The sequence below is a fragment of the Brachionichthys hirsutus genome, chromosome 15, assembly GCF_040956055.1.
Source record: "Brachionichthys hirsutus isolate HB-005 chromosome 15, CSIRO-AGI_Bhir_v1, whole genome shotgun sequence".
Lineage (NCBI taxonomy): Eukaryota > Metazoa > Chordata > Actinopteri > Lophiiformes > Brachionichthyidae > Brachionichthys > Brachionichthys hirsutus.
In genome coordinates this window covers 771,545-915,400 of record NC_090911.1, presented here as the reverse complement: position 1 = coordinate 915,400, position 143,856 = coordinate 771,545, and the positions used below count along the sequence as shown (strand labels likewise).

The 143,856-nt window shown below is 46.5% G+C and overlaps 4 protein-coding genes across 4 annotated transcripts in view; all 4 read left to right on the top strand.

Moving 5' to 3' along the window:
• The window catches only part of LOC137904532 (microtubule cross-linking factor 1), a 38,341-nt gene extending 11,527 nt beyond the window's left edge, over window positions 1-26,814 (top strand). Inside the window, exons 4-15 of the mRNA XM_068748726.1 lie at window positions 6,891-6,950; window positions 7,137-8,417; window positions 11,692-11,838; window positions 13,975-14,076; window positions 14,514-14,726; window positions 15,841-16,023; window positions 16,554-16,721; window positions 18,308-18,580; window positions 20,283-20,588; window positions 22,288-22,364; window positions 22,673-24,182; window positions 26,692-26,814. Of these exons, the coding sequence (XP_068604827.1) occupies window positions 6,891-6,950; window positions 7,137-8,417; window positions 11,692-11,838; window positions 13,975-14,076; window positions 14,514-14,726; window positions 15,841-16,023; window positions 16,554-16,721; window positions 18,308-18,580; window positions 20,283-20,588; window positions 22,288-22,364; window positions 22,673-24,182; window positions 26,692-26,814 (4,443 nt within the window). The remainder of the gene's footprint in view (window positions 1-6,890; window positions 6,951-7,136; window positions 8,418-11,691; window positions 11,839-13,974; window positions 14,077-14,513; window positions 14,727-15,840; window positions 16,024-16,553; window positions 16,722-18,307; window positions 18,581-20,282; window positions 20,589-22,287; window positions 22,365-22,672; window positions 24,183-26,691) is intronic.
• Window positions 26,815-38,925: 12,111 nt separating this feature from the next.
• Window positions 38,926-40,910, top strand: abhd8a (abhydrolase domain containing 8a). Its single transcript, XM_068748791.1, has 4 exons — window positions 38,926-39,722; window positions 39,807-39,977; window positions 40,394-40,610; window positions 40,698-40,910. Exons 1-4 carry the CDS (start codon window positions 38,926-38,928, stop codon window positions 40,908-40,910), a joined length of 1,398 nt encoding a protein of 465 aa, XP_068604892.1.
• Window positions 40,911-43,931: 3,021 nt separating this feature from the next.
• Window positions 43,932-60,209, top strand: LOC137904288 (lysine-specific demethylase 4A-like). The gene is made up of 24 exons (XM_068748449.1): window positions 43,932-44,049; window positions 44,979-45,147; window positions 45,446-45,621; window positions 45,743-45,857; window positions 45,936-46,129; window positions 46,387-46,436; window positions 46,527-46,630; window positions 46,723-46,860; window positions 47,005-47,188; window positions 47,631-47,664; window positions 47,834-48,012; window positions 48,149-48,741; window positions 49,997-50,086; window positions 50,224-50,341; window positions 50,431-50,606; window positions 50,829-51,042; window positions 53,796-53,875; window positions 55,077-55,132; window positions 55,588-55,696; window positions 56,291-56,482; window positions 57,601-57,771; window positions 57,894-58,013; window positions 58,959-59,051; window positions 59,152-60,209. The coding sequence occupies exons 2-24, from the start codon at window positions 45,007-45,009 to the stop codon at window positions 59,287-59,289; spliced, it is 3,465 nt and encodes a 1,154-aa protein (XP_068604550.1). The 5' UTR covers window positions 43,932-44,049; window positions 44,979-45,006; the 3' UTR covers window positions 59,290-60,209.
• A 16,668-nt stretch (window positions 60,210-76,877) lies between these two features.
• On the top strand, window positions 76,878-136,563 carry st3gal3b (ST3 beta-galactoside alpha-2,3-sialyltransferase 3b). Its single transcript, XM_068748452.1, has 13 exons — window positions 76,878-77,164; window positions 86,452-86,598; window positions 93,164-93,226; window positions 93,686-93,727; window positions 95,022-95,064; window positions 95,922-96,014; window positions 104,545-104,639; window positions 114,772-114,835; window positions 114,926-115,021; window positions 115,186-115,372; window positions 127,199-127,345; window positions 129,195-129,341; window positions 136,020-136,563. Exons 2-13 carry the CDS (start codon window positions 86,490-86,492, stop codon window positions 136,107-136,109), a joined length of 1,176 nt encoding a protein of 391 aa, XP_068604553.1. The 5' UTR covers window positions 76,878-77,164; window positions 86,452-86,489; the 3' UTR covers window positions 136,110-136,563.
• The last annotated feature ends 7,293 nt before the right edge of the window (window positions 136,564-143,856 follow it).

Genomic DNA, 143,856 nt, shown 5'->3' with positions numbered 1-143,856 from the left:
GGCTGGGAATACGTATGTACATGGAGGGGTTGTTTTCAGTTGTAATAAGTTTGCAAATATAAAAAAAACGTTTCACTTTATTATGTTCAGTGTCGAATCTTGAGGAAAAAATAAATGTATTCAATTTTGGAATAAGGCTGTAAAATTTACATCGTAAAAGTGAAGCGATTAAAGGTATTAAAGATATAATTAGGGAACACAGGACGACACATAGAACAGGAGAGCCTGAAAATACTGAGGAAACAGAACAGAGCAGAGCATTCTGGCAGAACTGTCCAGAGAGTCGGGTCCAAGGAGGCAGCAGCCGATCAGGTGAGATGTGGAACAGGTGCGTCTCGTTCAGTTCAACGATGCCTGCAGCTGTGCAGGGCAGAAACCAACCAGCAGCAACAGTCACCATAGCAACCCTCACTAATGGGATTTTAATGATAATATGTCATCATTCTTCCTGGCCTCATTCTGGATCAGATCCAGAAGACTTTTGCATGATAGTGCACATCGGACCCCTTTAGGACTCTGATTTTTGGTGAGTGAATTTTACAAGATACGATTTTCTTAAAAAGCCTCTATTATAAACTAGAGAGACAATCAGAGATTGCAGACCCCGCCTCCAAAAGACTATTGGATCTTGTGAGACAGTAAACAGGGCTTCCGGATCAGAGGGGCCAAACCTGCTCTAGCTTGCTGCTCCGGAACGTACTACAAGACTCCTTCTGGACTCTTTTTCCCATCATGCCATTCGTGTCCCTCCCTCTTAAAGTGGCAGTTTACAGCACAGGCACAATTCCAGATGTAAAAATAATTCCAGAATCTGGATCCAGATCCGGATCAACGCCATTCTCGGCGAGGACTGAGCCACGGACGCCATTCTCGGCGAGGACTGAGTCAAGTCGATTGGGTTACTAGTTTTTGAGTTATGCGCTCAGACAGACAAACAAACAAACAGACAAACGGACAAACAGTTAGACCCATCTTCAGATTGTTTTTTCCATCAAGACTCATCCAACAGTTTCTCCGTAATCCTGCTAACATAACCTCCTTGGAGGAGCTAATAATGATGGCACACACAATGATGTGCAAAAACGTGCCCCCCCCCCCCACCGTGGGGGGGGGGGGGGGGGGGGGGGGGGGGTGATGGCTGCAGGTGCACGGGCACACGCAGACACACGTGAGCAGTGAATCCTGATGGTGTGCTTTAATTCAGTTGTATACGATTGATGTCTCTGTGTGTGTGTGTGTGGGGGGGGTCTCCTGCAGGTGCTGCAAGCCATCGTTTGATCATCAAACTAGCATAGCATTGTAAATCATCTGTTTAGAATAGAATAGAAAGCCTTTATTGTCCTTGCATAGGAGCTACACAATGAGATTAGGAGATTAAAATGCAAGTAATATGAAGATGGAGTACGACACACACCATGATGCAGTACTACACCGTGATGCAGTACCACACTGTGATGCAGTACTACACCGTGATGCAGTACCACACCGTGATGCAGTACCACACCGTGATGCAGTACCACACCGTGATGCAGTACCACACCGTGATGCAGTACCACACTGTGATGCAGTACCACACCGTGATGCAGTACCACACCGTGATGCAGTACCACACCGTGATGCAGTACCACACTGTGATGCAGTACCTCACCATGATGCAGTACTACACCGTGATGCAGTACCTCACCATGATGCAGTACTACACCGTGATGCAGTACCATACCGTGATGCAGTACCACACTGTGATGCAGTACCACACCGTGATGCAGTACCACACCGTGATGCAGTACTACACCGTGATTCAGTACCACACCGTGATGCAGTACCACACCGTGATGCAGTACTACACTGTGATGCAGTACCACACCGTGATGCAGTACCACACTGATTTAGTACCACGCCGTGATGCAGTACCACACTGTGATGCAGTACCACACTGATGCAGTACCACAATCTGATGCAGTACCACACTGATTCAGTACCACACTGATGCAGTACCACAATCTGATGCAGTACCACACCGTGATGCAGTACCACACCGTGATGCAGTACTACACTGTGATGCAGTACCACACTGTGATGCAGTACCACAATCTGATGCAGTACCACACTGATTCAGTACCACACCGTGATGCAGTACCACACCGTGATGCAGTACTACACTGTGATGCAGTACCACACCGTGATGCAGTACTACACTGTGATGCAGTACCACACCGTGATGCAGTACCACACCGTGATGCAGTACCACACCGTGATGGAGTACCACACCGTGATGCAGTACCACACCCTGATGCAGTACTACACTGTGATGCAGTACCACACTGTGATGCAGTACCACACTGATGCAGTAGCACACCGTGATGCAGTACCACACTGATGCAGTACCACACCGTGATGCAGTACCACACACCCCGTGATGCAGTACCACACCGTGATGCAGTACTACACTGTGATGCAGTACCACCCTGATGCAGTACCACACCGTGATGCAGTACCACACTGATGCAGTACCACACCGTGATGCAGTACCACACCATGATGCAGTACTACACCGTGATGCAGTACCACATTGATGCAGTACCACACCGTGATGCAGTACTACACCATGATGCAGTACTACACCATGATGCAGTACCACACCGTAATGCAGTACCACACCATGATGCAGTCCACCGTGATGCAGTACCACACCGTGATGCAGTACCACACCATGATGCAGTACCACAACGTGATGCAGTACTACACCGTGATGCAGTACCACACTGATGCAGTACCACACCGTGATGCAGTACCACACACCCCGTGATGCAGTACCACACCGTGATGCAGTACCACACTGATGCAGTACCACACCGTGATGCAGTACCACACCGTGATGCAGTACTACATTGTGATGCAGTACCACACTGATGCAGTACCACACCGTGATGCAGTACCACACCGTGATGCAGTACTACACTGTGATGCAGTACCACACTGTGATGCAGTACCACAATCTGATGCAGTACCACACTGATTCAGTACCACACCGTGATGCAGTACCACACCGTGATGCAGTACTACACTGTGATGCAGTACCACACCGTGATGCAGTACTACACTGTGATGCAGTACCACACCGTGATGCAGTACCACACCGTGATGCAGTACCACACCGTGATGGAGTACCACACCGTGATGCAGTACCACACCGTGATGCAGTACCACACTGATGCAGTAGCACACCGTGATGCAGTACCACAATCTGATGCAGTACCACCCTGATGCAGTACCACACCGTGATGCAGTACCACACTGATGCAGTACCACACCGTGATGCAGTACCACACCATGATGCAGTACTACACCGTGATGCAGTACCACATTGATCCAGTACCACACCGTGATGCAGTACTACACCATGATGCAGTACTACACCATGATGCAGTACCACACCGTAATGCAGTACCACACCATGATGCAGTCCACCGTGATGCAGTACCACACTGATGCAGTACCACACCGTGATGGAGTACCACACCGTGATGCAGTACCACACCATGATGCAGTACCACAACGTGATGCAGTACTACACCGTGATGCAGTACCACACTGATGCAGTACCACACCGTGATGCAGTACCACACCGTGATGCAGTACCACACTGTGATACAGTACCACACCGTGATGCAGTACCACACTGATGCAGTACCACACTGTGATCTCCGTGTCTGCGTGGGTTCTCTCCGGGTTCTCCCCGTGTCTGCGTGGGTTCTCTCTGGGTTCTCCCCGTGTCTGCGTGGGTTCTCTCTGGGTTCTCCCCGTGTCTGCGTGGGTTCTTTCCGGGTTCTCCCCGTGTCTGCGTGGGTTCTCTCTGGGTTCTCCCCGTGTCTGCGTGGGTTTTCTCCGGGTTCTCCCCGTGTCTGCGTGGGTTCTCTCTGGGTTCTCCCCGTGTCTGCGTGGGTTCTTTCCGGGTTCTCCCCGTGTCTGCGTGGGTTCTCTCCGGGTTCTCCCCGTGTCTGCGTGGGTTCTCTCCGGGTTCTCCCCGTGTCTGCGTGGGTTCTCTCCGGGTTCTCCCCGTGACTGCGTGGGTTCTCTCTGGGTTCTCCCCGTGTCTGCGTGGGTCCTCTCCGGGTTCTCCCCGTGTCTGCGTGGGTTCTCTCTGGGTTCTCCCCGTGTCTGCGTGGGTTCTTTCCGGGTTCTCCCCGTGTCTGCGTGGGTTCTCTCTGGGTTCTCCCCGTGTCTGCGTGGGTTTTCTCCGGGTTCTCCCCGTGTCTGCGTGGGTTCTCTCTGGGTTCTCCCCGTGTCTGCGTGGGTTCTTTCCGGGTTCTCCCCGTGTCTGCGTGGGTTCTCTCCGGGTTCTCCGGCTTCCTCCCACTAGGCTGATTGGTGACGCTGAATCGTCCGTAGGTGTGAGTGTGTGTGTGGCTGATTGTCTGTCTCTGTGTTGCCCTGCGATGGACTGGCGGCTTGTCCAGGGTGTAGCCCCGCCTCTCGCCCGTTGACTGCTGGGATTGGCTCCAGCTTGGCCCGCGACCCGAATGAATGAATGAATGATAAATCATAGAAAATAGTATTACAAAGTCCCAGTGCCAAAACCTGCAGACAATAGTTTGTAAATTTGACGAGATAATAAATAAATCTGTAAATGAACTACATGCTTAATTTAATGCGCTCTAGAATGAACCAATTATAATCCATGCATTATGATAATGTTGCATTGTAAGCATGAATTATCTGAAACAACATCAAATCAAATATTAATCTAAAAATTAATATAATTACTAATTCTGTTTAGTTTATTTCTTAGACGCATAAAGCATCTGTCTGTTGCAGGGAGCTCACTGAAAGCCAATTAGGTCATTTTGTGTTTTAATAAATCATCTTGTTGGCAGTTTATTTCTCTAATAACTGATATTACTCAGCAGTGGGTTTACAGATGAAAGAAAGCCATAAAACCTTTTGTGGGTCCATCTGAAGAAGGAGTTTGATTACTTCAAAGGCTTCCTGGGGCTGAAGTCTGAAGCTAACCGCTGGAGGCGACACAAACTAACCCCTAACAACATATAAAGCCTTACCTTTGGGGTTTGGGTAAAATCGTGGATGAGATGGGCTCGATGGCTCTGTGGGAATAACAAATAAAATAAAACATTTAATACCCGCAGTTCTACTGCAGTAATTTCAAAGTCCAACGTGAGTGTGATAATATTGTGAAAATGTCATCTTCAATGTTTAATAATTCATAGTAACCTATATTTAAAAGTCAGACCGTCTCTCGGCTCAGACAGAATTATTGGGTCAGAGTTTTGTCACGCTGCAGTTTCTCTGATGGATCCCCGGATCCGAGGATCTGCCGTCTAATCCTCCGCCTCCCTGGAGGGATCAGCTCTGGGAATGAAGACGCAACCGGAGTCAGAGATTTAGAGATGCTGACAGGGAGCGGGGAGGGCATTGAGCTCGGGCGGGCGTGGATCCACGTGTCTGATAAACTGTGAATTACACCGCTGGCATCTTCAAATAAAAAGAGGTAAGAGTGTTGAAAGCGTGCCGAGGGAATCACTCTGAGTCTGTCATTGTGACAAATGAATACCAAAACAAGTCATGAATGTGGCAAGTCTCTTCCTTTGAAGGGAACTTTCAGACATGTCAGCCCAGAGGTGGAGTTTGGATCCGGCTCCTCGTTGAAGACGTAATTCAGTGTCTCTCGCCTGGGTACGGTGTTCTGACCACAAAACACCAACGTCTCCTTCTGTAACGATAAGAGGGAGCCCCCCTTCCTGCCCCGGGTAAAACAGCCTCACCCTCCACTCTCCATCCATCAACGATGAGTGATTCACACGGACCGACTGGTCCGTCTTGGCTGGCGTCAGTATTGATCAACGGAGGAATGCTTCAAAGGAAGACCTTGGCGTTTGCCAGCAGCAGCTGAAACTCAGATGAGTGATGTATGACTCAATGAATAACTGGCTAAAGTCAAAGTCATGAATTTAACACAAAGCACAGGCCAAACCAAATCTAAGAATATGAGATGTGTGAGAGAAAACCCGCGAATCAAGGATCTCTCTGATTGATCTTGTAGTATCTCAGATAAAGATGAATGAATTATAGGTTGTAAGACTGAGCTGGTGTGCTGAATTATTTTATCTGGGATCTGCTTAGACCCCCCCCTCGACATGTGGGTGCAGAAATCGACGAGGTCCTCCTGGTAACAGCCACAACAAGAGGAAGTCGCCACACGACTCTCACGCAGTAACTATGGCTACAATCTCGAGGGCTCTCTGCTCGTTATGGGATGTTGCTGATAGTGTGTGAAGGACGTCTATTGGCGGGGCTCTCCATGCAAGCCGTGGAGACTTCCTTGTTGTTGTTGATCAACCAAGAGGCGAACAGTTCAACCCAAGACACACTGAAGACCGCCCCCTCATTTGAATAAGATCTTTTGCTGCATGAAAAAAATTAATATAAGCGCAGAGAGCTTTTATTTATTGATTGATATTTAATTATATCTATTTTTGTTTTTATTTCCGCATATATTAAAAAATTATTAATCTTTATATTTGTGTATTTATATTAACTGTTTTTTATTTATGTATATATTTTTAATTGTGGTAGTTTTGGTCCTCCTTCCTTTGGCAACGTCATCTGCATTGATGTCATGAAGCAACTTTATTACATGCTTGAACATGTCAACACTTACATACAAGAGATTATGGAAATATATAGAAGGCGCTCTGCCTCTTTTTTTTATCAGTATATGCTCTGTGTATTTTCCTGTAATTTTTCATATTTCCCTAATTCAGTGATCCTAAATGATGGAATAATATTTTGATATTGCTGTAATAAGTGTATAGGAATAATAGGGATTTGCATAATTGCATCTGATTGCATCCTTTGTCTTTGTTCTTTTGCAGACTGCACTGAGGAAACGAGGGAGCCGGGAAATATTCAAGGATAAAAAATCAACAAGTCAGGTAATTTAAAAAGTCCAACCCCTGACTTGTTATATTCCTTTTCTGTGCCATCGGGTTCCATATTTCATAGATTTGTGCATTAAATTTAAATTACTTTAGTCCAGAAAATGAATCCCAAAACTATGTCGGAAATTATTTAGCCTTATTCAAATTGAAACTATAAACTGAGTTGTGGCCCCCTGCTAGGAGGACAGTGCAGACCTCCGGTGCCAGCTCCAGTTCGCCAAGGAGGAGTCGAGCCTGATGAGAAAAAAGATGGCAAAACTCGGCCGGGAGAAAGATGAGCTGGAGCAGGAGCTGCAGAAGTACAAGTCTGTTTACGGTGATGTGGACAGCCCCCTCGCCTTGCCAGAGTGCCCTGGTGGTGGGCCTCACACCACCCGAGAGGCGGAGCTGCGATTACGGCTCAAGCTGGTGGAGGAGGAGGCCAACATCCTGGGCAGAAAGATCGTGGAACTGGAGGTGGAGAACCGCAGCCTGCGGGCCGAAAACGACGACCTCCGCTGTCAGTATGAGAGAGATTGCTTTGGGCGGGAGCCCTTCTCCAGCCTGCCCTCATCGCCGTACGGCGGCGATGCGCTGGAGTCGGCGACTGAGCTACGTCGACATTTGCAATTTGTGGAGGAGGAGGCGGAGCTGCTGCGCCGCTCCATCTCAGAGATCGAGGACCACAACAGGCAGCTGACGTCAGAACTCAATCGTTTCAAGTTTGGGCCCAGCAGCAGACTCACCGGGGAGGAGGGTCATGAGGGAGGGTCGATCAAACCTGGCAACGGGGGGGACGGAAAGATCACGGAAGAGCTTCAGTCGGCTCGGATGCAGATTAATGAGCTGAGTGGGAAGGTGATGCAGCTGCAGTACGAAAACCGAGTCCTGATGTCCAACGTGCAACGCTGTGACCTGGCTGCACATCTGGGCCCGCGGACAGGTAGCCCCCGGCACAGCGACGCAGAGACTGAGAGCGACGCAGGGCGGCGAGAAGCTGCTGAGGAAGAAGAGGCAGGGCGACTTCTTCTTCTTCACCCCAAGAGGGAGGGCCCTATCGGGGGTGAGAGTGACTCTGAAGATCTGTTTGAGAAAACGGCAACCACCTCAGGGCTCGGAAGCAGCAAACCCCCCGACGGCGGCGAGCTGGCCCATCGCAGACGGGAGGAGCGGGACTCGTTCAACAATGTGAAGCGCGAGGCCGAGCGGCTCGGGAAGGCGGTGGACCGTCTGATTACCGACACCGACAGCCTGGGGGGGGTGGTGTCGGGACACAAAGCCAACGCCCACGCCTTGGACACCATCAACACTCGCATGAAAGCGTTCCACACAGAGCTCCACATCTTCATGGAGGCGCTGAGAGATGATCTGTCCCCCATGCCCACCCTCACAGAGTCGAGCAGCTTCCTGTCCTCGGCCCCCTCCATGTCCCGGGACTCACCCGTTGCCACCTTTGGAAGAGACCTCGTGTCTGACTTCCAGGTAAGTCTGATGATAGGATGACCGCTCTCTGTACCTTTAGGTGTTTCCTTTCTGTGGCCCCCGCTTTCCTTTTTGATTCAGTAGTGAAGCCATGTTAGCCGTGATGGGGGCAGTTCAGCCTTTTGATTTTCTGAAGACAAAAGCTTGCGTTTGGCCGTTGTTAGGCTTTTAGTCACAAAACAAGCCAACCTGGCGCTCCGACGATGACGTTAAACGAAGGAGGAAAGAAAGGACAGATGGCTTCGTCCTCATGAGACAAAGACATGAGTCCTCATGAGTCCTCATGAGACAAAGACAAATCTTTTTCAGAATCATTAAAGCAACAGATTTCTAGAAATGTAAATGTGACAATCCTTTAAAATGTCTTACGGTTGCAGACTTTAGTGGACAATTTACAGCCACAAGCTACTAAATGAGAGCAAAACAGAAGACGTCCTGTCCACAGCCTCGTCTCTATAGCTTAATACAGAAGCATGCTGAGTTATTGGTCACCATAATTATGAGTCACTTTGAGAAAGACCTGAGAGGGTTGGAAAGAAATGACCTCTGTCATGCCGACCTTGTCTCTGCCGAATCTGAGAGCTGAATCTCTCTGGTCCAGCGATGAAAGCAGCAGATTCTGGCTGGAAGTGAAACGCTAATCTGGTTCTGCTGCTTTGATGTGGATGTATTTATTTGGCAACTTTTAATCTGAGGTTGAGCGATGGTGGTGAAGGGATGAGTATTATCAGGACGAAAAGACTCATTTGATTGGGCCTTCTTTGCATATAGTTGGGTTTCCTATAATGAATAGGAGTTGATCAATTTCACTCCGGACTGTCAAGCTGAGGGTTCCTGATTCTTCTGACTGGCTGTATTTGAAGCCGGAGGTGTCAGAAGAGTTCCCACAGGGGGGCAGAGGCTCTTTATTCTTTTCCGAGACGCTCATCATTAAGTGACTTGAAGGGCACGAGAAACGTAATCCAAGCCGATCGATTCAGAAGATGTGATGTAGCAGGGCCCCCACTCCACCCAGCTCTCCCCTGATCCGCCCCCACCGCATCCCATCCGCATCTCCATGCCCATCCTCATGGCCAGAAGCCCCCGCCTGACCCTTCCTCCCTACACTCAGCTGCTGCTGCCAGGCCGAGGGAGGGGGGGCTTTTCCTGACGGTGGAATTGTTGCATGATGACATGTGGTAAATTCTGTATATTCCTTCACAGATTTTGCTACACCGTGTTAGCATTTTGACTACCATTACAGCGGAATGGGTGTGGCTTAAATGCATCACACACAGAGACACTGCGTGGCGTTGCCGGGGGGACGGCTCCCTGTTCAGTCAGGGACCGTCGAGCTGCAGGCTACTCTGTGTTCTTGTTTTGTTGCAGCTCAGCCAACATTCTGTGACTAAAGAGCGGCGCTGCTTGTTTCTGCTTTGCTTCTCTGCCTGGAGGACTCAACTGGTTAGACTGGGAGAAGCTGGGTAGATTAATCAGAGTTAGCCACGCCCCCAACAACTTCCACCTGTTCAAAGCAATCACTTCTTTGTCCGTTCAGAGCAGTTGAAAATGATTACGTTAAAGAATGGCGGACTTTCACATGTAATAATCCACACGCCTCATTTGTGAGTTCAGCATCAGCGAGCCGGATAAACGGTGGAGCGAAAAGATTGTTATTTATTATCATATTATTACGGAGTCCCAGAATTAAGCCGTAGTTCTGAAATGCAGATTTCATCATTGTGAAAAGCGTAACTCGAGCCTTGTGATATCCGACACAGTGACGATCTCTTTGTCACCTTCATGGTGTTTCAGTACTGACGAGCAAAATGCAGATCGAATTAGCGTTTTTAGCAAGGCAATGTTGAAATGGAATAACTACAATATCAGAATGTGTATGCAAAATGAATTTATTTTATAATACCAACATCAATATTGTAATTTCAAGATATACTTAGTATTAAAAGTGTTAAGCATTCATTGTTTGATAGGTTTATGATGGAAAAACGACTATTTATCAGTTGTTTGCAAGAAACAAGTCACACAAGAAAAGTTTAAAAAGTCATTTCAACAGATCACAAATGTCTTTTTCCCACATAAAAATAAAAGAAAGCTACTTTCAATGACTGCTGAAAAAAAAAATGTAAATACTGCCCCGACCTTCATGGATTTATTTTAACAATGGACTTCAAAGGCCTAAATTTACATCATGGCTTAAAATCTTCAAAGCCACATGCTGTTGGGGCTGCTGTTCTGTGAAGAGATTAGACGTCGGCCTACGGATCAGCGTTGAGTCTGGAGGAGAGTGAATGAAGCTGATGCTGAGAAGAACGCGCAGCCTGGAGGGGGGGGGGGGGGGGGGGGGCACGGGGACGATGCCCTTTGGCCTCCAGGAAGCTGCAGCGCGGAGAAGACAATGTGGATTCCATCCAGTATCAGGACGTCCGAGACCAAAACATCTCATCATCTATGAAGAAGATGCAGCTCGGATGTGACGATGGTGTTTGGAGCATATGAGGCTCGTTTAGTTGATTTTATAGTAGCCAGTAGATTCTAAGTCGGTACCATATACTTCCTGTTTTGTTTTCTTTTCATTTGGTGAATGTCGATATCTATTTGGCAGGTTAGCTTTAAGGAGCTAGCATGGCGCCGCCTGCACGCTCATCCAAAGGCTCGAATCCCTCCAATGTGTGATTTTAAATGGCGTAATAGCTGAAAGCGATGCGCATCACTGACTGCTTGCTGGACGCCGTTAGCGCGCTAGCTGTCACTCTGCAGCCGTTTCTGCCAGCTGTTGGTTGACACGCACGTGTCCCTCATTGCATGCGCTTCATAATGAGTGTTTTGCATTCTTTCCCCCCCCCCCCCCCCGATTCCCTCTCTCTGTTCCTCTTGGTGTTTCAGCCCGTCGTTTTGTTTATCCTCATTCTTGTTCTCTTCTCATCTCTCTCATATGCAGTCATCTTTAAGTTGGTCTTCCTCTTTGCTCTTTTCCTCATCCTCTAGTTTGACCATGTCGTCTGTTGGATTGTTTCCCCTCTCTGCTTATATTCTTTACCTATTTTTGATCTTTTTTGTTTTTTCTCGACCTGATTTCTTTCCTCGTCTCCTCGCCCGTTTGCTTTCTACCCGTTTTGTCCCCGACACGCCTCACACCTTTACCCCAATCCCAATGCCGCCAATACCTGCGCCCCTGTGTCCTGCGCATTACACATTCAACCAACCTGTTCCACCCTCACCGTCCTCACCCCCCTCCCCCCCTCCCCTGCCCTCCCCCACTCCACTTCACTCACAGTCCGGTCAGAGGGATGAGCTGGAATGGCGCCTAGGACAGGAGCAAGGCGTGGAGCCCCAGAGCCAGCGCCAGAGTCGGGGCCACACCCAGTGCAGGGAAGCCTCGGGACTCACTAGGTACCACAGGCCCCTGGCTTTAAGAGCAGAGGTCAGTGCCTCCTCCCTCCTCCCACCTATGGGGCTGAGTCGACACTCACTCCATCACGAGCCTCGTTGTTGGGCCTTCCGTCGAGCTGGATTCTGTTTTCTAACCCTTTGGATTGACTCAAAGACAAATCTGGTTCCGCCTCCTTGCTGTAGACACTCCAACACACATACTTCATGTTCATTTAGAATTTTCCATACTTCAGCACAGAAATGATGGATCTCTTGCTGATTGGGTACGGGTTAGGGTTCACACCATGGCCAGACCTAAATTGGGCTCAGTTTATGTAATTGTGGCTTGTGAATCGCTGCGCCATGACAAGAAAGCCTTCAAATGCCCCGCATGACGCCGCTGAGGACATTCACAGATGTGGGTCAGATCTGAGGAGTTAATAGACGAAAAGGACATTGAATTATTTCCATCGTTTTGTCTGTCGTAATGTCATCGATTTGCATTAAACCGTAAGTAAATCTTGGAAACCGCAGCCTTTGTCATCCCAAACATTTTCCGTGCTCCTGGGCAGGCTGCACTATAAACTGGGATTATGTAGAATTACTTGAGATTGCATTTTTGCAAAACTCCAGTCAAGCATAGAACAATTTCACTCTATTTTCACCTTAAATATTCCGCTATAGAAGCTGTATTGATTGATTTGCCCTTTTTAGACGCCTTAGCATGAGCTGTTGCACATTTTGTCATGTGACGAAGCAGAAAGGAGCTCTGAGATGATCCTAATGAGTGTCAGATTGCAGGCCTCTGGATTAGAACTGACTCTCAGCCTTTTGTTGTTTGCATCTGACATTGGACTGGAAGGGAGGTCATCAGGGTCAGTGCCCGTCGTAGAGCTCAGGTTTCAGTGCAGCATAGAAGAAAACATCATTCACATCGACACGTTGCCGGCACGCTCTGTTTTGTTCTCCGCAGAACAAAGGCAGGTGTCTTGAGTTGAAGAAGAACCATCCCACGAAAGCCATAAACATGCTCATCATATCCCGATTCAGTTCATACTGGGATTATTGCAGGCCACACGTAACATTTCATGCTTTGCATTTGAAGGTGCATTCTTGGAATCCGTAGGGTATAAAGCGTGCGGCTATTACTTATATGAAGCTATTATTCTATTTTGGTGAGGTTTAGACATGATCTAGTTCTGTAACTCAAAAACTGATCGTCAATAGTTCAACATTCAGGAAAATAGACCTTTTTCTTGTTTTGTTTTTTCTTTCCCTGGTGCAGGACGATTAGTTTGAAGCCGCCCTTTATGTGTTCTGCTTTAAATGAGGCTCATGGCCGGTTAAACCAGCTGCTTAGATAGTAAATAGTAATATTTCCCAGAATATCTATTACATTATTTCAAGATTGACGTGCCTTTGATAGATAGATAGATAGAAGAGAAGGTGACGATGGATGGATGGATAGATGGATAGATAGATAGATAGATAGATAGAAGAGAAGTTGACAATGGATGGATAGATAGATTGATAGATAGATAGTTGTAACAATAATTTATTGTTATTTTGCATCAATTGAGTAATTTATTTTTATTTTTATTTGTATTGTTAAATGTCGATGATTTAAAGACTTTCAACGGAAACAAGACCGCAAGGGCTTTTTAGAAATGCTCCTCTTAGACAGGATGTTTGACTGTATTTGTACTGTAATACATGCTACTGTGTGACTGTACTTGTACTGAATACATTCCATTGTTTGACTGTACTTGTACTGTAATACATGCTACTGTTTGACTGTACTTGTACTCTAACATTCTATCTAATAAGTATATTCATCATCATCATAGATAGATAGATAGATGAGAAGGTGACAATAGATAGATAGATAGATATAATAGAAGAGAAGGCTACAATGGATAGATAGATAGATAGATAGATAGATAGATAGATAGATAGATAGATAGATAGTAGAGAATGCTACATTGGCCACGTTTGTGGTTTTTCAGCCCTGATTTATTCTTTTTGTGGTGGAAACTGGAAATTGAAGAGCATAACTCTTCTCAAGCGCATGAAAATACTTGCTGTTTTGTCAAAAAATAGCTTCATAGAGAGAATGGAAAGCATCAGGATGTGCTGCGATGACGAAATTGTTGTAAAGTAACTGTGTACTCTGCTGTTGTGGGCTCAGCTCCGGGACGCGCACGCCTCTGATGCCCAGTTCCGTGTGGATCTGGAAAGAAAGCTGAGAGCGGCCACGGAGGAACGGGAGGACGTCTTTCCTCCACCTGAGGTGAAACTATTCAGTCAATCACGCCATTATTGGATATGAACATAAACATGAACATTATTTGCTCTGAGATATTACACAACATGATTGGATTGAAATATTACCAGTGGAAAGCAAAGGAAGTTAGACAAATGACATATTCAACATGAGTTCATGTATATTTAATATTTTATTGTCAGCTTAAAACCAAAGTCAAGCAAGAATGTGCACGTCCAGGAATCAATCAATGACAAGTCTCGATCGCACCTTATCTTATTGACCACTAGATGTCCTGCTCGAGCTGCCCTTGAGCAAGGCACCATCCCCGCCAACTGCTCCAGCTGCACCGATGACATTTGCGCGTCATCCAAATGTGTATGAACAATTTGAACCAGACTTTTATTGACTAAATACATTGGGAATCCCCCCCCCCCCCCCCCAATTCCCTGCAGGAAGATGAGCCTCTGTGTCCGGAGGCCCAGCGTGGCGGTCTGGAGCTGCGGGGACTTCAGACGCACGAGGTTCCCTGGACTCAGGAGCAAGCCATGCTACAACAGGAGGTCCGACTGTTCAGACGCAGCGCCATCATCTCCTACATGAAGCTCAGGGGGATCCTCACGCACTGGCGGCTCAGCCACAGAGACGGCTCCAGAGAGGGCGGAGTGCCTCCAGAGGTGAGTCTGGGAAGTAGCATGGCACAAACCAACAACGAAAGAACACCGAGTTTGAGCCAATCAGTCGTCCTGCAACACGTTGAGGTGCGGGACGTGTGCGGGACGTGTGCGGGACGTGTGCGGGACGTGTGCGGGACGTGTGCGGGACGTGTGCGGGACGTGTGCGGGACGTGTGCAGGACATGAACAGGTTCAGTGTGTTGATTCAGCGGGTGCTGCTCCACGGTGTCTTGTTACCTTCTCAGGGGCTTCGCTTAAACCTATTTAAGACATTATATCCTCCTGAGACCCAAAGCGTTAGCATGTCCTCTGTAGTGGACGCATGTCAACGGGCTGGGTCTCAGGAGGACATTGCTGGTGTTGTTTTTTAGGCAACTCGTTTGCATCTAAACATCTAAACCTGCTCACTATTTATTCCTTTGCATACCATATACCATCTATATACCATGTTTATGGTTGTTATACTCATGAGACACACCCATAAAAATTGTTTGGTGAGTAAATAAAATATTTTAATCCTGAGATAAATATCAGCTGAAGAATTCAAGCAAATAAACATGTTTTTTTGTGCTTCCGTTTCTTCTCTTTCAGGTCTGTTTGTGAACCAGGATGAAGTCAATACATTCTCAATAAAATAGGCTCTTTTAATTTAATTTAATTATTATTTTATCTAACTTTTCGAAGTCACACACGCCACAGTGGGTTGTGAAGCCAATGCCAAATGTGCATCTCATTTCTTTTACCTGCATGTATTATAAACTAGAGAATGATTTCATTCTGCCGCTCCTAAAACCTCTAATAACGCCATACTTAGCAGACATTTATTCATGGATTAACAATTTAACTATTTCTTTATTTATTTTAAAACAATTATATACAATCCAATACAAATATACAAATAATAATTAATACAAGTAATTTTATGATGAAACAAAAAAATAAAAAATCATAGTTAAATGAATGTGACTGTCTGTGCTACTGGGCGAATGTTTGTGTGTAGAAGTCATGTGACTGCCCATTGCATGCTGGGAAAGGATCATCAGAATGTGTGGGAACAGCGACATGATACATGAAAGGAGAACGCAGGCGTTTCATGGCTGCTTCGTCTCTCCCAGTTTGGCCCAGTGGAGCCCATTCCAGAGTTGGGTGTGACCGTGGAGCAGCTGGAAGGGGAGCCAGCCCAAGATGACGGATTGCGTTTTCCACCAGCCGCGGGGAACCTTCCAGACCCCCCACCCGTCATGCCTCTGCCGTCACCCGACAGCCACCTGCAGCACCAGCACCAGCGGCAGGTGCGTGTTCAGACTTTAAAATGAGGTTATCGTTAAGTCAAATGAACATCTATCGCCTCTGCCAAGGAGCTTCTGATTGGCTGGTGTCTCTCCGTTGGTTTGTCTGTGTGTCTGTCAGCAAGATGACTCAACGTTACGGATGGGTCGTGATCGTTGGGAGTGTTACCGGGATCAGATGATTGATTACATTTTGGTGGTGATCCAGAAGAGATGCTGGATTTTGGAATACATACTTTAACATTTTTGGTAACATTGCCGTCAATGGAGTTTCAAAATGTGTTCCTCAATATCTCCATCGATTATTCACTGATGTTTATGGAATGTGACACAATCATGAAGGGTGGGGGCATCAATCTTACCACCAAAATTGCTCTGGCCAATAGGTCACTCCTTCCTTGACGTGCACACTTGTTGCACCGTGCACCTGCAGTCATCGCCCCCCTAAACAGGAAGACATCAGGACAGTGAAAGAACTTGCTGAACTTAAATATTGGATTAGCGTTTCATCGGGTTTCATTTGGATTCCCTCTGTGCAGTTCGGGGAGAACCGGCATCTGCTGCAGGCCTTGAGAACCCTGCTGGAAGAGTTTCGGGACGAGCTGCTGGAGGAGACGACGCAGCGATGCCAACTACAGCAGTCCTACGCCAATGACAAAGCCGCCTGGGAGGTGAAGTGGGCGGAGATGAAGTGCCATGTCGCGCAGGTACAGGTGGCATCTCAGCACCTGCCTTAAAAGAACACGACACAGTATGGCGCAGGAAACTCGTGGCCTGTTCAGCAGTGTGGCATAAGCATGCTGCCTTCTCCACGCGTGAGATCCCAGTCAGGGTTTACTGGTGACCAGTAGAAAACAGCAACTGTTTTCGTTATCCTCTCCTGCCATTGCAGCCACTCCATTTTGAACGGGCAGCAAAGAAGGGAACGAGAGGCCGAGGTTCTGAGAAATGGTCACAAGTAACAAACAAGTAGAATCTACAATTCAACCGCCAAATTTGATCAGGCACTTGCTTGGCAGCGAGTAATTCTGTCGGTGTGAATTAATTTGTTCAGAGCTTCCGTGTTTGATGTGCCTCTGAAGTATTTCTTCTGAACTGGGCAGCTGTTCAAATCCAGGGTTCTTGTCTTGTAATCCAGGGTTCTTGTCTTTTAATCCAGGGTTCTTGTCTTTTAATCCCGGGTTCTTGTTTTTTAATCCCGGGTTCTTGTATTTTAATCCAGGGTTCTTGCTTTTTAATCCAGGGTTCTTGTTTTTTAATCCAGGGTTCTTGTCTTTTAATCCAGGGTTCTTGTCTTTTAATCCAGGTTTCTTGTCTTTTAATCCAGGGTTCTTGTCTTTTAATCCCGGGTTCTTGTTTTTTAATCCCGGGTTCTTGTATTTTAATCCAGGGTTCTTGCTTTTTAATCCAGGGTTCTTGTTTTTTAATCCAGGGTTCTTGTCTTTTAATCCAGGGTTCTTGTCTTTTAATCCAGGGTTCTTGTCTTTTAATCCCGGGTTCTTGTTTTTTAATCCAGGTTTCTTGTCTTTTAATCCCGGGTTCTTGTTTTATAATCCCGGGTTCTTGTCTTTTAATCCTGGGTTCTTGTTTTTTATTCCAGGGTTCTTGTCTTTTAATCCCGGGTTCTTGTCTTTTAATCCAGGGTTCTTGTTTTAATCCAGGGTTCTTATCTTTTATTCCAGGGTTCTTGCTTTTTAATCCAGGGTTCTTGTCTTTTAATCCAGGGTTCTTGTGTTTTAATCCAGGGTTCTTGTCTTTTAATCCAGGGTTCTTGTGTTTTAATCCAGGGTTCTTATCTTTTATTCCAGGGTTCTTGCTTTTTAATCCAGGGTTCTTGTCTTTTATTCCAGGGTTCTTGTCTTTTAATCCAGGGTTCTTGTGTTTTAATCCAGGGTTCTTGTGTTTTAATCCAGGGTTCTCTCTATATGTGCCGAAGCCGTTTTGAAGGCTTCGTTGGCTCGTTAACGCAGCCAGTCACCTGAGTTTTAAGTCTGACTCCTGGTTTGTCTGTTAAAATAAGTTTCCTTTTCTTGGAGGTCGTCGGCTCCTCTTCTTCCTCCTCAGTTGTCTTTTTCCCATTTACAAGCGCTAAACTCTAAAAGACAGTTGTTTTTTAATAATTGTCTCTAGTTTAGGGCTGTTATTTTCACCAACGTCTCATGTGAACAAGAACATTCACAGGCGAATGTTACGTTGGAGAAAATCGGGTTATTTTTCAAAATCTACTGTAGATTAGATTATTTAGATTGTGATAAATCAAGCCAACATCATTGTGTCTTTGTTCCTTGGTCAGTTGGAGGAGGAGGCTCAAGGAAAGTTGCGAGGTGAAGCACAGGGAGGTGAAGGAGGACCAGCCAGAGACCCTGAGTGGACGTTGAACCCCGATCGCGAGGAGCACCAGCGTCTGCTAGCTGAGAGCCACAGCGCCTCCTTGGACCTGCGATGGAAGCTGCAGCACGCAGAGAAGCAGTGGGGCCTCGAGAAAGCCGACCTGCTGGAGCGCTTCAACACAGAGCGGCAAGAGTGGGATGGCGGCATGAGGGAGCTCCGCCACGAGATGGAGCGGGTGAGAAAGAGGAAGGGCTGAGAGTGAGTGAAGTCGTCATAGGACACACTGGTCTAATGTGTCTCACCACAGGCTCCGTTTAGTATCACACTAGGAGGCCGTTTTTGTGGGACGATGTACCTGTAAATGTATTTTTTTCTTCTTTTTGGAGGAATTTTTAGGAATTTTTGTCATTTCTTAAAAGTCAAGGTTTAATGTTCATTCTTGGAAACATCATTTCTCATCCATTCACATTTATCAACTGGAAAGTCAAACAATCGGTTTCCAAAATATTAATTTATGGTCAAATAATGCCATATTATTGGTCATTTTAATACCAATAATCAATTGATAAATTAACATTTGAGAATGTTAAAGTTCTATAGACAATGGCCTTCATGGTTTCTGAGCTGTCAAGCTCTGTGGGCTAGCGAATAAGACACGTGTAGCTTTCTAAACGTTTTACGATCACACATGACAGAAAAAAAGCAGTAAAAACATCAGGATCAAACGTAACTTTCTTTCTCATGAAGAAATTATTACCTGAATTAATATATTTATTAGATAGAATGTTAGGGTACACGTACAGTCAAACAGTAGCATGTATTACAGTACACGTACAGTCAAACAGTAGCATGTATTACAGTACACGTACAGTCACACAGTAGCATGTATTACAGTACAAGTACAGTCAAACAGTAGCATGTATTACAGTACAAGTACAGTCACACAGTGGTATGTATTACAGTACAAGTACAGTCACACAGTAGCATGTATTACAGTACAAGTACAGTCACACAGTAGCATGTATTACAGTACACGTACAGTCAAACATCCTGTCTAAGAGGAGCATTTCTAAAAAGCTCTTGCGGTCTTGTTTCCATTGAAAGTCCTTCGTACATAAATCATCGACATGTAACAATACCAATAAAATAAAAATAAATTACTCCACAGATGCAAAATAACAATAAATTAAAAAGACACATAATATGTACAACGTAGGTGGACAAATAAAAAGGGAGGGGGGGGGGGGGGGGGGGGGGGTTGATCCGGAGAGAGTCGTGATGACTATCTCCGTTTCTGTCCCCCTGAAAGGTGTATTTTTAGGGCCGTTTTGAAGGAGGCCAAAGAGGTGCATGTTTTGAGGGCAGGAGTCAAACAGTTCCACCCTTGGGGGGCAGTATTGTAAAAAGATGATTTACCCATGTTAGTCCTATAGGAGGGGGTAATCAGGTTGTTGTTTGAGCTCCCTCTAGTGTTGTGGCTGTGGGTGTCACTAAATCTTTGAAGGTGTTTGGTTTGAATTCAAGACGGCGCGGGTTATCCCTCTATATAAAAAAGAAACAAATTAGAACCTGGCAACTACCGCCCTGTTTCCAGCCTTTGCTCCATCTCAAAGGTTATGGAGAGAATGATCCAGAAGCAAATCAACCGCTACCTCATAGAGCAACATTCTAGCTAATAAATCTATTCTTCTCTCTTCTTCTTCAGAGGAAAAATCAAAGTGTCGACAGCAGTGGTTAAAAATCCAAGTAACATATCTTTATGCAATTAGAACTCTATTTGTAGTCATTAAATGGTTAGACCCCCTAATTCCAATGTGATAATCTGCTTTCATTTAAAGTCATTAAAGTTGGATTGTGAAACGCTTTACTCATTATTACGCACGTGCACGCTGACCTGTCAGAGCCACCACCTCATACTTGTGTCTTTATTTGTGCAGATGCAACGAGAACTGAACGCCCGCCAAGGAGAAACCAAAGATGTCGAAGATGGCGCAGGTGTGTTTTCTCCTCAGGAAAGTCCCTGCAATGCACCCCAGTCCCCGCTCTCCTTGTGCGCCCCCTGCACCATGCGCTCCCACTCTGACTCCGAGGCCATTCTGGAGGAGCAGGGGCCTGCAATGAGGCTGAAAGGCCCGATTGAGAACCTGTTCCTGGACGCTCTCTTTCTGGATCCCCTGAGTGGCCCAGAGGTCCCGCCACCCTCCAGACTGGAAACTGAGAAGAGGTTCCCCTGCATGGAAGAGGTATCCATAACCAGTCAAATCAGGAATTTAGTCATGTAGGGCTCGAACGAGTAAAACTCGATTGCACAAATGTATTTACATTTTTGGTTTCTATCTAGCACCATCATTAGGTCAAACATTTCATGGTTTCTGGATGAATACCAGCAAAACCGATGACATCGCATCGCCCCATGTTTTACATTAATACTGGGGCTCAGTTGGTAGAGCGGGTCGGCCAGTGGTCAGAAAGTCAGTGGTTCGAATCCCAGCTCTGACTGTCCGCATGTCAAAGTGTCCTTGGGCAAGAACCTGAACCCCAAATGTCTCCCAGTGGGGCTGGCAGCACCTTGCATGGCAGCGGTCGCCCACTGGGGTGTGAATATGTGTGTGAATAGGTGAATGTGAGGCCTCGTGTAAGACTTTGAGCACCGCAACGGTGGAAAAAGCGCTTCATAAGTGCAGAACATTTAGTGTTAGCCGGTAAAACCAGTATTTCATATGGAAGTTAGTTTCGCAAATGTTTCGTCGTCATGGCTTTATTTTATTGTATCTGGTGTTTATTCACTGTTTCCCTGCTCTTCCACTGAACTGAGGGTGCAGTTCATTGACTCCAGTTCAGCATTCAAAACCACCAAGCTCAGAGACAGTGGGCACAGGACTGCCCTGTTTGATTGGATCCTGAACGTCCTGGTGGGGGGGGTGAAATGCTAAATGCACTGGATTTATATAGCACTTTCTACGCCTCACATTTATCCATTCACGCACACCAGTGGGCAGATGCTGCCATGCAAGGCACTACCAGGCCCCCTCGTGGGCAATTTGTGGTTCAGTGTCTTGCCCAAAGGACACAGGCATGTGTCCACGTCAGACAAAGGGCCTGACACGCACAAATAATTCTGTGGTTGCACGCAGCTATTGTTGCTAAAGTAGCTTGCGAGACCGACGGTGACGAGGCTGCCGACGGAGAGGAGGTCAGAGCCCAGTTATCTGGATTCCAGGACGGTATCCTCAGTTTGAATGCCACCAAACCAGGGAGCTGATTGTGGATTACAGGAAAAGACCAGGGGAAAAACACCCGCTCGCTCCATCAATGAGATTATGATGAGTCAGCAGCTCCATGCTCCTTGAGGTGGACATCAAAAAGGACCAGACTTGGCCCGAGTCACTGCACAGACTCCATGGCAAACTCAGCCAGACAACGGTCTTCTTCCTCCAGGATGCGCTTCAGCTTCTACAGGTGCACCTTAGAGAGTATCCTGACTAGCACCCTCAACCTCAAGGATCCTTCAGGGTGAAGAGGTGGTGAAGTCTGCTCACGGTGCTGCCCTCCATGGAAGACCTCTGCATGAAGTCCATCCCCCCCCCCCCCCCCCAGCCATAGACCGACACAGCACATTGTGGAATGATATGCACCCACAATGTTGCTAAATTGAACATCCTTTCATTTTTGTGTGTGTGTGTGTTTTAGTTTTATTCTACATTTGTGATTTGCAACCAAAAATAATGATGTTGATAGATAATAATGGTCTTGTCTGAAAAACAACAACTTTTTTTATTGCAAATCCATTTTTGGTTTGATTGCATAAAAAGAAACAAATTTCTCTCCATATGCCAGCGACTGTTTTTTCAGGTGATTGTTTTGCACAGGTTAATGAAGCTTTGAAGAATCTTGAAGCGACTCATTTACCTCTTGGTTTCTGTCACTTCTATGGTGTTTCAGGCTCTGAATGAGATTTCAGAAAGAGAAGGTGATCTTGAGTGCAGAGAAGAGGAGATGAGTGGTGGAAGTCTGCTCAGGTAACCTCATCATCACCGTTTCAATGCCTTTTCATTGGCAGCAGTGAGGAAGTGATGTGAATGTGATTCTATTGCCTTCCTTGTTACTGTTTAAGCTTCCTTCTCAAAGAGAAGATGGCTTGTTAAAACCTCCTTAGATAGTTTCACTACACTGAAATGCATTCATTTAGAATACGCTGAAAAGACATTTCCTCCATGGGGAAATAGAGGCGATGAGATCTAGACTTGGTTGTGACGTTTACTGTTGTGGTGTTTATTTTCAGGGCCCCGACTGAAGCTATTAATTCAGTATTTTGTGTCCCGTCCAGAGCCAAGTCGGTGTGTTCCATGAGTGACTTCCAGCGCCTAATGGACAGCTCACCGTTCCTCCCAGTCAAGACTCGCCACAGCGATCAAGGCCAAGAGGACATCACCCCGCCTCTGTCTCCAGATGACCTCAAGTACATCGAAGAGTTCAACAACGAGGGCTGGGACTTCCCATCAGCCACCTCTGGCCCAGGTCTCAGACAGGAAGTGTGGATTGACAAAAAGCTTGAGGCCCGGGGAGGGGAGCCGGTTGTTGGTCCATTCCAGCAGTCCTCCTGGTTCCTCACCACCAGCGCCACCCTGACCACCAGCACCCTGAGCAGCCCTGAGCACTGCCACAAGTCCCCACTGAGGGGCGACGGTGCAGGCTCCACAGAGGTGGGAGTGGATCACCGTGGTATTCACGTCCTCCGTAGCCCTTCGAGACCTGGGGCAACGGAGCGTCCTACTGTCCAAGACTCTGACTTCCTGTATGCGAAAGGAAGGGGTGTGGGCGATGCTATAGTGGGAGCCAGTGGGCCAGATGAGGTATTCAGCAGTGGGCGGTGGCCATGTGGGCTTTTGGAGGGTGGTGGATTGAGGACTTCTCCTAACCAACCCCCCACAGTGGGCTACACCTCCTCTCTGGGTCTTCAGCTTTCCAGAAATATGAGTGATGATATGAAGGAGGTGGCCATCTCTGTGAGGAACGCCATTCGCTCTCCAGCAGGCCCCTTCACGCGGGACACTGCCTGCCAGACAAACGGCTTCACCACTCGAGGCACTCAGACCACCCAAACCATCAGTGTGGGGCTGCAAACAGACCTGCTGAGGAACCTGACCAACAGCCCCCACCGCTGTCTCACGCCAAAAGGTGGCGCCACTCCCGTTTCTTCCCCGTCACGCAGCACGAGGAAGGTGCAGTACTCCCCTGTCATCCAAAGCAAGTTTGAGCGACCATGCTGCTCGCCAAAATACGGCTCACCCAAGCTTCAGCGCAAATTGTCCACTTCCAACAAGGCCGATCTACCCAACGCCAGCCGTGCTCCCACCCCCACGACCCCGCAGAAGGGCAACAATGAGTCGGCGTGGGCGCGCTCCACAACCACGCGTGACAGCCCCGTCCATACGACCATTAACGACGGCCTCTCCAGCCTTTTCAACATCATTGATCACACCCCATTGGCCTACGACGCCATGCAGAAGTTCAACAAGTCTCCAAGTCGCTCTCGTGGTACCCCTCCCTCCTCCACGGAACCCAGCCCCACGCAAGGGACTCACACATCCGACCCAAGGACTGCACAAGAGAGCTTGCGGATTGCCCGGGGGCGCTCGCCCAGCCCTGTGCAGCTGATCGTGGAGACCCAGGGGGACAAACACTCGGAGGTGGGGAGCATTCGGCAGGACTTGGCCGCGCCACCAGGCTACACACTGGCTGAAAATACAGCCCGCATCCTCAATAAGAAGCTGCAGGAGCAGAGCGTCAGCAGGCAGGTGGACTCAGAGGGCAGAGGACAGGCTGGATGCATGGAGGTAAACACACACATGCAATGACGTCTGATCTGACGCTGTATTAGAGACTTTACCTTGGACTTTTCCTGTAATCAATAAAGAGAATGGTGAATGAGAGAAAAGTCATCATCAACTATATATGTTAATGCTTTCCTCTCAGATCAGCAGCACTGAGACAATGGTTCTGTCAAAAGTACTTATCCCTCTTCACTAATCGCCCGTCTCCTTTAGCCGCTGTGTTGAGACACATCTTTTCTCTAATGTTGTGACCTTTTTGGTGCGTGGCTTTTATTTCTTTGCTTTCACAGAGTTCCAGCTGAGACCTGCTTCGTGTGTCAGACATGAGTGTAATGATCTCACAGTATTGATCTCTCAGTGATTTCAATTGCAGTTGCAAAGTGGCAGAAACACTTCTGCGCACGTGTTGCCGAACACGACGGAGGTGTAAAGTGAGAAGTCCGTCTGCTAACTGCGAATAGGTTCGATTGCTTTTCCTTCCGCAGCTTTGTTGATCATTTTGGCTCGGTATTTTCAGAATCGCTGCTTTATTTTAAATTTTCACGTATTTACAGATTTCCCCGTACAGAAATACGGGGAAACCGTATTGGTTGACGGGCATGCAAGGTGTTCATTATGGACAAACTATGATTAGCAAAGAAGTGCAACAACAGAACCCCGAGGGCTCTGCTCGATGTCACCTCGCCTGCGTTACCAGGCTGGGGAGGGAAGCCCCCACCGTCACCGCGACGTATCTGCGCCGGAGGAATTCCGTGACACGTCGTCGCACATCGGCTGCTTTCCTCGTAGCGATATGCCGGAAGTGAAAACAGGGAGCACGCCTGCGCTGCTCGTTCTCCAGCTTGCTGCTGGGGGGGTACGGCATAGTCCTCGACCCGTCACCCAGGACCAGTTCGCCATGGGAGGCCCTGCAAGGAGCATGAAGTTCCCGACAGAGTTCCTGGAAATGGCGACAATGTGGCAGTTCAAGGCCGAGACGAGCATTCATGCTGAAGGAAATTAATTTCACATATAAAATAATCACATATAAACTTCCCTTTTAAGATAATAAAATGACTTGGGGCAGCAACAATTGTCTTATGTTAAGTTAAATCTGCAAAACAATTCTTTAAAAATGGGGCCAATAAAATGATTGATTTATTAGATTTAAAACGATTTATACGTCTTGTTTCCTAAATGATGAATACTATCACAACTTTGATGACCTCTTTTCTTCTGCTGATTGATAAACTGACAATATGTCAAAGGCTGAAAATAGGCTGAAGTACCTGCAGTATAAGAAGAAGGTACTTGTACGTGGTACTGGTCGCATTAAGGGGGGAAACGATCCTTAAATCCATCAGATCAAACTGTATCTGTTGTGCCCAAACTGGGAGGGTGGATGCACGTTTACTTCCTGTTTACTTCCTGTTTACTTCCTGTTTACTTCCTGTTTACTTCCTGTTTACTGCATGTTTATTGAGTGGTACCATTTAAACCCCTTTCCCTCTGATATTCCAGATGATTTTCCTTTTTGACGGATTGAAGTGATTAACATTTCCCGCTCTATCCCCCCCCCCCCCCCCCCCCCCCCCTCTCCTACCTGTTCGCGGTGCTCTGATCCAGAACCACAATGTCACACTAACATCTCCTTGGGGACTCTAACTCTGCTTGTCTCCACGATGTAAGTTCCTCTCCTCCTCCTTATCCTCTTTGACCTCACTAGCCAGACGGACTTCACGCCTCATGCCCCCCCCCCCCCCCCCCATTCATGCATGCTTCACAGGCCAGCCGTGAGACAGTGTGTGTGATGCCATCCGAGTCGGCCATTCGTCTGTTTCTTCGTGTTAATGCGAGCATGCCTGTCCCTCTGTTGTTTTTTAAAGGATCTTTTGGTGTTTTTTGCACGTCATAGTCCATTTACCATCTACTATGCTCCACTATCATACATTTATAGGTTAATTAGATGCAAGCCTTCAACCAGAGGTGTGAGGAAGTCGCGTTCTGCAGCTAGTATGAGATCATGAGTTCATTAAGATGTGAAGTCCACATCCCGGCGACATCGAGAGCTGGTCGCCACTAAGGAGCCGTCGCCTCGCTCATTCAGCTCACAACATGAAAAGCACGAGAGGTTTGGTGGAGTTGTGCGTTTTTTGAGCTACAAATTTGTTGCTGATCAAATGAAACTTTACTGACTGACAGAAGACGCATCTTCTGTGTTCCTCTGCACGGGTTGGACTTAGGTTCTAACGTTGTGTTTCTACCAGGCCCTCCTCCTTTGTGAGCGCCTGGACAGACTGATGCGTCCTGGTCTTCTCTTTCCTCTCACCTCTCACAGTTTCTCTCATTTCCTCCACTAACAAAGACTGGAGAAGACTGACGCTTGTTTTAACCCACCTATCAGTATTATATTACCTTGTTACTCTGCCCGCTCCTGCATGCTCTGCGGCGTGATCCACCATCAGAACACTGTAGGTGGTGTACCCCCCCCTTGCTCTGACTCTTTTTTTGTTTTGTTTCTTCTATTGCTCAGAACCTTCCTCGCTCACCGGTGGCTCCCCCCCTGGACTCCTGCTTCCTAAGACCCGCGCGTCCGGCCAATCGCCGACCCCCCTCGCGTTGGGCTGCCCACTCCCTCCTCTCGCAAAAGGAGTGAGGCATCAAAGAGGAGCGTCACCTTCCCATCACCAGGACAGAGGAAAATCATCGTGGAGGGTGAGGAACCAGCGTGAGGCCTTCCTCTACCTCGTCTCACCTTCATCCACTTCAGCCTAAAAGACTCAGAACCTCAGGAAGTCCTTCTCCCCTAAATCTAGAGACTCTAAGAGACGGAGCCTGAGGGTAATGTCGTGGTTTAAACCCTCTCAGTAACACCAGCCGACGATCAAGGAACCAGAACTAGTCTTTAGCAGAACCTGGAATGTACTGCATTTCCACCAGAGGCACTTACTCGTCATCCCGTGTGTGAATATGTATTTAAAAAGTATAATTCAGTCACAAATCTGAACCTTTCTCGGGCCAGATGTTATATTTGTATCTGTTTACATTTTTTTCCCAGCAGGCTTTGAAGCTCAACTTGTTGTGTGGAGTGAAGCAGAGGAAAGACACAAGCTTGATGCAGAAACACATGATGTCATTTCTGATAAAAGCACATTTATTTTTACATTGGGATGCGTGTCTGTCCAAGCGGAGACGGTCGTACAAATATCCGTCAAGTATTTGCATGCCTTTTGGACACCAGCACTTTAGTGCATGTACAGATGAGTTCTAGTCCTTAAACCCTCAGCTCTGCTAGGGGGGGGGTCGTGATAGGAAATATCGATATTGTTCCTACCAAGTTTCCGTTGTTCCTATTGGATAAGAATCATGTTTTTCTTTTAACAGAAAAAAAAGGGATTGTCGGGGAAAAATGAATGTTAAAAGAAAAGTCTGTCAAAAGTCTAACAAGCTTATAGTCTAATGTCAATAATGAATGATAATAAACATGAATGTGTATTTAAACGTTTACATCCATACTTGAAAGTTTTCTCTACGATAATGGTTGGACTCAGTTCATCATAGATTACACACGTTCTTCCGTAGGCTCCTGTCACACTGATCCTGTGTGTGTGTGTGTGTGCGTGTGTGTGTGTGTGTGTGTGTGGATTAGAGTGGGTTCCGACACACACACACACTGAATGTGAATAAGAAGATTGAGTCCTTCCAGAAGACAAATCCTCTTGCATCACTGTCATACGTGCGTCACCTTATTGTCCAGCTATATTATATAACTGTGTTATATAATTTACAGAGTTTATTCACGGCACTCATTTGGACTTTGTGACGTAATATACTGATAACGGCATCAGAAACATCGTTATGGATCATTTCCATTCAAAAGGAGACGTTTAAATGCAGACAGTGAAGTTTGTTTGGGAGATTGATTCAAGATGAATAAATGATCTGTTTAAATGTATTTAGACAAAGACATGCGATAAAGTGGTGCTTTTTCTGGGGTGTGCCTCGACACCTCCCAGAGGGGGGCAGCAGAGAGAGCATCTCGCCACTATAAGAAGTAAATGCATTCTGCTTGTACTAAGTGTATTTGTATTTGCTGCATATATGGAGGCAGCAGACTCTAGTTTCTCCGTCCCTTTCCACCAGAGAACTCTGCGCTTGGGTGACTTCAGAGGGAGCCGAGCTGCTTGTGGGAGAGAGAGGCGTGATGAGGAGGGCGAGCGAGGAGCGCCGAAGGCCTCTGAGTACTTCAGACAGTCAGATCCATTGAATAATTCATGTAGAGGAAGAAGAAGAGGCTCTGCTTTTACTTCCATCCGCTCTGAGAGAAGCCCCCGACTGCTGAATAATTTACTGCAGCCCTCAAGTAGCAACGCACGCACACACACACACACACACACACACACACACACACACATACGCACGCACGCACACACACGCGCTGCTTCTGTCTAACACTGGACTCTGTTTTAATGTCAGCTGCTGCAGCAGGAAGAGTGAGACCTATATCCTGCTAAATGTTCAGCCCATTACAAACTCACGCCTGCTGCTGCTGCTGCTGTTAATGTAAGGAAGCTTGAAGCTTTCCGGCGGTGGTGCGTCGGCCTGCTGGAGGTCCTGAGGGGAAATGTCAGTGTTCATATGTTGAAGACATTTCATATTTGGAGTCACGGTTAGATTCGATGAATTTTCGTTGTAAGTAAAGATGCAAACCTCTTTTTTTAGGAAGGCTCATTTAGCAACTTGAAGCCCACAGATACTACTGCAGTATCTTCCATAAACAACCCCAGCAAACATCCTTTTGAAGCATAGTTTATATATATATATACATATACACACACGAGTAGTCTGTGCCACCCATGATAGAGACTGTGTACTGTTACTGGGGGGTTAGGAATGCGGTGGGCTGAAGGGTGGCACAGACTACTCGTGTGGACAGAATTCTGTCCCATAAACATGACTATATTTTCCATTTCATCCTATATATGAGACGTTTTTTTAGGATAGTCGTGATGATTTAAACTTGTTTGTTGAGCGGTTCTGAACTTACTATCAGAAAGTAAACATTTTGTTGAGCTGAGTGAGGAGAAGAAGCAGCTTTATTGTTATTTATTGTCTGCATTTGAGCCTTTCGGGGGGGGTAGTTGGCACCTGGGGGGGGGGAAGTATCTTATTCAAGGATATTGCAGGTTAGCATGGGGGGAAATGTGATTCAAACCAAAGACCCTTTAGAGCAGACATGGGCAAACTAAGGCCCGGGGGCCATATACGGCCCGTTAGGCTTTATAATACGGCCCGCCGAAGTTGTCCAAATAATATCATTAAATAAAATGTTATTATAAACCTCATTCATTTTCCCTTTTTCCCTGTAATGCTGCCTGGAAAAGGCCAAATCCTTTCATGTCATGGCTTTTACATGTCATTTATATTAGTTCACACAAACACTCCATCCATCTGTTCCTGGCACGGCCCCTCTGCCAACCTTTAGGACCCATTGTGGCCCGCAAGTAAAAACATTTGCCCACCCCTGCTTTAGAGGATGACACTCTTACCAGCGCAGGTTCAGCCCCCCCTGATGGGGTAAGAAAGAAGAACAAAAGAATTCCAAAACACAAGTTTACTTTGACTTTTGGATTTTGTGACGTATCGGAAGGTTTGAATCTCAAACAGGAACCATCAGGAGGGCATGTTCTCTCCCTGCGCCTGCCAGCGCCGCTTCTAGCGGTGACACAAAACCTCCATGAAGACTGCATTTAAGTTGTAAGTGTGAAAGTGAGTATGAATGGTGATCTGCCAGGTTGTTCCCTGCACTCTTCTACGTGCAGCCTGTATTAGTCTCCTCCTTCTTGTAATGTTAAACCGGAAGGAAAGGCCTTTCATTTGCTGCCCCTTTGCAGATTCCTCTTGCGTTTGCAGCGCTGCTTACACAATAATGCTTGCTTCTTTTTCAGATTGGGATTAAACATCATTATATCTTTATTCAATATATTTTATGTATCACAGCAACTTCCACCCAAACCACGGTAAAACAGAGAAACGCATCCACGTCCAGCATCAACCCTACATCGGGAGCAGGTTTTAAATATGAAACCGTAATTAAAGTAAGTGGAAAAGTAATTAAAATAATCAGAATCAGAATCAGAAGGTGTTTATTGTCAATGAGGGTTCACAGACTAGGAATTCGTCTCGGTGAAGTCGTGCTACATGTAACAGTAATGACTAAGTTACAAAAAACACAAGTACAGACACATCACAAAACAGCAGCAGCAGGAGTGATATTATATAATATTATACACAGAACATGTACAGTACACTCCTTGATATTTGAGTGTGCTGTTACAGTAATGTTCTCACAGCAGGAATAAACATCTCAATCACGAATGATGTCACAGAAATGAAAAGAAAACAGTTATTCTTGTTCCTGCAAAAACTTTTCATCAAGTTTGATTTCTGACAGCGCATGCGTTTAAACAGATTACATAAAGTAGAAATGTAGTTGCATTACATTGTAAATACACTGACTGTAACATTAGTATACTGCGAAATTGATATTTCAAATATCGGTACTCAGTTTTTTGATTTCCAAGTCTGAAAATATGAGGTCTCTCGTTTATCACTGAATTTTTCATTTTCATAAGACAGAAGACAGTGTGTGTGTGTGCATTATTGAAAGGCTGCAAAAAAAGAAAAAAGCAGAAAAGGCGTTTAGAGAGAATCAGCTAGTAACTGCAGGGGACTATTCCTGCCACATGATGGCGCCAATCAGCTGCTGAGTTTGAAGGCAAAAGGCAAATTCATTAAAAAACACTGAATCAAAAATGTATCAAAGTTTGAAAACGTACACAGCTTAGTCAGATTTGCCACACGACACTTGAACCGGAAGATTTTATACAAATAGAAAAGATATTTAATTTGCTAATTTCATCCCATGTGAAATGACACGGGTTCGTGTTCAAGCTGCAGCTTCCCATTTCTGAGTAAAGAGCACCGCCATCGCCTTCAGATCATCCCGGTCATCCCAGCTATCGCTATACATCACTGATTCTAACTTCCCAGCCTTCCTTACATCCACCGCAAATATTCTCCCAGATTACAGCGCATTTGTACCAAGATCAAAAGAAATGGGATTTTCCCCACTAAAAACATCAAAAGCACTTATTACTTTGTATGTAGTTGTTTAATTGCCTATTTATAAGCCATTGAAAATAAGTTTGCATTACTGCTTTGAGATTTTAACATGTTAAAAGTGAAATGCAGACATTGTTTTTGCAGTTGTTTTATATTTGACCTACTCAGAACTTTCTTACTCTTCCGATGATCAATTTTTTGCTTTTTACAATTGTAGAGAATATTGAACAGAATTGAGTTCAATCTGTTGCTCAGCACCTCCCACACATCTCAGGATTCACCCGTCGTCAGTTTGAAAAATTGCAAAACATTTGATGCATGGAAATTCTGACATTTGTATTTCGAACTAAACCCAAAATTGGGGTTCAACTCATAACTAAAAAGGTGACAGATATTTAAAGTAGCACTGTAAACAAAGCGGCCATTCAGAGAAATAAAGAAAAGAATCCTGTTTGTCAAACTTTAATGATTTAAATGATTAACTTTATGGATCAAAAACATGAAGTTGCATGGCTTCTTTTCATCTAGAGCAAACACAGCTGACTTGTAAAGGTCCGGTTAGCCTCTTTACCATTACTCATATTGGAACGCTACAACTCACAACCTCCCAACGCATTTGTTCGTTAGCATCAACAACATTTCAAATCTCCAGCCTCTTTCTTCAGTGTTGCAGCTTTCATCGTTAGCATCGTCAGTGTGAAAGCGATTTCCGTCCCTTCAACATGCGCCGTAGGAGCACCTCGATGCCCCCCTTTGAGCTGAGCCTCTTGATCCAGCCGTGGGTCCTCTTACGCTTGATGTTCTTGGGCTGATATTCTGTTCCTCTTTTCCGTGTCCTTATCTGCTGGTATTGCCATGGAGGCTGACGGAACACGCCGAAACCTTCAGCTTTTGAAGAAAGGGGCCCACATGCTGAAATCTGAGCTGGTGCTGCTGATCTGGACTCAGTCCAGTTGCTGAATGATTTCAGGTGAGCGGCTCCACAGTTCAATGCAGGGATGCTGTTGAGATAGAACATAGCAAAATGTCATAAACTAATATCAACATTAGGCCACAACAATGATGTGCTTGCATATCAGGCTATAAAAATATCATAGATATGAAAAATATATGGAATTATAAGAAAAGCTGTCACGCATGGACTCACGAATGACATCTTGTTTGACAATCAACAACATACGCGGTTTCAGTTTTTACAGTACAGTATACACAACATGGCGACTTGTGCAGTCCTTCGTAAGTATATCAGAAGGTGATTAAATTACACCGAAACAACAGATTTATATCAAGCATTAGTAGATCAACTATCAGAGCAATGGCTGAACTATCCGGAACGGCCCTTCACGTTAGCATGAGTGGTGGCTAGCTCGATTCACAAGTAGCATTGCTGCTAAAATAGCTTTAGGATGACTTATCACTGGAACGGAAGTGGCTCTACCGATTGTCTGCCGCGTAAATGCTTTAATTCTCTTACCAAGTCAACTTGTTTATGCGACCCAGTCGCAAAAAAGACGCCCGAAGAACATTCATCTCTAGATGCTGGGACAGACGCGAGTCGAGCGCGATGATTGGCTCACAGCAGCGAGCCAATTGAAATGGTTGTTGTTGCCTCCAAACATTAAACGATGTGATAGGTCCAACGTTTCAGCCAATTGAAACTCTTGTTGGTAAGACCAGTCACAAAGCATGGGCTGTGATTGGCCCATTATTCAGGCATCACATCGGCAGCACGCTGGCGCAGCCGTTAGCGCGTCACAGGATAGAACCCGACTTCCGGCCCTAGTGAGGCGTTTGCATGTTCTCCCCGTGTCTTACATGGGTTCTCTGCGGGTTCTCGAGCTGACCCCCCGCCACCAGAAACATGTTCGTTAGGCACATTAATACAATAAGTGGGACCGTCCGTGACTGTGTGTGTGTGTGTGCGTGTGTGTGTGTGTGTGTGTGTGCGTGAGTGTGTGTGTGTGTGTACGTGTGTGTGCGTGTGTGTGTGTGTGCGTGCGTGTGCGTGTGTGTGTGTGCGTGCGTGTGTGTGTGTGTGTGTGTCTGTGTGTGTGTGTGTGTGCGTGTGTGTGAGTGTGTGTGCGTGTGTGTGCGTGTGTGTGTGTGTGTGCGTGTGTGTGCGTGTGTGTGTGTGTGTGTGTGTCTGTGTGCGTGTGCGTGTGCGTGTGTGTGTGTGCGTGCGTGTGCGTGTGTGTGTGTGTGTGCGTGTGTGTGCGTGTGTGTGTGTGTGTGTGTACGTGTGTGTGTGTGTGTGCGTGTGTGTGCGTGTGTGTGTGTGTGTGTGCGTGTGTGTGAGTGTGTGTGTGTGTGTACGTGTGTGTGCGTGTGTGTGTGTGTGAGTGTGTGTGTGAGTGTGTGTGTGTGTGTACGTGTGTGTGCGTGTGCGTGTGTGTGTGTTTGTGTGTGTGTGTGTGTGTGTGTGTCTGTGTGTGTGTGTGTGTGTGTGTGTGTGTGTGCGTGTGTGTGAGCGTGTGTGTGTGTGTGTGTGTGTGTGTGTGTGTGTGTGTACGTGTGTGTGCGTGTGTGTGTGTGTGTGTGAGCCTGTGGTGAATGGGCGGCTGGTCCAGGGTGCACCGCGCCGCTCGCCTGCTGCCTGCTGGGACAATTACAAATGAATATGAATGACAAAAAATCAAAGATATTCAGAAAATAAAGAAAAAACAGAAAATATAAAACAAGATTCAAAAAGTAAAAATATTTGTGGTAATAAATACGAAAATAAATATAGAAATATAATTATAAATAAATAAAAGCTCTCTGCTCTTATATTTATTTATTTCATGCTGCAGACGAAAAATGCAGCAAAAATCTTATTCAAATGAGGGGGCGGTCTTAAGTGTGTCTCGGGTTGAACTGTTCTCCTATTGGTTGATCGACGAGGGTCCTCCGACTCTCAGGCAGTAACTATGGCTACAATCTCGAGGGCTCTCTGCTCGTTATGGGATGTTGCTGATAGTGCGTGAAGGACGTCTATCGGCGGGGCTCTCCATGCAAGCCGTGGAGACTTCCTTGTTGTTGTTGATCAACCAATAGGCGAACAGTTCAACCCAAGACACACTGAAGACCGCCCCCTCATTTGAATAACATCTTTTGCTGCATTTTTCGTCTGCAGCATGAAAAAAATAAATATAAGAGCAGAGAGCTTTTTCTTATTTATTGATATGTAATTACATTTATTATACATTTATTTTCATATTTATTTCCACATATATTTTACATTTTTTTATCTTGTTTTATATTTTTGTTTAATCGCTTGACAGCAAGAATAAAATCTACTCCAGTTCACTTTTGGTTTTCACTGTTGATGTATAAAGATGCTAAGAACAATCTCTACCCTTTTGCTGATGATCTGTTTCGCAGTGACATGCAGGCCTATTCTGTTAAGCAAAGCAACGTGACCCTACCCTAACCCTAACGCATAAAATGCAGGTCTTTTTAAACACATTTGATACTTGCAGCAATCATCTCATAAAACAAAAACATGTTTGTGTCATTGATTTCACAATTTCAGCCCCCCTTCCTCGCACAAGAAAGCGCGCACCCTGGCAACAGAGAGCGCCTTCTTCTATTGGCCCGTTCACAATGTTCGGCTGTCGTCGATTCGTCCTTCTCGCTGCCACCCAGGGACGGAAATGCCCGAAGGCTGCTGCGGCTGCGGCGGGAGCAGGAGCAGCAGGATCGGGCTTATCCTGCTCGAGCAGCGACGCTGATGTTGTGACCTGCAGCATGCTCCGCGTAAAGACGTCGCCTCAGCTCCATCGGCTCTTGACTCTCATCTCTTGGCGCAGGTTTTCTATCATTCGCAATCATCAGCAGTTCTGAAGGTAAGCAATCCTTTTTTAATGCAGTGGAATCAGCTTCAGCCGCACCATCACTGCACTGTGACAGCGCAAAAATGTTTTTTAATCGTTTTACATTAGTGCATGAAATTAGTCAAATAAATGTCCTACTTGCATTTGGTGGCTTTCGTGATGCGACTCATGTCGAGTTTTGAATAACATTTTCTGTACGGCCTGATGAAGCAGCAGAGACGATGTCACAGGAATAAGGATATAATTTTTGACTCTATTTCATAAGAATGCAGTGATTTTATATAGCCCTTTTCTAGATACTCAAAGACGCTTTACATGGTATGTGCATTATTCATTCACTCCATACTTGGTAAGATGATCAGTCCCCCTGCATTCACTCACTCACTACATTCACACAGGCAATGTGGGTGAAGTGACACAACGACAGTGTACATATGTGCCCGAGCCGGGAATCGAACCACCAACCATCATATCAATAGTTGGTGGTTCATAGGACGACCCTCTCAACCAAGGGAGGTCGTGCAGTTGAGAAAGGAAATCAAGGCTCTCAACAAGTAAGACAAACAAGCCAGTCCCGAAGAACAGCTAGGTATAAAAGAACTGACCACCGAACTTCGAGGGCAACTGCGCAGGCTGAGAAGGGTGGAAAGATCTCTGAGGAAGAGAGAAAGGAGAAAGAGGCGAAGTGAGCTCGGCTCATCAGAGACCCATACAGGTTTGCTTGTTGGGCGAAACAAGATCTGGAAGATTAACTAGCTCCAAAGAAGTTGTGGAGGAGTTCCTGAGAGACAGCCACAACGACGCTGGGGAACCGAGCCCTGGGTGCACACCCAAGGGTCGGAAGAAGCAAACTCCCCGAGGAAGAGCTTGATACCAGAGAACCCACATGGAGAGAAGTCCAGGACATTGTGATGATGAAGATGATGAATATATTTAATAGATAGAATGTTAGAGTACAAGTACAGTCAAACAGTAGTATGTATTACAGTACAAGTACAGTCAAACAGTAGTATGTATTACAGTACAAGCACAGTCAAACAGTAGTATGTATTACAGTACAAGTACAGTCAAACAGTAGTATGTATTACAATACAAGCACAGTCAAATCTAACGGTCATCTGGCTCGACTTGGCCAATGCTTATGGATCCATCCCACAAGGCCTCATCAATGCAGCTATGGAACACTATCACATCCCCCAAATGATCAGGGGAATAATCACCAGCTACTTTGGGGGATTCAAGTTACGGTTCCAGACTGGCCAGTTTACAACCCAGTGGCAGGACCTGGAAAAGGGGATTGTAACGGGGTGTACCATCTCCCCCATCTTGTTTGTAATTGGAATGAACCTGCTAATAACAGCCGCAGGGAAGGAATTCAGAGGGCCAATTATGAAGTCTGGCATCCGCAAACCTTCAATGAGAGGCTTTATGGATGACCTCACCATAACAACGGCAACCCATGGATCCTGAAGGCACTCGACGACGTGGCAACGTGGGCTCGAATGAAGTTTAAACCAAAGAAGTCGATGAGCATGGTGATCAGGAATGGCAATCAAGTACCGACTTGAAGTCCAAGGGGAGGTTATACCATCAATCAAGGATAACCCCATCAAGTGCCTCGGCAAATGGTATGATTCATCTCTAAATGACAGGAGCAGCGTTTCCATGTCAGAGAAGCAGGCTGCGGACTGCACCGATGATAAGGTCAGCGGAGCAGGCGTCACTACAAGATCTGGACGCAAGTGGGCAGCTGATGGTGGCACAGGCAGAACTTCTCCTGAAGTTGAGAGACATCATTGGAAACCAGTGTATAGGGTGACAGGGACTTGGATCAACCCATTTGCAGGGGAAAAGCAGATTCAAGGCAGAAGAGGGACATGATCCAAGCGGAGGTGCGACAGCTAGAGGAGGAAGGGAGAAGGTCTAGGGCTGTGGAGCTCGGAACACAAGGTGCCTGGACAAAGTGGGACTTATCAAAGCGAAAGATCACCTGGTCTGAGATTTGGAGACTTGAGCCCTTCCACATCTCATTCCTGCTCCATTGACACCCTTCCATGACACCCTTCCATCGCCAACGAACCTGCACAGGCGGGGTTTGAGGGAGGATCCACTGTGTGGGGAGAGAGGAACAATGGCGCACATACTGGCGGGGTGCAAGACTGCTCTTAGCCAGGGGAGATACCGGTGGCGCCATGACAAGGTCCTCATGGCAGACATCTTGGAGCGGGAGAGACGGAAAAAGCATCAAGTCCACACTAGACCGATACCACCTATGCAGTTCATCAAGGAAGGGGAGAAACCACCACCACCTAAGAAGATCAAGAGGTGCCTCTTGCAGACTGCACCATCATGGGAGATGAGGGTGGACTTGGGGAGGAAGCTGCAGCTTCCCCAGGTTGTCCAAACCCCCCTCAGGCCTGATCATATGGTCTGAGGAGGCAAAAAAGATCATCTTGATAGAACTGACGGTCCTGTGGGAGGATGGATGTAGCGAGGCCTCAGAGAGGAAAGCCTCTAAATATCAGGACCTGGTCCAGCAGTGTAGGGACTAAGGCTGGCAGGCCTGGCTATTCCCAGTAGAAGTCGGCTGCAGGGGCTTCCCGGCACAGTCTGCCTGGAAGATGCTCACAGCTCTGGGGTTTATAGGAAGGGAGAGGAGGAAGGCTATCCGTAGGTTGGAGGAGGCAGCAGAAAGAACCTCTTGTTGGCTCTGGAGTAGGAGGGAGGAGTTAAGCTGGGGACCAGGAGAGGATGGGTCGTGATTGGCCATCACTGCCGGACCCACTAACTGGAGGGCGTTGCGGTTCAGGGACGAAACGCCCAATGGTGGTTAGATGCCTCCTGAGGACATCGTCTCCTGGTTGTCAGCTACAGTCACTGCACAAGTGACTGAGAAAGGGAGCAAGTGGATGTTTTTAATAGACAATAGTCTGTCTATCTATCTATCTATCTATCTATCTGTCTGTCTGTCTGTCTGTCTGTCTGTCTGTCTGTCTGTCTGTCTGTCTGTCTGTCTGTCTGTCTGTCTGTCTGTCTATCTATCTATCTATCTATCTATCTATCTGTCTGTCTGACCGTTTCCGTCTATATATATTTTTTCTTTTTCATTCATGTCCAGTTCGAATATGTCAAGATGTCTTTAGAATATATAATTTCATTTGTGTTCAGTCACAGTTTTAATGCCTACAATGTAAATAGTCATGATAATATCCAAAATCATGAAATGAGAGGGTGTGTCCAAATGTTTGACTGGTTGTGTGTGTGTGTGTGCGTGTGCGTGTGTGTGTGCGTGTGTGTTTATTACTGTAAGCAGCTTCATGATGGTATCAGGATTGATTTGATGCTGCTTGTTTGTGAACTTGTAATTTCTGAGTATTGACTTGCTTAGTCATCCAGGTGAGTGTGTGGGTAGAGCTTTATAAGGGTTGGTAGCATGTTTTCCCATCTGTTGTGTAACAGTTTGGAGCCTGTTGAACTGAAAGCATCCAAGTTCCCTGCTGTGTTTCCTTTTACCCAACATTGGCTGTGACATTATAGGATCAAGAAGACGACTGCACTGCTCGGAAAAAGCTATACGATTATTGTAGGGGCTGAATGCTGACCCTCATTTTCCTTACATTTTTCTATTCAAATTTGTTGGAACTATGTCAAGAAGTAAAGCTGAACTCATTTATTTATCTACGTGAAGAACTCATCACAAACACGTCACTTTGTTTGTGCCTGTTCTAAACCTGCATAATGCTCTCTCTTCTTGAGTTGTATTTAGGATTACTTGAGAGTGACGTCTTGCTTTTTGTTCCTCTGTGCTGCTATTTATCCAGGGACGCGCCATGCTGACCAGCATCACCGAGGGCTTACTGTGCTGCTTGACTGGGAAGGCTGCCAGCCTGGTCCTGCCTCTGGAGTCGTCCGAACCCGCTGATGGATTCGAGTCGGTTGAGGTGAAACCTGGGCGAGTCCTGCGGGTGCGGCACATAATTCCAGAGCGTCAGCTGGTAGCTACAGATGAGCAAGGCGAGGAGAAGACAGGTGGTGACTCTGGTGATGAGGATTTTAACAAAGAGAGCAACAGCGTCCACTGCAAGAGGAAGATCACCGTCTACCGCGATGGCCAGCTGATGATTGAGAATCTTGGCGACGTATTGCACTCAGAAATCCTGCAGTGCCAAGACGGCGACCTGGAGCCGTGCAGCACTGTAGAGGTTGAGCTGGTGAATTACAAAGACACGCCATCTTCCCCTGACCCAAACCCTGCGCCGCCCCCGGTCCCTCCACCCCTCGGGGAACAGAAGCCTGCTCCACCTCCTCGGCGCCGCCGCCGCAAACCCAAGCGCACGGTTGTAATTAACTCAGAGAGGGTGATCTCGAGCTGCAAAGGGACACAGTCCGACGTCGCCCTGTTCTTCGTGCATGGCGTGGGAGGTTCTCTCGACATTTGGAGCAGCCAGCTGGACTTCTTCTCTCGACTGGGCTATGAGGTCATTGCGCCTGACCTGGCAGGCCATGGCGCCAGCACTGCACCCCAGATTGCAGCAGCTTATACATTTTATGCCCTTGCAGAAGACCTCCGTGCCATCTTTAAGCGATATGCTCGTAAACGCAACATTCTCATCGGCCATTCATACGGGTGAGGATTCCCTTTATAGTAATCTATGGAGAACGTACGACTATAATGTCGTTAACACGCTATTCCTTTTCTTATTCAATCTAGAGTGTCATTTTGCACCTTTTTGGCTCATGAGTATCCTGATCTGGTGCACAAGGTTGTGATGATCAATGGAGGGGGTCCGACAGCTCTCGAGCCCAGCCTGTGCTCCGTCTTCCAGCTGCCGCCGTGTGTTCTGCACTGTCTGTCGCCCTGTTTGGCCTGGAGCTTCCTCAAGTAAGCGATGCTTCTGAATCGTGCCAAAGCATTGCTGACAGGGAAACGTCACCGTCACAAAAAGCCTCCTGGAATTAATGCCGAAAATATGATCATCAAATTCTATACCGAACCCGCCTGAGCCAACTCACATGTATTTACATAGTGGCAAATCACATAATGTAATAACAATAATTATTATTATGATAAAGAATCATTTCTCCAGGCAGCACGGTGGTGCAGTGGGTAGTGTTGTTACCTCCCATTTAGAATGCCCTGGGTTCCAGCGTTTAAACCCCCCCCCCCCGGCGCCTGGTCCGGGGTCGCCCCGCCTCTCACCTGTAGCCAGCTGGACCAGGCTCTAGCAACACCTGTGATTTCTGACTGCAGATAAGTGGGACTATGAATGAATCGTTTGCCCTTTTGCTTCCCTTCAGAGCTGGATTTGCCCGTCAGGGCGCCAAGGAAAAGCAGCTCCTGAAGCAGGGCAATGCCTTCAACGTGTCTCCATTTGTCCTGCGAGCCATGATGAGTGGACAGTACTGGCCTGAAGGGGACGAGGTCTACCATGCCGAGCTCACTGCTCCCATCCTTCTGGTCCATGGGATGTGTGACAGGTTTGTGCCTATGGACGAGGACCAGCGCATGGCAGAGGTACAGAATATTTGGTCCTGAGTGCTCAATCATCAAGTTGAAGTTGAATATGAAATGTCACGCAGTTCTTTTTGGCCTTCTTTCTAGATCCTTCTGTTTGCATTCCTAAAAGTCATTGAGGAGGGAAGTCACATGGTCATGATGGAGTGCCCCGACACCGTCAACACCCTCCTTCACGAGTTCTTCCTTTGGGAGCCTGACATGACCCGAAAAGACCGCAGCAAGACAGACAGTGAGAAGACAGCTGCTCTCCGTGACCCTCTCCAAGCACTCAAAACCGATAGGCCTATGGACAAATAAGCAAAAAAGGAAACTAGTTTTTCATCACAGAACCAAGCAGAAGGCCAGATTTGGAATCGGAAGGCTGCTCCCTGGCTGGGCGCTGTTCTAAGCGAGGCCATATCTTCAGGATGCAGAAGGACACTGGTGCACAAAGATCAAACTGGACTCAGGCAAGGGTTAACCAGAGACAGAAGGCCAGGACATCAAAATGAAAGGAGTTGATGTGCTGCTTTACTTCGCTTTTTGATACCAAATTATGCTCCATTGTGTTATTGTATGTTTGGAAAATGACACCTGGACATCAGAAGGACCACAAATGACTCCTGATCAATGCAGAAAGCACAAGGTTCATGAAATGGGGTCTGAATTTCCTTCGCTTTATCATATTTATTCTGCAAATGACGTTGACAAATTATTCTTAGAACTGCCTTCAAAGCGTGCAACGTTAATATGTAATCCATCTATCTATCTATCTATCTATCTATCTATCTATCTATCCTCCATCCATTTTCCACGGGTCTGCTGGAGCTCCTAGCTTGCTAATGGTGAGAGGCGGGGTACACCCCGGACGTGTCGCCAATGCGTTGCGGGCCCACACAGAGACAGACAACCGTTCATGCACACACTAAATTGCATGTTTTTTGGAGGAAACCGGAGAACTCATAGAAAACCCACGAGGACACGGGGAGAACATGCAACCTCTGCACAGGCGTAGTGGTTAGCGCTGTCATCGCACAGCAAGGAGGTACCTGGTTCGTTAATATGTAATGAATTGAAGAATTACATATTTATCATCATGGCTGTGATAGACATCTCATAATAATAAAGCAAAAGTGCTGATAATAATAGCCTGATATCAAATACTAATGGGATGATTTTGGGCAAATGGTTAAAGACATTGCATTTACACCAGTTTACATGCAAAATACCATTAAAAAATCGCATCATGTGCACACAAAAACTACATTATGGTCAGACACCTATCGACTTACATCTGTCCGGTGTACAGGGTCCACTATTTCAAACATAGAGAATCAGAATCACAGCTATTGTCGACATAATCGGTTCACCTGCTTCCAAATTGCAGCAATTTATGTTACATTCACGGAACTCTTACAAAAATAAATCCAAAACGCTGTGTCTATAGCAAGCATAATGTAATCAATTAATCCGTGCACGAAAATGAAACAACATTCATTGACAACTGAGAACAAACATGGACGCCAAAAGGTCCTCTTTTCTAACAGCAATACAGCTAATAGCCGAACCGGGTAAGGGTGCGATGTCCTGAGGCCCTGCATGGCTCCACAACATGAGGGGTGCTGGCTGTTTCAGGCTGTTCAAGCACACATTATAGTGCTATTTAAAGTACTATTTTTGCCCTTATTCGAGAATAACAGCAATTACCGTCACAAATTGTCGTTGTCTTGAGTGCTTTCAGCCTTGAAGTATATAAATGCCAAACAGGACTATGTTCCTCTTCTATTCTCTGATCCATCCTATTAGCAAGGTCTGAGTAATAGTGCAGGCTAAATGTTAGCCTATATCGCTAATCTGTTTACTGGATTGTTTAATTTGATGGATTTAAGGGTGTACAAAACTTTAAAGTCAAACAAAAGAAATGAAAAAGACATTTTTACATACCATGATTTGTCTTAAGTGTATTTTGGCAGGATGCAGATGTAACATGACAAATCTTATGCAACTGGAACACAAATCTAGGAAAAACAGTGCGTAAATAATCTGACCCAGCACTGGCACTTCAGAAATGTTACATCTTCTTGATTTATTTTTTCAAAAACAAACAAGTGCTGCTGCCGCAATGTAGTGTATGTCTCCTGTGCTCAAGGTCAGTGAAACTATAAGGACTACAGGGTGCACATATACGTCTCTTATGCTGCACGTGTGCATATAAACGTTGTCAGTGCTCATATGTGCTTTATCTGTTTGTCACTACAATAATGTGTTCCTGTTATGTATGAATGTAGATGCATATAACATATAGATTCAGTGTATGAAGTATGAACACACCTTTCATGGTGTGAAATAAAACAGATGTTCACAGTCTACAGGACTTTATGCTTGTTTATTGCAATAACATGTGCTTTTTGTCAATTAGTGATAATGTACCGATTATTTTAGTCTGGTTAACTTTCATGCCACCGATTGCAAACCAAATTTGCAAACATTGTATAATCAGAATTAGAATACTTTAATAATCCCAGAGGGAAATTCTATCAGCAACACTCAGCAAGACACAGCAATACAAAATTGGCAGTATGCACATTGATATATATATATAAGTAGACTAGATTAAGGTGAAATAAATACTATATACAGTAATGGATAAATACAGGATACATCCATATTCATATATGTATTGTTAACTGGACATTTTCATAATGATCTACCAAAACAAAGTCTGTCAGATTTATAAAATCCTCATAAACATTGTACTTGACAAGGTTTATTATTTAAATGTATTATTTCCTTGAAGTGTGTGTAAAGGTAACAATGATCCTTCCTGTGAAGAGTTGAAAGATTACTTACATCAATCCAATATCATTGAAACAAGAACATTTGTGGCTGCCACAGCAACCCAACCTTCTCCCCTTCGCCCTGTCCTTTGCCCCCCCCCCCCCCAGTCATCCATTTCGATTCGGGAAGAATCTAAATGTGTCTGTTTGTGGACATTTGGATTAAATGCAAAGATAAACACGAGCCGAATGTTCTTGTTTCAGTGATATTGATATGACAGGATATGCTGAGTTTTATTTTGGTTGTCAGATTAAGACAAAAAAAAAATACAACGTAAACAAAACTAAATAATATTGGATTGATGTAAGTAATCTTCACAGGAAGGATCATTATTACCTTTACACACACTGCAAGGAAATAATATTATACATATTAAGCGTGAAATGACGATTCATCAGCGCGGCCTTCTGATTGGCTGAGCGCGTCCCATGCGTGTTGCGGTAAACAAAATCCGAATTGCGTGTGCGTGTGCGTGTGCTTGTGCGTGCGCACCAGACGGCAGTAATCTCGAACGGGCTGAACTGTCCTCTGTCCTTCTCTTCGTTGTTTTACTGACTGAATACTTCGAAACGCGCACGAACAACATCTGAGCCGGGCGAGGGACGCCGGAGGGACGCTGGTGAGTCTGTGCGTGTCGGGTTACGTCACGGCCGCCCCGCTAGCGGCGTAGCTCCCAATGCTAACGGCTAAACTAGCCGGAACTGCCTCACAGCCAGGTAACGCACATTCAGGCATCGGGGCGCGTCTGTTTCCAAGGAAGAGCGGAAGCTCTTTCTATTGGTAACGTTTCACCGACAGCGTTTACCGGAATGTGTGTTAGCTAACGAATGTAGCGTAGCGTCATCAGGAAATAGTCTTATCCCGTCGCCTTGTAATCTACCTTCTCCCGTGGGACGCAGCTAAAACAAGATGGCAGTGGCGCTTACAGTAACATGTTGTGTACTGTGCTGCGGAGTACACAACCCGGGATGCTTGTCTAAAAGATCTGTTGCCAGACAAGTTTATATTTTGTATCCTTGTTCAATGAATTGGAGTTATACACTTTAAGTGGGCGGGGAAGGGAAGATGTCTAAAAACGAAACAAGCCCCGCGTTTCCTTCGCAGAGCAGCATGGAGGAGCTGGTTGGGTTTAACGCCGGGTTAACCAATCAGGGGCGAGCATCGCCTGTCCCATTAGAGACAAACGTGTCTCTAATGTGTCTCCAATGTGTCTCTAATGTGTCTCCAATGGGACAGGCCAGTAGATAAATGAAGCCACACAGCAGCGAAGTATAAAATGTTTCTGCTATTCACCACCACCGGCTGCTGAGTATCGATAGTTGGACTGAGTCATCGTTCCAGGAGCCCAAATATTTTAATTGTGTTAATACTGTAGGTTTCCACTGAGTAATATTTAGAAATATAAATTGTTCTCTGTCTTGATTCTCCGACTATTGTGATTCACTGAAGATGAAGATGAAGGCCAAGATTACTGCAGCTGTTCCGAATAATAAAAGAGTTGAAAATAAGACGTAACGCATCAATGAAGGATGATTTCCCGATTTCCAGTCTGCAGGAGGTGCCACTGAGTTTTGGGATGGCGTCCGATGTGGCTTCCCAGAACCCCGGTTCCAAAGGGATCATGACTTTCTACCCCTCTGCTGAGGAATTCAAGAACTTCAGCCGCTACATTGCGTATATCGAGTCCCAGGGGGCGCACAGAGCGGGCCTGGCTAAAGTAAGGGCTGCTAATGTGCACCGGCGGCTACATTTCACATTGCAGTTAAAAGTTGAACAGCAACGATGTTTAAATTCAGAATTGATGTTCTTGCCTTTGCGGTTCACATCAGGATTTTATTTTTGACGTATCACGACCTCACAATGATGAACTGGAGATTAATCTCAGCCAATCAGATCTACCTGCGAACTGAGGACGTCTCTGTCCCACGTGCACAATATGACTAGATAGATTGTCTTCTCATTGGTTCCTGCAGGACAAACAAGACATGACCCGATGTGTTCTGTCCTCTTTCCAGATTGTCCCGCCGACGCGCTGGAAGCCTCGGGCCTCTTACGACGACATCGATGACTTGGTGATCCCTGCACCGATTCAGCAGGTCGTATCGGGCCAGTCGGGCCTTTTCACGCAGTACAACTTTCAGAAGAAAGCCATGACTGTCGGAGAGTTCCGCAAGATGGCCAGCAGTGACAAGTACGGCATCGAGGATTTTAGTGCTTGGAACGTTTCAGCGATTTTTCTATAGATCTGTTGAGTCCTCTTCGCTGCGTTGATGCCGGAGCTCATTTACAGTGTTGCTGCTCTTGTTTTACAGGTTCTGTAGTCCACATTATGATGACTTTGAGGAGCTGGAAAGGAAGTACTGGAAGAATGTGACCTTTAACCCCCCTATATATGGGGCAGACGTTAATGGCAGTCTATATGACCCTGTGAGTGAACCATGTTTGGTGCTGTTCTTGTGAATATGTATCAATATGGCTGATCTCACAGCTGCTCTACTCCTACAGGGTGTCACCGAGTGGAACATTTGCCACCTGGACACTATTCTGGATACTGTTGAGCATGAAAGTGGCATCACCATTGAGGGCGTTAACACACCTTACTTGTATTTTGGAATGTGGAAAACCACATTCGCATGGCACACGGAGGACATGGACCTCTACAGCATCAACTACTTGCACTTTGGAGAGCCCAAATCATGGTAACGTTTCAGCAGCCTCTTTTGGGATTATTAATCTGGATATGTTTCGGCATTGATCTCTACTGTTGCTTTAACCCCAGAGCAACGGGTTGAAAGTTGCATATGCATAATAAATATATTCATGTGATTGTGTGGAATAACCCAGAACAAGCGCGGTTTCTGCTTCGTATTAGTGAGAAGGTCTGACGTTTTTATCAGCCGTAGCGAAACATGCTAATAACAGATTACTGTGACTAAGAACCCGTACGTATGTGCAGGTACTGTGTTCCTCCAGAGCATGGGAAGAGACTGGAGCGTTTGGCTCAAGGTAAGAGAAGAGGCCATCTTTTTCCTGCGTGTTTATACCTACGATGTTTCCTGCTGGACTCCTAATATTTACCGGTCTCGCTGTCTCCAGGCTTCTTTCCTGGGAGCTTCCAGACTTGCGAGGCCTTTCTGAGACACAAGATGACGCTAATCTCTCCCTCTATCCTGAAGAAATATGGTATTCCATTTGATAAGGTACGAGTACACAACCGTTTATTCATATCCACTACACATGTGGGTAATGTGTCTTCTGGAGGTGCTAATCTATTTAATGGACTCTCCCACAGATTACTCAGGAGGCTGGCGAGTTCATGGTAACCTTCCCCTATGCCTATCATGCTGGTTTCAATCATGGCTTTAACTGTGCAGAATCCACCAACTTTGCCACAGAGAGATGGATCGAATACGGCAAACAAGCAGTTCTGGTAAGGGCAGCAACATTAACCTAAATTGATTCCTTGAATTGTTAGCATCGATTTAATGTGTATGTTCATAGAGTTCACTCAAAAATATGACTCGTATCATTCAATATTTGGATCACGGTCATCTTGTGCCTCTCTGTGTTTTAGTGCTCTTGCAGTAAAGACATGGTGAAGATCGGCATGGATGTGTTTGTCAAGAAATTCCAGCCAGATCGGTATGAACCGTGGCTCGCAGGGCGAGATGTGGCGGCCATTGACCACTCGCGGCCCACGCCAGAAGCTAAGGAGTTCCTAGGAGAGTCCTTGGCCGACATCACCACAACCAGCAACGGCAGCTTGACAGGCGGCTGTGCTGAGGATGGAAAGCGGAGGAGGTGTGTGTGTACCTGCAGAAACGACGTCCTCTTCTGTGATTTTATTTGAATGAAACCCGATGATGCAGTTTATGCTTGCTGGATACCTGCATAGTATCAGTTCTTGAGGTATGCGCTTGGAAATCAGCACATCAGCAACAGATATCCGCTAACGATACCTCCATAAAGGGGATTACAGGACAGGATTAAGGGAGAGCGGCTGTCGTCGGGTTGGCCACTGATTTCAGCTGCGATATTTGATGTGAATGAATCAACAGCAACATCTTCTTGAAATGGAGCGACTGGCTCGACCAAAGCAAAGGCTGGAAAGTGTCTGAGACTCAGACAGACACATGCCTTCTGCTGTCGTCAGAAGCTGCTACCCAGGTGATTAGTTCCTGGAGCGGTAGAGCGGGCGAGGCAGCTGTGGTGACAACAGGGAGAGATCTCGAGACTGGCCGCACGGTGCTTGAGTGAAGCGAGGATGGATGACCGGCTAATAGCTCTTCTTGGTTTAATGCCGTGCGATCGACCGGCCAATCGCCTTCGATGCGTTGGGCAGCATCTTATCAGAGACTGAAAGAAATACCTTCTGTTCTTTGTTGTTGCGTCTGTCTTTGATTGAACCACAGCACTACACAGAGGATCGAGGTCAAGAGGCACAGACTGTGTCTGGAGGCTCCTGAGGAGGTTCTGCTTAAAGATGAGGAGGAGGAGGAAACTGTGGCGGTGTACGGGAAACGCCCCCGGCTAAGCCTGATGCCTCCGCGTTCTACATCACAAGATGGAAAGAGAAATAAAGGTCTATTTTTTTTTACTAGTTTAATGTAGGGCAGCTAAGCCTCGAATGAATGTTGTTGTTATTGAAAATAGATTTTTTTTATTTATTTATTATTCGCTGTCACTTCCTCAAGCAACATTTCTGTTTGCTTTTATAGGTCCTCCAAAATTAGTCGTCACTCCAACCAAGCTCACCTTATTGGATCCATTTCACAGGGGCTTTATGCAAATTAACAGCGGAGTCCGCCCCACTCATTATGCCAAGATTCATGCCCCTGGAATCGTGTCTCAGTCCAAGCCTAGAAACGGACACGTATCCGCTTTGGTGACACCGACATGGTCAGAGGCCAGTGCTAAGCCCGCCCGCAAAATGGGAGTAGCCAGTCTGCTGTTCCATAGGACTATGAGCCCAAAAGACACTGTTCAGGTTCAGAAGTACACCCTCGAGAGGCAGCTGCATCCTCACTCGCAGTTGCAGGTGCACAGCTATGCCAGAGAACACCAGCACAAAACGAGTCCACCCACCCATGTTCAGTCTTCATCTCTCGCACAAAGCCACGAAAGAACAGCCCCACCGCCACCGCCGGCAATCAAAATCGTTCTTAGCAACGCGGCGCTGAGTGAATCTAAGAGGCTTGTGGAGGAGAAACGTAAAAACAAGCCTGAGCCCCAGAGGTCTGAAAGTAAGCAGGCTCAACCCAGGCTGCCGAGCAAAGTGGAGACGGATGCCCCCAAGTTCAGCAAGAGAAAGGTCTGTTTTTCTTTTAAATTGTTCGATATATTCTCCTGATACTTGAGGTTACATTTAGTATTTCAAGGTACCGTATTTTCACGACCTTATGACGCACCTGGTGATTCGGCGCAGTCTCATTAGCAGCTGATTTTTCGGTATTTCAAACGTACAAAGGGCGCGCGGATCAAAAGGCGCCGGCATGATAGGTGCGCAAAATAAAGCAGGAGCAAAACTGAGTTTGGTACTCACATCTTTAATCGTCATCAATCAAACAAGCATACTAGTGCGCGTTTTCAAAAATAGAGCCGGAGCAAAACAGAGTCATTAATCAAACCCATCAAAGTCCTCATCCTCTGTTTCTGTAGTGAACAGCTGCGCTAGATCTCCGTCAAACATGCCGGCCTCCCTTTCTTCATTGCCAGTCACTTTCTGTGCGGCGGCGGCGCCTCGGAAATGATGCGAACAACAATGCTAGCAGACAGTTAGCCGAAGCAGCTACACTCCAGTCACAAACCGTGGCGCTGCGCTGCCTTCCACTCTGAGCGGAACTGTGTTCTCCTTCTGTCCCCAGCGCTCCCACGCAGCCCGCAGTTTAACGTTGAACGGCTGGAGTTCTTTGGTTAATCCACCGGGGATGATGCTGACAAGCTAGTTTGCTAGTTAGCCCATTAGCGCGTTAGCTAGCTTCACTCCGGTTTAGACCGTATCGGTGAGATCGCCGCGCACGGAGTCGCCGATCGCAGGAGCCGAGTTGCTGCAAGTCTTCTTCTTGCTTCCTCCTCTTCCTCCATTGATTCATTAATGCTGGATTCTCTCTCCGCTGCTCTATTCCCGTGTTCTGCTGCGGGACCGACAGCCTCGGCAGCCGCTTCGTCAGCACGCCATAATAGTTTACTATGGTGAAGCGCATCGGCATGTATCACTCCGCCAGGCGCCTGACTGAGTCCGCCTTACAACAACAAATAGGCCGCGCGGACCAATGGACGCGCGGCACATTTTGAAAAAAATCTAAGACTTTTAGGCGCGTCCTATGGGTGTGAAAATACGGTACTTCATAATACTTCTTTGAATGTTGGCACTGTGCCTTGATGTGGCTCTGTACTGGTGCATTTTCTTTGGTTTGACTTTGAATACTAATCTCCTCGTGCACCGCATCATTAACCCTTTCTACTAACGGAGCAGTTTCTGCTGGTCTCACTGGCGGCAGAATATGCTAGATCAGGCGTTTTTCTGAACCATGAACTCAAAACGTCATTCGTGCTGTTCAAACCAGAGCAACCACTGCCCCCTTGTGGATAGTGGCGTCATCGTGAAAGGCACCATTGCTGTCAGGAAGCATTTACCTAATGAGATGAATTGTAATGTAAGTGGCTACTAGCTGCTGTTAAAGGGATCAATCACATGTTTGCACACCAGTGCAGAGCTCCCAGTATGCCTCGTAATCAGAAGACCTATCAAAACCATTATGTAACTTGCAATAATAATTCCTGTTCTGTCCAGCAGATGTCAGAAGAGCAGTCCTATTGCAAGTCCATTGTGAAGAAGCAGCAGCAGCAGGCAGAGCTCCGTAAACTGCCCCGCCATCACCCTCTGGTCAGAGAGGTGCACAGTGACGATGGTAGCCACTTGTTTAATTCATCTACATAAGGTACAAACTAAATGCAAACTCATTTGTGATTGTCCTTCATCACATGATCACGTCTGTAGATGGACAAGTGGATGTGGAAGTTGATCAGGATGAGAAGGAGGAGTGGGCAAAGCCCCTAACGTGGCTGTGGCAGGGCCGGCCATGCAGTCCTCGGGCAGAGAGGGAGTACAACAAGAGCATGAGCCGGCGGGCTCCCTACTGCTCCATCTGCCTGCTGTTCTACACCTACCGTCAGGTGACAATCCAAAGCATTTCAAAGTACAGCTCGTTACTATCCATTAAGTGTTTTTAGTTAACGTTCACAGTATATCATAAATGCTTATCGTTTGAAGCAGACCAGCATCAGATGAAAGTTCTGAAAAGCTTTGACTGAATTGTTTCCAGTCAAATAATGATGGAAGATAATTGCATGAAATAACAGGCTAAAGAAACAAGCTTCTCCCACTCCTCCCTCCAGTCTGAGTCCAGTCCTCAGAGTCCCTGCGTGGCTTTGGTGAAGCGTCCAGGTGGCCGCCAGTGGTCCAAACCGCTCATCCCTGAAATGTGTTTCAACACTCAAGCCAGCAGGACAAATGACACCGGGGAGGGACAGCTGTCTAACCCTCATGTAGCCGAGGATGGGACCAGCCGGCTGGTTAGCTGTGCCCAGTGCTTCGTCTGCGTCCATACCAGTAAGCTAACTGTCCAAGTATGCACAGTTACCTCCACCAAGGAGCTTATGCCTCTGTTTGTTAGCAGGAGTAAGGAAAAACTGCTGATCTTAAGATGGATCTTCATCCAACTTGGATCCCATTAAGTTTTGAGAATGATCCGGATACCCGTTGGATACAAATGTATTTTTATTTTTTCCTTTTCCTTATAATGGAGGCATGTAATATTTTGTAAAATATTCATTCAATTCAATCACCAAAAACTGCAGTCATAAAGGGGTCCGATATGAACTGTCATGAAAAAGGTCTTCTGGGTCTGATCCAGAATGGAGTTAGTAAAAAATATTTAATTTTAACATTGAAAACTTCATTTATGGATCCAAAAATCAGTTAAACATACACATCAACTCTGATTCACTTTGACTTTTCATGTTGGTGTATGAAGATACCAAGAACAATCTAGAACCTTCTGGCGCTGATCCAGATCACCATGTGGACGGTGTAGATCCAGTTAGGAGGGGAACGAGCTGCTTGGGGGAGGTCTGCTCTCTGAATGAAAAAGCCTCCATAATAATTAAAAAACAAATTTGTATCGCGACAGTATCGGCAATATGGATCCGAGGTCTCCACCTTACATGACTGTGGACCTTAAATTCCATAAACAAATTTTGAAGCTCCATTCAACACAATGTTAACAAAAAAATTCAGTTCAAAATATATAATCAATATCTGTCTGTAACCGTTTGAGTTATGGTGCGGACAGACAGACAGACAGACGAACAACCCAAAGCTGGTGATGGCATAACCCCGCCTCGGCAGAGGTAATTATTAGAGGTGGGGAGAGAATTGATTGACATGATGAATTTCCTCTTTTATTCCTGAATGGAATTGATACTTGTAAATAACTGCCACTTTGTCCTTCAAGCCGAAACTATTATTTAATAGGAATTAAAATGAATGTAAATTCTAATTACATTACATTTTTGAAACGATCCACATCACATAATGTGTCCTCGTGTGTGTATATATTGTCTTTGCTGACGTTGAATTGAGATCACCAGGCTTCTGAGGCCACTGAGCCAGGTAGCGAGGACTCATCTGCCAAATAGAAGCATCTGAAGCACCTCAGAGGCAAAGTGCAGACAGAGCTCAGAAAGGTGAAGGTGGGAAGCAAATGCAGCAGAACTACAACAGTATGCTCATGAGCACAGCTGCAAGAAGGTCTTTGCTGGACTAGAGGCCATGTTTGCCTCCTGTCAGACAGAGAGGAGTGACGTAGTACAACGTTGGAGAGATTACTTCAACTGCTCAACAGACCTTCCCACATTGATCATGCCACAGCGCCCACGTCTCTAGAGGAAACTCAGAAAGCCATCGAGCGGCTCCAAAGGGGTAAAGCACCAGAGCCTGCTAGCGCACCTGGCCCGTGACATCTTTAACATGATCTTTGCCATGCGACAGATTCAGGAGATACTGTGGACAGAACCAGAATCTATGCATCGTCTTTGTAGATCTGAGGCAGGCAGGCGCCGTTGCGAGACAGCTGGCAGTTCACAGAGCATGCCGGCATGCGGACGTCTGCGACCTCCTCGGCTGCATTGCTGAGCTCATCCCTGCCCCGCCCTGAGTGAGGGCCGTTAGGAAAGCTGGTCAGCAGCGACAATCCGGACTGTGCATCCCTGATTAAATCCAGTCAGCGCAAGTCATCAGTCGGATGATGACCAAACTTGTACAGAGTTGTCCTGGGCAGTATGGGATCCATGCAGTTATACTAGGTATACCAACATATATTGTACATATAAAGAATTCTCAATATATTCATAAATCATTACATGTTTTGCATTTTTATTGTGGGTGGTAGATCGTTTGGTCTTTTTATAAGTAGCTCTTATGCTGAAAGTCTCTAACTCAAACGTTCAATGAAATACGAACCCCACTCGGTGGAGGCATTGCGTTCCAGAGCCAAATGTCCGTAGCGCAGCGCATCTCAAATGTATGACTATTATTCTTTTAACGTGTTGATAAATAGCAACAGCTTATTTTAACATTTTACTTCTCAAATAATATATTGTTCCACTCTTGTGTACATTTTTATGTACAGTATATGTCTAGTGCAGAGCTTCGGACAGAAAATTCAACGTCATGTCGGATGTTTGCAGGATCACATTTCTGTTCAAGTTCTCCAAATAAAGTTCATTCAGGCAAAACATTTTATAGTGACGGAGAAAAAAGGAGCGTCAAGAGAGCAGGTTGTGTCAACAAATGAGTAGACTCAACTTCTAATTATAAATATAAAATGTAAATATATGAAATAGATATATAAATAGAATTATCTTTTAATTCACACATTCTAAAGTATTGTTGTAACTCAATAACCTTTTTGGTTTTCTACCACAGGGCATAGTCATGTCACATGATCAGGTATTGAAGTACACCGTATATCCGGGCATTTCCATTACACTACCATACAGTACAGCAATCCTATATTTAGACCTCGTCTCTTTCAAAGAGAGGTACCTCACTCAGGTATTTACACAGAAGGTCGTCTTTGCTCTTATTTCCTGTTTCCTGTATGCATGCAAGCCACTGTTTTGATACAGGTGCTCTTTTCTAAATGCAGATATTCCTACGTGTCATTTGTGTTTAAATGAAGCGACGGCTGCACAGGAGGAGACCAGGCTTGGTGCCGTTGTTCCTCTGTCAGTGCCTCGGTGAACGTTGCAAACGTCCCCACTTTGGGCCAAATGTTGACGCCTCCTTTTTGTCCTGTGTAGGTTGCTATGGAGCGTCTGGGGATGAACGTGACCTCGATGACTGGTTGTGCGCCCGCTGCGAGGCTGATGCCGTCACGGAGGTTAGTAAATGTTACAGCAGGATCTGAAATCACAACAAAAGTCATTTCTCATGCAGTTGACGAGTACAGCAACGGAGTTGTTATTGCTGTTATGTGATCGTACATTAAAGGTCCCGTGTTCTACTGTTTCCACAAGTTAGCGCAGTTCTCAGACACGTATGAAATATCTGGTCAAAATAGCAAACAGATGCTGCAGGACAGCGTCCCTCATTTCTGTCTCAAGCAGATGCTGCAGGACAGCGTCCCTCATTTCTGTCTCTAACAGATGCTGCAGGACAGCGTCCCTCATTTCTGTCTCTAACAGATGCTGCAGGACAGCGTCCCTCATTTCTCTCTCAAACAGATGTTGCAGGACAGCGTCCCTCATTTCTGTCTCAAGCAGATGCTGCAGGACAGCGTCCCTCATTTCTGTCTCAAACAGATGCTGCAGGACAGCGTCCCTCATTTCTGTCTCTAACAGATGCTGCAGGACAGCGTCCCTCATTTCTCTCTCAAACAGATGTTGCAGGACAGCGTCCCTCATTTCTGTCTCAAACAGATGCTGCAGGACAGCGTCCCTCATTTCTGTCTCAAACAGATGCTGCAGGACAGCGTCCCTCTTGTCTGTCTCAAACAGATGCTGCAGGACAGCGTCCCTCATTTCTGTCTCAAACAGATGCTGCAGGACAGCGTCCCTCTTGTCTGTCTCAAACAGGTGCTGCAGGACAGCGTCCCTCTTGTCTGTCTCAAACAGATGTTGCAGGACAGGGTCCCTCTTGTCTGTCTCACAGATGCTGCAGGACAGCGTCCCTCTTGTCTGTCTCAAACAGGTGCTGCAGGACAGCGTCCCTCTTGTCTGTCTCAAACAGATGTTGCAGGACAGCGTCCCTCTTGTCTGTCTCACAGATGTTGCAGGACAGCGTCCCTCTTGTCTGTCTCACAGATGCTGCAGGACAGCGTCCCTCATTTCTCTCTCAAACAGATGCTGCAGGACAGCGTCCCTCTTGTCTGTCTCACAGATGCTGCAGGACAGCGTCCCTCATTTCTGTCTCAAACAGATGCTGCAGGACAGCGTCCCTCATTTCTCTCTCAAACAGATGCTGCAGGACAGCGTCCCTCTTGTCTGTCTCACAGATGCTGCAGGACAGCGTGTGTACGTTTTGTGAGTGTGGAGGCCTTTCTTCCGGGCTGATGAAAGCTTTTGGTTGCTTTGCTCCTGCAGGACTGCTGCCTGTGTTCCCTGCGAGGCGGTGCGCTGCAGAGAGCCAACAACGACAAGTAGGTAAACCCAAAGCCTCTCGGAGCGCTAAGGGCTACCGATCCGCTATGCTTCTCACGGCCCGCTTTAAATGGGGACGCGGTGCCGCCTGGTCCAAAGCAACCGTTTCAATGACCTCATTGTAACGATCGCTGGTCACTGAAACGGGAGTCGCGGTAGATTATTCCATTGTTTTTCTGCTGTTGTGCTCTTTAAATCTAAGGGGGGGGGGTAGTTTGGTCGAGGACTGCTCTGCGTCTTTTGCCGGACAGCAGCAGGGTGAACAGGATGTGGCTGGGACGGATGTCTGTTCTTGTCCTTTGGGCTCGGTGCAGACGTGTCGGATGAGCGGCATCGATGCTACGGCTGGGTTCGGCTTCCCACAGCGGACCCTTCCAGCCGTGCCGGTTTGGTTCTGTTTGACGTGTTCCTGGAGACTGCGTGGAGCCGTTTGCCTGACGTCTCTTTCGCGTAGGTGGGTTCATGTTCTGTGCGCCATCACGGTGCTGGAAGCTCGCTTTGTCGACGTCACTGAGCGCGGGCCCGTCGACCTCTCCGCTGTCCCCTTGTCACGCTTCAGACTGGTAAGACCCGCCGCTGCTTCGGGGGCCTGCGGTTCTGTAGGTTAGCGTAGGTTACGAGTTGCGGTGCCGTTTCTTTTACTATGTAGCCAAACTTCTCAGGAACTTAAATGTGCATTTTCTTTCTTTGTGCTTGGAAGTAAATGTTTCTGCTTCACGTCTTCCTCTGATCATGAAGTCTGTCTACCTACTTGAGTCGGGTCTGTTGGACCCGTCTGCAGAGCGGATTCGGGTCGCTGTGTTTTGGGGTTCATCATTTTATCAGTGACTAGAGGATAAATGTTCTGACGCTGATTCTAAAGGTGATTGTGAATGGGCTCCTCCTGTCTGGTGCGAGGATCAGGTATACAAAGTAGCCTTTCTACGTAAGTCCTTGTAATGGCAGAAGCCCTTTAAGTTACCCAGAGGAGCTGCTGTAACTTTCCTTTCCTATATTTATGTTTCGCTTTGTCTCTCTGACTTTCTGTCTTCTCCTCCCTTTGGTAACTTTTTATCTTTTTTATCTTCCTTCCTTTCCTTCCCCTGTACTTCGTTCACTTCCTTGTGCCTCTTGCCCCCGTAACCCCTCCACGTGCGTGTGTTTTGCCCCTCTGGTAGAAGTGTGTGTACTGCAGGAAGCGGATGAGGAGGGAGGCGACTGGCTGCTGTGTGCAGTGTTCCCACGGCCGCTGCCCCACAGCGTTCCACCCCACCTGTGCTCAGGCAGCTGGCGTCCTCATGCATCCGGCCGACTGGCCATTCATAGTCTTCATCACCTGCCACAGACACAAAGCGCCCCCCATACCGGAGGTAACATACCATAATAATAATAATGCACCTTAAAGGTCGGATCATTTCATCAGCTCCAGCTTACAGGGTTTTGGATTTTATCTTGTATTATGTATTTTTGTTTATTAAGAAGAAACTAAAGTTTCTATACATTCGTTTGTTGCTGGCCGTCTAACTTCATTTGATTACGGTTCCTTAAAACTGTTTGAAAACCGAAGCTCTATTTCCCATAATAAATCATGTAAACTCAATGAATCCGTTCCTACGCAGCAGAGAAATGTCCATTTACAGGCCTGCAGTTACATTCATGTGTAACTACGAGTATCTAAACAGAAAACACATCAAAGTGTAAATAATATGACCCGACGACCCAATTCTGTATCCTTCTGTTTGAGGATTGTACATATCGCCGATGTTCTCCTCGTACTGGCGTGAAGACATGTCTTCCGCGGACGCCACGGTCATTCTGGATAGTTTCCTGCGTCTCTCCATCGTCGTCTTTTCTTTCTACTTGTCCTCACCACTCGCTTTCTTTGGACCAATCACGTATAAGGAAAACTCGGATACGGCCAGAATCACGTCAGTGATGGAAACGCAACGCGGGAGACGAGTACGGAAGGTGGTGAATGCCTGAAGTGAACGAGTGAAGCTAGCTCGCAGCGCTCGGCCGTTTAGCATCTGGAAGTTACTTGTCTCCAGATTTGACTCCGGTTTGCTCGTGTCTCTGAGATATTACTGTACTAGAAGCACCTCAGCCTCCCTGGATCGTGGTTTACAACCGAAATAACTACATTTTTAGATTCCACAACCATGAAAACAAACGTTTAGCAATAGACGTTATTCACAGAGCCCCTCCAGTGGTGAACGCATGAACTGGACGAGTGAAGCTCGCTTTATTTTTTGTCTCAAACAGTGTTTCCAGTCAGTTTGTTGAATGCTGTGAAGGTATCTTCCTTCCCGCTGCGGCATTAAGCCGTGGACCTTTTTGCGAGTCCGCCGTTGCACCACCTGTTCAAATATTCCCGTGGTCATTACGCCGGGCTAATCTTTGCTGTTATCTTTATGGGCTCGCGCTGTTTATTGCACTTATCTCGGTGATAAGCGTCTGACCGTAGCGCTCCGCTCCGTCTGTCTGCCAGCGTAACGAGGCCTCCATGAGGGAGCTGGCGCTGGGGCAGCGGGTGATCGCTAAGCACAGAAACAGCCGCTTCTACCACAGCGAGGTGATGGAACTGAGCCCCACCACCTTCTATGAAGTTGTGTTCGATGACGGCTCCTACAGCGACAATCTCTTCCCGGAAGACATTGAGGTGAGTGGAGCTTGTTTTCAGATCAAATATAAAAGGATCAGTTTTAGTGCATGATGTCAATAAGCAGCGGGTTTATTTCGTAATCGAACGAGCACCAATTTCACCATTTGCTGTCTTTTCAGAGCCGCGACTGTGTCCGGCTTGGGCCGCCCGCCGAAGGTGCAACTGTGAAGGTGCGATGGACGGATGGGGAGACGTACGGAGCCAAGTTCGTGAAGTCGCACTCCATCTCCATGTACCTGGTAAAGCCCCCCGTTGTTTGCTCCATCGGCCTGAAACACCAGCGTGGATCTGTAATTCCACCCGGACGGCCTGTCTTGCTTTAGGTAGAGCAGGGGTCCCCAACCACCGGGCCGCGGCCCGGTACCGGTCCGTGAGGCATTTGTTACCGGGCCGCAAAGAAAGAACAACTAATGTACACAATTTCCATTGTATCGATTATTAGCGTCTAAAAGGTGTTTTATTTTGAAAAACGACCGGATTTTCTCCAACGTAACAATCGCGTCTTGATACGTTGCTAAAAAAAACAGCCGTGAACTCGCGAAAATTAATAAAAAGAAACAAAAGTCTTTGGAGCGCTTCTTTGCTAAGGAGAAAAGTCCTACTGAGGAGGAAGAAGAGGAGGAAGAAGAGGCGCCGACGACCTCCAAGAGGAGAAACCAGGACTAAGACTTAAAACTCGGGTATTAACAGCTGATTCGCTCCGTTAACAGCAATGAAGGGTTCAAACCTGCGACCAGAACCCGGATTAAAAGACAAGAACCTGGATTAAAAGACAAGAATGTGGAATTTATGAAACAAAAGACCATGAAGGACAGAAGTAATCATTGGGACCACAATTTATGGAGAGTAGATATTGATATTAAATATTTATTTATACCCCCCCCCCGCGAAAAAAATTCACGGCATGAAACCGGTCCGTGGCAGGAAAAAGGTTGGGGACCGCTGATGTAGAGCATTGTGTATCATCTGTTTTGAAGGTGATATTTAAATAGAGATTAATTTACTTCACTTTATGACACATTGAATGTCATGAAGATGGATTGTTCTCCTTTTACTAGCCGTGTTTATTCTCGTATTGCAGCTTGAATAAAGGACTTAAATTGCTTTATGCAAATACATGAAAACTTCATCCACGTTGTAGGAATGTTTCACGTGTGTGTGTGTGTGTGTGTGTGTGCACTCAGGTGGAGTTTGAAGATGGATCTCAAATCTCCGTCAAGCGAGAAGACATCTACACTCCAGAGGAGAATCTGCCCAAACGAGTCAAGTCCCGAATGGTAACGCAGCGGCGCCTACTAGTGCCCGGGGGAGCTGTTCTAGATTGAGATGCAGAACCAGCAACGTCTAATTCCTGTTTCCACTGTGCTTGCTCCTCAGTCGGTGGCTTCAGACATGCGTTTCGAGCTCTTTACACAGAATAACGTCAAGCAGGACACCAAAAGGCAACGAGTCATCAACTCTCGGTACAGCGAGGACTACGTCGAGCCCGTCGTCTACCGAGCAATGATGGACTGACTTCATGTCTTCTCTTTCTTTCCCCACTTGTCAGTCGACATAGATGAGTGTAGGTCTGTGTGCCCCCCCCCCCGTTTGAGGCTCCTCATTCCCCGCCGTCTGTCTTCCCCCATATTTATATGGCTTGTGTGCATTAAATACGATTGTTAGACCTCAGCTTAACATCAACTGTCTGAGTGTCGTGTTATTTTATTTCTCTCAGGAAGAAGCCGTAATGAATTATTCAACATGGAGTCGATTGGCGTTTCTTCCTGTGCCACCGTTTCTCAGCTAAACACTCGGTTCCTGCTATGAATGTTTGTTTGCACGTGCCTCACAGACTTATAATGATTTGTGATGATATGGAGTGAAGACGATTGCGCTGTGAAATGAGGATGAAAACTTTGAGCCAATCAGCTGTTGACTCCAATGAGATTAGAGCCCTTCATTTTGACCCTTAGAGAACGATGTTGTTGGAACCGCAAAGTCGAGCTGTGTCTCCTCTTCTTTCTTCTTTCTTCTCAACCCTTCGAAACGTTTTCCGGTTCTTCTTGTAGGTTGTTTCGTGCTTCTGCTGTGATCTTAGAAGAGAACTCGGCCGGGTTTAAAGGCCTAACCTGCGCATTTTTACACGGTAGTTGTACTAAAGATGAATGTTTCTCTAAACAGCTCTAATCTTATTATTATTACACTTTATTTATGCGAGTGCATTGCGTTTGGGAACAAAGCTATTTTTGCCATGTCCTTTTTACAATCTGCAGAAATCTTCAAGTGTATGTATATTTATTATGTGGCAGGATTTAAGACGCCGTATTTAAGTTTTAGGTTCATTTTCCTTTTCTTTTTTTTAAAGTCTGATAAAGCCCTTGCCAAACAAAAACCCTTATTGATCTCTCGGGACATTTACAATTTATACTTTGATCCAAAATAAACAAATAAGTAGTAAGTTGGTTATTTTCTTTTTTGTCTCGCGTAAAATAGCCTTGTTGATCGGGTCCTGAAAGGTTGCTGGTTCCTCAGAGGACACATTGTGTGTTTGGTTCAATTTCTGTGTCATCGATGGCATTTATTCTGTGTTTTTCAGCATTGGCTGTAAAGGTTGCAGTAAAAACGGGCTTTTGGATCTGTCAGATTCAACCCTTCGTGAGATTATAGCTGCATCTTTACTCTGTAACACTGGCGACATACTTTGTAGGGTCTTTGTCACGAAACGGGAATTGTTGCTTGCCGTTTCACTTCTGATTCTGCACTCGGAACAGGTAATCGGGTTAACGGTCAAACTTATTGCATGTTTGAAAACTGCCTAGAAAATCATCACAGAGATTTCAAGACGGATTATATGCCAAAGCAGCGGCCCTAAAACATTAGTGGCTAGGTCGGATCTCTCACGGCATATACTCGTGTCACGGGTTTATCAGGGAAGACTAAAATGTGCGCTATAAATATCTCACCATGGTGTCTGGCGCTGGAACAATAGCTCTATCCTGAGCATCATGACTGATCTGCTGCCTGCTAACCTCAAATACGCCGTTCTGATATTTTCTGATTGACACTCAGATTAGGTTAGGTAGGCGGGGCCCGAACTTTTAACAGTTTGCGTCGGCTTCCTGCTGACTCAAACTTTGTCATCCCAGTTCAACGATGACCCCTGTCTAGCTTGCCTGCTTGAAAAGCAAGTTTGGTTTCTCCTGATTTGACAGCGTTCTGTTTCTCATTCAGAAATTGAGGGCAATAATCAGGAGGTGTGTTTGGGATTTCTGGTGGTCGTAGAATAGCACAGCGAATCACAGTTGAGTTCTAACTGATCTTTGAATCCGTAAATGGGTTTTCAATGTTCAAATGCAATATTTTTTACTGACTCCATTCTGGATCCATTCAGATTGAGACCCCCCCCTTTCATGACTGTCAAATTCCATAAACATTGGTCAGTAATCAACTGAGATATTGAGGAACACATTTTGAAGCTCCATTGACTGCAATGTTACCTGATAATCTTGCACGACGCCGAGCAGCAGACGTGGTTAGCAGCGCAGCACGTAGAGGCTGAAATGCTGATCAGGATGTAAACGAGAGCAGATCATGAATCAAACACGATGATTGTTTCACTCAGGCCTGCCTAACTCTAAACGCCGGTGCGATTCCAGCCGCCGCGCTCAGGAAGCATGTTGTTTAAATCTTGTGTTTATCATCTAGTTCATGAGTTGCCAACAAATATAGGATTCGTAATGACCAGGGGTCCCCAAACCTTTTCCTGTGAGGGCCACATAACTCTCTCTTCTCTGATGGGGGTTCAGTTTCTACAGGAAAAGTGGGTCGATGGCAGGGGGGCCGAAACATGAACAAAAGTCCATGGAACATTAACTTTCTGGTTGTATGTGATCATCATTAAAATTGTTCCAAACGACAGGAAGGTTGCTTTTCTTCATGATGTTAATATATTATCCACTATCAATATTATTTATAGGAAACAAAAAATGTAATTAATGGCCCCTCTTAGATGCACCGAATTCCATTGATCCGGCCCGCGGGCCGTAGTTTGGGGACCACTGCTAATGACAGATCCAGATTTCTGTCCCGTTGCATTAAATGTGCTTCATTTCTGATTCATTTTGGCGGCCGTCCTCTTGTTGCTGTACCGTCGGATAGTACTAGTCCAAAATATATACTTTAATCTCCGAGATTAGGATTATGGTCAATCTGAAGCCAATTGCACACAGTGTGGAATATGCCTGCTATTTATTTTATTTTAATTGGCCTATAATTTTGTATGAAATTACAAAAGTATTAATTACTGATTTTGCAGTGAGAGGAAAAGTCTGGGGGAATCTGGTCGCTGAATGCTGCTGCCCCTCATAAGTCTCTTGCTACATGCGCTACAGGTGGGGCTGTGACCCCGGCGTGTTGGGTCTCCATCAGAGTCACATCAGGTGGGGCTGTGACCCCGGCGTGTTGGGTCTCCATCAGAATTACATCAGGTGGGACTGTGACCCCGGCGTGTTGGGTCTACATCAGAATTACATCAGGTGGGGCTGTGACCCCGATGTGTTGCGTCTCCATCAGAATTACATCAGGTGGGGCTGTGACCCCGACGTGTTGGGTCAGAATTACATCAGGTGGGGCTTTGACCCCGACGTGTTGCGTCTCCATCAGAATTACATCAGGTGGGTCTGTGACCCCAGCGTGTTGGGTCTACATCAGAATTACATCAGGTGGGGCTGTGACCCCGGTGTGTTGGGTCTACATCAGAATTACATCAGGTGGGGCTGTGACCCCGGCGTGTTGGGTCTACATCAGAATTACATCAGGTGGGGCTGTGACCCCGGCGTGTTGGGTCTACATCAGAATTACATCAGGTGGGGCTGTGACCCCGATGTGTTGCGTCTCCATCAGAATTACATCAGGTGGGGCTGTGACCCCGACGTGTTGGGTCAGAATTACATCAGGTGGGGCTTTGACCCCGACGTGTTGCGTCTCCATCAGAATTACATCAGGTGGGTCTGTGACCCCAGCGTGTTGGGTCTACATCAGAATTACATCAGGTGGGGCTGTGACCCCGGCGTGTTGCGTCTCCATCAGAATTACATCAGGTGGGGCTGTGACCCCGGCGTGTTGGGTCTACATCAGAATTACATCAGGTGGGGCCTTGACCCCGGCATGTTGGGTCTACATCAGAATTACATCAGGTGGGACTGTGACCCTGGCGTGTTGGGTCTACATCAGAATTACATCAGGTGGGGCTGTGACCCCGGCGTGTTGGGTCTCCATCAGAATTACATCAGGTGGGACTGTGACCCTGGCGTGTTGGGTCAGAATTACATCAGGTGGGGCTGTGACCCCGGCGTGTTGGGTCTCCATCAGAATTACATCAGGTGGGGCTGTGACCCCGGCGTGTTGGGTCTCCATCAGAATTACATCAGGTGGGGCTGTGACCCCGGCGTGTTGGGTCTACACCACAATTACATCAGGTGGGGCTGTGACCCCGACGTGTTGGGTCTCCATCAGAATTACATCAGGTGGGACTGTGACACCGGCGTGTTGCGTCTCCATCAGAATTACATCAGGTGGTGCTGTGACCCCAGCGTGTTGAGTCTACATCAGAATTACATCAGGTGGGACTGTGACCCCAGCATGTTGGGTCTACACCACAATTACATCAGGTGGGGCTGTGACCCCGACGTGTTGGGTCTCCATCAGAATTACATCAGGTGGGACTGTGACACCGGCGTGTTGCGTCTCCATCAGAATTACATCAGGTGGTGCTGTGACCCCAGCGTGTTGAGTCTACATCAGAATTACATCAGGTGGGACTGTGACCCCAGCGTGTTGGGTCTACATCAGAATTACATCAGGTGGGGCTGTGACCCCGACGTGTTCGGGTCTCCATCAGAATTACATCAGCGCTTGGTAGGCCTCACACACATCTGTAATTGATGCTGATGGGAGCAGGACTTGGCTGCAATGCCACACAAACTTGTAAAGGGAAATATTGACACTGATGCAAAATGTATTTTGCATCAGTGTCAATATTTCCCTTTGATGCAAAATGTATTTTGCATCAGTGCAAAATGTATTTTGCATCAGTCCTACAGAGAAGGAGAATCGAGCTCTTCCTGCTTCTCTGTTTTTGCACCAGCGCTGCGTCGCTCAGCACGCCTCCACATCGTGACTTTTACATTCCTCGTTCATCTCTGTGACCCCGCAGCTGCGATTCCCTCGAGACTCTTTGTTATCCGGGTATTATCCCCTGAAGCTGCCTCAGATCAGTCACGTGTTGGTCAGCAGTGGCAGCGATTTAATTGCTGCAGCCGATCATCGAACTTGCTTCGTTGTGGGACTGTACTTTCACTGTGATGACAATAAAAGCTTTCTATTCCAAAGTGAAGTGAAGTGAAGTTACTTTGTGCTGCTGATAGTAGTGCTAACTGCTAAACGATCACTCTCTGAGCTTATATTCCTGAAACTCTATATTCTGTCAACTCTTTACAAACACTGAATGATATACTTTATCTTAATCGTTCTGAGGGGACACAAGGGCAGGGCGTGCTCCCAGCTGCACGGGAATAACGGCACAAGAGCCGACCCACAAAATGTTGTGATAGAATGGTTGGAGGACACGCTGTGTGAGAAAAGGAGGCCCCGTACAACACACAGGGGTGGTGGCTGGTGGACTTGAGAGCAGTCGACATTACAAAGCCAGACATCCCAGGAGTGTCCAGCAAGAAGGGAGCAAATGATGGATGGAGCAATCATGATCGACTTACTTGGAGCATAAAAAATGGGCGATCCTAGCCATGACTGATCCACGCAGGGGGGCGGGCAACACCTTCAAAATGCTGGCTGATCACATCTCCAGCAGAGACGCTCCTGTCAGGCATCATAACTGGTATATGGACGAGGCCCAGAACTCATACAAGAGACATGGATGTAGTGAGGGAGGACATGAGAGTGGCTGGTGTTGGGGAGGACGACCCAGGAGAAGAGACATGGACGTAGTGAGGGAGGACATGAGAGTGGCTGGTGTTGGGGAGGACGATGCAAAGGACAGGGTGAAGTGGAGACATGGGGAAACCCCTTATATAAAGGCAGCAAGTCAGATTTGAACCTGAGACCATCTTGCTGTGAGCCAACAGCGCCGACCACTGCACCACCATGCTTGTTCTACTGGGTGAGTGCTAACGTCTTTGGGGATTTGCATCTCCATCTCAGACGGTGTCTTTTCTAACCTGAACCTTCCATGAGGTAAAAGTCAGATGTGAAACACTCCTCCATTAAAAGGGCATGCTGCGTTTCAAACGTTGTGGTTTCAGGGTTTTCACAACTGAGCTTGGCTATGTATTGTTGCCATGGTAACGGCCCCCATTCTGATAGGGGGGGTCCAGGCCAGTGCGCAGGCTGCAGTCTTCCTCAGCTCAGTGAGTAAACTTAAATCACTCAATTCTTCACACCTCAATGGAGAGAGATTGCACAGTCAAAAAAAAGTCTGAAGTTCAAATAAAAAAAGACTGCAATACTGCACACACACACACAAAACAAAAGCAGGAGTACTTGGAACCCGTGTGGCATTCTATGAATGATGGGCGCAGAGGAACAGCGTGTTTGAGGTGCGGCATCCATCACACCCTGCCTGCTGCTTGTGCACACTCACAGAAAAGGTTTCGCAGCATTTCTGCAGATGCTCTGCAGTCCTACAGAGCGACCCCAAAGAGAGACAACAAACATGGAGTGTGTGCATGCACACACACACACATTGAAGAATGTGAAAGACACTTGAGAAGTCTCTCGTCCATCAACAGAGAGCTCTGCTTCCTGGATGACCGATAATCTTCAGACATTTTAGTGCCATAAATAATCTAAATCCATGCATGCTGTTAGGTTTCTCCTTTTTCCCTCGGTTCTTTTATTATATCTCGTGTTGGAGGTGTTTATTCAATAATGAGTCAGGATTATAAAACGAATCAAGTTTACAGAATGTTTTCAGTAAGTACAAAGCTGGTAAGGAAACACAGCGCTGGACTCTCCTACAGACGGGGGGGGGGGGGCTCTGTAGAAGAGTCCCGAATGTTCTACGGCAGTGATCTTTATAGTGGGCGTCAAAACACCCTCCTCCTGGGATGGGCCGTTAGGGCCCTGACTTATTCCCATCGTGTATCAGTTACAATATGTGATACTTAAATGTGATTAATCTATGTGTGTGATTATTACCACAAAGTATGTAGAGATAAAGAAACTAAGAGTGTTTGTGCAACCTGTGTATTGTGATGTCCACATGCATAACTCAAATATCTAACAGTCCCCCTGCTGAGGTGGCCCGAACGGGTCACCTCACTAACCTATATGTGACCTATATGTTCACTCCCTGACCAGGTCCGTGGCGCCCACCCCCCCAAGGGCATTAGCTTGGACCCCGAACCCGGCCAGCAGAGAGTGTGTGCAGACAAAATGGAAACCACTAACAGTAATTTGTTTACAGCGTAAACGCGGGAGCTAACCCCCCCTACGGGCCCCAAAGGGGACCCCGCGAAGCTTGCACATGAAGGAGCTGTGGTAACTAATACAGATTACCAACCCTAATACCGCCACAGGCCCTCACATCAGCAATGAACACAACATTATTAAAATCCCCCCGTTAACCTGCAAGCAAACAGCGTCATCATGTACTAGCATTAACACCAAAGCGTGAAATGTAGACCCAGACCCCGATCACAGTCGGTCCTCTTCTCCCGGATCTCCAGGCACGATGAAGTCCAGCCGTCCCAGCAGGGTGTGAGGGTCAATAGTGCCAGGGGCCATAAGGGGCCCCCGCTCAGCCTACCAATTATCCCTACCAATTAATGGACTGGATAACCCCAAATGTCCGAAAAATTTAACTAACAGCGCTCTAAGGCCTCAAAGGGTCGCTCCCAGACCGTCATCAGGTGAGGCGACGTGAGGAATGAAGATGCTACAGCCCAGTTAGCAGACAGTCAAGATTAATATAATCTGAGTAAGTGTTACATGTGGTCCCTAGTGTCTCCATCCAGTGGCCAGTGAAGTAATGGCATTTACACAACTGAACACAGTGACGGCCTGTGTGGGGTCATCCAAAGAAAAATTTCAATCAAACCTCCAATAATTTGGTCATCTCATCTAGTTAAGCTTAGTTACCCTCGCCGAAGCGGAAGCGAGGGTATTGCAATTGGGTGCGTTTGTCTGTCTGTCTGTTTGCTTGTCTGTTTGTCTGTCCGAGCACATAACTCAAAAACTAGTAACCCAATTGACATGAAAATTTTACACAAGCAAGGTTCTGTCCGTGGCTCGGTCCTCCCCGAGAATGGCATTGATCCGGATCTGGATCCAGATTCTAAAATTATTTTTACATCTGGAATTGTGCCTGTGCTGTAAACTGCCACTTTAAGAGGGCGGGGCACGAATGGCATGATGGGAAAAAGAGTCCAGAAGATGGCTTGTAGTACGTTCAAGCTAGAGCAGGTTTGGCTCCTCTGATCTGGAATCCTCTCAGGATTCTAATAACATCTCCAAGTTTGTGCTCTACCTCCAAACCTATTCCCTTTAACCTATCGTACCTAAAGTCTATCAGAAAGGTGGTCCACCATCCGCCCCAACAATTCAAGGAACACCTCTCTTTCCTATTCTCAAAATTAGTTCCACATTTTATTTCCCACTTCAGGTCACTCACACATCAAGCAAACACCACCAATGAACATCTCCATCGTCCGAGGGCGCCCCCAGTGGTGACTGACCGATCAGTCAGCGTTCTCTGATCCGTGTCTCCTGTAATGAGGTTCCTGACACACGGCAACCGTCTGCATCTATCTTAACCTATTGTGAACGCCAGACCCCACCACGCCGTCCTTCGCTGCACCTTTACCCAATCATCTCTGTCTCAGGGGTTCTCCTGTGGTGGACATAAAACGGTTAGAATCTTGAACCTGTGTTCCTGTTACCTGCCTCACAGGCGCGGTTCACTCCCATCAGCTCAGCCATCTGTGTAGAGGACGGCGATGGAAGAACCTGCTCTTCCAGGACCGTCCACCCTTGTTGTGTCCATGGTGTGTGTTCTGCTACTGTACAGGGGACACCTACACCCCCTGCGGATGTAGCATGATTCAGTACATCAGTGAAAATCAGTGAAAAATGTCCTGCCTGGTTCGGGTTCCTGGAAACATGTGACATAGTATCCCGTCCGTCTGTCCTCCCTGTCCATATTATTGCATGTCCCTTCTGTGGAAGTGTGACCTCTTTGCTGTTGAATAATGTGCTACTGTGTGTGGATTATTGTTCACTATACCGCACCCAGTTCCTACATCTATCCTCTAATTATAACCTGTTCTTCTACCTGCATGGTAATTCTTGATCCTGTAAACCAGTCTGACCCCCTATAGCTGGACCCTGGCCTCCCTTTCATGACCTGGTCGAACCCAAAGACAAAAACACCCCGCATGAAACATCCTCCCTTTAACTGAAATTTGGTCTGTCAGAACTCCAACAAAAGAGATCATTAATTAATCTTATTATGGTTTAGTTTCAATGGAACAGAGACACCCAGAGATGAAGGCCAATATCAGATGCTAATTTAGAATATACCTTCCTCTCTTCCTATAATGTCCTAAAGTCGCTCTCTTTCTTCTTTATTTTCATGTTAAAATCGCCACATCTAATGTGGACATTTTAATAATAAGTGCCTGTCCTCCTCAAGACTGTGTAAGTAGGTGATCTAAGTTACAGAAATAATTCAGTTCCAGATTCTCTGTTTTATCCTCATTCTAGGTTTTACTGCAATAATCCGTTTTCAGTTGAACCATGCTAACTTATTTTAACATCTACTCTTCCTCCTCAGAAGCATTTATATTCCTCGTGTGTTCCTGGGTTGATCCTCCTTTGCCCTGTATTGATCTAATAAATAATTGTGCAGCTCTTATTGTACAAACCTAGCCCTATTTTCTAGGTAAGCTTTATAATGCATCGACATCGTCTACATGCAGTGTTCTGTTCATATTTAAGATCTTCATTCAGTGCCTGCAGGGCTTCTAATGATCTCATTCTGCTTTATTTTGCACTGATGTTTTGCATTAGTTTATGGTTGTATCTAAACGCAGTAAGAACGAGTAACTGGTCACCGTTGGCTATCATCAAAACCCTCTCATAGCAGTGTCCCCATTCACACTCACTGTTTTGTTTAAAAAGGGAAAATGTGTTTCATTCACTTCATTTAATTCAAGAAGTCTGTTTCTAAATTGGTGCACTGTATGTGTGTATACAGTGCACCCCCGTGTGTATGTGCACCCCCCCCCCCCCCCCCCCCCCGTTATTCTGTGGGTAGTCCCGGTTCTGCTGCTAGAGGGGATGGCTGCTGTCCCTCTAGTCAGTGCGTGTATCCTTGTCCAGGGATCCAGAGTCGATACAAAGGATCTGGACCTTCCCCTCCTGAGGGCTGTGTTTAAAAACACAGCACTCACTAAATCATTGATCCCCGCCAAGTCCAAGTGGAAATGCAAGGAGAAAGCCGGAGTAGCCAGCGCGCTAGCCCTGGCCAGAGCCAATAGCTGTACAACGTCGCCCGTCCTGTTGATGGACCATCGTGTACTTGTGTGACTGTATAAAGAAATTCCCATGGTGCTTGTGCAACTCTCAAACACCCAACTTTATTCATTCCATACATTCACCTCCCATCATTATAGGGTGGGGGTCATGGGAGGTCTCATGCCTCCTTGTAATGCATGTGAGGCCAGGGAGGGAGGGGTGCATGGATGTGCGTGTCTAAACCAAGAGAAGAAGTCAAGGACGGAAGGAAACAACCAGTTCCTCATCTAAACTGCGCTAGCAGGTGCAGACAGAAGGCCGTATGAACGATGGGACAGAGTCAGTTATCAGAGGACACTGAGCACAGAGGGAAGTAATAACATGTACAGTTCAATCGTCTCACCAATAACTCCCCTAATACTCTAACGTCATTAATATTCTACTAGTGCGTTCCGTTGTTAGTCTAATTACAGTGACGCCTGTCTCCCTACTCTGATCTATGTTGGACTCTCAGGTGACGGGTAAGAGTCCAGGTAGACGTCCTGTGTTAACCTCTCATCAAGGCCCCAAAATGTCTTTATATATCTATCTCAGTCTCCAATAGTTGTTATCTCAGTTATGTTGCTTAACTGTCTCTGCAAAGTCTGCTGTCCCCTATCGTGAGTAATTATTTGTCTTGACCTCCTCCCCAATATCTCTCATCTGATTGTCGAACCTTGAACGTCATAAAATTGATATGTTTCTATCTACGTCTGAGCTGTTCCTGTCTGCTTAACTTAACCAAGGACAGTCAATGTTTATCTCTTACCTCCAGATATGGTGGACTCGTTCGTTCTCTGTTTGTCTCTGTCCCGGAATGTTGTGAGAACACCGAAGCTCCCCCGTCCCACATCTGTGCACTCCCCTCACAATGTCTCCATACGTCCAAATGAGCTTCCTCGAGCTTCTGTGCAAAACTCTCTATAACCTAAATTAACTACCCAACCATCAATTATGTGAAGGTTAGCTTCCGGTGCCACAGTGTTTAAGATGTCCTCAACCTTACCTCTTGAGCCCTGCATTAACCCCGTGTTGTGAGCGCGTCAGGGGCAACATTATCCTCCTGTGTGTGAAATAGCTGTATGCGATGACGAGTATGTACACACAGGGAATGACTTGTCATTCTCAGAGTGTTAACTTTATTGAATGTGTTTGCGTTCTCACTGAAAGTGGGGTCAGTGTTGATGGATGAAGCTGAGGGAGGAGTCTATCCCACCCTGGTTGTTGTCCGTTCTGTCCCTTCTCCAGATCATCCTGCATGGGGACGTTCGATATCTACAAAAATAGAGCATATGAATTTGCAATGGTCTTCTACCTCAATAACACTGTCCGGCGTCCTGTGACAGAGTGTGTTTGTACTCCCCCAACGTATGTGTTCCTTTCCGGCGTTCAGGACATCCCTGGTGGGACTCTGGGATGGTCATTGTCGGAAAGTTTCCTTCACTGTCTCACAACCTCTGTGTTTCTGGCGGCCCCCCAGACGTGGTTCTCCTGTCACACACTCATCAGGCCTCCATTAGAACCTGCAGGACACTCAGACAAAATCTTTACATTTCTACTCCAAGATTATAGACACATTTACAGAACTTCTTTCCTATGATTAGTAATATGTGCTGCTAAATATTCTGGACTCCTGTCCTGCATTCCGTGACGTGCAGCACTGCTCTGTGATTGTCTGGTTCTGGGGTGTGCGTGTCTGTGTTCTCTGCCCTGCCTCGTCTCTAGCAGGGTGCATCATATATCGTGAATGCTTTTTGTGGATCATGTAGCTTCTCTGTCACCTTATCAGTGATCTACTGACGTAGCTCCGCGTTATCGGAGGTCTTCATCCTGCCTCTATCTCACCCCGGCGCCTCTACTAGGCCTCGATCTCCCCTCAATGACTCCTTATTTTACGTGCAGCAATGCTCTTTGATTAGGTAACTAATTTCGGGGTTTGTGTGTAGGTGTTCTGCATTTACATCTTGATACTCGTGAGCATGTTGGCCTAAGGTCAATTCCAGCTGTCAGGTTCCAGTGGGACCGAGAGGGCCCTTCTCTGTCCCACTCCACCGCAAGCCGAAGGTGTAAATTTAGGTGTAGTGTGTGTGTGTGTGTGTGTGCTTGCTCTTTCTTACACAGGTTACGGCTCAAGAGATTTTGAACCACCCATCTAAAACATTTGAACTCCCTCACAATCTTTGCCAATTTATCCATTTTCAGTTCCAAGCCGAAAGTTAATTTTTGATTTATTTTCAATTTAATCATTTAGTTTTAGACATTGCTGCATGCATCAAGTAGTTGGTGTTTCACCGTTATTAAATTCACCAGATATGTGTGTGTGTAAATGGGCCTGCTAGCCCCCCCCATCACCTTTTTACTAAAGTAAATCTTTTAGCATCTTATCATATTTTGCAAGTTCACATATTATTCCTCCCCATGTAGATGATGGAGAGTTGGCGGCCGCCATTCTATGAATTTCAACCTTTTTAGATGCCATTTGGATTTTAACATGCCCAAACTATTTCAATAACAGAATCAGGTTTTCTTAATTAGTCTGTTCTTTATTTATCTATTTATGCAGTTACGATTTTTCCTGGATTTTATATTTTAACCGGTTGTTTGCCCTGTCTACACTAGTTTTATAGACGTCTTTCCTTTCGGACCCCACTTTTTCCTTTATCTAAGCTCACTCACCTTTTGGTCCCGGGACTCAAAACCCCTAGTGACGCTTTCAGACCAAAGGTGGCCAAAATCACCCCAGAGCCAGGGATTTTAACCTGTTGCTGTCGACCCATCTGGATATGGTCTTTTTGCTCGCGAGGCCAAATTATTTGCTCACCTGAGCCCAGGGAGACAGAAAACCCTTTTATGTCCTCTTTTTTGTGCTCTCCGGTGTAGCAGTCCAAATTAAATCACTGAACCTGGAACTCCAAACCCTTTTCTGACGCTTAGGTGGTTCAGTGGATTAAAAGCCGATTAAATTTGTTACGTGAGCTGACCGAAACTTGGTCTGGAGGGATTCCCAGGAGACCCTTTGCATTTCTGGCATTTACCAGACCGTTTATGTCTCGCACGGGGTCTGCCACCCAATCCAGTGCAGTTTTCGGCTGGACCGGACCGTGCCGTCAACCAACCGGACGTCACCGCTGGCCAACGCTGCCTGCACGGGCCACGAACAGACACGAAAACGCTCTCTTTTTGTGCGGAGTGGGGTCGCCTTATCACTATTTCACCTCTTACTTATATAGCGCTTTCCTGATCAGTATTCAGTACACGGCAGTTCTGACCACTGTTCTCGTATCACAAAGCTGTGGTGTGGACGCCTCTCCCACTACCTGCGATCACACACCTGGACACGGATCGATGCCTCTGCCTTGAGATCACAAACACCTGAGAACGGACCGATGCCTCCGCCTTGAGATCACAAACACCTGAACCCGGACCGATGCCTCGCCTTGAGATCACAACATCTGGACACTGATCAGGTGCGAATCAAGGTTTATAGCTCACAAAGTCACACAAGAGAGCAGGTGCGAATCAAGGCTCTCCCACGGCCCAGGCTCCCCACACACACACGCCGTTATCTTATTCCCCGTTCCTTTCCAGCTTTTAGAAAAACAATACATGTATTACCCGCCTACAGCTCTGGTACCACTCTTAAACTTTTCTTTATACAGACCCACACGCTGAACCAGGCACACATCCGGCAGAAATTTTAATCAAAAGGTTTTCTGCTTACCTTTTAGATGCGCATTACAGATGTTGCCTGGCCCAGCACGGGAGCTGCCACCTCCGTTGAGATCCGGGTCACGGCACCAGCTGTTAGATTTCTCCTTTTTCCCCGGTTCTTTTATTATATCTCATGTTGGAGGTGTTTATTCAATAATGAGTCAGGATTTATAAAACGAATCAAGTTTACTGAATGTTTTTAGTAAGTACAAAGCTGGTAAGGAAATACAGCGCTGGACTCTCCTACAGACGGGGGGGGGGGGGGGGGGGCTCTGTAGAAGAGTCCCGAATGTTCTACGGCAGTGATCTTTATAGTGGGCGTCAAAACACCCTCCTCCTGGGATGGGCCTATATGTGATTAATCTATGTGTGTGATTATTACAAAGTATGTAGAGATAAAGAAACTAAGAGTGTTTGTGCAACCTGTGTATTGTGAGCGTGCTGCATAACTCAAATATCTAACAATACTGCAAATCTTTTCTAATCCAGTAAGTCATGGATGTGAGTAGAACCCAGTACGCAGGGCTCGGATGTTAAATTCCCTCAAATGATGGATCCCAATCCCGCCAAATATGTTTCACAATATGAGATGGTTTGAACAAGATTGCACCGTGTTTGCAAAGCTCCAATACAAAGGTCACGCTAAAGTTTGGATTTGATCTCTGTGCTTTGTACAACACGTGATCCTCCCAGTTATTGGTTAACTAATGTTTGCTGACGGTGATACAAGGACAGCGACCGAGTAAAACGGCGTCTGAATCCTGTTTCTCCGTTTTGCATTTGCATTTGCTCCTGATGAGCATTTGATCGCTTGTCCTGTCATTCACGGGGCTGTGACCGTTGGAGACCCCGGTTTAAGGACTTGACACTGACAGCTCTCAAGGTAACGTCTCTTTCTGCCCTTGAACAATTGGAATGTCGTGCACCAGACATTAGTCTAATAATAATAAAATCTGGGGGTACCAGAAACTGGCGGCATTCTAAATAGGACCCAGAAATGCAGACCATGGAGCCTGCCACTCGGTATTCCTTTCGCTCTGCTGATGTAGGAATAAAACCCAGAGATTACGGAACGCTAAAGCAAACGCCGGCTGTGCTGCATTCTACGTGCTACTTTGATGGACTTCACTGTGAATGTGGAGGTGTTTTGGGGATCGACCAAGAACTCACTGGAGTGGAGAACTTGACTGTACAATTTTGAAATACCCAAGGATGAGCTGGGGCGAGGGATATCTCCAGTGCCCCGCTGAGCCCACAGCCCTCTGAGCCAGGATAAGTGGTACAAAACATCCATCCATTTTCTTCCTCACAGGAGTTGCTGGAGCCCGTCCCAGCTCGGTATGGGCAAGAGGGGGGGGGGGGGGGGTACACCCCGAATGCGTCGCCACTTTGGAGTAATCAATTGCATATTTTTGGAGGTGGGAGGAAACTGGAGAATCCGGAGGAAAAAGCCACGAGGAGAACGTTCAAACGCTGTACAGATAAGATTCAAACCCGGCGCCTTCTTGCTGTGAGGCGACAGCGCTACCCACTACGCCACTGCACTAGAGAACAGAAAATAGAAATGGACACACCGTGGTCGATGTGATTTACTAGAACCTTTTCTAGAAGCCCCTCCACAACTTTATGAAGGCCTTCAGAATTTATTTTCCTGTGCGTGACTGATAATAATAATTTATAATTATTACGACTATAATATCAAATTTAAGATTCTTAAAATAGCATATCTCTTCTGTGTCAAAAATGACTAAATAAATGCAGACGGCAATGTAAGGGTTACATTTACAGTTAGATTTTTATCAATCACTTTCAAGTCTTAATAGCTTCTCTCCTGAGCTTTTGCCTTAAGGGTAGAAAAAACCCATAAAATGTCACATGAACAGGGACGGTGTTACTTTTTCTTGTTACCCACTGATCCGTTGTAACTTTAAACTCTGATCTTAAGTTGGATCTCTGATGGAGGACTGTTGAACTCCGGCACTGACTGACCTGCGAGTAGATTGAGGATTATTTTCATTGGCGTGCATATCTCTGTTATTATGATAAACCCGACCCTCAAGACTGGTCTACAATTCACCTTTGCCAGTGCAAAAATGAATTAAAGCATTAGAGGAATGGAGCACGGCAGAGGAAAAGCAGGGAATCCACAATTATAAATTGACTGAATCATGCTTTATTCCGGAAGGAAATCGATTTGGATGTGAATTCATCCATGCAGCACGCTGACCAAATGCATTATAATCTCTGCACATGTAAAGCAAACAGGAACTTCAGGAACGCAGCTCCTTTTTGACAGACAAACCAGTCTAACCAGTGCCCTTCCAAGACAACGTTAGCAAAATGGAAAAGATTGGCCCCTGCAGGGCATTGTTTTATGTGGCCATGGATCGTTCCCTCTTGTGTGTGTCATGCAAACCAATGATCCTTGTGCGAGTTGGCTATGATGTGCTGCCAAGTCCCCCAGGAGTCCCCCGACAGAGTTCAAAGGAGCCTCTGATCCCAGGACACTTCAATGGGCTTGCGTACTTGTGCATATCTGGATGCTTGCTTGTGTATGTATTTTATTGTCCTGCTAATCTCCCAACCCCAGATGGAGCGCAGTGGTTCAGCCGGTTGCATTTCCTGCTTGATTTCATTTTAATAGATCGGCATGTTACTTTGCCACACTCGTTTTCAGGGGAGGGGAATCGCAGAAGAATGTTCATGAAGCCGTTCATTATTATCAGAAGTCTAACTGAAATAGTCTGCGCATTGATGGGATCAGTGTGTGGAGCGTCAGCGATTTCAGGCAGGTTGAAAACACATCTTTGAAAAGCAGCTTACTTAATACATAGAGGAATATAAAAAGGTGTATTAGAGTCTCCACATTGAAGCATGTTAAACCCAACATGCTGGATGGAAGCACAAAAATGCCCTCTGAAGGTGTCTCGGTGTAATGAATGCACGGGGACATTGTCCTCAGCGTGGACACTTGTGTCATGATTATTTGTCATCCTCCAAGGAATAATTAGGAGCTCCATCATTTCAGGAAGCCAGAGCGGAGCCACCGAAGGCACTCGCTGGCAGAGGACTCTGGAGACGTACTCTGTTACACATGGATTCAGGTAGACTATGGGTCAGAACCGGCATCTCGACAAGAGAGCAAGAGAAGAAGGTCTGTCTCGAGAACAGTAATTCATTCCTGCAAAACTTGCAACCGGGCTTCAACCAAGGACTAATTAATTTCACAGAAGGTTTTAGTCCCTTTTTCACACAATTCTGTGAAAGACTTGAATGTCGTTCGACTACGACTTTAGAGAGGAGACCGTAGAGGAGACCGTAGAGGAGACCGTAGAGGAGACCGTAGAGGAGACCGTAGAGGAGGCATAGAGGAGGCAGTAGAGGAGACCGGAGAGGAGACCGTAGAGGAGACCGTAGAGGAGGCAGTAGAGGAGACAGTAGAGGAGACAGGAGAGGAGACCGGAGAGGAGACCATAGAGGAGGCAGTAGAGGAGACAGTAGAGGAGACCGGAGAGGAGACCATAGAGGAGGCAGTAGAGGAGACCGGAGAGGAGGCATAGAGGAGGCAGTAGAGGAGACCATAGAGGAGGCAGTAGAGGAGACAGTAGAGGAGACAGGAGAGGAGACCATAGAGGAGGCAGTAGAGGAGACCGGAGAGGAGGCATAGAGGAGGCAGTAGAGGAGACCGGAGAGGAGACCGGAGAGGAGGCGCGCAGAGGAGACATAGAGGAGACCGTAGAGGAGACCATAGAGGAGACCGGAGAGGAGACCGTAGAGGAGACCGTAGAGGAGGCAGTAGAGGAGACCGTAGAGGAGACCATAGAGGAGGCAGTAGAGGAGACAGGAGAGGAAACCATAGAGGAGGCAGTAGAGGAGACCGGAGAGGAGACCGGAGAGGAGGCGCGCAGAGGAGACCGGAGAGGAGGCGCGCAGAGGAGACCGGAGAGGAGGCGCGCAGAGGAGACCGGAGAGGAGGCGCGCAGGCGAGAGCGCCGCTTTCAGAGCCGCGGTCCCTTCACGGATTCACCACGATGGCCCGGAGAGGAGGGAGAACGCGGCCGTTTTATCGACCACGCCAGTATTTCCACTGAGGCTGCGTTGTTTCTGACCCGGAGGAGGGGGAAAGGTAAAGCCTGCGATGAGACGAGACGCTGCTGCGCCGCTTTACTCATCAATGCCGAGTCAAACGGCGGTGCTGGTGTTAGCCCGAGCCCCCTCAGCTGGGGTCCCGTGAGCCCGAGCCCCCTCAGCTGGGGTCCCGTGAGCCCGAGCCCCCTCAGCTGGGATCCCGTTAGCCCCCCGAGCCCCCCTCGGCTGGGGCCCCGTTAGCCCGAGCCCCCTCGGCTGGGGCCCCGTTAGCCCGAGCCCCCTCAGCCGGAGTCCCGTTAGCCCGAGCCCCCCTCAGCCGGGGTCCCGTTAGCCCGAGCCCCCCTCAGCCGGGGTCCCGTTAGCCCGAGCCCCCTCAGCCGGGGTCCCGTTAGCCCGGCCCGGTTCTTGCTACACTGCAGGCCTCGCGGTGCAATCAGCGCTAATTCCCCTGCTAGCATAGCGGTCGGCTAGCTGAGGCTATCGGTGACCGTCAGCTCGGTCGTGTTCTCTGTCAATGTGTTTTCACAATTATTTCTGTTTGTTGGTTTTGCTTCCCAAACTCGAGCTTTTACCGGTAAAATAAACGCTAATCTTCAAGTTCACACGGAACGTGGGGCCACCGAGTGTTAGTCGGTGTTTAACGGGACTCAACTTCCCGTTATGTTTCTAATGCTCAACTCGAACGAGGCTCAGCTAGCTCGGTGAAGGCCTGAAACACAACACTTCAGCAGCCCGTTATTCGGTGACGACATTCTGCGGGAGGCTCGTCCCAAAGCACGGCTCTCCGGTTACCGTCGTTAAGCATCTTTCTCCTGCGAGATTAAGCTAATAATTCTTCTTTTGTGTGATGACTTTAGCGAGTTGCGCAGCGCCGGACAGCAACAAATGCAGGAATGTAATGCGTCGTTCGGGGGACGCGTCTTTTGAATGGACTCCCCAAAGCAGCACAGGTCACGCAGGTGAATGAATTATACGCATGATTACTTTCAGTTAATGTTTTTCCAGCCTTGCTAATAAGCACCCAAGAGGCGGTTCGTTGGGTGTCTGCCAGTCGACAACAGTGGAGTATTACCTAATTGCATTTTGAACCCGCTGGGCATCGGATCTGTTCCCTCAGGTGCCCGAGGGTCTGTTCCCTCAGGTGCTCGAGGGTCTGTTCCCTCAGGTGCTCGAGGGTCTGTTCCCTCAGGTGCTCGAGGGTCTGTTCCCTCAGGTGCTCGAGGGTCTGTTCCCTCAGGTGCTCGAGGGTCTGTTCCCTCAGGTGTTAAGGGTCTGTTCCCTCAGGTGCTCGAGGGTCTGTTCCCTCAGGTGCTCGAGGGTCTGTTCCCACAGGGTCTGTTCTCAGGTGCTCAAGGGTCTGTTCCCTCAGGTGCTCGAGGGTCTGATCCCTCAGGTGCTTGAGGGTCTGTTCCCTCAGGTGTTAAGGGTCTGTTCCCTCAGGTGTTCAAGGGCCTGTTCCCTCAGGTGCTCAAGGGTCTGTTCCCTCAGGGTCTGTTCCCTCAGATGCTCGAGGGTCTTTCCCGAGACAGCCCTGGGAAGTTAGGGCTCGATCTTTCATTTGACTTGAGTGGGATCAAGATTGATGCACATTTCAACTAGGAACGTTTGAAAATCCAAATTACCCCACCAACCCAATTTAAATATTAGCTTTATTGGCAAAAATACTGTACAAACTTAATGGCTTTTAATATCTCAAAGCAACTGAATGTGTTTTTCCCATATACAGTACAGGAGAATGCTACTTTAGCTGACTACTGCTAACGTGAAAGTATTCAACCCATAATGAACAAGTGTCTCCAGTTCAGGGATCTCAAACTCGTGGCCCGCGGGCCATTTGCGGCTCGCAGGTTGATAATTTGTGGCCCGCAGGACAATATGAGCGTTTAAGGTTAATGTGAGTTACATATGAGTTGTTTTACGTTTTTTATCCAATGAATGAATATCTCAAGAATGTCTTTTGAGTTTCCGATTGTTAAAAATGCTGAAAAGAGGTTAATGTTAAAAGAATTCTCGAAGCTACTTTTTTCAGAAAATTGGAAAAGTAAGATATGCATGTTATTGGCTGATGTGGCCCGAGCTCACCCAGACTTTGCCCCCTGCGGCCCCCAGGTCATTTGAGTTTGAGACCCCTGCTCTCGTTATTTGTAGAGAGTTTTTAGCCGCTGTAAAAATGATGCGTATCCAGACCCCGGTTTCCCAGAGTGCGAACACTTGCAATTTAATAAAATCATTTATAAATTACCTGTTTTTACAGTTTTTTGCTGTATTTAAACATGATCACTTAACTACCAAGTGCCTTAGTTGACTGCTATGTGTAATCGTGCACATCTATAAATCAGTTTTGAGTAGGACACACACAAAACTTACCGCACGACAGGAAAGCCTCCTTCATGTTTCCTCCGTCAGCGAATGGTTTTCCATGTTTCACTATGCAGTGAGAAACGTTATAACTCCGCTCCGTCGCCTGGTTTTTAACTGGCAACTCCGATTAGCATTCTTCTTTGTCAAAAATGACACTATACTCGATGTCCTTACAATCCACACTCACAACAACGGGCACATATTGCCCGGTCTCCTCCTGAAATAAATCCGTACTCCCTTGTCCGGCTCCGTTGCGAACACCGGCTGGAAGTACGTTTACTTGCCACGATAACAACGCTGCTCTGTCGTTGTTTTTCTTTCATTTATTAATAAAATCACGCTGAGAGATAGTCAACTGAAATGAGCCGCGGGCGCCGCGCTGACTCAAGGATCACTCCAGCGCATGTGCAGTCTGCTCCGTTTCTTGTGAGGCGTTAAATACAATCAAATACAACATCAATACCCACGCGTGCCAGCCATGACACGCGTTCTTGGTTTGCCCACCCCTTCTTTAAGCCCCGTCAGACATTTTCTGTTCAAGTCAGCCCTCTTCTGAAGCCACCTTGTAAACATGGGATCATTGTGCTTTTGGAATGTCCTGAGCTTCAGCTTCCTCAGATGCTTGGATGTTTTCTTCTAGGATTTCCTGATACTTAAATGAAACCATCTTGTGACTTGCACACGGCAGTTTTCCGGCGCCCCCGAGCATCAGGAGCCACCGCCATGCCTCACTGTATGTAGGGTGTTCTTTATTCTTCCTCCTCCTCACGTCTCCCTGAAAGGTTGGCGCTTCGGAGCGATGATTTATCGTCCTACGGAGCAGTGTTTCTAAACGTTTGTGGCTTGTCTGGATGGTTTGATCCTCCTGAACCGGTGTACACGGTCAGTTTGAGCAGGGTGCTTTAAAAACAGCTGGAGTTTAATGTGTGTAGCACCTGATTTGAAAATACCTTCTCTTATTGACAATGCCTTAGCAACTGAAGGGTTGGATAATTTTAGTGATTAAAAGTAACATGTTCTGCTGAATGTGGGAATGAAACTGAACATATTTGAACTCTTCTTCTCTAATGACGTCATTGCAAACAGATGGTAGACAATATGTTTTCCAGTAAATGTGTTCTATAATAGCAGTTGGGTCATTTTGCTTCCACACAACAACAAGTTGTGTTTAGGCAGGGTCTGTTTAATCTTGCTAAAAGGTTCATGTCTGTGCTGTTGGCAGCGTTTTGCACGGTGTTTGCTTCCATTATTGCATTACTGCATATAGTAAGCCGTGTGTATCTTGTTTTTAAATTTACTTCTAATCAGAACGGTTAATATCTATATCCTCAAGTAACTTTTATCAGGGTTTACTATAGGGTGAAGTGGCCGCAGTGTGGCGTCGCAGCTGAGCGGCAGCACGGATACCTTATCTTCGGCCTCCATGCTCTCTGCCGTTGTAAATGTGTGGCTTCCTGTGAACTGGGGCGAGCATGACAGGCTTTTTGGAGCGGGCTGTTAAACGGTTAACTGATGAGTGACGGGTGAGTCGCCATCGTCAGCAGGAAGACGCTTGGCTGATTTAGTTTTTTTTCCACATGTCAAAACACTGCTGATTTGAAATGAATACTATATTAACACTAATGTTTCTGTCTGCAGTAATCTGTAATTAATGAAACAGTAAAGACAAATTATTTAGTGAGGCAAAGGACAAGGGAGATTTAGCCACTTTGAGTCAGGAGGGACGCTATTCAACTGTCATTCCGTGCATAATTTGTAGGAATAGAATAGAATAGAATAGAAAGCCTTTATTGTCATGGCATAGTAGCTACACAATGAGATTAGAGCGCTGCTCCCTCTGGTGTCTAAAAACAACATAAAATACAAATGATAACAGAACATTCAAGTACTTGCAGGATGTAACACATAAGTTTAAAGTAATGAAACAGTGCATGCAGAGAGATTGTCCAGTACTTTGCGTATAGTAGTAGTATACATTTGTTATTGCACATAGTGAGTAGTATTCCTGTTTAGTCCTGGTTGCTGTTCAGAGCTCTGATGGCTCTCAGGATAAAACTGTCCCTGAGTCTGTTGGTCCTGCTTTTGTTCAACCTGTAGCGCCGTCCGGAGGGCAACAAGGTGTGTCCGGGGGGGGGGTCTCTGACAATGTTTGTAGCTCTGCTGAGGTAGCGAGAGCCGGCGATACAGTCCAGGGGGGGGGGGGGGGGGGGGGCAGAGAGCAGCCGGTGATACAGTCCAGGGGGGGCAGACAGCAGCCGGCGATACAGTCCAGTGGGGGGGGGGGGGGGGCAGAGAGCAGCCGGTGATACAGTCCAGTGGGGGGGGGGGGGGCAGAGAGCAGCCGGTGATACAGTCCAGGGGGGGGGGCAGAGAGCAGCCGGTGATACAGTCCAGGGGGGGCAGAGAGCAGCCGGTGATACAGTCCAGGGGGGGGGCAGAGAGCAGCCGGCGATACAGTCCAGTGGGGGGGGCAGAGAGCAGCCGGTGATACAGTCCAGGGGGGGGGCAGAGAGCAGCCGGCGATACAGTCCAGGGGGGGCAGAGAGCAGCCGGTGATACAGTCCAGTGGGGGGGGGCAGAGAGCAGCCGGCGATCTTCTGGGCTGTGTTGATCACTCTCTGCAGGGTTTTCCTCTCCGCTGCTGTGCACGCGGCGTACCACACCATGATGCAGTACCACACCGTGATGCAGTACCTCACCGTGATGCAGTACCACACCGTGATGCAGTACCACACCGTGATGCAGTACTACACCGTGATGCAGTACCACACCGTGATGCAGTACCCAGGATGCTCTCCAGGGGGCTCTGTAGAAGGCCACCAGCAGCTTCTCCTCCAGGTGGTTCCTCCTGAGCACCCTCAGGAAGTGGAGTCGCTGCTGGGCCTTCTTCACCACCGCCGTGGTGTTAGCAGACCAGGACAGGTCGTCGGTGATGTGGACGCCAGGAATCTGAGTGAGGGGACCCCCTCCACGCAGCCCCCCATGATGGTCAGCGGACCCTCTCCACGCAGCCCCCCATGATGGTCTGTGGAGCCGGGTCTGGGCTGCGCTATGGAAGTCCATGATGAGTTCCTTAGTTTTCGTGGCGTTCATTGAAAGGTTATTCACCGATTCGCCACCAGTTTACCAACCTCATCTCTGTACGCCGACTCGTCTCCGCCCGAGATGAGCCCGACCACGCTGGTGTCATCAGCGAACCTGATGATGGTGTTGGAGGGATGGGTTGGCGTGCAGTCTTAGGTGTACAGCGAGTACAGGAGCGGACTCGGTACACGGTACAGGAGCGGACTCGGTACACGGTACAGGAGCGGACTCGGTACACGGTACAGGAGCGGACTCGGTACACGGTACAGGAGCGGACTCGGTACACGGTACAGGAGCGGACTCAGTACACAGTACAGGAGCGGACTCGGTACACGGTACAGGAGCAGACTCGATACACGGTACAGGAGCGGACTCAGTACACAGTGCAGGAGCGGACTCGGTACACGGTACAGGAGCGGACTCGGTACACGGTACAGGAGCGGACTCGGTACACGGTACAGGAGCGGACTCAGTACACAGTACAGGAGCGGACTCGGTACACGGTACAGGAGCGGACTCAGTACACATGACCAGATCAGGTTTTTTTGTCCCAGAGTCCGAGTCATTTGATTTGTGTCAAGTGCCGAGTCCTGATCCGATACTTCTATAACAGTGGTCCCCAACCACTGGGCCGCGGCCCGGTACCGGTCCGTGAGGCATTTGTTACCAGGCCACACAGAAAGAAGAACTCATTAATACAATTTACGTTGTATCGATTATTGGCGTCTAAAAGTGTTTTATTTTGAAAAACTACCGGATTTTCGCCAACGTAACAATCGCCTCTAAATGATGTGTTGCTAAAAAACAGCCGTAAACTAGCAAAAATTAATTAAAAAAAACCAAATGTCTTTGGAGAGCTTCTTTGCTAAGGAGAAAAGGCCAACTGAGGAGGAAGGAGACGAGGAAGGAGAGGAGGAAGGAGAGGAGGAAGAGGACCGACGACCTCCAAGAAGAGAAACAAGTCCTACCTAAAACACGGGTTTATCTGCAGCTGACTGGCCATGTGAGCAACGAAGGGGTCAAAATGGCTTCGGCATATAAAGACCAAGAACCCTGAAGTAAAGAACAAGAAAGTGGAAATTATTAAACAAAAAAAATGTAATTATTGAGACCACAATTTATGGTGAGTAGATATTGTGTAACTATTAAATATTTATTTTTATAGTTATTGGAAGTGCATAATATAAAGTTTATTGGTAAGATTATATTCCTCTTTTTTTAATTTAATTACCCCCGGTCTGCGAAAAAATTGCCCCGCATGAAACCGGTCCGTTGCAGAAAAAAGGTTGAAGACCACGAATACATAAAATAAAGACGAGTGAAGCGACGGATGTCCCTTATTTTTATTTTATCGTCTTATTTCAACGTTTAACTCTTAAACAGAGCACTTCTGTGGCGTAGCTTGAACATTCAAGTCATAAATAAAATACCGTATTTTTTGGATTATACGTCGCTCCGGATTGTAGGTCGCACCAGCCAAAATATGCATAATTAAGAAGAAAAAACCATATATAGGTCGCACTGGAGTATAAGTCGCATTTTTGGGGAAAATTTATTTGATAAAATCCAACACCAAACAACATATAGCACAAAGAACATGCTAACACGTTTACCAAAATATCAGGTTTTATTCCGAATCACGAGATCCAAGGAAATCTTCATCCTCGGTGTCACTTTTGAACAACTCCCCCAACTCGGCAGGTAGACAAGACGCCGCTTCCTCTTCTACGTCGCTTACATCAGACTCGTCGTCAGTTGCAGTTCCAATTATTCCAGCCTTTCTGAATCCCGACAGGATGGTTGCGGTTGTCACTGAAGCCCATGCTTTGTCGATCCATTCAATGACTTCCAGGAAAGTTGCATGGCGCATTCTCCCGGTTGCCGTGAAGCTGTGCTCTCCATCCGTCATCCACTGCTCCCACAGGTTACGCAAAACTGACTTAAAGCTCCTATTCACGGAGATATCAAGTGGCTGGAGTATTTTGGTTAAGCCTCCAGGGATGATGGCAGGTATGGAGTTGAGAACTTTTAATTTATTTTTTAACTGTGGTGTGATGTGCGCTCTCATGCTATCCATCACAAGCAGAGCTTTGCGTGCTCTAAAGAAGCCATCCGGTCGCTTATTGTAGCACTTTGTAAGCCACAAGTTCATCATTTCTTGATCAATCCACCCTTTCTCGTTCACGGCGATTTCAACTGAGGAGGATTGGATTTTTGGCATGGTTTTTCGTTTGAAAATGACCATCGGTGGCAGTTTTGATCCGTCTCCACAACATGCCAGCACCACTGTGAAGTGTGATCTCTCATGACCAGTTGTAACGATATTCACACTTTTTTGCCCTTTCTCTGCAACACTTCGGCCCATGGGGATGTCAAAAGTGAGGGGGACCTCGTCCATGTTAATAATATGATCCGGTGTCACGTTGTGATCACTTACATGCTTTTCAATGAACGCGCGGAAACTGTCAACCTTGGCTTGGAAGTCCGCTGGCAGTTTTTGGGACAGTGTCGTCCTAGCTCTGATAGAGAGGCGTTTGCGCTGCATGAAGCGGTAACACCAAGAAGGTCCTCCCGCAAAGCCGTTTATATTCACCTCCCTGGCAACCACCTGGGCGTGGAGACGCAACTGCACCGTTGACAAACCTCTCCCAGCAGCACGTTGTTCAAGCACCCATGCGTGAACTCGTTCCTCCAACTGTGGCCACCTAGCTTGTTGCCTGCGATTAGCTTTCTTTGTTTTCTTCATTTCAGTAAGCGTAACCTCCGCTTTTCGCCAGTCCCTTACAAGTTTTTCGCTCACTCCAAACTTTCTTTCTGCTGCTCGATTGCCGTTTTCGGCTCCATATTTCACTATCTGAAGCTTGTAAGCCGCGGAATATGACTTTCTTTTCGGCGCCATTTTCAATCAGCCCTTCTAGTTTGTGTTTTTAGATAACAGGTGTGACAGATAAATATGAACCTCCAGAAACCGCGACAGATTCTGACGGGTCACAGAGTTCCCTGTAACACCTGTTATAGAAATGTGTAGGCTACTGTCTCTGCGCTCACAGATTTTGTAAAAAAAAACATATATAAGTCGCTCCGATTTATAAGTCGCACCCCCGACCAAACTATGACAAAAACCGCGACTTATAATCCGGAAAATACGGTACTTTTTTCACTTTGGACTTGGACAGCAGCTCAATCTCCAGGTTTTAGTCGTCCACTTCAGAATATTTCCACAGCGCAGACGTACTTGCAGGACTAGCTTCAAGCTGCTTCCTGTTTAGCATCATTCAACCAATAGTGTCACAGGAAGTGACGTCATGCTGCACGCGTCATCATAACACCATCTCTGTCTGGAGTAGAGAGGTCTCACTCTGTGCCACAGCGTAACTCCAGATCTGATCCGAGTCCTGATCGGGAGGTAACGTCCCATTCTGGTTTGGATAGCAGACCGAATTGTTCTACCAAAGTTAGGTCACGTTGAACATTTTTCCAATGCAAATCCACCAAAGTGCACTTCCTGTGTCTCCTTCAACATCTCATCGCAAATTATAAAGGAAGCAAAAACCATGGACAGTTGATTTAGAAACGAGTTTCTGATGATCTTTTCTTTTTTGTTGTTGCTGCTGCTGGGAATGCCCCCCCCCCAGATTAAGATTGAATAATCTTCCACAAGGAGAGCTGATGATTCAACTCTGTCTCCAAAAGTCCCTTCCGTCGCGCAGCTTTTTGACCTTTGACCTTTCTTCATCATCTGTCCATGCTCAGTGTTGGGTTCCTGTTCGGAGTATGCCCTTCTGTCCTCTCACTGCGTCGACGCCTTGTTTTGCTTTGCCAGTTTGAAGTCTTTGCCTTTGGGTTGTGTAAAATGGAACGTCCCTCTTGTCTTTTCAGGGGATGAATGGGATCGCGCCGTTGAATGACTGAAGACGATGAAGCCCACACACAAGCTTCTGTTCGTGCTGTGCCCCATGCTGGTCCTGGGCTTTATTTACTACTCCTCTGGGAAGCTGCATCTACACGTGTGGGGCCCGAAGCCGCGTAAGTAGCATGCCCTGCCAGCCGGCTGCCGTTGTCCGTATTCCGTTTGAAACCTTCACCTTTTATTGTCTTGTATTGGGCGGGTCTTTTTCGAGCCTCTCTGTTTTGCTGTCTGCCTCTATGCGCTGATTGCCAGTTTTCCGTCTGTCCACTCTAAAATTGTTTTGTTTGACTTTATCTGCTGAATAGCTAGCGTGATGGCATCTCAAAGCATGCCTTTCTATGATCTAAAATAAGTTCTTTATTGTCCTCACAGGAGCGCCAGATACCTGCATCCAGTTCTTGTAGGTCATCTCAAATCTGTTTGGATACATTCAGAATTCCCGTCTGATCAAAGCGCTCAGGCTGTTTTCAACAACACGAGTTATTTCTCATTCACTTCTGTCGAGCAGAGGAAATGGCATTTTGAGATTCCCACACTGAGATGACAAAACCCCAACTACCAAAACTAAAACTGCATGTTTGCAATACTTCAAAAAAAAATAATAATAATAAAAATTATTTAGAGACGCAGTTGTCGGATTTATTCAGATACAAGTACTGCATTCATATCTCACTGAAGTAAAATGATTTATGTTTTTCCTTCACGTTTGTTTGTTTTTTATTTATTTTATTGTTGTAGTTGATTCAGCTTGAGATAATTTTACTGCTGAACTATTGCATTCTGAAAATGTGTTATTAAAGCTGCCAGTTGAATGTAAAATGTAATCAATGTATTGTTTGCCTCTGTGATGTGATAAGTTAAATACTAAAAATACAAGTACCTAATCTTTCACTTTGTACATCACTTGAGTAAATACACTTAATTTACAGTGCATATCTTCCATCTTCTTTAAAATAACTCTAGGCTTGTTGGGGTTTTAGTAACAACTCACAATGCTTGAATTTTTAAGTTGAATATCCTGAAAGGTATTTAGAAAAGTGCTGCTGATAAACATCTCTGCTTTAAGACATATTGCTTTGGGCAAAATAAAGTGGTCAAACGTTTTTCAATGAAAAAATCTTAAATGGGTAATAAAGCCCGTGCAGCTTCCCTGATGCAGCGGGCTCTATCCAGCAGAGGGCGCTACAATATTTTGCTAATGATTTCTGGTCTCTGCCGCCTTCAGATGCTGTTTTCTCAGAAAATGTTCTCATGGGGCGACAGAAAACACAAATGTCAGTGTTTTGACAGCCGGATCTGAGGGACAGTAGTCCAAAGTATAAAATCTGGAGATAAATGTTCCACTCCCTGGTATCTTTATTCCTTATTTTGTTCTGAAAGAAATGATCATTTTGGCTCTGGAATCAATCATTATAGACCTTTTAGATGAGATTTCAGCAACCAGGTTAACACGCCTCACAGCAAGGAGGTTCTGGGTTCTCTTCCTGTCTGTGTGGCGTTTGTATGTACTCCCCGTTTCTGTGTGGGTTTTCCCTTTCACCTCCAAAAACACCCTAAGCACTCTAGAGCAGCGGTCCCCAACCTTTTTCCTGCTACGGACCGGTTTCATGCCGTGAAATCTTTTCGCGGACTGGCGGGGGGGGGGGGGGGGGGGGTATACCGGTAATTAAATTTAAAAAGAGGAATATAATCTTACCAATAAACTTTATATTATGCACTTGCAATAACTATTAAATAAATAATTAATAGTTACACAATATCTACTCTCCATAAATTGTAGTCCCAATAATTACTTCTGTCCTTCATGGTTTTTTGTTTCATAAATTCCACATTCTTATCTTTTAATCCAGGTTCTTGTTTTTTAATCCGGGTTCTTGTCTTTTAATCCGGGTTCTGGTCTCAATGTGCTGAAGCAGGTTTGAACCCTTCATTGCTGTTAACGGAGCGAATCAGCTGTTAATACCCGAGTTTTAAGTCTTAGTCCTGGTTTCTCTTCTTGGAGGTCGTCGACGCCTCTTCTTCCTCCTCTTCTTCCTCCTCAGTAGGACTTTTCTCCTTAGCAAAGAAGCTCTCCAAAGACTTTTGTTTCTTTTTATTAATTTTCGCGAGTTCACGGCTGTTTTTTTTAGCGACGTATCAAGACGCGATTGTTACGTTGGAGAAAATCCGGTCGTTTTTCAAAATAAAACACCTTTTAGACGCTAATAATCGATACAACGGAAATTGTATGCATTAGTTGTTCTTTCTTTGCGGCCCGGTAACAAATGCCTCACGGACCGGTACCGGGCCGCGGCCCGGTGGTTGGGGACCCCTGCTGTAGAGTATTCTCAATTGTCCGTAGGTGTGAGTGTATGCCTGAGTGGTTGTCTGTCTCTATGCGCTGGCGATGTGTCCGGGGTGTAGCCTGCTCCTGTAGTCAGCCGAGATGGCGGATAAAGCAGCTGTCTTGTGTACAAGATGATGGATGGATGGATGAAGATGAACATGGCACCTTAAAGTTGGTTTGGAAATTAGCATCATGGAGTCGTATTTCTATGAAGTTATTGATTGACCCATGGCAACAAACATGTAAAATAACTTTTAGGTCACCATTAGAGAAGTGAGAGTGCTTCTCTTCCTGTGTGTGTGCGCGTGCATGTTTCTTTTTTTTTTACTGTTTGTTATAGCATTACTACCGCTGTGAGAAGAAGATTAGTAGAAGTAGAAGTTAAATAGATTTAAAAATTCCTTTTTCTTATGTGCCAGGTGCCAGTATCTAAAAATAAAGGCCTTCTGTAATATTTCGACATGGAGCTCTTCCGTAACACAAAGGTCTGATCCCATCCAACAAGCACACACTTCTCTAATCATTTCAAACTGCGTGGTGTTGAAGCTGACCTCGCTCTAAAGCGCTACCTTTTTTGATTTTGTACTGTTTGTTGTTCTTCACTACTTTTTCAAACTGTGACTCTTATTGGCTCCATATCAGTGATTTGGTTGATTACTTTCTGTTGCATAAAGAAGAAGATGAGCTTTGCTTGAAATCAAAAATACTGTATTTTAGTATTGCTGCGGTGATGAACAGCTACGCTCTGCCACACATTCCATATTTTCTGGACTATAAGTCACGTTTTTCCATAGTTTGCCTGGTCCTGCGGCTTGTAAGTCTGTGCCCTGATAGGCTAGCGTCCTGTAAAGAGAACATGTGAATGAGAGAACGGTCTAAGATAATCTCATGCGGTTTGTGGTTTCACCAGCAGGGTACCACACACGGTTTCTGTGGTTTTAGCTAGAACCACCTCAGTAATTGTGCCTGTAGTCACTGATCTGGCTACCTCTGCCGAGGAGGTCATGTTTTCGCCGGCGCTGACCGCTCGTCTGCCTGTCTTCGAGATGACTCGAAGAGTTACAGAGAGGGATCTTGATGAAATTGTCAGGAAATGTTGGGGATCTTACCAGAATCGGTTGATTACATTTTGGTGATGATCCAGAAGAGATCCTGGATTCTGGATCACTTTGAAATCTTTGCTAACATTGTAGTCAATGAAGCTTCAAAATCTATTCCTCAATATCACTGTTGATTCGTGACTGATGTTTATGGAATTTGACAGTCATGTCGGGGGGGGGGGGGGAACTCTATTTCAACACTGAATTTCATCCGGATCGGATCTGTATTGCGGATGCTGTTGCTCCAAATTTTCTGATTTACTTATAATGGAGGCGTTAACCATAAAATCCTATCTTGTAAAATATGCATTAAATTCACTCACCAAAAATCAGTCATAATTGTGGATCTGATCCAGAACCTGTTCTGCTCCTGCCTCTCTCTCCTGTATTCCCTAGTTTGATATCTCATTCGGTTCGTATGTTCCTCTGCCGCTGTGAGTGACCTTCCTGCTCGCCCTTTCATAGTGTTGTTTTGTTTAGCTGTGATTTTTCGCTTGTTTCCCTGGACAGCCAGCCTGCCCTCCTTTGGTGGTATCTTGTTTAGACTTTTTGCTTAGGCAGTGTTTTTGTGTTGAACCATTTTTAGGTACCTGGCCATCTATTATTACCTTTTGTTTTGTATAGAAATTATTTTCTTTGTTTGATATTATAAAAATAAATAAATACAAATCTCGAGTTTGTCTGCTCCGTGTTCTTGGGTCTAAATCCTTGCTCGGCTCGTAACGCCCATTTACCGATTCAAAAATCAGTTAAAACTACACATCAACTCTGATTCACTTTGACTTTTCATGGTTGGTGCATAAAGATATCAAGAACAATCTAGAACCTTTTGGTGCTGATCCAGATCACCATGTGGACGGTGTAGATCCAGTTAGGAGGGGAACGAGCTGCTTGGGGGAGGTCTGCGCTCTGAGTGCTTCTCGAGTTAGTATTAAATTATATCCCTGCTTCGTTGTGTTGGATTTATGTTCGTAGTTTTCATTACTCTATCATCTGAAGGAGATTATTAACTCTTGTAGTGCTGGAGTGATGAGGCGCCCCTGCCCACTGGTGCCCCGTGTCCTTTCAAGCATCCTGTCTTCTTTGCCCCGTTGATGCAGTTAGTTCTACTCGCTGTTTTTGCTCCGGTCGTGAGGGAATTGGTTTGGATGACGCGTAAGAAGGGCCTGTTAGCTCTGTTACTTGTAGCTCTGGGCGTGCTTCTTTGTGTTATTTAAAACTTGCCCTTGTCTGGAACTTTCAATCGAATCTGGTGGGTTTTTGTCGGTTGTACTGGAAATGTTAAAACCAAATCCTTTTTTTCCACTCCTGTCAAGGTTTAAATTATTTCCTATATTTTCCCATTTGCCTGTTGGAGGGCATACAGGAGTTTGTATGAAAGCCTGTTGAAGGGGTCGCTTCCAAGCAAGCGTCTGCTCAGTTTTGGAGGAGATGCATGGCTCTTTTGGCTCTTTGAGGAGAAGTTTTAGTCTTCCTCCCTGCCTTGCAGCAATGGTGACTGCTGAATAACGAAGAGTCTATGGTCCCAGCAAAAAGGAAGCATCAGGGAAATATACATTTAACTGCACTACTTTACTACACTACATTACAGTGGTCCCTCGCTATAACGAGGGCCACCTCCTCGCTGTTTCACGGACTTTTGAAGTGCAATTTTGCATGCTTTGTTTTTTTTTTATTACAGTGCTTGAACGCGCATTGTGTTCTGCTGTAGCACAGCCACGTCAAATCAGGGGAGAATGGACCTCTCAACAAGAAACGGTTAACACAACTTATTATTGATACACACAAAACAGAACAGGCTGAATAAATATAACAGCTACATGTCTTTAGCTATTTGGGGCTAATTTCATGTTTTAACGCTGTTCTCCAATTTTACTGAAACTTCTTGACACGTCGGGTTGAGGGTTTTGACTGACAGCTCACGTGTCCAATAGCATTCAAGAAAGGGACCGGAAAGGTTCCAAGCAATTATGAGATTATGAGCCAATAATTATGAGCCAATTGGAGGGCGCAGGGGTGGAGTCATTTTGGTTTTACAGCCTTAAAACATATATGATAAATGTAAAAAGTTAAAGCTGCCTACTTTGCGGATTTCACCTATTGCGGGTTATTTTTAGAATGCGATAAACGAGGGACCACTGTACTACTTAACTTACACTTTATGTAAAATGCAGCAGTAGTCAAGGAATGTGTGCCATCGAAATGGCTGTTACTCTGAATGTCAGAGGCAGAGGAGGCAGAAGTCAGGCATCCATCCCGCTAACTAGAAGGAGTCCAAACTCCAGTGGGGCTTCCTGTGGGTCAGCGCCCACTTCCACACCCACTTCAATGGTAATCCCTCAGGTTGGCAAAGCATTGTTGGCAAAAATGGTCAAAAAAGCTATCCTGCGATATTTCAGTGTAAAAAAAGTTTAATACAAATACATGAAAAAATAATAGCAATAATTAAAACTCCACTCTCTGTATTTGACCCTGAAATGAAGAGGTGTTCCCTCCTGCATTCTCATCCCTTATCTCGTTTGTACAAAACAACTATTCCCTACCTTTTGTCTGTAGTAGGGCTGTAGTTGATCCAACACGTCAGGGCTGGATGGATGATGGATGGATGATGGATGGATGATGGATGGACAGACATAGCAGCAGCATAGTCATATGTGATTTATTAGATCCTCAAGAGAGGATCCACAGAGAGCACTTGTTCTTGCTCTATTCTGAAGAAGACTTGGTGGTTTATTTTGAGGGATTTTACTTTATTTCTTTAGGAAAAGGCTTTTTGTTTGAAGCCATCTGTCCTCAATAACGGTCTTCAGAGCTTGTCTTTTGCTAAACCAGTTCGGCTTGATCTGAAAGCCGACGCTGAGGGGATGCTTGTGTCAGCAGCGGGCGTCTAGGAATGAAAAGGCCAACTCAAAGCCCTGTGTTGACGGCGCGGGAGTCCGTCCCGTTCTGACAGAACGTGAGACTTGTGCTGCGAGATCTGTAACATTTACGATGAATTCTAATACCTGCTGGGATGGCAGCTGGAAGATCGGCGGTTGATTCTGGTGATTTGTCTTTGTGCCTGCCTTTTGCGTGCTTCTGTTTTTGTGTCAAGCGATCTGTGTTTTGCTGCATCACTTGTTGAAAACATGCTTTTAAATATTATGATACTTTGGTCTAAGTTGTAGTAGCTAGTAGCAGCTACTAGCTAGTTGCTTCCACCGTTCTGCAGTGATGGATGACCTTCTTTGGTTTCTAAACCCCTTTTGTTTTCAGAGGATGATGCAGAAGAGACAGCTGTAGCCCTGACTAAAGGGGCAGAAGTGAGAAGAACTTCAGGTAGAGGCACTGAGACTGCCCGTCTATGGCGGGAGACTCTCAAACAAGGGTGAAACGGGTGACTTTAATTTGGGGTGTTTGTGATTTAGCCACATGGAATATAAATCTGCTAAATCAACGATGAAAGTTTTCATTTTTACCATTTCATTGGCAAAAATGTAAATGTTTCACGATCCAAAAATCTTTGTGGTCATTCACGCTTACTTTCCATACGTCTGGAGTAATTACAGCGAAACACAGTGAGGGCTTCCTGAACTTAATTTTCCACTTCACTGGACTCTCCATCTTCAAATAGAGATAGGCGTTTCTAATTCAGCCTACTGGGATTACAGCTATTAACCTCTCCCCCTCCTCTCCTCACTCTCTAATCTGTCATTTGCAGTCGGTTTTATTTTCAAGTCCACTGCCTCCATAATAGCCTGACTTGAAATGATGCTAACTGACCATTTTGTGTTTCAGAGTTGGAAGCTGACTTCGGCGCGGGACAAATAGTAGGCTCAGGTACATCTGCAGCCCTACCAAATGAACCCCCGTCCACACTTGGTCTTCCTCCTCCATTGGGATGAGAATGCTGCCGTAGGTTAGCAGCCTCGGGGCTGGGATGCGAGCCACGTTGCCAAAAATGACTCAGACAACTTTGCCAACCACATCTTTTTTGTAATTAGGAAGGAAAGTACATTTTCGATAAATAAATTTAAGTTGTGATTGTAATAAAATCCCGAATTGGTACCCATGACTGCAAATGAGGAGTTTGCGCAGCTGTCGTCCTTATCAGGAATCTCGTTTGTGACGCTGCCCTCTGCTGCCCTCTGCTGCCCTCTGCTGCCCTCTGCTGCCCTCCGTTGCCCTCTGTCGGCTAACCTTAGCAGTAAAGGGTTTTCGGGTGAAGCAGGATTCAGGATTTGCTTTCATTTTTTGTTTTGTGTAAATGGTGTTTCTTTCCGTGGCTGATATTCGTCTTACTGGTAGGACCCTGCTTCTTTAATTCCTCCACGCTGCCTTCACATCTGGTCCTTCTGGCTGCTTTATGCTCCTTGACATGAACATAGCGCACACACACACACACACATTTTGGCTGCTATAGCAATGTCGGCATCCTCCAGGGCAGTGCTTGGACCCTTCCCTAACTGACTGTCACACATTCCCATTGTCCTTTTCCTTTATCTTTCTCCTCCAGCTTCTCTGTGACGACGAGATCCTCCACCACAGGAGTAATAATGCACTGTTCCTTCCTTTAACTAGTGCCCTGTCATGCTACATAGCTGTTACGGAACTTTGCACACAGGAGGTACTGTAATAGGGAAAATGTTTCATAGTTCATGTGAGCGTCATAAAATAGGGGGCTCGCAGGAAATGCTCAACTGAAACCAGGCAGCATCGAGTTCCTTTCTCCATGTCCTAGTTCTTTGTGCTTCAGTCTCCTCGCTCAACGCTTCACCAGGCACCTATCGGCTGCCTCCTTCGGCGGCCCATAGGTGATCTCTAACCCCTTTTCTAACTTTGATTTTGAACTCAACAGATTGTTTTGGCTGGCTTCTCCCTAATCTTGCTTGTACATCACAAATCCTTAATCCTAATGTTTTTTTCTTTTTCTTTTGCGTTTGCCATCTTGTTTTCCCCGTGAAAGATGCACAGGTTGTTCTCAACTACAGCTACTGAGCTGGTAGTTGTAGTTCTGTAGACGGGATGATGCGTGTAAATGAGCCAGCTACGTAACGCCGATGCCGTGCTTCCTGTCGATGTGACCTGCATTCTTAATGAATTATATCCGTCTCTGTTTTGTCTTTTTCCTCAGTGTATGATAAGCAGGGCTTTCTGCTGCAGCTGGACACAAAACTGTGAGTGCATCCTTCTTTTTTTAAATCCACAACATCCCATTTTGAAGCTAACCAAAGCATGGTGACATTTCACTGGTGGGCTGAGGAGAGACTTGCGTGATCAGAGATCTCGTGTTGTTGTTTTGTAAGCACGTTAAGCCATTATGCAGCCGTCATTGTGTCAACATGTCTTTTCACATGTGTACAATTCCCTGAATTGGTTTGACACTGGCTCCTAACTGTCATGACGGGGCCTTTCCGCCGGCCCACCTAAAACACGCAGGCAACGATCCGGTGCTGCCAGGGCGCGTCTGTCCACACGCTGTAAGCAGCATGTCAGACACACTTCAGCTCCCTAAATGATGGCCACAGAGCCATTCATTACGGTGCGCTAACACATGCATACAACAGCGCAGTCAATCTTACGGCTGCTGATTAGTTTCATGAGTGGGCAGACTGAGTGATTGAAAAGATGTCGTTCTGGCCAAACCGCTTATCAGCTTCAAGGCGATGGAGGCCAAGACATTCTGAAATGTGTTCATATTAGGAACAAACTGCAGTCAGGGTTTGACTGTGACCCAAGGCCTGGGTCCCTCTTCCTGTTTATTTGAACGAGATAAACGGTATGCAGCAGGTAATTAATGATCACGCGAGTGATCAGGATTTAGTCGGCGTAGCACTGCGGCGTGATTGTTTGACTAAGCCTTCCCCGGTTCACCTTGGCACCGGCGGGCTGACAGAGCCACGGTAGAGTTCATTTTACAGCATCTTTCCATCAGCCTTGTTTGATAAACAGTTTTTCATGTCTGCGTAATTGATCATCTGTTTTCATGACGTGTTTGGATAACCCCCCCACCCTCTGTTCTTTTAATGCGCAGGCCACCAGAGCTGGTATACAAGTACGGCAACCTCAGTGAAGGAGTATGCAAGCCAGGATATGCAGCAGCTAAGATGACCACCATCTATCCGAAGTGAGAAGGGCTGCGCTTCTTGTAACGCATTTCATGTAAAGCGATGGAGATGCTTTGGATTCTCCTTTGAAACTTGATTTAAAAAAAAACTTGACACATAAAACCAGGAATTCATCAAAGAATTTTAATTGGGTGTCAGCAGGAGGAAAAGTACAACTGTCACTCGAGCGTGATGCTTGCATGATGTCACGCCTTTGGCCAGCTTGGCCTTGAGGGCTTTGATTCGGGAACAGAGAAGCCCCCACATTCCCGGCCAATCATCCCCAGTTTCAATCGTCTTCTCCCCCAACACAAAACACCGCTGTGTCCTCGTGATCCCCCCCCCACACACAAAAGAACCTTTATCACCCAACTACATCTCCCATCTTTCTCCTGTCACGTCCTCGAGCAGATCCTTAGAGGCTTTCTCTGGGCATGACGCCAACCGACTTCCCGATGCCCCCCCACACAGGCAGCACAGTTCTCCCTCGCCCTCTCTGCTGTCACTTTGTCTCTGTTTGCGGCCCATCTCAGTTCAATCTATCAGCATTCCTTTAGGAGTGATGATGATGAATATATTTATTAGATAGAATGTTAGGGTACAACTACAGTCACACAGTAGCATGTATTACAGTACAAGTACAGTCACACAGACTGATCTGTGCAGCGTCTGCAGTAATCCGGACTCTGCACAGATCCGTCATGCTGAAGAGAGAGCTGAGTCAAAAGGCAAAGCTCCCGATTTACCGGTCGATCTTTGTTCTCCTACCCTCACCTATGGTCACGAGCTTTGGGTAGTGACCGAAAGAACAAGATCCCGGGTACAAGCGGCTGAAATGAGCTTCCTCCGTAGGGGGGCTGGGCTCTCCCTTAGAGATCGGGTGAGAAGCTCAGTCATCCGGGAGGAGCTCGGAGTAGAGCCGCTGCTCCTCCGCGTTGAGAGGAGCCAGATGAGGTGGCTCGGGCATCGATTCAGGATGCCTCCTGAACGCCTCCCTGGTGAGGTGTTCAGGGCACGTCCCACCGGGAGGAGACCACGGGGAAGACCCAGGACACGCTGGAGAGACTATGTCTCTCGGCTGGCCTGGGAACGCCTCGGGATCCCCCCGGAAGAGCTGGAGGAAGTGGCCGGGGAGAGGGAAGTCTGGGTTTCCCTGCTTAGGCTGCTGCCCCCGCGACCCCCCCGGATAAGCGGATGACGATGGGTGGATGGATGGAGTACAGTCAAACAGTAGTATGTATTACAGTACAAGTACAGTCAAACAGTAGCATGTATTACAGTACAAGTACAGTCAAACAGTAGTATGTATTACAGTACAAGTACAGTCAAACGGTAGCATGTATTACAGTACAAGTACAGTCAAACAGTAGCATGTATTACAGTACAAGTACAGTCAAACATCCTGTCTAAGAGGAGCATTTCTAAAAAGCCCTTGCGGTCTTGTTTCCGTTGAAAGTCCTTCGTACATAAATCATCGACATTTAACAATACAAATAAAACTAATATTAAATTACTCAATTGATGCAAAATAACAATAAATTACAATAAATGACAAAGAAACTTAATATGTGCAACGCAGGTGGACAAAAAAGGGGGTGTGTGGGGGGGGGGGGGGGGGGTGTTGATCCGGAGAGAGTCGTGATGACTATCTCCGTTTCTGCCCCCCTGTTTACCTCGTAGCTGAGCTATAGCCAACGCAGTACTCTTCTCACCCTGGTCGTCGATCCATCACATCTCCAACTTGATACATTTTGCCTGACGATGCAGTATTGCTGCGTCACTTGTTGAAAACATGCTTTTAAATATTGTGGTACTTTGGTCTGAGTTGTAGTAGCTGCAACTCACACGGCTAAATAAAAGATACACTTAAAATAATTCGTACCATGTATGCTGCCTATCAAATAGACCCCTCCCCCCCTGATTCTGTTTAAAAAGAAAACCCATAACGAATGAGATGCTCTCAGAGTGTTTAAATGAATCCATCCAGAACATGTGGTGTAACATACACAGTATGCGCTGATTGAACTGATATACCCCCTCTCCCCCCCCCCTCTGGACAACAGCGGCAGCTGCACTGTCATTCACAAGGTCCAGCATTTGGTGTAACTGTCCTCCACCCATCTGAAAGGCTACGTGTTAACAACGTCCTCTCTGGTAATGACTTCCTCTAATCAGCCGCACGTGTCGGATCAAAGTTTTGTGTAACAAAGACCTCGCCCCGCCCCCCCACCGGGAGCCCACTGATTGCTACCGCCTTCAACCCTGGGACACACAGGTCAATCAGCCCAATTAATGGCGCACTTTGGTGGACGCTTCTGTTGACGTACGTGTTTGCACACAAGTGTGAGGTTGAACCGAGACGATTGAGCCACTACTTTGTGTGAAGCCGTTCAGATCCGGTGTGCTTTTTGCCTTTTGTGTTTACCAGGTAAAAACAATTCCATTTAAATGTTCTCGGCATTTTGGCCTCCAGTTCAGTTGTTAGAGAAACCCTACTTAACCTCTAGCACTGGGGGCTCCCTCTAATCATAGGCTGCTTCCTCCGTGTTCGTCTTCCCTGAAGCCCCTGCCCTAAAGAATCCAATTCATTTTCCACACCTTACTATTTTACCCAAAACTGTTTGCATTGCAGCTCTAAATCAAGTCTTGGCAGTGACTTTGCAGTGACTTGGCAGCACGGTTATGAAAATATTTTCAGTGGGAGATGAACCCGAGCAAAGGAAGTGAACACAATGCGTTTCCATGCATCTGCTGTTTTGGGAGCCCTCGCTTCTTATTTAACAACAAGCAGCCCCCTCCCTCTCTGCTTTGTCAGGGTGTCAGTGACTGACTGCTGGTCAGGGCTCAGTGCCGAGCAATGATCCGCTGTTATTTATAACCTTCTCTGGCTTTAATGAATCTCCATTTGTTTTGGCTGTACAGAAGTCTGAGTCCCTGTAAGGTGATGTGAGGAAGACCGAGGGACCCATAACAGTCTCTCTCTCTCTCGCACACACACTCATAAAAACTGCAGTGTAATTAGGGTATCAAGGATCCATTTGAGTGCTTGACCTAGGTTGAAGTCAATGAGAGTAATGCTGCCCATGTTTGGTCTTTGAGTTCAGAGCCCCGCGTATTTCTTGGGAACCTATGGCAGTGTCATGGTAACATGCTATCAAAGATTCCTGCTGGGGGAGAAAATGATGGCCCTTGTTGTCTTCCTTCTGGAGCCATTCCAGCGTCCCTTCTACAGTTGGTGTAATCGGTGCTGGGTCCATAACTTGGGAAATAGTTATGTGACTGGTGGTCAGCAATGTCTGCAACTGTCTTTTGTCATCTAACAAAATAATACTCATCAGCTCAATAGATCTCTCCAAGGTGCCGAGCCCCCCCTCGCTCTCCCTGCGTGGCTGTCTCCTGATTTATTTAGGCCTGACGTGGAAATGCACGGAGCTTCTTCACATCGCTGTCGCTCCCCTCTTGCGTCCAAAAACACACATCATCCTGAAAGTCTGATCAGGTCGCAGGCATGACCAAGAGGAAATGGCTTCTTTTGATTTTCGGGCCGTAGTTAATCCAAGGGGGACGGACCTACAGCCCCCAAGGCTTAGGAAGGGGCAATCTTGGAAGTCACAGTTCATGGGCCATTAAACTTTGGTCACGCACATGTTTTTGAATATCAAGCTTAGTTGGATTTTTAATGTGGCAGGATAAAGCTCACTGGAGTCGTTCAACTCTATTTGTCACTGGCAGATGCAGGTGTTTCAGAATTTAGTCTCAAGTTTCTCAATTTTGTTGTCAGTTATTTTCTAAATTGTTCCTTAAAGTGGACCGAGGACGAGCTTGTTGTCTCTACAGTGATGTGAGGCAACCATTCTAGCGGGATTATCAAAAGCAGCTGTCGCCATAGGCCAGGATGGAGAGGAGCTGTCGATGACTTATGAACAAGCTTCTGTGTCTTTCTTTGCCTCCCAAATTGTATTCCCTACTGAGTTTAAAAGTTTTAATACTGCTGTGCAGGTGGGCCTTGCTTGATTGGAAAGGTTTAGTGGGGATGCTCTCGGGTTAATAAGGGAAATAAGTGCATTTTTATTATGTACTGGGGACAGGCTGAAATGAGCTTCCTCCGTAGGGGGGCTGGGCTCTCCCTTAGAGATAGGGTGAGATGCTCAGTCATCCGGGAGGACCTCGGAGTAGAGCCGCTGCTCCTCCGCGTTGAGAGGAGCCAGATGAGGAGGCTCGGGCACCTATTCAGGATGCCTCCTGAACGCCTCCCTGGTGAGGTGTTCAGGGCACGTCCCACCGGGAGGAGACCACGGGGAAGACCCAGGACACGCTGGAGAGACTATGTCTCTCGGCTGGCCTGGGAACGCCTCGTTACTGTTCCTCCTATACATTAACGGCATGAATACTGCCTGTAACTGCAAATTGTTCCTGTTTGCTGATGACTCAGCACTCCTGATTTCGGGAGAGGACAAAGTGCAGGTTGAGGAGGCTCTCAGCTCTGAGGTCACCAGAATCCGTACTTGGCTTACGGATAACAAACTGTCACTACATCTTGGTAAAACAGAATCTATTCTTTTTGGGTCAAGACACTCTCTAAGTGAGATAAATGTTGATGATTTCAAGGTCACAGTCGATAATACAGTAATCTCGAGCAAAGAAGAGGTTACCTATTTGGGCTGTGTTCTTGACAAATACCGTATTTTCCGGATTATAAGTCGCGGTTTTTGTCATAGTTTGGTCGGGGGTGCGACTTATAAATCGGAGCGACTTATATATGCTTTTTTTTACAAAATCTGTGAGCGCAGAGACAGTAGCCTACACATTTCTATAACAGGTGTTACAGGGAACTCTGTGACCCGTCAGAATCTGTCGCGGTTTCTGGAGGTTCAGAGTTATCTGTCACACCTGTTATCTAAAAACACCAATTAGAAGGGCTGATTGAAAATGGCGCCGAAAAGAAAGTCATATTCCGCGGCTTACAAGCTTCAGATAGTGAAATATGGAGCCGAAAACGGCAATCGAGCAGCAGAAAGAAAGTTTGGAGTGAGCGAAAAACTTGTAAGGGACTGGCGAAAAGCGGAGGTTACGCTTACTGAAATGAAGAAAACAAAGAAAGCTAATCGCGAGCGACAAGCTAGGTGGCCGCAGTTGGAGGAACGAGTTCACGCATGGGTGCTTGGACAACGTGCTGCTGGGAGAGGTTTGTCAACGGTGCAGTTGCGTCTCCACGCCCAGGTGGTTGCCAGGGCGGTGAATATAAACGGCTTTGCGGGAGGACCTTCTTGGTGTTACCGCTTCATGCAACGCAAACGCCTCTCTATCAGAGCTAGGACGACACTGTCCCAAAAACTGCCAGCGGACTTCCAAGCCAAGGTTGACAGTTTCCGCGCGTTCATTGAAAAGCATGTAAGTGATCACAACGTGACACCGGATCATATTATTAACATGGACGAGGTCCCCCTCACTTTTGACATCCCCATGGGCCGAAGTGTTGCAGAGAAAGGGCAAAAAAGTGTGAATATCGTTACAACTGGTCATGAGAGATCACACTTCACAGTGGTGCTGGCATGTTGTGGAGACGGATCAAAACTGCCACCGATGGTCATTTTCAAACGAAAAACCATGCCAAAAATCCAATCCTCCTCAGTTGACGTCGCCGTGAACAAGAAAGGGTGGATTGATCAAGAAATGATGAACTTGTGGCTTACAAAGTGCTACAATAAGCGACCGGATGGCTTCTTTAGAGCACGCAAAGCTCTGCTTGTGATGGATAGCATGAGAGCGCACATCACACCACAGTTAAAAAATAAATTAGAAGTTTTCAACTCCATACCTGCCATCATCCCTGGAGGCTTAACCAAAATACTCCAGCCACTTGATATCTCCGTGAATAGGAGCTTTAAGTCAGTTTTGCGTAACCTGTGGGAGCAGTGGATGACGGATGGAGAGCACAGCTTCACGGCAACCGGGAGAATGCGCCATGCAACTTTCCTGGAAGTCATTGAATGGATCGACAAAGCATGGGCTTCAGTGACAACCGCAACCATCCTGTCGGGATTCAGAAAGGCTGGAATAATTGGAACTGCAACTGACGACGAGTCTGATGTAAGCGACGTAGAAGAGGAAGCGGCGTCTTGTCTACCTGCCGAGTTGGGGGAGTTGTTCAAAAGTGACACCGAGGATGAAGATTTCCTTGGATTTCGTGATTCTGAATAAAACCTGATATTTTGGTAAACGTGTTAGCATGTTCTTTGTGCTATATGTTGTTTGGTGTTGGATTTTATCAAATAAATTTTCCCCAAAAATGCGACTTATACTCCAGTGCGACCTATATATGGTTTTTTCTTCTTAATTATGCATTTTTTGGCTGGTGCGACCTACAATCCGGAGCGACGTTGTCGTGGACCCTTACAGGAAGGCACGGACGAGGGGGTTTGCAAAGGTGTGTCCTTTAATGAGGTCAGAGTCACCAGCCCCACATGAACCCCAAACAGCTCCTTAAGTAGGGGTGGAGTAACCCACGTCATAAGTAGGGGCATGACCCAATTAACGATCCCCACATTCCCAAAATAAATCAGCTCAGCACTTGACGTGCTCACCGGAAAACAAACATAGCTCGGAGACAGTCCCAGCGACAAACATATGGGCACATCAGAGCGCCCCTAGGAAGTGTGTATTGTCCCAACGTGTGGTCCTCCCCCCCCCCGGGTCCGATGTGCGGATGGTTGAGTCCACGCTGTTATCCACAGCCTCCGCCCATCACTCTGGCTCCGCCTGCTGTGGGGCCGGACCGAGCCACCACACACTCCCCCTCCCCAGGAGGCAGACCGGCACAGCGGGAGAGGTAGTCCGCCACCACATTCAGCTTGCCCGGGATGTGATGCACAGCAAACTTGTAGGGTTGCATCGCCAGGTACCAGCGGGTTATCCTGCTATTGGTGTCCTTCATCCTTTCGAGCCACGTGAGCGCCTTATGGTCCGTTTCCAACACGAATTCCCGTCCCAGGAGGTAGTAGCGGAGGGAATCCAGGGCCCACTTTACTGCCAGACATTCCTTCTCAATGGTGGAATAGCGGGTCTCTCGGGGATAGAGTTTGCGGCTGACGAAGGCGATGGGATGGCGATCAGTCGGGGGCCCCTGAAGCAACACCGCACCAAGCCCTTTATCGGAGGCATCAGTCTGCAGAACAAACTCCTGCTGGAAGTCCGGACAATGGAGCACCGGATCGCTGCTTAAGGCCAGCTGTATGTCTCTGAAAGCATGACGTGCTCACCGGAAAACAAACATAGCTCGGAGACAGTCCCAGCGACAAACATATGGGCACATCAGAGCGCCCCTAGGAAGTGTGTATTGTCCCAACGTGTGGTCCTCCCCCCCCCCGGGTCCGATGTGCGGATGGTTGAGTCCACGCTGTTATCCACAGCCTCCGCCCATCACTCTGGCTCCGCCTGCTGTGGGGCCGGACCGAGCCACCACAGACGTATAATCCAAAAAATACGGTACCTGTCTGGTGATAGTATGGCAACTAAGGTGTCCGGACTTCCCAAAACAAACTCCTCAATCCGGGGCCCATGACCCACCTTCTTCCTGGACATTTTGCTAGCCTAAAATGGCTCAGGGTAGAAGACAGGGTTAAACAACTCAAAATGGGATTGGCATTTAAAATAGTCAATGCAGCTCTGCCCTCAGTCCCCTCAATCCCTGCATACCTGAATAAACACCTCCACAGATTTAGTGACACCCACAGCCACAACACTAGAGGGAGCTCAAACAACAACCTGATTACACCCTCCTATAGGACCAACATGGGTAAATCATCTCTTTACAATACTGCCCCCTAAGGGTGGAACTGTTTGACTCCTGCCCTCAAAACATGCACCTCTTTGGCCTCCTTCAAAACGGCCCTAAAAATACACCTTTCAGGGGACAGAAACGGAGATAGTCATCACGACTCTCTCCGGATCAATCACCCCCTCATCCCCTCTTTTGTCCACCTACGTTGTACATATTATGTGTCTTTAATTTATTGTTATTTTGCATCTGTGGAGTAATTTATTTTTATTTTTATTGGTATTGTTAAATGTGGATGATTTATGTACGAAGGACTTTCAACGGAAACAAGACCGCAAGGGCTTTTTAGAAATGCTCCTCTTAGACAGGATGTTTGACTGTACTTGTACTGTAATACATGCTACTGTGTGACTGTGCTTGTACTCTAACATTCTATCTAATACATATATTCATCATCATCATCCCCCTGGAAGAGCTAGAGGAAGTGGCCTGGGAGAGGGAAGTCTGGGCTTCCCTGCTTAGGCTGCTGCCCCCGCGACCCGGCCCCAGATAAGCGGTTAGAAGATGGATGGATGGATGGATAGTGGGGACAGGCATGATTAAAATAAATCATTTTTAATCAAAGAAGCATTGTGGGATGTTCCCAGGAGTGTACATACGAAGAACATTTAGTTGGTACAATTTGCTGTTTTCTTTCTTTCTTGTTCTTAATGTATGGCTAATGAAAAATGTCTTTTCCTTCCGCTTTCGTTCCGTCCTGTGTCTCATGGCAGGTTCATGAAACCAGCCCCCATGTTCCTCGATCGAAACTTCAAACGTCTAGCGAAAGTCACCAATTACTTACCTCCGTTTGGATTCAAAACACAAGGTAAGAAAGGCTCCTTCATCACTTACCTTCCATTAGTGCCAACTGCTGTGTTTCTATGATTAATGTCTCCAAGAATGATGTACTTCAAAACATAAATACTAGGAATACAAGTCAACATGTCTGTGGCTATTGAGACGGTACTGGGTTATTTATATCTGGAGTATATTTACAGTTTTACTCTGAACTGCTGAAATGGTTCAAGAGAGAACATAAATGAAAAGGAAGGTCTTCCAATCTTCCCTCATCATTAGGCATCAGCTGGTTTCTTGTATCTAATTGTGGCATCAGTAATATCACTGCTCAGACTTGAATAAATGACAATGTCACTTTGAAACCGGTTTCGCTGAGCTTGATATTACGATTCAATGAGACGGTGGGGTGGCAACAATTCAGAGTTATCAAAACAAGCTTGCAATGCCCCCCCCCCCCCCCCCCCCCACGCTCTTCCCATTTATTTCTCCTTATAACGCTTGAGCTTTGGAGAATTCCAACAGTTTACAGCTTTCTGTCATTGGCCAGTCGCTCTAGCTTGTCTTGATTAAGTGAGATTGGCAGTCCTTCACAGAGTACATTCGGTCATCTGTAATGATAAGAATAGGAAGTCGCTGCTGTTTTAGTACAAGATTTCAGAATCCATTGCTTTACCTTTTCAATTCATCTTATCGTTATCTCCTATGTTTTTAAATTTGACTTTCAGGAATGGGTTCCAATATCTGGGTTCATTTTGGATCTGGTTCCCAGTCGCCAAAGTCCTGAGATCTTCTAAGCTCTGATCTGATCAAACAGTGTATCTTGCCTTTTTTTCTAAAAGCAACGAGCAATGAGGAACAAACAGGTAGCAGGCTCTCTGTTCATTTCAGACTGCTGCTTGGTCAAACGACAGACTTCATCAGCCGAGTTAATAAACTTTAGGTCTGAGACGTTTGGTTATCTGGTTAATGTGCGGCTGTTCTGTATTCAGCCAAGCATTGTTTGTCATCAGTCGGGCCCTTCAGTATTTGGAGTAAGTACCTGATTAAAGCTGCAGCTGCTTTATGTTACTCATACATCTGCTGCTCAGCTCGTTTATTATGCTGCTACTAAAAACCATATTGTTTCTGTGTTCTTGGCCAACAAAAGGTTATCAGACATCTTTGAGGTTTTTTTCTGTCTTTAATTGCTTGCAGATGTTTAAAAGAATAAACTATTACTGATTCAAAAAATAACTGAGAAGAAGTCAGATTGAATTATGTCTGAATGTGTTTAAAACCCATTGAACCCCATCCCTTCCTCTATGTTTGGAAAAACTGGACTCAAGTTAACCCTCATTGGTCTGCATGACTTGAAGTAATTTTCTAAATATTTCTATTAGTTAGGTAAGGTAAGGTTACTTTATTTGTACCCAAAGGTAGATTTGGTTTACAGCAGTTACACTTCAACTGTAGTCTGCTGCTGGTCGCAGCGTGCGCATGCGGGCAATGTGGGTGAGATGTCTTGCCTAAGGACACAACAACAGTGTACACACGTGCCTGAGCCGGGAATCGAACCGCCAACCTCTCGACCCTTTTAACCACCGCGCCACTGTTGCAGTACACATTAGTACATATTAGATTAGATCAGGGGTGCTCACACTTTTTCAGCATGCGAGCTACTTATAAAATTAACAAGTCACAAAGATCTACCCACTAAACATAGAAGTATTTTCAAATATATCGAGGATTCTTTATTTACAATGTATGCTGATGTACCCTGCGTAACCGCATGGGCCAATATTTGTAATTGCATCAGGTTTGGAAGGACTTCTTGTTATTAATGATGACGTGACTCACGCAGAACGATGCCTCGGCGGCGGCTTTCGCTTTTGAAGTATGTTGTGTGAAAAATGACTGCTGTCCAGACAACTGGGATTTTAATTCATTAACTTTTCTTCTTCTCAGCTCGCTTTTCGGTGGAACGTCGGTGTCGTATTGTTGTTATTGCGATGGTAGACTGGCAGTGTAAATGTAATCGGACCTTTCGTGGCTCGTACACACGGGCCAGCACTTTGCCGCGCGACAGCCACCGGACCTCCGCGTGGAGCAATAAGACTTTATGCTCCGCTCCCACTTCAGCTATCTCTATGGCCGCGTCAGGGCGGAGCATCTCGTTTACCTTTACAAGCTGCAGTATTAATGTTTCTGCCACAGTGTGGGACTTTCTGATTTAGCTACAAGTTCAGCAACGAGGTAGCTAGCTTTGAGGACTCTCTCCTTTACCTTTGTGGTTTCTCTAAAAACAGTTTCCTGTTTCTCATTGTTTGTACGTAAGCGTACAGAATAGTCCATCGGCTTGTTCTGAACGGGGTGTTCCGTTTGGAGACGGCGTTTGAGCTTGCTTGGCACCGTGGAGTTATCGGATAGCTTCTCACCAGAGACCAAGCCCAGCGGAGTCGGTGCCGCTGCATCCCCGGTGAAAGTCAGTCCAAATGAGAGATAGCTTTCTCTGTATTGCCTCGAGCTCAACGTCTTTTCTTTATTCTTTTGTCGATCACTCATACCAGGGCCTTCATCTGGGTCTGGATTTTGTCCAGGGCCTGTTCGGCATTTGCATTTTCTCTTCTCAAAAACGTCTCCATCGCTGTCACTCCTCGTCTTGCTGTGATCCCAAACTGCCTCTGAGGATGACCCTCCTCAAAGGGGAACCGAAGCGCTCACAAAGTGTAGAGTAGGCAAAAGCCAAAGCATGAAGAACTGGTTTATGGGAAATATTTGTTTTCTGTATTTTAATAAATGTTTTTTTTTAATCTACCACACTGTAAATGCAGCGCAGTTGCGTGACGTTTATTTTGAGGTGCGCGCTCTTATTTTGTAGTGCAAGGAGAAGTTGCTGTACTAGAGTCAGCGGCAGAGAGGAACTGAGCGACACCGAGCGGCACACACTTTATTACAGCACAGACACCCGACAATGGGGCGAACTTCCATGAACCCTTGAGCACCCGATGGAGAGTGTAAATCTGTTCCAGGGACCAAAACCACATTGTTCCTTCTGAATCCAAGGTTCGACTATCAGTCTAATCCCAGTCTCCAGCATCCCTGGAATAGAATGCGTTGGTTTTACAGAGCGCGTTTCTAGATGCTCAAAGACGCTTCACATTGTGCATTATTCATTCACTCCATACTTGGTGGTGGTGAAGCTACTGTTGTAGCCACAGCTGCCCCGGAGTAGATACGGCTGCCCCGGAGTAGATACAGCTGCCCCGGAGTAGATACAGCTGCCCCGGAGTAGATACAGCTGCCCCGGAGTAGATACAGCTGCCCTGGGGCAGTGGCAGAAGTGAGGCTGCCGATTCGTGTCATCGGCCCTCCCGACCACCAACGACATTCACTCGCTCACTACATTCAGGATGACACCTGGGTAAAAATAAAGACCCAAGAAGTGGAGGCCTTTACAGACCACATCAATACGGTGGATCGTAATTAAGTTCTCCCGTGAAGATATTAACTCATTCAGTACCAGACACTGACATGCTGAGCACCAGCGGTTTTCGCTCATTTTGCCCTATATTTCAGGATCCACAGAATATTACCTGTATGTACTATGACTATGCAGACACCGAACCTACCAAATGAAAGATTAAAGTCTCATCTTTCATCACCCAAATCAGCGTTTTCCAACAGAAAATGGAGAAAAAGAGCTTTTTGTGCAAAGAAGCATTTCTAGCTGATCAATGACTTTGACTCTAATATTTTTTGCTTTAGTGATACATCACGCATCTCAACAGTTGTTTACTTCTAGATAACAATAAAAACAACACTGAGAAAGATGAACTGTACAACGGCTGCTCCTCTGTGATCCAGACGGGAACAGCTCGTCTGACGAAGCCCAAACCGTCCGTTTTTGGTGTCACCATACAAACCGCCGGTGTGTGTCGTGACACAGATTTAGACCGACACCCGGGTTGAACTTGTAAATATCTTGTAAAATATACATAAATTCACTCACCAGAAATCAGCCATAAAGGTGTCCAATATGCACTATGATGCACAATGTCTTCTGGATCTGATCCAGAATGAGGTCAGGATCATTAAACTCCATCTGTGAGGGTTGCTATGGTGACTGTTGCTGCTGGTTGGTTTCTGCCCTGCACACCTGCAGGCATTGCTGAACTGAACGAGACGCACCTGTTCCACATCTCACCTGATCGGCTGCTGCCTCCTTGGACCCGACTCTCTGGACAGTTCTGCCAGAATGTCCTCTCTGTTTCCTCAGTATTTTCAGGCTCTCCCATTCTATGTGTCATCCTGTGTTCCCTCGTTCCCTCGTTCTATCTTTAATACCAAACGGATTTGTTGCATCTTAAAAAGCTCTGGATCTAGATCCAGAACAATCTGCCATTACTGAAAAAAGTGTTATTTTTGTGAATAACGTCTAAACCAGACATGGGCAAACCCAGGCCCGGGGGCCATATGCGGCCCGTTGGTCTTTTTGATCCGGCCCGCCGAACTTGTCCAAATTATATCATGAAATATAATTGGATTATAATTCAACCTCATTCATTTGACCTTTTCCCTGTAATGCTACCTGTAAAAGGCCAAATCCTTTAATGCAATAGCTTTCATGTGTCATTTATATTAGCTCACACAAATACTCCATCCATCTGTTCTTGGTCCGGCCCCTCTGTCAAATTCTAGAACCTATTGTGGCCCGCGAGTCAAAAAGTTTGCCCACCCCTGGTCTAAACTAATAATGATGTCAACGTGAATCCAATTGTTAAATGTTTGTTTTCATGGTTAAGGAATTTAAAATTGTAGACAAAATAAATGTAGGGCCATTATCTTTGGTGTAAATCACAACATAGGCAGACCTCTGCCAAGCACCTCAATCACGATATAGGGAGACTGAGGTGCTTGGCAGACGTCTGATTTTCTAGTATTATCTAGCATTATCATGTGCTGATTGATCGGCTGCCAATCCTTAATTTTCGGGGATTGGCGATTGGCGATCGGCCACCGATCTTATCTACCTCCGCAAAGGTCTGGAAATTGCAATTGAAGCACCCCTGTTATCTTTTAGTAATTCATTTACAATCCGGAAACTAAGTGTTCCTCTTTTTGTCATAGTAAAAACCTCATCATTTCTGTGCATTAATTCATGAGCTCAGTTCTATTTTGGGAACAGGGAATTTGAGGGCCCCAAGGCTCTGAATTTATTCCTCCACACATAATTGTTCCCTGACCTTAAAGGACACGCAGCACTTCACATATCAAGCCGATACACAGTGCCACGGGAACTGGAGAGATAACACGAGCCTGGTCTCAGTGCCACATACTTTCCAATGCGTACAAGCAGAGGCTCCGGTAAATGTTACCTTTGTGCTATGGAACGTTATCAGCTGTTATATACACACAGCCACACACATACACACTCATCAAAAGAGCATTTCCTCTGTGAGCGATGCACCTGGTTTCTGCTTTCTGCACAGACCGTAATGGCAATGGGCTTTCCCTTTTACTGTGGGGATATGATAAGCAAGGATGCTGAATAGAACATAAAGGATTCCAAATTAGGGACATGGAATGGTGGTTACGTGGGCAAGAGTTTTATTTGTACTTAGATGATGATGATGAATATATTTATTAGATAGAATGTTAGAGCAGTACAAGTAGTCAAACAGTAGTGTGTATTACGTACAAGTACAGTCAAACAGTAGCATGCATTACAGTACAAGTACAGTCAAACAGTAGCATGCATTACAGTACAAGTACAGTCAAACAGTAGTATGTATTATGTACAAGTACAGTCAAACAGTAGCATGCATTACAGTACAAGTACAGTCAAACAGTAGCATGTATTACAGTACAAGTACAGTCAAACGGTAGCATGTATTACAGTACAAGTACAGTCAAACATCCTGTCTAAGAGGAGCATTTCTAAAAAGCCCTTGCGGTCTTGTTTCCGTTGAAAGTCCTTCGTACATAAATCATCAACATTTAACAATACAAATAAAAATAAATTACTCCACAGATGCAAAATAACAATAAATTAAAGACACATAATATGTACAACGTAGGTGGACAAAAGAGGGGGGGGGGGGTTGATCCGGAGAGAGTCGTGATGACTATCTCCGTTTCTGTCCCCTAAAAGGTGTATTTTTTGGGCCGTTTTGAAGGAGGCCAAAGAGGTGCATGTTTTGAGGGCAGGAGTCAAACAGTTCCACCCTTGGGGGGCAGTATTGTAAAAAGATGATTTACCCATGTTAGTCCTATAGGAGGGGGTAACCAGGTTGTTGTTTGAGCTCCCTCTAGTGTTGTGGCTGTGGGTGTCACTAAATCTGTGGAGGTGTTTATTCAGGTATGCAGGGATTGAGGGGACTGAGGGCAGAGCTGCATTGACTATTTTAAAAGCCAATCCCATTTTGAGTTGTTTAACCCTGTCTTCTACCCTGAGCCATTGTAGGCTAGCAAAATGTCCAGGAAGAAGGTGGGTCATGGGCCCCAGATTGAGGAGTTTGTTTTGGGAAGTCCGGACTCCGGAGAGCACTTTTGTTGACAAAAATGCCCAAAACTCTTTTTCTCTGATTGACTTTTTTGATCACCTTAGTTGCTATACTATCACCAGACAGGTATTTTTCAAGAACACAGCCCAAATAGGTAACCTCTTCTTTGCTCGAGATTACTGTATTATCGACTGTGACCTTGAAATCATCAACATTTATCTCACTTAGAGAGTGTCTTGACCCAAAAAGAATAGATTCTGTTTTACCAAGGTGTGGTGACAGTTTGTTATCCGTAAGCCAAGTACGGATTCTGGTGACCTCAGAGCCGAGAGCTTCCTCAACCTGCACTTTGTCCTCTCCCGAAATTAGGAGTGCTGAGTCATCAGCAAACAGGAACAATTTGCAGTTACAGGCAGCATTCATGTCATTAATGTATAGGAGGAATAGTAACGGCCCTAGAATGCTGCCTTGAGGAAAAGCAAAACCAACCAAACCCCTGGGGGGGCGCGCCCCACCATTTGAGAACCACTGGACTAATGTCTGGACCAGGGGTCGGGAACCTTTTTGGCTGGGAGAGCCATTAACACCAAATATTTTTAAATGTAATTCCGTGAGAGCCATAAAATATGTTTAAAACTAAATACAAGTAAGTGTGTGCATTTTATGTTACACGTTTAAAGTACAATAAGTCTGAATTCTTTTTAATAACATTGTTATGCTGTTTCTATGTCTCTCGCCTGGCCTGGGAACCATCTCTCTCCGACCTGCCATTCTCTTTCTCTCTCTTTCTCTCTCGCTCTCTCTCTCTCTCAACCCAGCCGGTCAGACAGATGGCCGTCCACCATGAGCCTAGGTTCTGTCCAAGGTTTCTGCCTGTTAAAGGAAAGTTTTTCCTTGCCTCCGTTGCCAGAGTGCTTGCTCTTGTGGGTCAAGTTGGGTTCTGTGTTTGGGTGGTGTGCACTCATAGTTCATTCTAGTTTCATGTATGTTATTTAATTGTTGCATTTTTTTCCAATAAATATAGTTAAGTGAACCATAAAGCAACATTTGTTACTGACCCACCCTTGATGATATAGACTCTGGACTCTAGTAATCACTAGCGTGATTACGCTAGTTTACTGCTGCTAATACACATCTGTGTATCCACTCCCGATGCAGCTGTTTTGTCATGTGTCTGTACTTGTATGTTTTCTGAATTAGTCATTACTGTTAGATGTAGCACGACTTCACCGAGAAACATTCCTAGTCAGTGAACCCTCATTGACAATAAACTACTTCTGATTCTGATTCTGTGTGTCTCTCTCTGTCTGTCTCCACATTGGACTAATGTGTCTCTTTCTCTGTCTGTCTCCACATTGGACTAATGTGTCTCTCGCTCTGTCTGTCTCCACGTTGGACTAATGTCTGGACTCTACCTGTCTGTGTGTCTCTCTCTGTCTGTCTCCACGTTGGACTAATGTCTGGACTCTACCTGTCTGTGTGTCTCTCGCTCTGTCTGTCTCCACGTTGGACTAATGTCTGGACTCTATCTGTCTGTGGCTCTACCATGAGACATACTTGGGTGACATGTTTATCCTGGGTACTTACACAATTAGCTTCCATGTCATCCTCTGAAAGTGACTGCTGCTGCCCATTGTGATTCTTCACTTTTCGCCCGCTCGGATCCAGGTGTGGTCTGCAGCCTTGTGTTTATGCTGCTTGGGGCGATGCTTGACGCCAGACATCGACACGAGATCCAAACAATGGGCTGTTGCTCAGCTCTCCTTTCCTCAGCAGGTTAATCATTAAGACCGTTAGCCTGGTTATGGGACTGTAATGCGTTTCAGGCCCGTCTAAGCGCTCGTGTTTTCACCGTCCCTTCATTTCTTTTGGCTCCCTTTGCAGACTATGTGCACGCTCCTGTTATATCAAGTGGCATAGAGAGAGGAATGAAAATACTTGTCATTTTTAACTCTGTCATGCAGGCAGACGTTTGTGTGTATGTTGGACACAAAGTGAAACGCTTCAACTGTCATGCTGTTCGCTGCAACATGACGAAGCTCAAAGATGGGACAGAATCTGCGTGTTTTAGCTGCTGTGAGAGTCGTTGTGAGGCCTAAAGATGGTCAGCAGGAAGAATCCTGTCGTGCTAATGCTGGAAGCGTGACTCGAGCAGAATGCCATGGCAGGAATGTGCGCTATGGCTAAACATCCCCATTTCTCACATTGCAATCAGGGGGGGGGGGGGGGGGGTGGCGTCCTTTCTGCATACCGTCCTGAGACGTGACTGTCCATCGCCCGTGTGAAATACAAGATTCCTTTTCACTCCATTATCTCATCATCGCTGTTACCGATTGGGAACTCGTAATCTGTGACTGAATAACCGGAGAGAAACAAAAAAAAGTGTCTTTGAAGACCACCTTGATTCCTGCATCTCTGGGCGTGTGGACATTTGAGGTATTTCTGAGCTTTAAAAGGAGTTGCCTCCCCCAGTTGTTGGGGTTTGCACACATTTGATTTTCATTATGGCCGTGCGGTTCCTCATCCATGATGTTGACCCGATTGACCTGACACTGCACCACACCACATCACATGAAAGCTACGATGTCCGACACAGACTGGAGCGGTGTAAAAGATGCACTATCTTTGAAAAGAGGAATTTGACCATTGTCAAATAACATTATCTAACAAGTAGGGATGAGCCGATCTCGTGATCGGAAAGCAGGCCTGATCACGAGCTTCTGGAATCGATCGGAATGGGACGTTACCTCGGTCAGGACTCGGATCTATAAGGATCGATACTGTCATGACCTTTGATCAGATCTGGAGTTACGCTGTGGCACAGAGTGAGACCTCTCTACTCCAGACAGAGATGGTAACGCATGCAGCATGACATCACTTCCTGTGACACTATTGGTTGAATGATGCTAAACAGGAAGCAGCTTGAAGCTAGTCCTGCAAGTACGTCTGCGCTGTGGAAGTATTCTGAAGTGGACGACTAAAACCTGGAGATTGAGCTGCTGTTCATTTTATTATACATATTAATATTTAATATTTCCTGTTGCACTAGTCCAAGTCCAAAGTGAAAAAAAGTATTTTATTTATGACTTGTGAATGTTCAAGTTACGCCACAGAAGTGCTCTGTTTAAGAGTTAAACGTTAAAAATAAAGGGACATCCTGGATCCATTTCTTCACTCGTCTTTATTTTTTTTAATGTATTATAGAAGTATCGGATCAGGACTCGGTATCGGTTCAAAATCAAATGACTCGGACTCGGAGGCAAAAAAAACCTTAATCGGGACGTCTCTAGTAATTTATTTTAAATTTATTGTTATTTTGCATCTGTGGTGTAAACATTTTTTTTTTAATCAATTAATTAATTTTATATTGTTTTTATTTTTATTTGTATTGTTAAATGTCGATGATTTATGTACGAAGGACTTTCAACGGAAACAAGACCGCAAGGGCTTTTTAGAAATGCTCCTCTTAGACAGGATGTTTGACTGTATTTCTACTGTAATACATGCTTCTGTATGACTGTACTTGTACCCTAACATTCTATCTAATAAATATATTCATCATATATATTCATCATCAAAGTATTTACATTGAGAAAACTACTGTGCAGAACTCTGAAGAGGTGAACGTAACGTGTCTCCAGTTGTCTCACGTTGGTTATTTCTTTGTTTCCTGTGCAGAGAGAATCATAGACAGCATTTTAACGACGACGAAACATTACGGCCTTGGAGAGGAGCTGGACAGGTGATGGCCGCCGCTCACTCGCATCAACTGGAGGCTCTGTCTGTCCATCCGTCCGTCACTTTACTAACTGCTGACCCTCCTGCCTTGCAGTCTCGGTTGTAAAAGGTGCATCATAGTGGGGAATGGAGGCATTCTTTCCAACAAGTCACTGGGATCCCGGATAGATGACTACGATGTCGTAGTGCGGTAAGGTCATTAAATCAATAGTGTGATATATCAGAGTACGTTATCTTAACAATAGTAATGTGTGCAAACCCTATAATTTACAATGCATGAATACAACACCTTTGTTTGAAGCGTATCCAGTAGCTGATTATGTGAATAAAGACTTTTTGTGTGTGTGCTGGCAGGTTGAATGAAGCCCCAGTAACTGGTTATGGTAAAGATGTTGGGACCAAAACCACCTTAAGGATTACTTATCCAGAGGGAGCGATCCAGAAGCCCGAGAATTATGAAAAAGACTCTCTTTTTGTCTTTTCTGCTTTTAAACCGCTGGATTTCAAGTGGCTCAGACAGATGGTCTTCAAGGAGAAACTGGTAAGGCTCTAAGTTAAGATCCTCAACATGCAACAAAGGGGTTTTGTCAGGCTTGCCTTTTGACCGCCTGCGCACCACTGAATCCTACTGCAGAGGATTTCTACTTATAATGAGTGTCCAAATGTGACCAAATGTTCACGTCATGTGGGTTTCCTTAGTAGAAGATTCCAGCCGATCGCATTCTATACGTTCCTTCCTTTGGAGTTATTAGCCATTCTTATCAAAGCTTTAAATGACGACATGGAGCTTTGCTATTTCTAAGGAATGTCTTGTTACCCTCGCCGAACGGGAGGCGAGGGTATTGCAATTGGGTCCGTTTGTTTGTCTGTTTGTTTGTTTGCTTGTTTGTCTGTCCGAGCACATACCTCAAAAACTAGTAACCCAATCGACTTGAAATATTTACACAAGCAAGGTTCTGTCCGTGGCTTGATCCTCCCCGAGAATGGCGTTGATCCGGATCTGGATCCAGATTCTATCATTTTTTAAGGATTCTTTAACATTGCGAGATAGGGCACTTTTTGACATTTTTCTTAATTTCTTCAAAACGCATGGCGGTATGGATCTGAAATAAATCACACATAAGTACTCCTTAAAGGTCTATGACCATGACTAATTTCGGCCGGATCCGGATCACAATCCGGATCTGAGAGCTAATTTTCGTTCTAAAATCTGCATTTTTCAGGAGTCCACCCTGACCTCAGTTTTGGAGCTAGAGACTTCAGATTCGGCGTGCACACTCATAGTTCATTCTAGTTTCATATATGTTACAGTTGTAGTTGTATCTGTTCCCGTTCCGGAGCAGCAAGCTAGCACAGGTTTGGCCCCTCTGATCCGGAAGCCCCGTTTACTGTCTCACAAGATCCGATAGTCTATTGGAGGCGGGGTCTACAGTCTCTGATTGTCGTTTTCTACTATCTGGAAGGTTTTTCCATACTAGGCGAAGCCAATTCGCCAGAGCAATTTAAGGGACTCCTCACCAGCTCGTCGCTGTAGACATCGCCGCTTTGCGCTCTCACACTGACCGGAACCCCCAGCCAGCTGAGAAAACTTGAGCTTTCAGAAACATCGAAGGGAGCAGACAAATAATCTCCCATCCATGTCGGGAAAGCATCCAGAACAAGTCCCTGTGTGTGTCTTATCGCCACATCACATGTCCTTAACTTAGACCTGCCACGCCTCTGAATCTTAAAACAGAGTCACTACTTTCCGACATCACTTTGAGGTGCTGCATGTTAAACCGTCATGGGACCTTTCCTGTAAAGGCGGATTTAACTCATCTTGCATCTGGATCTTAAGCCGTCAGAGAAACGAGCTGAGCCAATGTTGATGCGACCCACCTGCAGGTCCTGAGTCAGCTGAAATTCACTGGCAAGACGCTGACTTAGTTATATAAAACTGCATTTTCCAGTGTTTGCACTGGATTTAGTGATCATGTTTGTTCTGGACAGCACGATCTCTCTGCCTCTAAGTCATCTGTCGTAAAACCCTTGTGAATGATGAACATGGAATCCTAAGCCTACCCGTAACACGTCTTCCCTGGGTCTCTGGCTGCATTCACACTCCAGGCAAACCCGTATCTGACCTGCGTTTTAATACATGGCTCAGATGTGTGTGTCATTTGGCTAGTTGGTTGTCAGATCAGATCCACAGTACTGTTCGGTCAGTAATGGGGAATGAAACTGAAAATGGAGGGATGCAATGACAAGACGGGGGGGAGGGGGGGGAACAAAACCAGTATTTGCTTTGTTTCCCCTCAATCACACAACAGACGCTCACCACTGTAGTATTACTACATTAAACAATGCAAGAAATGAATGCGGTATCTGCAGCCCTCCTGTCCTTTTCAGCGGCAGGTTAGCGCAGTAGTGATGGCAACAGATTAATGATGGCCTTTGAGTCGGCTTCATGTTCACCAGGGCCAGACTGAAGAACAGGCTTCCCCTTACGGGCTTCATGTTCACCAGGGTTTAGGTTGCTTAAAAAACGTCTTTAGACGTGAATGGCCCTCAAAGAGTTAATCTCAATGAGGGGGGGGAACGACAACAATGTGGCAGGATGAGCAACGACTCGGAGACCAAGGTGGATTACTGCTCTTAACTCTTCAGACGCCAACAACAGGATGAATGCAATAAGAGCGCCAAAACATTATGGGCGGAAAACCACACCCACTACCCAGAAACCTCTTGGGTGAGAGACCTATTACTAACACCAAAATGAAGGTAGATGTATGTCGACGGATGGACCACAAGGTGTTTTTAGCGCTTTATCCCATTGGCTGCAAGTTTTCCGTTCATTGACATTGGCGTTACATGTTAGCAGACATTTTCCAAAATAATGTTATGTTTTGCCACGTAATTTAACGTAATGTCATTTTGAAAAGAATAATGTAAAAGGTTGCGGGAAAAAGCAGTTTGTGAAATGTGTAAAATAAGCAGTCACACGAAAGCAAAATCCTTGCTGGTGAACGCGGGCGGACGGGCGGCGCTTTCTGTCTTCCTTCGTTCTGAGGGATGTTTCTGGCCTACGAGAGCGGCTTTAGTGCACGGCACAGCTGTGTTTCTCTGAGGGAGCGCCTGTTTTGTTTTTTCTTCTTTTTTTACAAGGTGAGATTTTTCAAAATAGTCCAATGAGTGAGGAAAGGAGGTGAACAAAATGAAGAGAGAAGGAGGATAGCACTATCCTAAGGGAAGGAAAAGGCTCATAACTAGAAGCTGAAGTCTGTGATGCTAACTTGGCTAAAGGTTGAGAGAGAGCAGAGGAAATGTAGAACAAAATGAGGACTAGGATAATAGCAGGGGAAAAGATAATGATGTAGAATGGAAGCAAAGCGCCCGCTTGGCGTGCTGATGGCCCGTCAGCCTTTAGGGCACAGGTTCTTCTGGTGTCAGAGGGACGGGACAGTGCAAATAGTTGCCTGGGATAATTGATCTGGCCCCTGATCTGCTGAGGAACAAAGAATGCCTCTCATTGGTAAAAAAAATATATATTGGTGGGAGCCTTGATGATCGTATGCAAGAGGAAACAATGAACGACCAGTGAATAATGCTTTTGAACGTAATTGATTTCAGGACAGCTCAGGATATCATAAAGCAGAATCAATATACACAAAACACATTTATTTCACACAAAAAAGTAATTCCTAGTGGAATGAAGAAGACCCAAAGCCGTTTCAGCCTCGTCTGTTTCAGTGCAGGCTCTGTCTGTGCACGGTGCGCTTAATCATTTCTATGAGACCGGGAAGGATCATTTAAAGGTCGACACACATGGGGTTTCAGGGAAAATGCTCGGAGTCAGGGTCAAAAACACCTGATCGGGACATCCCTAGTATTTCTGTGTACATGTACATGCCTTCTGTGCATTCAGGAACGCACAAAGCCGTGTCATTTATTCAAACCCGGAGGAAGCGCTCATCGTCCAGTCTGTGGGACTCTCTTCTGTCCGCTGGTCCAGCAGGGGATTCCTTTGATCGACCTGAAAGGGACGGCAACTCTCGCTGCGCTGCGGCTGCAGTAATGAAAGCACGTGCATTATCCCTCCTTCTTTGAAAGGTTAGTGGGTGGTGCCCAGTTGCTATGCAGCCACAGGTGACTCATCCAGGCAGTTGTCGGGGTGTTTAACTATTGTGACTTTTCAAATGCCCACAGCTGTGTCTTGGATGGCTGAATGGAACACAAATTAGCGAGGCAATTTTGAGATCTGTTATTTAGGCTTTTGCACTGTCTCACAAACATACACACAAACTCCCGCTTGTTCCTGCACGCACAGAATCCCAAAGTTTACCTGCCATGCGGACAGGTAGTTTCTGCAGCAACCTCTCATTGCTGCAGGTGTGCATGATTCCAGCTGTCATCCGCTTTAAAGTCTGAGCCACAGGAGCGGCGGTCTGGTCCATTGCCCGTCACATACCCTTTACAACTGCGCTCAAGCATGATTTCCACAATCACTGATATGTTCTTTCCTATTTATCTCGTTTAAGTCTTCCCCCCTGTACACACGGCGTGCACTCCCACTGCCGTGGTTGTTTGTACATGCAGGGGTGTTTTCAAACAGAGCAGTGAAGGATATACAGCCGGTGATAAACACGGGGTTCCCAGGTGGAGCGTCGGCGTTCCCTCTCTCCTGTCTGTTTACAGGAGCTCTCCCTGCTCTGTGCAGGCTGAGAGGAATGATGGATGGAGAGTCCTTCTCCTTTAATAGAAATAAGGCCAGGACTTGTTAATCAGAAGAATCAAAATAAGGTAGTGAAGCCAGTATTCATAAAAGAAAAAGCGTTGCTCATTTCCGAGTCTGACTAAAGTCAAATGTGCAATGGATGAATTGACCAGTTGCTTCGTATCAACACATTCTCAAATGATTTCCTACTAAAATGTGTTGCTCCCAAGTAAGTTTGTCATTTTAGAGTAACATGTTTATTTATTTATTCTCCCTGAAAACACAGAAATAAAGAACATCGATATCGCTTCTTTTTTTGAAGCCCAAAGTAGCATGCATACGTGCATTCATAAACATCTACGTGCATGTAAACATGGATTTGAACATGAACCAAGTGGCTAACTTGGAGTCCGGATGCCACTGATTACCAGGAGTGTTGCGTTTCACAAATGAGTCCAGCTAGCCCGTAATGTTCAACGCTCAGGACGCCAACTCGGGGTTAATTTATGTTCCAATGCAAGGAGCATCTGTCAGTTACGTGTTTATACAACTCGAACATTGCTGTTGTGTTGACTCTGCTTTTATGCTTGTCATCATGGGAGTGTTGGGCTCAAGGGCTTCACACATTGGATAAGCTACGAGGCTAGAAAACTCCTGTGACCTCTGTGAGGCCAGAGGTCGTGGTATGTGTCAAGAAACGCAAAGGCACGTCGGTAGATGCTTCAGATTCCTGGCTTGTAATAAATTAACCAAAGCAGCCCGGGATTTTAACTCTGAGTGTAGAAATTAGGATCCCCTGCTGTGCATGGTTTCACCGCCTACTTTGGAAGCCTCTCCTTTCAAACATTCTTTCTCAATCGGTTCCTCTTGTACTCTGCAGCTTGTAAACTCTTAAAGTCCAACATGAATGCGGCGCTAATGACCCCCAGGCAACATTAATTGTGATTGTTAGCAGTCCGGAGTCGCTGTGTTTGTTCCCAAACCTTCTGGAATCCAGTGCATCTCGTTGGAGTTGTTCTCCCTGTAATCATCGAGAGCGTCCGCATTCAGAGCGGCGGATAGATGGAGCGTCTCAAAGCACGAGTCAGGAAGAGGTGAGAAGAGCTCGGCCCCCCCGAGGAACTATAAACCGAGCTATATGCTTCATTCACTGCAAAGAAACTGAAGCTCTAAGGTGATTTAAATGTCATTGGGCGCACGCAAACCAAACCGTGCACTGAAAGCCATTAAAGCCAGATTGGATGGTTCCAGGCTCTAAATAAAGCTCATGCCTTTTGAAGTTCAAAAAGTGGAATGTGCGTCAGGCTTTTGCTCAACCTCCTTTAAATCTTTGACTGGACTCGTCCACCTTTTTGTTGCTTTGCAGTGCAGAGGAGAATCGGGGGAAAGCGTGTTCTCCTTTTTAGCACTCACACATCGATGCCTCTTACTCAGGCCATGTCCACACGAAACCGTGTGTTTGTCACTGAAAACCAAGGTTTTTTTTAAAACTCTGGTTGCGTGTCTGCGTGTGGATGCTGGTAAACCGAGTTTTAGGTTTAGAGACGTGCGTATATAATATAAGATTAATTAGTGGTTCATTGAATAAAAAGGCATCAAAAACTTTAAATACCTGTATCACTTACCAATTATTTGACTGTATGTAATGTGTTTGTATTACCCCCTGGCAATTGGTGTGTAACCTTTTATACACTGTTTGTTTTGGGGGGGGGGAGCAATCACAAAGGAAATGACCTCATGAAAGTAAATAAAACAAAATAAAGGTTTAGAAACGTCACTCAGTGCCGAAAACTGCTGAGACATGAACACGGATCGCACGCGTCATACGTGTGCGATCCGTGTTACGTTCAGAAATAGCCTTTAAAACGTATCGTTTATTGCTTGCAGGTTGACTTTATATTCCAAAACTACGTTTAGGAGCAATCCTGCCTCCTAAACGAACGAGCCGTTCATGTTTTGCTAATGGGACGACGAGAGATGGAGCATTCTGATTGGATAGGATTTAGGGAACGACGCTGCCGATTGTTTTGGCTTGCTTATGCTTATTATGTGGTTACGTGTGGATGGAGTTTTTTTTTTTTAAACGAGGTCGCATGGATGGAATTTGTTTTAGAAACGGAGGGAGAAAGATATTCAGTTTAAAAAAACAAAAAACTTGACTCGGGTTTGGTCCTCCGTTCAGCCTTTGTCACGGTGCTGCTCTTTGATGATTTATTTCCCACACGTAGACGTTATAAAGCTTCTGTTGCACTGACATCCAAATACCCATGCTGTTATAGCAATAGGCGTCTCACAGGGACGTCCCTGTGAGACGGTAATACACCGGGGACATGTCCCCACCTCAATGCCGAGGACATTTAGAAAGAGGCAGTTTAACTGGAGATTTTCACACTGAACGATCGTCTAATTATAATAATAATGATTTGGACTTATATTGCGTTTTTCTATGAGAAACTCAAACTCAACTACATTGTGCATTATTCATTCACTTCATACTTGGTGGTGTGAAGCTACTGGTGTAGCCACAGCTGCCCCGGGGCAGATACAGCTGCCCTGGGGCAGACTGCCCTCCTGACCCTCACCGACATTCACACAGGCAATGTGGGTGAAGTGAAGTGTCTTGCCCAAGGACAAACGACAGTGTACGGGAATCGAACCGCCAAACTCCCGATCGGAGGCCGACCCGCTCAACCACCTGCACCACCGTCTACATTTAATATTTTGTCCCATAAACCGCCAGTCGGCAGCGGAATCATTTCTGTTTTATTGATCGCGACCAACATGGGCATTTTGCATCTTCATGCCACGCTGAAGATGACGATGCCCTAAGTTGGGGCAAATAGAAGATCCACTCCTACAGACGGAAACATGATGAGACCTATATACTTTGAAATACAATAAATTGTCATGCAAAAAATATTTGCCAGGCTCCTGGATACCTAATAACAATCAAGATGGTTGTTAACGTCAGGCGTGTTTGCACCGACTTGTTTTTATAGCCATTCCCCATTTGTGCATAAGTCGTATTCTACGCCTCTCACGCATCCGAGTTCCGCTGAAGACTTCGCTTTTACAGCATAACGAGAGATTTATTCTCTATCAACGACAATATCTGCGGACACTTTGACAGAAAGAGAACATCTAAATTAATTGTATAGTGTGTGTTTTCCTCATTTTTTAAACAATAAATTACACAGCATGCAGGAAGTTAATGATAGTCTGTAACTACAATAAAAAAATATGAAGCATTGAAGAACTGAACAAAGATCATTTTAGCATGCGTGTTGTGGTAAGCCACGGATCTGAGGGTCGTCTTCAGATTAATAACACAATCCATCGTAATGACTTTGTTGGAATTGTTTGAGAATTTGTGCGTAATTTGTACAGAAACTCCCTCCGGAGTCTCCATGTCTTGCAAACAATTACCTCCCCCAGCCCCGGGTCGTTTTAACATCAGTGGCACACACAGTCTTGTGCGCACACTTAAATCTAATCATCAGACCAATTTAACCATCGTGCTCTCGCAGGAGAAAGGGGAACCAGCCATTTCCTCCCTGACCCACAGACCCAAAAGCCGGAGCTCTGTTCACCTCCTGAGCTTGAGGGTGGCGTGTCGAGCCGCTCGTCTTCCCCTTCTGTCCCTGGTCAAATGCCGATGACTCATGGATGTTAAGTGTCAGTCTCCTGCAGAAAACGCATCCTGTTCTCTGGAGACTGTTTGAGTCCAGATCTGAATAATAGTTCTGCAGTTTATTTATTTGTTTAATTAGTTGATAAGATAAGACGAGGACAAGTCTTCCAAAAGTCTTCGTGTCGGTGTTGAAGCTCACCAAGTCTTTGACTGCTGTCATCTCGAGTCGTCTCAAGTGGGTCGTGGAAAAGCGTTACCTTCCCCCCGACTCTCCCCGACTCTGGTCCTGTCTGCTCATTGAGAGACATTTGTGTTGCTGATCTTTTACTGGAAGCAAGTTCCCACATTCCTAATCTCATTACATGAACCCCCCCCCCCCCCCCCAGGACCCATTCCATTCTTCACATCCTCAATCTTACTAATGTCCCGTGAGCCACCTGTACTTTACCTTTCTGCGACTGACTATCTTTACAGTGATCTCCACCCCACGATATTTGTGTGCAGCTACATGTCAGGTCGTCACTGTTTAAAATGAGGGGTGTGTTGTGTGTCATTAGCTCTCGCTGCTTGTTGGAATAAAGGGGGGGGGGGGGGGGGTACTTCACTTTCTTTATTCAGTGTACACACACAGGCTGTGTTGACAGCAGAGATGAGCTCCTGTTCCTGTTGGGACTTGCTGAAGGCACAGAGCTGGATCCACGTTCAAACCAGCCGCCGCCGTTAAAGCCGTAAAGCCAGCAGACTTGTTGCTACTGCCTCTGACAACACACACACAGACACACAAACACTGCATCAAAGGCGGGTGGGCGTGCTTGACTATTTGAACAGGTGATTCTCATTCATGTCTGCTGACCCTATTGGCTTCGTGTCTTTTCGGAAGTTACACTTTGCGCTGCCAGGTCGTTGTGCCACTGTTTAGTTTGATTTAGCGTTTGAAGTGATGCGGGGAAGGAGTTTGGAGGTGTAAACTCCAATTAGATTTTATTAAGAAGGATTTCCATCTATGTGTGTATTTATACGAGTTTGATTGGTTCGTGATTTCTCAGCAGGAAGCAGAAACCATCCTTCGCTGCCACTTTCCCCACAATGACGAGCCGTTATTGAAGCTTAAACGCCGTCATAAATCCGGCCGGCGAATGTCAGCCAAGCAGAAGGTCTGAGCGGCGTGCCGACGACCTGTTGCTCAGCTTTGGTCGTCGTCTCTTTCTTCTATTAATCTCCTCTGATGGTCTCAGTCAGGTGGACGGATAATACTGCAGTAGTGTTTTATTAATCGAGTGAAAGTTTGTAGTTTCAGTGTGAAAAAACAAAAATGTGAAGATCAACGTACTAAAATGTAGGTGATGATGAATATATATATTAGATAGAATGTACAGTACAAGTACAGTCAAACAGTAGCATGTATTACAGTACAAGTACAGTCACACAGTAGCATGTATTACAGTACAAGTACAGTCTCACAGTAGCATGTATTACAGTACAAGTACAGTCAAACAGTAGCATGTATTATAGTACAAGTACAGTCACACAGTAGCATGTATTACAGTACAAGTACAGTCAAACAGTAGCATGTATTACAGTACAAGTACAGTCAAACAGTAGCATGTATTACAGTACAAGTACAGTCTCACAGTAGCATGTATTACAGTACAAGTACAGTCAAACAGTAGCATGTATTACAGTACAAGTACAGTCTCACAGTAGCATGTATTACAGTACAAGTACAGTCAAACATCCTGTCTAAGAGGAGCATTTCTAAAAAGCCCTTGCGGTCTTGTTTCCGTTGAAAGTCCTTCGTACATAAATCATCGACATTTAACAATACCAATAAAAATAAAAATAAAACCAATATAAAATTACTCAATTGATGCAAAATAACAATAAATTAAAATAAATTACTCCACAGATGCAAAATAACAATAAATTACAAAGACACATAATATGTGCAACGTAGGTGGACAAAAAGAGGGGGGGGGGGGTTGATCTGGAGAGAGTCGTGATGACTATCTCCGTTTCTGTCCCCTGAAAGGTGTATTTTTAGGGCCGTTTTGAAGGAGGCCAAAGAGGTGCATGTTTTGAGGGCAGGAGTCAAACAGTTCCACCCTTGGGGGGCAGTATTGTAAAAAGATGATTTACCCATGTTAGTCCTATAGGAGGGTGTAATCAGGTTGTTGTTTGAGCTCCCTCTAGTGTTGTGGCTGTGGGTGTCACTAAATCTGTGGAGGTGTTTATTCAGGTATGCAGGGATTGAGGGGACTGAGGGCAGAGCTGCATTGACTATTTTAAAAGCCAATCCCATTTTGAGTTGTTTAACCCTGTCTTCTACCCTGAGCCATTTTAGGCTAGCAAAATGTCCAGGAAGAAGGTGGGTCATGGGCCCCAGATTGAGGAGTAGCCGAATCAGTTTGTTTTGGGAGGTTTGGAGCCTGGTTTTCAGGGACACTTTGATGTTGGAATACCAGGAGGTGCTAGCATAGTCAAAAAGGGGCTGAACGAGGGCTCCAACAAGCGTCCAGAGAGCACTTTTGTTGATAAAAGCAGACATTCTGCCCAAAAATCTTTTTCTTTGATTGACTTTTTTGATCATCTTAGTTTAAACCATTTCTGGCGGTCTTTTCATATGATAAGAAATGAATTTTGATTTTTTTTTTGTTTTTATTTGAATGCTTTATTTCGAACATGCTATTAACAAAGTCAAAACAATAATAATAATATGAATGCAACATGTCCAAAAAGGAGTAGGATGAAGCATTAGCTTATTTAAACCTACCCCTTATCCACTACTCAATAAAACATATCCCCAGCATACATATAATACAAATCTACCAAAAATAGAAAATAGAGTAAATAAACATATATATATATATATATATATTTCATAGACAATAATTAGAAAATAAAACAGATTTCCACAAAATAGAAAATAAGGTAAACAAACATATATACTTACAAAAAATAGAAAATAAAAATAGTAAATAAGCTATTTCATAAATCATCTTTGAAAACACCCGATTGTTAAAGCCCTTCTTCCTCACTGTATCTCATAAAAACCATTTGTTTGTACCGCTTTTTAAACTGGGTCATGCTTGGACACTGCTTGACCTCCACACCCAACCCGTTCCACAACCTCACTCCACAAACAGTAACACAGAAACCTTTTATTGTTGTACGTGCCCGCTGATGTTTGAAGTAGTGCTCCCCCCTCAAGTTATAACCCCCAACTCGAGTAAAGAATAATTTTTGAATATTTCCCAGAAGTTGATTGTTTATTGCTTTGTACATGATTTGTGCTGTTTGAAAATGAACCAGGTCAGTGAATTTTAATAGTTTTGATTTTAAGAATAGTGAATTTGTGTGATCTCTATAACCGGTATTGTGAATTATTCTTATAGCTCTTTTGTGGAGTTTAGTTCGTGATTGTGTTGTACATTTGTAAGTATTGCCCCAAACCTCTGCACAGTAATGTAAATATGGTAAGATCAGTGAACTACTCCCCCAACTTCACAAATTGTTTTCTATTGCTTAAATAACTTCTCACCCAGTGCAATACTACCCCCCTGATCCCATACCGTTCCAAGTTTATTGATTAATATGTTGTGATTGATTGTGTCAAAGTCTTTTAAGATTGAGACTGAAACAACCCCCCCCCCCCACACACACACACACACACACACACAGAGCCTCCTTATTCTAGGAGTTGTAATCACTGATGTCCCCTGAGCCCCTCACCCTGACTTCATCCATTAAATTCCCAGAAGCGCTGTGTGTAATCAGTGCTGGGGTCCGGGGTCTGGGGTCCGGGGTCTGGGGTCTGGGGTCTGGCTCCTCGCTTGACTCCTTTGCTTTGTGTCGGATAATCTCACTTTGATGTTTGTCTGGCCGTGGTTGACGTGTCGTCATGTGAACGCCAGCCCTGTGTTCCGTCCATATGACTGTGACCTTGCAGAGAAGAGCCTTTTTTGTTTTGTGTCTGTGATGAAAACTAAAAATACATAATTTTCTGTCCCCCCCCCCTTCGTTGTCTGTGTTTTTCAATGGCGCAGAGGGGCACAGACGGCTTTTGGAAGTCCGTGGCCCACTATGTGCCTCGGGAGCCGACGGAGATCAGAATTCTCAATCCCTACTTCATCCAGGAGGCGGCCTTCCAGTTTATAGGGCTGCCCTTCAACAACGGCGTAATGGGCAAAGGGGTAAGACGCATCCAGGTACACACCTGAAACAGGATTTCCCAGACTTTTGTCTCAAATTATTTGCCATACAAAGTGGAGATTTGTATAGAAAAAGAAAAAACAAGGGAAGACGCATCTCCTTTGATGAATGGTTGAGTGTGGTTGCTGCAGGACTCCGAGACATTGTGATTTCATTATAGCACAGAGCAAATAAACGCAGCGATCGTCATCAGTGCAACGGAACTGACTTTCTGCTGAAATGCTGTAACAGCAGAAACAAAGCAGGTAGTGTTTAAGCATCGTTGGGTTGTGTGTTGGTGTGTTGTGTTGCTGAGTAAGTGGGGATACTGTCAGAAAACTGGGGGGGACGTGAGGAGTGTATCACCGTAGCTCTGCCCTCTGGGGCCACCAGCACACCCCTGCTTGAACTCCACTCTGAAACATGTGTTCCACATGTGGGCATCTGGTGTGTGTGTGTGTGTGTTTGAGAAAGTGTAAGGGTCATTTTAGTCTGCGCATTGAAGTGTGTGTGTGTGTGTGTGTAGGCTGCAGAAATGTATAATTTGGCACAGTCTTTCTCTTTTCTCGTTGCTGATCATTATGGTTTATATATTTGGTCATTAATGATGAGCTCTATTTGTTATCCTGGTGTTTATGGTGTGTCTGTGTAAATGACTCTGTACTGGAAGGTTGGCCAGCTGCTGGTTCAGCCCCATCTGCCCCGAGGCCTGCAAATCAGGGTAATGGTTTAAATGGGGCCTCCCTCCACTCTTTCTTCTGCTCCCACTTTTTTCCTGTCACATTTTTTTTTTTTTGCTCTCATTCTCCGACATCCAACACATCCCTTGTACCCCCCAGATCTGTTTCAGCCGAAGGCAGTTAGGAAGCGTAGTTCAACCCCGTAGAGCAGCGCTCCCCAACCTTTTTCCTGCCACAAACCGGTTTCATGCCGGGCAATTTTTTTGCAGAGCACGGGGTAATTAAATTAAAAGAGGACTATAATCTTACCAATAAACTTTATATCATGCACTTGCAATAACTATTAAACAAGTATTACACCAATATCTACTCACCATAAATTGTGGTCTCAATAATTGCTGTCCATGTTCACATTTCTTTGCCAAACTCCACATTCTTGTTTTTTACTTCAGGGTTCTTGGTCTCTGTGCCGAAGCAGGTTTGATCCCTTTACTCCCTCTTTAATGACGCTAATCGGCTGCAGATAAACCGTGTTTTAAATCTGACTCCTGGTTTGTCTGTTAAAAGAAGTTTTCTTTTCTTCCTCCTTTTCTTCCTCAGTTGGACTTTCCCATTAGCAAAGAAGCTCTTCAAAGACGTTTATTTAATTTAATTTTCGCTAGTTAAGGCTGGTTTTAGTAACGTATCACGTAAAGCATGAAAATTCACATGCGAATGTTATGCTGGAGAAAATCTGGTTGTTTTTCAAAATAAAACACCTTTTAGGCTAATAATCGATACAACGGAAATTGTACACATTAGTTATTCTTTCTGTGCAGCCCGGTAACAAATGCCTCACGGACCGGTACCGGTGGCCGGGGGCCACTGCTGTAGATCACCGTGTCACAGCAGGGTCTGCAGGGGTTGTGTCTTCAAGGTAATAGTTAATCACCGCATGCTCAAAGTCAGTTAGCTGCAACGGAGCAGAACAAAGACGGAGGTGGGCAGAAGGAAAGGGGGTTGTTACGGGAGAGAGAGGGGGGGGGGGGGGGTGTCAATCGCTCAACCTGTAGTATGATCTGAACTGGCAGAAAGTCACAAAACTGCAGACATTGTTTGGTCATGAATTTGTGTTTCTGTCTAATACGTGAAGTGTGTGTGCCCTGAAGGCCTCTCTCTGGTTTCACCACAGAATATTCCAACTTTGGGGACGGTTGCTATAACGATGGCGCTGCACAACTGTGATGAGGTGGCGGTTGCTGGTTTCGGCTATGACATGAATACACCTCATGCGCCTTTGCACTACTATGAGACTGTCAAGATGTCTGCCATTAAAGAGGTGAGTTTTTGAACGTCTGGGCTAATCACTCATTTCTGGGAGACCGAAATAACTATTTAAAGGATTCAGGTGCTCTTCGTTGATCCTATTTTTAAATGAAATTCTGTGAGGTGTTTTCTTCAAGTTAACATGAACAATACTGTTACAATACTGCTACTCCCAGCCCACTGAAAAATGGAAGGGTTAACAGTCCCATGTACAGAGAGCTATTTTCTGCAAAAACAAATTCATACAAAGTCAGTTATTTCTTTTAGTTGAAGAATAATGCAGCGTTTGAAAACTGCATTGCACTGAATCTGAAGCGTTAACATACTAGTGGGGTGAAGAAGAGCAACAAGAGGCGTTGACTGGACGAATTCAAGTTTGGTTGAAGCCGTTTCACCTCCATCCGAGATGCTTCTTCAGTTCTAAGGTCGTTTTCACACCATCAGAAACTCTGTTTGATAAAAGACATGTTGCTCTGATGAAAACACAACGCATTCAGATTCTTTGTTATACCGGTGCTAACCAACAAAAGCCAAGTCTGCCGTCCATTCGGCCACCTCACATCCTTTGTGATGTCTTACATTTACATATTTCTGCCTGTATTTCTGTTACCTCTGCCAAGGTAATATGTATATGTACCATTTGTCTGTCTGTCTGTCCGTTTGCAAGGTAACTCAAAAGGTTCTGGACGGATCTGGATGACCTTTTCAGGAAATGTTGGGAATGTTACCAGGAACAGATGATAACATTTTGTTGACGATCCAGAAGAGATTCTGGATCAGTTTGAATTTTTCAGTAACATTGCAGTCAATGGAGCTTCATAATTTGTTCCTCAATATCTCGGTTGATTATTGACCGATGTTTATGGAATTCGACACAGTGATGTAGGGTGGGGAAGTCTATCGAACCACAGAATTTCATTTGGATTGGATCCAGAATGGAGCTAGAAACAAATATTCCATTTTAACATTGAAACCCCCATTGATGGATTCAAGAATCTGTTAAACTCTGATTCCATTTTGCTTTTCATGGTTGGTGTATAAAGATACCAAGAACAATCTAGAACCTTTTGGTGCTGATCCAGATCACCATGCGGACGGTGTAGATCCAGTTAGGAGGGGAACGAGCTGCTTGGGGGAGGTCTGCGCTTCAGTCTTCTTCTTTGAAATGTTTTGTCAGTTGACAGACATCTGTTACACGACACTGCCTCCATGGGTTGAGAAATCTAAGCTCTGTTTGTGTACTGCATGACAGGCCAAACCAGGGGTGGGCAAACTTTTTGACTCGCGGGCCACAAGTGTTTTTAAAATTTGGAGCCGGGCCAGGAAAATATGGATGGCGTGTTTGTTTGAACTAACGGGATAATATAAATGACACGTAAAAGCCATTATGAAAGGATTTGGCCTTTTACAGCTAGCAAAGCATGAATATGCAAGGCTCATTGTACAAATTACAGGGACAAGGTAAAATGAATGAGGTTTAATAATAATACAATTTTATCTAATGATATAATTTGGACAAGTTCGGCGGGCCGGATTAAAAAGACCAAAGGGCCGCATATGGCCCGCGGGCCTTAGTTTGCCCATACCTGGGCCAAACGTAACCCATTTTTAGATCATAACAACACCTGACTCTGAGCCGTGATTGGTCCCTGGGCCGGACTTTGGACATGTCTGCTTGAGAGCATCTTGCTCGGTGTCATTAATCAGCATCATGAAAGCAGAAGGTCTCCTCCCTATGAGGAACTGAGGCTCCTCCTCCTCAATGCAAACTTTGTTTGCTTGCATTCGATCTGAAATCAGATGACGGTGGTTGTCTTGGACTCTCCTCAAAACGCCTGTAAACATTATCCTCTGCCTTTTTGTTGCTTCTTTAGAGGGGACTTCAGAGGAAGCAACCAAATTACACAGGCACTGGTGTGGCAGCCATACGGCAGCAGCAGCAGCAGCTAATGTGGAACATGGAAGTTTAAATGCACATACAAATTTGCCCCTTAATTCTTCTACTACTACTGGACTTTCTGGTCTCCACAGCAACTCAACGTTCTCCACTTCACCCTGTCCTTTGCATCGTCCTCCCCAACACCAGCCACTCATGTCCTCCCTCACTACGTCCATGTATCTTCTCCTGGGTCGTCCTCTAGTCCTGTCCTTTGCATCGTCCTCCCCAACACCAGCCACTCTCATGTCCTCCCTCACTACGTCCATGTCTCTTCTCCTGGGTCGTCCTCTAGTCCTGTTCCCTGGCAGTTCCATCCTCAGCATCCTTCTACTGATATAGTCCCTGTCTCTCCTCTGGACATGTCCAAACCATCAAAGTCTGGTCTCTCTGACCTTGTCTCCAAAATGTCTAACCTTCACTGTCCCTCTTATTGTCTCATTTCTAATCCTGTCCAACCTGGACAGGATTAGGAGAACCTCAGCATCTTCATCTCCTCCTCTTCTAGCTCCGCCTCCTGTCTTCTCCTCAGAGACACTGTCTCTAAGCCGTCCATCATGGCTGTCCTCACCACTGTCTCTAAGCCGTCCATCATGGCTGTCCTCACCACTGTCTCTAAGCCGTCCATCATGGCTGTCCTCACCACTGTCTCTAAGCCGTCCATCATGTCTGTCCTCACCACTGTCTCTAAGCCGTCCATCATGGCTGTCCTCACCACTGTCTCTAAGCCGTCCATCATGGCTGTCCTCACCACTGTCTTGTAGACCTGTCCCTTCGTCCTATCACAGAGCACACCTGATACTTTCCTCCCCCCGTTCCAGCCTGCCTGCACACGATTCTTCACCTCCTTTCCACATTCTCTCCATCACTCTGCACTGTTAACCTGAGGTACCTGAAGTCCTCTACCTTCTTTACGTCTATTCCTTGTAGCCTCCCCCCTGGGACCTTCTCATGTACACACATGTACTCTGTTTTACTCCTGCTCACCTTCATTCCTCTCTTTTCTAGAGCAGACCTCCACTTCTCTAGATTCTCCTCTACCTGCTCCCTGCAGATCACAATGTCGTCTGCAAACATCACATTCCAAGGAGCTTCCTGTCTCACCTCATCTGTTATTCTATCCATCACCATGGCAAACAAAAATGGGCTGACATAATGTGCTGTACATGTGCAGATTGAAACATAAATAAGTAAGAACAATAAATAAAAAATAGGAAACATAAGTGTAGAACAAATAAAAAATGCACCTAAGGCCATATTGTCACACCGCCTTCAATGCCAAAGAATAATAGTGGGATTTCAGTCTCTCTTTAAAGGGAGACGGTGACGGGGATTGCCTGATGTGCAGTGACAGAAAAGGCTCTATCCCCTCTGAACTCCATTGGGCTAATTCCTGAATGTCACTGACTTCTACACAAAATTAATAAAGTAGGAAGTTAAGTGTACTCAGTAAAATAAATTCAAACAATTTGTATTAATAGTTTTTTGTACGCTAATAGGATTTTTGAGTTAAATGTATTCACATGAGTGTGTCATCCACAACTTCATTTTTTTAAACAAATGAGATCATAATGAGGTCTTGCTGCTGTTGGGTTCCAATAAGGAACTAGCAGGAACGAGGACCTCACAATGCAGAGACGGAGACAAAAAACATTTTAAAGTCTTTAATAAGTCACAACAAAAAGCACTGAGGCGGGACGGGCTGGACGTCCAATAGCTAAAAAAAACCTCGCAGCCAACAAAAACCAAGGTAAGTAAGACTGGATGTGCAAAAACCAAAAGTCGGTCTGGAAAATGATCTAAAAATACACACTTGACTTGGTGGAGCACAGACTGGCATCACGGAGCAAAAGGCAAGAGTCACAGCACAGGGAGGGTGAAGCAAAACCCGGTGAATAGAGATCAGGTGAGCAGAAAGTTAAAGGAGTCTGATGATGGGAAGATGGGTCACAGGTGTGTCTGCTCCGCTCTGCCAATCTGTCCACCACCACGCCCACTGCAGAGCGAATGACAGGAAATAGCAGGAACACAAATCATCACAATAAACTACCAATAAGCTGTGGTTGAAATCAAAGAAAACAATTCATCGTTACCATATCACCCCAAGTCAGTTTGGAGATGCTGTGGTGAGAATCCAGCTACCTGTAACATCATCCAGCACGACCGCTTTAGAGGTGGATCAGAGATGGTCCTGGGGGGCACATCCTGGCAGGGTTGCACAGACCTCTGTGCCATAGGCAGCAGTTCCGTGACCACTGTTGGGTAACAATCTGAGTGGTCTCTGTTGCCATCTTGCTTAAGTGTTTTATTTCAAATAAAGATTAATTTGTCACCGATTCTGTTCTGAACTTTTACGGACAGAATTCGGGGTCTTGTTCACGAGTGAGGGAAGGGTGGAGCGGGAGATCGACAGACGGATCGGTGCAGCGTCTGCAGTGATGCGGACCCTGCACAGATCCGTCATGGTGGAGAGAGAGCTGAGTCGAAAGGCAAAGCTCTCGATTTACCGGTCGATCTCCGTTCCTACCCTCACCTGCCGGTCGATCTCCGTTCCCACTCTCACCTGCCGGTCGATCTCCGTTCCTACCCTCACCTGCCGGTCGATCTCCGTTCCCACCCTCACCTGCCGGTCGATCTCCGTTCCCACTCTCACCTGCCGGTCGATCTCCGTTCCTACCCTCACCTGCCGGTCGATCTCCGTTCCCACCCTCACCTGCCGGTCGATCTCCGTTCCCACTCTCACCTGCCGGTCGATCTCCGTTCCTACCCTCACCTGCCGGTCGATCTCCGTTCCCACTCTCACCTGCCGGTCGATCTCCGTTCCTACCCTCACCTGCCGGTCGATCTCCGTTCCCACTCTCACCTGCCGGTCGATCTCCGTTCCCACCCTCACCTGCCGGTCGATCTCCGTTCCCACCCTCACCTGCCGGTCGATCTCCGTTCCCACCCTCACCTGCCGGTCGATCTCCGTTCCCACCCTCACCTGCCGGTCGATCTCCGTTTCTACCCTCACCTGCCGGTCGATCTCCGTTCCCACTCTCACCTGTGGTCACGAGCTTTGGGTAGTGACACGCTGGAGAGACTATGTCTCTCGGCTGGCCTGGGAACGCCTCGGGATCCCCCCGGAACGCTGGAAGAAGTGGCCGGGGAGAGGGAAGTCTGGGCTTCCGGCTGCTGCCCCCCCGACCCAGCCCCCGATAAGCGGTTTGAAGATGGACGGATGGATTAAAAACAGACCCAATAAAGTCATGATGAAAAAAAAATCCAAAGTACCATAGTTCCTCCGGACTGAAGGGGCATCAGTCGTTCAACTGTTGCTGTATTAGCATGCTAACTGTTAGCATGCCATTTAATCAATCGTTTCTAAACGGCCTAATGACAGATCTTTCTCTTCCATCACCAAAGTCTTCCTCTGTTTATGCTGAAGCTCCACTGGAATCAAAGATGCCACCCAAGTGGCGATAGGTTTAAACCCGAAGCCCGAATGATGATAGCTTTTGTCTCGAGTTCCAGTGAACCATTGACATTTATTATCACCCTCTTCATCAAGATTGTTATCGTCCGCCACAGACGGCTCATTGATGCGACGACTTCGACTTGAATAATAACCAGCCAAGACAAAAGAGGTCCACATTAGGCTTCTGGCCGATTCCTCCTCTGAAACATGAGAACTTCTGTTGCTGTCCACCAGAGGGGAAACAGTCCTCCTGAAGCCATTTTCAAATCCAGCGATCTTATTGGCTTGTGAGTAAGAAATCCAAACAACCTATTTACGGATTTCACATTTTGATATTGTGCTGCGTGGATGCAAAAGGGTGCCGGTCCTTAGACGCATCAGGACGGCCTCTCTCTCCTGCTGGCTTGGTTGTCAGTGAGACACAAGTCCCAGCCTGCCGTCATGGAGGCTCTGAAGTTAATGCCTGGAATTATTTAGTATAGAATGATGTCATTATGGGAATGCCTTCCATTCTGACGTATGATGAGAGACGTGTCCTATTTCTGTCGTAGTTTGATGTCTAGTTGTGCATATTATGGAGTGAATATTTCAGCCTGTATGCCTCTGACCCTTTGTCTACTGATTATTCAGTGGCACCACTGCTCAAACGGAGGCAGCTGCTCCTCCATCTCCACCCTAACCCAAATGTGGGGAAAAGAGGGTCAAATAAAGAGGAGCTGGTTTTTCAGGTTTGCATCAAACGCTGGTCGTCAACACTGGCTGTAGCATAAACCTCCAGCTTCAAGCCACCGATGTAATCAGACAATCCTCGACAGACGCAGGTCCATTCAGGCAAAAGCATGGCACTGAAGCAGTCCAGTCCAGTCTAGTCCAGTCCAGTAAATGTCTCCTCTTCTTTTCAGTGTCGTAAGAATTGTGCTTTACTGGTAGGATAAAAAGACCCTTAATTATTTGTAGACGTTGTTGGGATCAGGGCAGCCCTGTCTGAGCCCAATCCTTTCATGTTATATATATGTATATGTGAAAGGATTGCTACTGTATATACATATAGTATAGTAGCAGCGACTTAATTCCGGCTGAAAACATCACAGCCTCTTTGTTTTTCTTGTTTAATGTTAAACCTTTCGGTCCTGCTGCGACCCGTCACCCTGTAGGGAGGTGTTGACTCAAACGGAGGAGCTGCTCCTCCACCTCCACCACCGCCTGTACTTTTCTCCTGCTCCTATGCTGTGTGTAGGTTCATGCATTCTTTTTGTAATAACTATGAATGTGTTGCTTCTCCTCTGTCTCTCTTGCAGTCATGGACACACAACATATCCAAGGAGAAGGACTTCCTCCGGAAACTGGTGAAAGCCAACGTCATCTCAGACCTGACCAGCGGTATTTGAACTTGCACCGACCGAACTGTCTCCTGCCTTTCCCAAAGGACTGCTAAACGGGAAGCAGGGAAATGGAGCCGCTCCGGGAGGAAGGATTCTTCAGATCCGGGGGGCTCGACACTGTCTGGGTTTTTTTTTATCGTTCAAAGGAGATTATTTAAAAAGAAAATGTCGGAGCGTTTCTGTGGAATGATGTGCCTTCTCAACCAAAGACTCCTGCTGACCAAAGCAGGGAGGGGGGCAGGAAGGGAAGGACTGGCTCTGCCATGTTACTGCCTAATCGAGAGACGGTTACAATAAAGATCCCCCCAGCCTCATGCGTCAACATTTACCACTTTCAGCCCCCCATGAAGGACAGAGGTGATGTTAACATGAGATATCAGGATTGAACTTGATGGAGCGAAAGGAATGAAAGGAGGACTTGCAGGGCCCGTGTGGGGGGGGGGGGGGGGTTAGTATTAGCAGTGCCATATGTACCTCGTGCAGGGGGGGGGGGGAGACACTGAGCCTCCTCTTCTTCTGCTGCCTGAATGTATTCACTTTCCTCAGTGTAAATATCAAAGATTTTTACTGTGCTTTTTAAAAAGCTGCAGATAATCTGACTGATAATCGGTGTCATCGATCGGCAGCGTTCAGGTGTTGGTCTTAATGACAGTAAGAAGTCTGTTTCTGTCTGTCAGGTTCCACAGAAGGTTCCACGTTCCTCGGATGATTGTTTTTAACTGTGCGGCTGGTAGAGCGGCAAATAAAGATTAATATAGATGAAATATTTAAGAAAGTGAAGTTTCCCTCAAAATGCACCGACGTAATTTATTCTGTCCACAAAGTTCCGTTTGGCTACCGAGAGTTCTCAAGTTCTCCCTCTCCTGTCTGAACTCCTTCCATCCTCCTCCTCCTCTTCATCAGCTGCAGTACTTCATGCACCCCCCCCTCCCCGCTCTTCATCAAACGGCGAATGCTTGGATTGTAACAAATGCTTCTTACGTGATGATTGTTTTAATTATTTATTAGTAATAAATACCCAGCGTTTTGCAGGCCTGCTTGCTGTTTGAAACTGTGTGCTTCCTCAAACTGAAGCTGGATCCGTTTGGTGCTTCCTCAAACTGAAGCTGGATCCGTTTGGTGCTTCCTCAAACATGAAGCTGGATCCGTTTGGTGCTTCCTCAAACTGAAGCTGGATCCGTTTGGTGCTTCCTCAAACTGAAGCTGGATCCGTTTGGTGCTTCCTCAAAATGAAGCTGGATCCGTTTGGTGCTTCCTCAAACCTGAAGCTGGATCCGTTTGGTGCTTCCTCAAAATGAAGCTGGATCCGTTTGGTGCTTCCTCAAACTGAAGCTGGATCCGTTTGGTGCTTCCTCAAACAAGCTGGATCCGTTTGGTGCTTCCTCAAACCGAAGCTGGATCCGTTTGGTGCTTCCTCAAACTGAAGCTGGATCCGTTTGGTGCTTCCTCAAACATGAAGCTGGATCCGTTTGGTGCTTCCTCAAATTGAAGCTGGATCCGTTTGGCGCTTCCTCAAAAATGAAGCTGGATCCGTTTGGCGCTTCCTCAAACATGAAGCTGGATCCGTTTGGTGCTTCCTCAAACTGAAGCTGGATCCGTTTGGTGCTTCCTCAAACCGAAGCTGGATCCGTTTGGTGCTTCCTCAAACCGAAGCTGGATCCGTTTGGTGCTTCCTCAAACTGAAGCTGGATCCGTTTGGCGCTTCCTCAAAAATGAAGCTGGATCCGTTTGGCGCTTCCTCAAACATGAAGCTGGATCCGTTTGGTGCTTCCTCAAATTGAAGCTGGATCCGTTTGGCGCTTCCTCAAAAATGAAGCTGGATCCGTTTGGCGCTTCCTCAAACATGAAGCTGGATCCGTTTGGCGCTTCCTCAAAAATGAAGCTGGATCCGTTTGGCGCTTCCTCAAACATGAAGCTGGATCCGTTTGGTGCTTCCTCAAACCGAAGCTGGATCCGTTTGGTGCTTCCTCAAACATGAAGCTGGATCCGTTTGGTGCTTCCTCAAACTGAAGCTGGATCCGTCTGGTGCTTCCTCAAACTGAAGCTGGATCCGTTTGGTGCTTCCTCAAACTGAAGCTGGATCCGTTTGGTGCTTCCTCAAACCGAAGCTGGATCCGTTTGGTGCTTCCTCAAACATGAAGCTGGATCCGTTTGGTGCTTCCTCAAACTGAAGCTGGATCCGTCTGGTGCTTCCTCAAACCGAAGCTGGATCCGTTTGGTGCTTCCTCAAACTGAAGCTGGATCCGTTTGGTGCTTCCTCAAACATGAAGCTGGATCCGTTTGGTGCTTCCTCAAACTGAAGCTGGATCCGTTTGGTGCTTCCTCAAACATGAAGCTGGATCCGTTTGGTGCTTCCTCAAACTGAAGCTGGATCCGTCTGGTGCTTCCTCAAACTGAAGCTGGATCCGTTTGGTGCTTCCTCAAACTGAAGCTGGATCCGTTTGGTGCTTCCTCAAACTGAAGCTGGATCCGTTTGGTGCTTCCTCAAACATGAAGCTGGATCCGTTTGGTGCTTCCTCAAACTGAAGCTGGATCCGTTTGGTGCTTCCTCAAACATGAAGCTGGATCCGTTTGGTGCTTCCTCAAACATGAAGCTGGATCCGTTTGGTGCTTCCTCAAACATGAAGCTGGATCCGTTTGGTGCTTCCTCAAACTGAAGCTGGATCCGTTTGGTGCTTCCTCAAACATGAAGCTGGATCCGTTTGGTGCTTCCTCAAACATGAAGCTGGATCCGTTTGGTGCTTCCTCAAACTGAAGCTGGATCCGTTTGGTTCTGCTGGGGAAAACCCAAACTGGAGGCGCTGCTATCTCAGGAGGAGATCCGAAGGAACCGACTCGCAGATGAAGGTTCTGAAGTTCAGGACTTCAGCATGACCCAAACACGCCGTGCCGGTTGGTGCTTCACCGAAGCAGGAAGTTTCTGAAACATCAAATGATAATCCGTGCATAATTACTGTGCACGCGCACACGCACGCACACACACACACACGCGCGCACACACACACGCACACGCACACAGGTTGGTTTCCATTCTCTGTCTGTACGTTGCTCTTGTTCCTTCAGGTTCTTTCCTGCGTCGTCTCCTCCTTGATTAGCTCCACATTGGGATGGTTCTGCAGCCGAACCGACCCAGTCCCTCCAGAGACGTTCTGCTGCAGTGAACCGACCCAGTCCCTCCAGAACCGTTCTGCAGCCGAACCGACCCAGTCCCTCCAGAACCGTTCTGCAGCCGAACCGACCCAGTCCCTCCAGAGCCGTTCTGCAGCCGAACCGACCCAGTCCCTCCAGAACCGTTCTGCTGCAGTGAACCGACCCAGTCCCTCCAGAGCCGTTCTGCTGCAGTGAACCGACCCAGTCCCTCCAGAGCCGTTCTGCAGCCGAACCGACCCAGTCCCTCCAGAGACGTTCTGCTGCTCCCGAACCGACCCAGTCCCTCCAGAACCGTTCTGCAGCCGAACCGACCCAGTCCCTCCAGAGCCATTCTGCAGCCGAACCGACCCAGTCCCTCCAGAACCGTTCTGCTGCAGTGAACCGACCCAGTCCCTCCAGAGCCGTTCTGCAGCCGAACCGACCCAGTCCCTCCAGAGCCGTTCTGCTGCAGTGAACCGACCCAGTCCCTCCAGAACCGTTCTGCAGCCGAACCGACCCAGTCCCTCCAGAACCGTTCTGCAGCCGAACCGACCCAGTCCCTCCAGAACCGTTCTGCAGCCGAACCGACCCAGTCCCTCCAGAGCCGTTCTGCAGCCGAACCGACCCAGTCCCTCCAGAACCGTTCTGCTGCAGTGAACCGACCCAGTCCCTCCAGAGCCGTTCTGCTGCAGTGAACCGACCCAGTCCCTCCAGAGCCGTTCTGCAGCCGAACCGACCCAGTCCCTCCAGAGACGTTCTGCTGCTCCCGAACCGACCCAGTCCCTCCAGAACCGTTCTGCAGCCGAACCGACCCAGTCCCTCCAGAGCCATTCTGCAGCCGAACCGACCCAGTCCCTCCAGAACCGTTCTGCTGCAGTGAACCGACCCAGTCCCTCCAGAGCCGTTCTGCAGCCGAACCGACCCAGTCCCTCCAGAGCCGTTCTGCTGCAGTGAACCGACCCAGTCCCTCCAGAACCGTTCTGCAGCCGAACCGACCCAGTCCCTCCAGAGCCGTTCTGCTGCAGTGAACCGACCCAGTCCCTCCAGAACCGTTCTGCAGCCGAACCGACCCAGTCCCTCCAGAGCCGTTCTGCAGCCGAACCGACCCAGTCCCTCCAGAACCGTTCTGCTGCAGTGAACCGACCCAGTCCCTCCAGAGCCGTTCTGCTGCAGTGAACCGACCCAGTCCCTCCAGAGCCGTTCTGCAGCCGAACCGACCCAGTCCCTCCAGAGACGTTCTGCTGCTCCCGAACCGACCCAGTCCCTCCAGAACCGTTCTGCAGCCGAACCGACCCAGTCCCTCCAGAGCCATTCTGCAGCCGAACCGACCCAGTCCCTCCAGAACCGTTCTGCTGCAGTGAACCGACCCAGTCCCTCCAGAGCCGTTCTGCAGCCGAACCGACCCAGTCCCTCCAGAGCCGTTCTGCTGCAGTGAACCGACCCAGTCCCTCCAGAACCGTTCTGCAGCCGAACCGACCCAGTCCCTCCAGAACCGTTCTGCAGCCGAACCGACCCAGTCCCTCCAGAACCGTTCTGCAGCCGAACCGACCCAGTCCCTCCAGAGCCGTTCTGCAGCCGAACCGACCCAGTCCCTCCAGAACCGTTCTGCTGCAGTGAACCGACCCAGTCCCTCCAGAGCCGTTCTGCTGCAGTGAACCGACCCAGTCCCTCCAGAGCCGTTCTGCAGCCGAACCGACCCAGTCCCTCCAGAGACGTTCTGCTGCTCCCGAACCGACCCAGTCCCTCCAGAACCGTTCTGCAGCCGAACCGACCCAGTCCCTCCAGAGCCATTCTGCAGCCGAACCGACCCAGTCCCTCCAGAACCGTTCTGCTGCAGTGAACCGACCCAGTCCCTCCAGAGCCGTTCTGCAGCCGAACCGACCCAGTCCCTCCAGAGCCGTTCTGCTGCAGTGAACCGACCCAGTCCCTCCAGAACCGTTCTGCAGCCGAACCGACCCAGTCCCTCCAGAGCCGTTCTGCTGCAGTGAACCGACCCAGTCCCTCCAGAGCCGTTCTGCAGCCGAACCGACCCAGTCCCTCCAGAACCGTTCTGCAGCCGAACCGACCCAGTCCCTCCAGAACCGTTCTGCTGCAGTGAACCGACCCAGTCCCTCCAGAGACGTTCTGCTGCAGCCGAACCGACCCAGTCCCTCCAGAGACGTTCTGCTGCCGAACCGACCCAGTCCCTCCAGAGCCGTTCTGCTGCAGCCGAACCGACCCAGTCCCTCCAGAACCGTTCTGCAGCCGAACCGACCCAGTCCCTCCAGAGCCGTTCTGCTGCAGCCGAACCGGCCCAGTCCCTCCAGAGCCGTTCTGCTGCAGCCGAACCGACCCAGTCCCTCCAGAACCGTTCTGCAGCCGAACCGGCCCAGTCCCTCCAGAGCCGTTCTGCTGCAGCCGAACCGACCCAGTCCCTCCAGAGACGTTCAGCAGCCGAACCGACCCAGTCCCTCCAGAGACGTTCAGCAGCCGAACCGACCCAGTCCCTCCAGAACCGTTCTGCAGCCGAACCGACCCAGTTCCTCCAGAGACGTTCTGCTGCAGCTGAACCAACCCAGTCCCTCCAGAGCCGTTCTGCTGCAGCCGAACCGACCCAGTCCCTCCAGAACCGTTCTGCAGCCGAACCGACCCAGTTCCTCCAGAGACGTTCAGCAGCTGAACCGACCCAGTCCCTCCAGAGCCGTTCTGCTGCAGCCGAACCGATCCAGTCCCTCCAGAGCCGTTCTGCTGCAGCTTCATGAAATGCGTTGCTTTTTTGGAAACTAAGGCTGCGCTTTGGAACATTGTTGAAAGGTGCAGTTAACAGCTGACCTTTGAACTATCATGAGGCGCCGTCGGTGCTTCGCATCTCTTCACCCAGGAACTCTAGTGGGGAGTTCACGACAAAGTAACCGCTTGATCTCGGATGCAGGACCGACCAGGCCAGGACAAGTCCGCCCCCTCCATGTCTGGGATTTGGGCCCAATCCATTTCATTTGCTTTGTGTTGGGTCTGGGCGAGGTGACGCCCCATACTGGTGCTTTAGTGGGATTCGCCCATCAACTACAGATTCTCAGTGTTCCTAAGTGTCGGCTGCTCAAATGTAAAGGCTGGCATTTTGTTTGACCTTTGTTTACCGTGTCATTTCTGGTAGGTTCTCAGTTTACTCATCAAAAGGGTTCTAGCACAGCTGTTTAATGTCTTCCTGGGTGCTGGAGGTGCTCGTGGTTTTGGAGCTTGGGGGTTAGGGTCTCTGCTGCTACGATTATAATTGTTCTTTTTCAGTCTGTCTTGTAGCGCTGCCGACATTAGGGAAGAGTATTGCTAAGTCACTGGAATACCTCTTTAGTGCTTGAATGCTTGTGAGAGAAATAAAGGCCATCATAAATAATGTAGATTAACAAAACACACAGGTTGGATTTTGCTTGAAGAATATTTTTCTGCAGTTTCTGAGGCAGGAAATGAATCTAGAATACTAGATGTGCTGGAAAATGATCATCATTAATGTCAAATCTGTTTTATTCTGCAGTCAGACTAAAATGAAATGTGCCGAGCCACCAGTCTGGTCTTTACGTCTTTAAGACAACGCAGGTCTGGAGTTGGTGAGTTTTAGGTTTTGCTGGAGCATTTCAAATGGATTGGACCCAAATCTGCTCTTCTGAAAGCCTGCTCATTTTCAAGCTGAAGGTATTTGCTTCGATCGTTGATCATATTTATAAACCTGTTTTACATTTCACCATCATCAGTGAAGTCGAAATGATCAAAAGTGTTACTGTTTGATTTTGTATACTATTGCAAATGGCTTTCTGCAACTCAATAAACACATTTGTAATGGATATTAGCCAGTGCATGTTGTTTGCAGACTGACTGTTTCCATGGAAACGGTTTCCTCCGCTTGAGGCTGTGTTGTTTTGTCTGTTTGTCCTTTAGCAAGATAGCTGAAAATGTTCTGGATGGATGTTGATTAAACTTTCAGGAAATGTACCAGGAACAGTTGATTCCATTTTGGTGATGATCCAGAAGAGACCCTGGATTCTGGATCACTTTGAAATGTCTGGTAACATTGCAGTCGATGGAGCTTCAAAGTGTGTTCCTCAAAATCTCGGTTGATTATTGACTGATGTTTATGGAATTTGACGCGGTCATGTAGGGGGGGGGGGGGGGGGGGGGTCTCTATCCTACCACCGAATCAACCGGATCGAATCCGGAATGTAGATACTGTCGCAATCCAGATTTTCCCATTTACTTATACTGGAAGCTTTCTCTAAAAATCATATCTTGTAAAATATGCATTAAATTCACTCACCAAAAATCAGAGTCCTAAAGGGGTCCGATGTGCACTATCATGCAAAAGTCTTCTGGATCTGATCCAGAATGAGGTCAGGATCATTAAACTCCATTAGTGAGGGTTGCTATGGTGACTGTTGCTGCTGGTTGGTTTCTGCCCTGCACAGCTGCAGGCATCGTTGAACTGAACGAGACGCACCTGTTCCACATCTCACCTGATCAGCTGCCGCCTCCTTGGACCCGACTCTCTGGGCAGTTCTGCCAGCTTTTCTTTTTACTTGTCCTCACCACTCGCTTTCTTTGGAGCCATCACTTCTAAGGAAAACTCAAAGGTACAGCCAGAATCACGTAACTAATG

Coding starts and splice junctions, on each gene's coding strand:
- abhd8a (XM_068748791.1), top strand. CDS start 38,926: ATGCTGACCAGCATCACCGAGGGCTTACTGTGCTGCTTGACTGGGAAG. Junction 39,978..40,393: donor TTGGCCTGGAGCTTCCTCAA/GTAAGCGATGCT, acceptor GCTTCCCTTCAG/AGCTGGATTTGCCCGTCAGG. Junction 40,611..40,697: donor AGGACCAGCGCATGGCAGAG/GTACAGAATATT, acceptor CCTTCTTTCTAG/ATCCTTCTGTTTGCATTCCT.
- LOC137904288 (XM_068748449.1), top strand. CDS start 45,007: ATGGCGTCCGATGTGGCTTCCCAGAACCCCGGTTCCAAAGGGATCATG. Junction 46,437..46,526: donor ACTGGAGCGTTTGGCTCAAG/GTAAGAGAAGAG, acceptor CGCTGTCTCCAG/GCTTCTTTCCTGGGAGCTTC. Junction 59,052..59,151: donor AACGAGTCAAGTCCCGAATG/GTAACGCAGCGG, acceptor CTTGCTCCTCAG/TCGGTGGCTTCAGACATGCG.
- st3gal3b (XM_068748452.1), top strand. CDS start 86,490: ATGAAGCCCACACACAAGCTTCTGTTCGTGCTGTGCCCCATGCTGGTC. Junction 95,065..95,921: donor CTGCAGCTGGACACAAAACT/GTGAGTGCATCC, acceptor TTTAATGCGCAG/GCCACCAGAGCTGGTATACA. Junction 114,836..114,925: donor CTTGGAGAGGAGCTGGACAG/GTGATGGCCGCC, acceptor CCTGCCTTGCAG/TCTCGGTTGTAAAAGGTGCA.